Raw genomic sequence first — 144179 nt, forward strand, 5'->3', positions numbered from 1 at the left:
AATAATGATTTAATATTCGGTCAAATAAATGTTTGAGTGAATTATAAGGATCATATTTTATGGAAAGGTTATCCTTGATTAGGATTGATTAGGATTAAGGTGACGTATGACAAAATTTTTGAACTAGTTTAAGTCTTGCTTGTGTTTTTTTTAATATTTTATTTGTAAAAGTATTATTTTAATAAAAAATTTCATATTAAAAAAGAAAAAATGGGCATTAAATCATTTATAATCTATATGTATTTTACCAAATCTTATGTACTTTTCTTGAAAAAGAACTTTTAAATAAAAGTTTTATTTTTAATTGTTGAATTTTAAGTAAAACTAAATTGATTAATGTGTAAAGTTGAGGTTAAATTTGTTAAAATTTTAGAATTAGGACTGAATTGATAGAATTTGAAAACATTAGAAGACTAAATTTGTATAAAAAGGGTACAATTAGAGATTTAATGGATAAGTAACTAAAATATTAAATTTCGACAACGTTAGTAATTAAAATAGAAAATTTTAAACCTAAAGTGACCTAAGCAGAAACACGCAAATAATTAGATTACTATTTTTATAGTTTACCCTAAAATATATTATGAACATGGAAAACGGGACAGACTCAGGCCTTGAATGTTCAAGCCTAATCTCCACCCACATTTTAAATGGATCATTTTCTTATCTAAACCCGTTTTTCGAGTCTAATATTTTAATCCAAATCTTTCTAAAATTTAAACAAACTTTCAAGTTTAAGCAAATAACTCGATTCATAAATATGTTTAATCTTAAAATAATAAAGAAATTGGATGAGGCTTATAATAGTTTAAACATATATATATATATATATATATATATATATATATATGTTCTACATTACTCTTTGCCCTCAAGTTGCAATGTAAAGGTAAAATCATGAAATGCAATGAAAAACCAGGTTTCCAGCAGAAAGCCACAGACATGAAAGACATTTTTCATGAAAAATTATAAAAACGAAAAAGAAAATGTTTACTAATCTCAAACAACTTCAGAAACAAAGTAACTTCTTCCCGAGCTGACTTGCTTTGCACATGGCTTCCAATGGTTGAACTTTAGGCATAGTAAGCCCTTGGCCATCAGTCATGTCGATTTTCTTTTCACTCACCCGTTCCCACTCAAAACATTGAATCAATGCCCCTAATGTCAACCCCAAAACATGTTGAGCTAATACCATTCCAGGGCAAGCTCTTCTTCCTAATCCAAACGGCATCAACTTATAAATCTGGTCACTCATCTCTTTGCCTTCCTCAAACCTCTCTGGCTTAAAGCTTAATGCATCATCCCATAAATTGGGGTCTCTTTGAATAGCCCAAGCATTCACCATCACAATTGCGTCTTTGGGTATTTCATAGCCTTCAATACTGCAAATTTCAGATGCCGAATGTGGAACTAACAGTGGAGCTGCTGGATATAGTCGAAGTGTCTCTGAAATTATGCTTTGTAAGTAAGGTAATTTTGCGACATCAGCTTCTTCCACCAGTTTTTCTTGACCGACAAGTTTGTCTAATTCAGCTCTAGCTTTTTCTAGCACATGAGGATTGTTCAGTAGATTAGACATTGCCCATTCCAATGTTATTGCTGTTGTATCAGTTCCTGCATTTAAAATGACCTGCCAAAATAAATTCAAACCAATAATAAATTATGTGATGTAAGCTTAGTATATCCCAATCATCTCAACTTAAATAAAGGATATTTATATAAAGAATAATATTTGATGTTAGTAAATAAATATTAATAATTTTGTTCAAACATAATTAAAAATTATTGTAATTATTATTAATAAATATTAATCTCTCTCAATATAACATAGATATATATTTTAATAATTTTAAATTTAATTATCATTTTATGCTCATATTTGAATATATAATAGTCGATTGAGTCTTAGCTCGAATTAGTATGGACATTGTTACCAATATAAGAGAACGTGAGATTGAGTGCATTATCATCTTATTTTTGAGTTGAAGAGGGACCACCGGTAATTCTAAGCATTATAATAAAATTATTCAATATATATATAATAGATACAAATATCAAACACCAAATACTTCAAAAAAAAAAGAAGCTATGGTAGCTGTTAACCTAAATATATAATAAATTTACAGGATAAGTTTATCTCTAAAAATAAAAGAAAAGACAAAACTGGGAAGAAGAAAAGAATTAAAAAGTACGCTAAGAAAAGAAATGAATTAAAAAATGGGAATGTTATCATCGATCACCAAAGTCCAGTTTGTCTGATCCTCAATAATTTTAAAATATAAAAATTCATGATGCTTATCAATCCTTTTTTCTAGAGATTTCTGAAAAAACATGTAGGAATCAAATAATAAAGGAGTTAGAAAATTCCAACTGACTTGTATGAGTCCTTTGATGATTTCATCAGTATAATATTCCGGCTGAGATTCTTGCATAGATAGCAAATGGGTTATCATGGTGTTTTTGATGTTCAAATCGCCTTTCTTGCTTCTATGTTCATGGATCATTCCTTGCATTAATTCATCTGTTTTACTACCCAGATCTTTTATTCTCTTGATGTATCCATCGTAATCAACCAACTGCAGTATTGGCAGGAAATCTCCAGGATATGAAGACACTGCCAATTCGAAAAGCTCCTTAATCATCTTCCGGAACCGCCTCCCTTCGTCGGAATTCTGGGTAGCTTCGTCGCCGAAATACCGTTTCCCAGCCATCATTCTCATGATTATGTTAAACGTCAGCTCCGAAAACACTGATTTCAGCTCTACCTTGGCGAACCCATCGGCGGAAACCTGGTACAATCGGCGCAACAAGCGGCTGACTTCATCCCTTCGAATGTCTAAAGACATGTTCAAACGAGTGGAGGAGAAGATATCGATGGTGGAGAGTCGACGTAGGTTGCGCCAATGATCGCCGTAGGGAGCCAGACCAAGAGTGGTGTAGTTATAGCCGACGTACTTGCCCATGATGAAGCGAGGGCGGTTGGCTAAGACGATGTCATTCTTGGTGAAACATTCTTGGACGGTAGAGGGTGATGAAACGACGACCAGGAAACGAGAGCCAAGCTTGAGGGAGAAGATGGGGCCGTGTTTTTGGGAGAGGGTGAAGAGTGTTCGATGGAGGGGTTCTTTGAGGAGATGGAGATGACCCAGAATCGGAAGAGCCAGAGGACTTGGTGGGTGATTTTTGTGAGTTGAGGTGATTAACTTGGTGGCCACCCATAGTATAAGAACCGAAAGCAAAGAGCAGATTAAGATTTCTTCCATTTTCATTGCTCAAACTAAGATTTGTTATAGGGTTTCAGGTGATATTTTAGTATACAATGGATATTTTTTCTCCAATATAAATATTCCCACGATGTCAAAAACTTTGACCGTTGGAAAGGAGAGAAGAAACAAGGAAAAAACTTTTGAGAGGAAACCTTAAAAAGAAGAAAAGAAAAAGTATTAAGAACTATTTTTCTTTTCCTACTTGAATGTCTTAGCCCAACAATTGACACATATTTATAGCAAAAACTCTTATCTTCAACTATATCCCAAGCCACTGTCTATGTCCCAAGAAGTTAAAATAAAATTATATTTTAAACATTAAAAATAACATTTCTGTCTTATTTTAACGGAAACACCAACATTTTCCCTTAATCCTTCAAATTTTGCCTTGGGTAAAGATTTAGTCAAAATATTTGTAAGTTGGTTTTGTCAGCTACAATGGATTAACTTTAATTTATTTTTCTTAATGATACTTGATTTTAATGTGTTTGGTTCTTTTGTGGAAAATTGTTCCATTGCAATTAATGAATTATTGTCACACTTGATTTAGTCAAAATATTTGCAAGTTGGTTTTGTCAGCTACAATGGATCAACTTTACTTCATTTTTTTCTTTTATTTTCTCAAACACAATGATACTTGATTTTTATGTGTTTGGTTCTTTCGTGGAAAATTGATTTATTTTTCATTGCCACTACTGATTTATTGTCACACCTGATTTCAGTTACTTCGTTGAGTCAGGCTCAAATTTGTCAACAATTTCCTTAACCATCAATCCCATTGAGGTAAGAAAAAATACCAATATTTTTTGAATACGAAACATAAACCATATGAATACAAAAAAATTATTTTTATAGTGGTGCTGCCTGACATATTGACGGTACCGATTTTACTATTTTAAAAGAGGTAAAAAAAGAACTAAAACAGAAAAAAAATATTTTTATAGTGGTGTTGCCAAGCGACATCGGTGGGGTTTCTTTATTTAAAAAAAAGGCCTAATAAAAAAACTGAGAGAGAAAAAAAATTGACATCAAATAGTGTTGTCAATGTGTTAGGCAACATCGATTTAAAAGTTTTAGAAAAAATGATTGTTAATAGGTGCTGCCACATTGTTAGGCAGCACAACATCCTATATATACTTCCTTCCTTGGCCAAAAGGAAATTCCAGTTGTTTAGCAAAACAAAAAAGAAAAAAAAATTCTTGCTTAAGAAAATGAGAAAAAAAAAAGAGTTGTTACAAATAAAAAAAATATTTTTTATCCTGTATCCCAGTTTTTAGTGTATTTAGGAGGAAATATTGATATTTTTTAAAAATTTATACCGGTGTTGCTAATGTGTCAGACGACACCACTTAATAAATTACTTTTTTTTCTCATGGCATGATTAGTTGATAATTAGTGGCAGAGTTTGGATGGTGCTGCCTAACAATGTGGCGGCACTCGTGTTCACTGTAAATTTTGGCCCATTTTTTTAATTAATTTGTATTTCATACAATTTTCGTAATTATTTCTTTGTATTATTTTTATAAGAAACTCATTTCTATGCCATTTAGAGGAAAGTGCATGTTGGTGATGAACTAAAGCTAGCTTTTTGGGCTTCCTGTAAAGTTACAATAGATACTAAATTTCATTAAGCTTAGGTAAGTCTATTGAGTAAACCCCCAAGACATTGGTTAAGCGCATATTTTGACACTAAATGTCACTCAGATGTTGTGGACAACAACTTCCCTAAAGCTTTTAACACTGTAGTAATTCCAACAAGGTCAGTGGCCTTTTATTAGTTGGCCAGAGGGTATGAGGGTTTATGCAATGGGTAGGTAGAGAAAAACATGAAAAATTCTAAGGAATGGGTGGGTGTATTTCTGTCCTAAAGTTGTTGCAAAATTAGAACAAAATAAAAAACATAGTTCCTACTATCATGTAAGATAAAATGGGGCTGAAAGGTTTGAAGTAGTATGTTGGACTGATGTATGTGATTGACCATGAAAAATGGCATTGCAGTTGTAAGGCTTGGGATTTAACTAATATCCCATGTCTCTATGCAATTTCTACCATATTATGGAAGATGGATGAAATTTCAGATGATGTATTCATTGGTTATAAGAGAGAGGTCTATCAAAAATTTGTTTACGTGGGTGATGTCTCCTCTTCCAAGTGAGAAATTTTAGATCAGGGAAAACATGGAATCAATTGATCCACCATATCCTAAAAGAATGCCTTGAAGAACCTAAAAGATGTAAAGCGAGGAAGCAAGTTGAAAGTTGTTGTGGGGCGAGATTGATAAAGAGAGGAAGCAAGAAGAGGTTCCATAAATGCTTCCACATAGGACACAATTCTAGTGTCATGGGTTGCACATGGGAGCTCGCAACCATGGCGCACTTGTGCGATCCATCGTGTTTAAAGGAGGTCATTTGGCCCAACAGAACTGGCCCATTTGTTGGAGAGATTGAAGGCCCATCTACAAAGCTTGGCAAATATGGAAGGTGATCTTCAATGATATGTAATCCTAGATATGATATGTAATCTTTAGAAGATACGATTCTGTAATCTTAGAGATTTGATTTGTAGATAGCTTTTAATCTTAGCCATTGATGTACTTTGATTTGTACTGTTGATTTTGGAGAGGCTCAACTATAAATAGAGGTCTCTCCCCCTCATTGTAAAAATTTCAGTGAGTAATATAATTTTGAGAACATTCACTCAAAACTTCTCTCTAGTGTTCTTGCTTTTTTGTGGCTTGTTCATCTTTTGAGTTTTTTCTCTTTTCGTTCTTCCGCTGTTCTTCGTGGGTGCCTTAGAGGAAATCTGCTGAATCCTCATTTGGTGCGAGTTAGGCTGACTCAGGCATTTTTGGGATGAAGAAACTGCCTAAGGCCACATGGATTGTGTGGGAAAAATCTAAGCCCGTGACACTAGAGGTTGTAGGAACACATGTACGTTGTTTGATTTTGTAGTGAAGTTCAATTATTTTGCAACTTGTTTCATGTTTCTATTGATAAAATTTTGTTACTTTTTATTTTCAGAGCACTAGTTCAACAACTCCCCCACCTCACTATACAACATCAACAGCTTCTCATGGTCCACTAACTCCAACATTAGAATTTTTAGCAAATTCAACCCTTGTTTAGTGTCTTCATTCAAGTGTAATAACTATCTTGCCCCCAAATTTATGTGAAATAAAATTGAAATAAATTATGTAAAAAAAAAGGATATCTTTCATATATTTCGATATATATTTTTTGTAGATTCCAGGTTCAAGACACCATAGTACCACCCTTAGAAGTTCATATTGTAATATTTTACTACTTAATTTTGTCCTTAATCTGCTACTGTTGATGATGATTTTGTATCTTTATAATTGTTTTTCTACAATTTTGGATTTGACAAAGTTAAATATTAGTAATGGTATGTGTACATATTTGATGTGGGATCCATTTAAAATAAAATATGAATTGGGTTTGATATAAATTCTAATTGGAACTAGTTTCACTATAATTATTAAATAATGATTTAATATTCGGTCAAAGAAATATTTGAGAAAATTATATATCTTTTATGGAAAGGTCATCCTTGATGAGGACTAAGGAATAATCATACACATAATAAAATTTATTATTTATAAAGCAAACAAAAAAAGGAAAAGTTCGAACTAGGTTAAGTTTTGTTTGTGTTTTTTAATATTTTATTTGTAAAAGTATTATTTTAATAAATAAATTTCATATTAGAAAAAGAGAAAAATAAATATTCATTCATTTATAATTTTATAAAATTTTATGTATTTTCTCAAAAAAGTACTTTTAAATAAATTTTTTTATTTTTGAATTTTAAGAAGTAAAACTAAATTGACCAATGTGTAAAGTTGAAGGCCAAATTTGTTAAATTTTTAGAATTAGGACTAAATTGATAGAATCTAAAAATATTGGAGGACTAAATTTGTTATTATGCCAATAAAAGGGCTACAATTAAAGATTTAATGGATGAGTGACCAAAATATTAAATTTCGATAACGCTAGTGATTAAAATAAAAATTTTTAAACCTAAGTGGCCAAAACTGAAACACATAAATAATTAGATGACTATTTTTATAATTTACCTTAAAATATATTATGAACATAGAAAACAAATCAAACTCGAGCCTTGAATGTTTATGTAACACTCCCGACCCGACCTTAGAGTTTCGGCTAAGTCAAAGGCGTTACACACGATCACCGAAATGATTTTGTAAAGCCCTTCTTTTGTTTGCATTGATTTGTATGAAAAACGCTCTTTTGTTTTTAGAAAAACAATATAATTAACGTGGCGATTTTGAAAATCGATTAAAGTTTTTAAGAAAGGATTTTACCAAAACTACAAGTATTTTGAAAAATAGCAAAAAATAATTATTTAAAACAATAGATTTCTAAGCCATGATAGCATGCAATTAATAGAGTATTAACTAAGTGTCATGCATTAAAATAAATAAGCTAAACTACTTCTATCTAGGATATAAAAGTAAGAAATAATTAATAATTACAACCTGAAATAAAATGATTAAAGGAATCTTTAATAAAAACTATAATAATAATGAAAAGCGAGCTGCTAATCCTTCGATGCCATCTCGAGTCCTAATTTTCTGTGTTACCTGAGAGATAAAGAAAGGGGAGTGAGCTTATGACAGCTCAGTGCGAGTCTAATTTTTAAACCGTTATATATAATTGAAGAAAAACGATAAAACATGTAATTAATAGCATAGTAGTGAACTAAGCATAATACATAGAACATATAGTAAATCAATGTATAAATGATTTATATATGATGCAATGCAATTTATGATTTAAAGTTCCCACCCGCCCATCCTATCTGCCATCGAGCATTGCTCGACACTCCAAAACACATAACAATAGTTGACCATCCTGAGTTTGACTTCCGGTGACGACGGTCATTCACTTGTCATCTAAAATGATGACTTTTACTATAAGAACTTACTATCTCGGTTGCCTAGTTTTTTGCATGGCTTTTTAAACTATCATCCCTGTTTATCTGGTTTTGATGACATTGTCGCCTACTTCGTGGAGTAATGACTTTTGGTAAGGACTTAAATTGCCACTACCTCTTATGGAACTCCTTCGTCCTCCTTACCCAATTCCATGTAATAATACACATATAGTTAGCATGTTATGCCTTTTTATCATCATTTGATGTTACCTTCAATATTTCATATTGACATTTAATGGCATGTGTTCATGAATTTATTCACACAAATTTCACATATACAATATCTTCACATATATATACAGTCCTAGTTTGGCTAACACGTACATACAAGTTCACAAGTAGAGCTCGCATAGGTAGGGTTCGCATACTAACATATATAGGGTACGCATAATCAAACACATGGGTTCACATATTATTACTAGCAGGGTTTGCATGGTAATCATACAGGCTCACACATTACAACATATAGGGTTCACATATCTAACATATAGGGTTCGCATGGAATAGATAGGGTTCGCATGTAATAACAATTTAGGGTTCACATATCTTACATATGGAGTTCGCATGCAATAGATAGGTTTTACATGTAATAATAGTTTAGGGTCTCACAAACCTAACATATGGGGTTCGCATGCAATAGATAGGGTTCGCATGTAATAATGTATAGGTTCACATGTAATACTCTAGAGGTTTGCATGTAATTATAGTTTAGGGATCACACATATAGAAGAATACCAGGATGGACTAGAAGGAACATCATTACAAGAAGCTATAGAACTAGTTGAGAAAATGGTGGGTGGACAAAACAAGCAATCAAGACTTGAACTCACCTGTCCAACAATGTTAGATTCTTTTGACGTAGAAAGTGTGCAAGATACGTTACAAATCTACTCCAAAAATTGGAGCTAATGGTATTCACTGTTAATCTAGTGGAATAATGCCCAAAGTTTAGAAAACTGCGAGAAAGAGCAAGGATAAACATGCACTTTCGGGGGGATATACTCAAATTGAATGTCTTTTGCAAGTCATTAATTCTTAATCTTACGCCCCAAAAGCTTAATGATTCTGAGATCCTCCGGATGTTGATGAAGATAAAAAAAATATACATTGATAGGACTAATGGCCACATGGTAGGTATTGTCTGAACAACACCACTGGTAAGCATAAATATAAGGCTGAAAAAACTACAGAGTACGCGCTTACTATGAGAAACACCTGATAGAATAGTAACATGACCTATAGAAAAACTCGAAGGCCTCTGGAACCAGGACCCAAGTTATGTGGTACGGAATGGAACACTAATCAAAACGTTCAAGGAATCTCTTGTAATACCATTTTTGTTAGAAGAATTATTTAAGCACTTTATGCATAACAAATACGAATAGAAACTCCTGAACCTTTTACAAAATAAGGACGAAAAACAAAAGTTAGGATGGTTAGGTTGTTCCTTAATTCTACAAGTGATTGATAGTTACGATTTGCGGAAGGACTTGTTGGTGATTAGTATAGGCTAAAAGGGTAAACTCTGAGAGTGGGATAAACGAAGAAGAATAGAATGGCATGATGAGTGCTAGAATATTACATTTAGAAACAAACTTCAGGAAGTACCTAAGGGTGTACTAACCGAGCTAACGGATGAGTCTGATAGCAAGACCTGACATTTTTATTTAACTTTAACTAACTGAAAAAATTGTATATTTCGCTGACCAATTAATTGAAATGTTACAGGAAGTTAAAAAATAGGGCTAACAGGCTCCTGAAGCACTTTGAAGATTGAAAAGTTGGGAAAAACAGAGTCAATGTCACAACACGGTCTCCTCATGTCGTAACACCATGTCCAGTAGCAAGGAATTGCAAAAAAATGTGAAAAGGCCACAAAAAGTAGAAAAGCTCGTTCATTAGTGCAGAAAAACTTGTGAGCTAACCATGATTGTTATATTTTGCCTTGACTTCTTATGTGGAGAAATAAGGAAGCTGAGAGAAGGAGACATAAGGCGGTGAAAGGGAAAGGGTTACTAAAGGGAAGAATAAGGGTCATTATGATATGCGAAACTATTTTCTTGCTTGGAACTATTTGATGCTTACTATTCTTGAAATTCATACCTATCCTAAGCCTCAAAACGTTACAAGTCGAAAAGCCCTATGTGATTTAGCTAGACTTATTCACAATTAGAAATCATATTGAATAATTGCATTGATAACTGTTTGTATTCTGCTAGGATAATCAAATTATTTGTATAATTTATTGACGGATTCCTACATTTGAAACCCTTAATGCTTATATGCTTTGTAATATACTGAACTTAGGTGTTTGATACCAAAAGTGGTAAGTCAGTTATATCCTCTGCCAAGATTATATGTGAATATGAAATGCCTATTCATGTGCTCCAAAGCTAACACTTGTACTATACTTGTTCAAGGGTCTTCTTTTTATTTATTATTTTTGTTTGTGTTGCTTAAGGACAAGCAATGACTTAAATGTGGGGGAGTTTGATCTATCGTAATTAGGTGTAACAAATTAAACTAGATTTTGCACTTTAGGAGCTTGAACATAAGCATTTTAGTTGCATTTTAATTACATTTTAGTAAGTTTAGTTAAGTTTAATAAATGTGTAAATTGAGTCTTTTATTGACCTTAGGGACCGAATGAGGCTTATGGGTGAGCTGATATACTTTTTGAGTGTGCAGGAGACCATTAGAAGGTGTACTAACTCATATCGCTAAGTTACAACACGGAGCATGTAATGTCGTAACATAGGGAGAAGAATAAGAAAAGTCCAAGATTGCCTTCAATGTTGCGATACAGCCTGAGGATGTCGCGACATACCCCTGAAGACACCTTGAAGCTGAGCATATTGTCCTCGATGTCGTGACATAGGACCTGAAGTGTCGCGACATCGCCTCTGTACGCGAAATTAATACGAGCAAGGCGTATTTTTTTCTCACAATCCAACTTTAAGCTCGAAAACGTCAGCTAAACTAGGGTTAAGGACAACAACCATTCTAAGTCTATAAATAGGCTCATCTAACACATGTTATAGACACCTTTTCACTTTGTATAATTTTCACTTTAGATCTAGTCTTTAGATTTTATCTTTTCTAAGGTTTTAGATTTCCGTTCTTGTTACTTTTTGTTGGGAAAAAAGTCAGATTCTAGAATTTTTCTCAAACTCCGTGATGATTCTGCACTTAAATTCAATACAATTAGGCTTTTTTTAAACTTTATTCTTGAAATTATTCTTCATGTTCATGCTTTGATCCAAGTTTATATTGTTTACTAGATCCATGGGGATCTAATCCTCCTATGGGGGATTAGCTAGTGGAGGTATGAATAATTAATTGTTGTGTAGGGTTTTCTTAACGAATCAGCTTTTCAAAAAAGAAAGAACTAAAACCCGAGGCTTGGCCACCCTAGGAAGTAATCAAGGTGGAAATTAACCCAAATTTGGTATGGCTTATCCGTGAACACCTTAACCTTGAACTGGTCTAGACTGTGAGGCCGGAAGATAAGTAGTTCTTGTCGACTCAGTATTCTAGTGGATGTATTGATAACTTTTGAAAAGGGTTATAATCCATTCCTTTAGATTGGGTCAATTGTCTATACTTAGGTGAACTTAGTTGCATTTTAGGATATTATTTTAGCATTTTCAGAACATTACATAAGAAGCTTGCACAGTGCTTAAATATTTTTATTTGTTACTTTTAATTGCATGTGGAAGGGTTGTGTTTGGTGGTTTGGCAGGTACAGGATGTAGAGAAAGAAATAAAGTTGTGAAGGTTTGCCAGGGTGAAAGGTTAGATAGTATGCCAACTTGTATGCTGTGGCAATTCTAGAAAGATGACTGAGTCAACATTCAATGCAGACCAAGTCTCAGCTCAACTTTACTTGTACCAGAAAAATCAGCATAAAATAGAGGAAAAATGATCATTAGATCATGGGCTGATAACCACCTACCCTAAAGGAAGGGATTTTAAACCAAAAAGAAAATGTAAAAAAGACGAGAAGATATCTTGTGTTGTTGGACTCACACTAGAGAAAAAACCTATAAAAAGCTAAAGGAGGAAACCCAAAAAGAAGAAATAAGGGTGGAGATCCATAGGCAAAACTAGAGGGTAGCGGTTGAGTAGAGACAGAAAGAGGAAGATAAAGGTAGTCCCTCTCAGCCACCATAGGATGCTGTGCCGCTGGAGTGTGAACTGGACACATGAAAGCTATCTTCTCGGCGTTCTTCTGTTATTTCTTAACTATTTCTCCTTGAATTGATATGATGAAAATGATGTTGAATGATATTTTAGTTTTGAATTCTATTTGCCAATCCATGAGCTAAATCTCATAGGGTTGGGATTACTTGACGAAACCTTTCTTTTCTTTAATGGTTGAAGCATGGATCTGAATTAATTTACTGTTTCATTCAAAACATTTTTTAAATTTTATGTGTGCAGTCCTTACACATAGAAGATTGTGCATCATGCCCATAAACTAATTTAATCCTGAAAAGTTTGGATTAGTTAGACTGGAATTGAATGATATGAGCAAGTACTCAATAGATACTTGTAGAAGACTCTAGACATAGAGCATCGTTTATACAGAAGGAAATAGTACAGGGTACTGTATTAATGGCCTATAGACACGGGCAAGCTAACTTAAGGTTTCTGCTCTCGAAAGAAGCAAACCACTTTAGAACTCTTTTGAGCAGTAGATTGATTACGATTTTGCCAAGGCATTATTGATAGAAATGGTAGATTCTTAGTAATCCCAACCTTCCATATCAACATCGTATATCCCTTATTCCTTGGTGTAGATTATTTGTCATAGCATTTTTAGTTGTTTGTTTGTTCATTTATTTGTTATTCGCATATTTAGTCTCATAATTGCCATTAATTTTTTACTCTTGCATTGCCACAACATTTCCAATTATTTATCAGTTACACATACTGCGCGTATCATTATTCCTTTAAATTGACATTGCATTCTTATTATTGTTTTTGTCATAACATTAATCAAATTTCATTATAATAACTAAACCACTTCTATACCTAATCCGATCCCTATGGAGATGATCTCACTTATCACTTGATTACTTGATTCGACGTGTATACTTGCATAATTCGCATATCATTTCACATGCGACAAATGTTTGGCTATTTTACTTTATTCCATTAGTTTAATTTGGTTTGGTTATTTTACTTTATTCCATTAGTTTAATTTAACTTAGTTTAATTTAATTTCTACAAGTTTGCTAGCAATGTATGAGAAGAGGCATTTCTGCTAACAAAGAATATCTTTTTGACCTAGAGATTGAGAGAATTTTGAGAAGAAGGTGAAAAGAAATGAGAAAAATGGCTAGAAATGGGAATGATCCCAGTCTCAATGATAATCCAAATTGTCCCGGTCTCAATAATAATCCAAATTGTTAGGATGTTAATCATCTTATTCGTCAGGTGATAGATGACCGAGATAGACCCATTCGAGAACATGTTGTGCCAATTTTGGATGACCTGAATTCAAAGATATTCAGACCAAAAATCAGCTGAAAGTGATAATGTTTCAAATGTTGTGCCAACTCATCGCTTCAGATTATCTAGATCCAAAGAATTAGTCAAGATATGATATATTGGTCATATCATTATAGCAACTAATTTTTTTTTTGCATTAAGTATAAGACAAAACCAATCTGATTATGAATAGATCGAAATTGTGAAGTAAAATAAAAAGTATGTGGATAAATAGAAGGATGAGAGAAAGAGAGAAACATAAATAACAATGAAATGATATAGGATTCCAATATGTAAGGTCTATTAAGAATATCATAAAGAGCAATGTAATAGAGCATCAATAGTGATTCATCAATAATTAGATGAATATCTATTCATTGAAGAAAAAATCAAGAGCCTTAACTTAAGTCAATAAAGACTGAAAAGGTTGACTCAAGAATAAATTTAATTTAATTTTATTAAATAAATAGAAATATTAAATTAAGGCTCCATTGGAGAACTCAGACTTAAGCATTAATCGAGAGCAATGGGGACGACGGAACCCGTGAATGCGGAGGATTCTATTGAAAACGAATACTAATGATTTATCGGGGATGATGGCAGAACGAACCAGACACCACTGTATTTATTTTTATTCTAATTCTAAGAGGTCATGGGTTAACTTGACAACTAAATTAGAAAAAGAGTAAATATTCGCCCGCAAAAATTTGAGTTTAATTTTATTTGATTGTTCAATTATTGTCGATCTGAATCTGGTATGAATATGATAAAAAACAAAATAATGATTCGTTATAACATTATAACAAAACCAAGATAAAACATTATCTAGAAATAAAATCTGTGTTTAATTCCTTATATATATATCCAATAGATCCAAACGAGATATACAAATTTCTAATAGATAAGATAAAATCGCAAAGAAAAGAATTCGAAAATTCAATTATTCATTAACTACCTGTATATCTTAAGATTAAGAATAAAATATTTTTTTAGTCATTTTTTTTCGCGAGGGTCTGTATGAGAAGAAACTCTCATGTCCAGTTCTGTAGTAGAGATGGAATTTATAAACAACCATAAATTATAACCCCAAAAGAACCGATTTCGTAAACAACATAGATGAAGAATGAAGGGGATATCTTATCAAGGTAGTCGTATTTGTTTTGGTAGATATGCTCTTCAAGCACTTGAACTTGCTTGGATTACATCTAGACAAATAGAAGCAAGGCGCCGCGTAATGACACGAAATGTACATCATGGTGGAAAATTATGGGTACGTATATTTCCAGGTGAACCCGTTACAGTAAGACCTACAAAAACACATATGGGTTCGGGGAAAGGATCTCTCGAGTATTGGGTAGCTATCGTTAAACCAGACAGAATACTTTATGAAATGAGCGGAGTAGCCGAAAATATAGCTAGAAAGGCTATTTCAATAGCGGTGTAAAAAATGCCTATAAAAACTCAATTCATTATTTCAGGATAGGAATATAGAACCAAAGGAAGGAAGTCTTGTCTTGGGAATAAAAAAAATTGCGAGTTTCTTTTTTTTTTTGACAAACAATATTTCTTTTTTTCTTCGTCCTTTGTTACATTCAAAAAAGAGATTTAAAAAATGATGTAAAAAGTAGGACAGTTTGGTGGGCTGCCCACTAAAGATCCAATACTTCATTTAAGACATTTTCTAGTAGTCTATAACTCGTTTAGACAACAGGGTGTTCTTGAAGATGCCCTGCGAGTTAAACTATTTCCATATTCATTAAGAGATCGTTCCAAAGCATGGTTGAACGCTTTGTCGTCAAGAACGGTGGCATCTTAGAATGATCTGTGTCAAAGGTTTTTGCTACGATATAATATTCCAAATATGAATACCAAGTTAATGAATGATTTCACATTTTTTCGACAATCAAAGGATGAGACATTGTATGAAGCTTGAGAGTGATTCAAGGAGTTACTTAGGAAATGTCTGATGCATGGTTTCCAACATTGGACATAGATGGGAATGTTTTAGAATAGATTAAACGCGTATACAAGGATGGTACTTGATGTGTCTGCCAATGGTACTTTGTTGAATAAATCATATAATGAAGTGTAGGAGATTTTGGAACAGATTGTCAACAATGATTATTAATACCCTACTACGAGAGTGGGGACTGGTAGAAGAGTTGCTGGCACAATGGAGCTTGATGCAATCACTTCATTAACGACTCAAGTATCATCTTTACCTAATATGATCAAAACACTAAAGAGACCAGTTGTAGTTCAAGAGATGAAAACAACTGAGCTATCATGTGTTTATGGGAAATATTAAGTTTTTTATGAATGCCCATCAAACCCAACCTCTGTGCATTACATGGGTGATTTCAACCAGAATAATAATCCATATTCCAAAACCTACAATCCAGGGTGGAAGCAACATCCAAACTTCAGTTGGAATAATCAAGGAATGGTGAACTCCAGCAAATGTTGTTCGACAGAATGCCAAAAATGCACCACTTGGTTATAATCAACCCATGCAACGACAAAATGTTCAACAAAGTTTAGCATCATCTTCTTCATCCATTAAATCCTTGCTAAAGGTATATATGGCTAAGAATGATGCCATAATTTAAAGTCAAGCTGTATCCCTACGAGCTCTTAAGAATCAAGTGGGGAAAATAGAAAATGCTTTAAATTCGAAACCATAATGAGCTTTGCCAAGTGATACTGAGAATTCGAGGTCACAAGGGAAATAACATTACAAAGCAATCACTCTCAGAAGTGGAACTCAGTTGAATGATGTTATGAAAGATGTCATGGAAAAAGAAGATGACTCAAGACTCGATCATGAAAAGATCTCAGAATCAAATGAAAAGCATACAACATCTGAAAAAGATAAGCAGAAAAATATTATGGCAAAATCAGATCATGTTTCCAACAAAAATGCCACAGCAAAAGAATATAAATGACCTGAAGGACGACCACCTCTACCTTTTCCTTAGCGATTTCATAATTCTGAGCATAATATTTAGTTTAAAATGCTTTTGGATGTATTGAAGCAACTCCACATCAACATACCACACGTCGAAGCTTTGGAGAAAATGCCAAATTACGTGAAATTAATGGAAGATATGTTGTCAAAGAAGCGCAGATTGGGAGAATTTGAAACTGTTTCTCTCACTGAATGGTGCACAGCGATGTTGACGAATAAATTACCTCCAAATTTGAAGGACCTAGAGAATTTTACTATCCTATATTTAATTGGAAATCATTATGTTGGTAATGCGTTATGTGATTTAGGAGCAAATATAAATCTAATGCCTCTGTCTACTTTTAGGAAGCTAGGAATTGGGAAGGCAAGACCCACAATAGTCATGCTGCAGCTAGCTGATCGGTCTTACGCTTATCCGGAAGGTGAAATTGAAGACACGATAGTCACATTCAATGTATTTAATGCACTAAAATTTACTGATGAGAATGAATAATATCATGCCATTGACTTGATAGAAACAGTAATGGGGGAAGAGTTCATGAGATTTTTCCACAGCAATTTTGATAGTGATGAAGATTCATTTGAGCGGAGACCTTTGTGCACTTTGCTGGAGAAAATAGACCTTTCAATTTTAATGAACAATGCTTGGTAGCTCATGTATATCCCTAGGGAGCTGTTGATGTCAAGGACATGAAAACGGGGGACCCATTTAAAGTTAATGGACAACGCTTGGAGCACTACTGAGGTGCTCATGTAGAGCAAGAAAAATAGTCCATTGATGTTCAAGATGTTTAACTTCAACATTTTGAAAATTATTCTTATTTTTATTTTATTTGTCGATTGAAATTTCTCTTAGTTATTTTATTTGCTTTATTTAATAAACTGTAGGGGGGAAGGGGTTGGTGACGTAGAGCCTGTTGAGACGAATCCTGCCAATGAAGAGTATGCACCCAAAACACCGAAGGAATAACCAAAAAAAAATAGAGTCTGTCAGCATTGAGACTGACCATAAGGAAGAAAGGGAAACTACAGGAGAACATTAATCAGCTTGCTAATCAAATTCAAATGCTGACTCTAGCTGTTGCTCGTTTGGAGACTTTTTCAAACTAGTAGTCTTGTGATCGTAATAGTGATGATGATTGGGACAATGAACAACCTCGTATTTGTTCAAATCTTAGTAGACGAGGATATTGTCAAACTGATGAAACTTTGAGTACCTCTGATCGAAGCCAACCTTTTATAACTAAACCAAAGTTCAAAATTCCACCATTCCGAGGGAAGAATGATCCAGATGCGTATTGTGATTGGGAGGCTAAAATTGAGATCATATTCTGTTGTTATAAATTTTTGGAGGAGGAGAAAGGTCCATTGGCTGTGTTGACATTTTTGGATTATACATTGAGTTAGTGGACATAACTTGTGTTGAACTGCCAAATGAGTTGTGAATGGAATGTTGATTCGTGGGAATAGTTGACACAAATCATGAGAAAACATTTTATCCTACCTCACTATTATAGGGATATTAAACGACGACTTCAACGCCTTGTTTAAGATAATCTATCTATTGATGAGTACTTAAGGAGATGAAGATGCTTATACAAAGAACAAATGTACTAGAAGATGAAGGGACTACCGTGGTGCAGTTTGTAGATGACTTGAACATTTCAATGGGCAATGGTTTTAATATTCAAACCTACATTGATCTTGATGATGCAGTACACGAGGCAATTGAGATTGAGTAGGAGTTTCAACAACATCAATCTCATCCATTTAGTGCAGCACAATGTTATAGAGGTACGAGTTCTAATTTTACTTTCTAGAATTTGAAACCTCCTTATACTTCTAATAAGTTGCTACCAAAACATGATGAGACTAAACCTTTTGAGTGGAAAAGTGGGGCTCCTATAAAACCTTGTTCTACATCTTCTAAGCAGCCTACTTCTACTAATTCTTCACAAAAACAACAAAGAGCCCGTGAAATTGAATATTTTAAGTGCAAAGGGTGTGGGAACTATAGTCTTGATTGTGCCAACACAAGACTTTTGTTGCTCAAAAAATATGGTAAGTATACCTCTGATTTAAACAAAATAGATCTGGGTATGCTGAAAGTAATTGATGATGTCGATGGTGGATGTTATTTTTATGGTGAAAAAGAGTTGGTGGAATCACTAAATGATTTCTATTGTCGAGTTGTGAGGCGCACCCTAAATATCCAATTAAGGGATGTTCATGCTCTTGAAAGGACTAATATATTCCATTCGAGGTGTTTAATTAAAGGTAAACTTTTCTCATTTAACATTAATAGTGGAAGTTGTGCTAGTGTTGTGAGTAACTACCTTGTCGACCTTCTTGCTTTTCCATGTAGCAAACACCCTAGGCCATACCATCTTTAATGGCTTAACGAAGGTTTGGAGGTCCGTGTGGTAAAACAATCCTTGATCACTTTTAAACTTGGGAATTACATTAATGATGTTGGTGTGATGTCATTCCCATGCATGTCGTTCACTTGTGTAACACCCATATCTCGTTTCCGTCGCTGAAATAGGGCTATAGATAGTTACCGTACATATTAGAATATTCACATAATATAGATAATTCTTTCATCAATTAAATTCCTAACTGATAAATATGACACGTTTCGGATTAAAACATACTTGAACGGGCTTTAAACCGGGCTTTTGAGGCTTTAAAGTAGGCTTGCGAACAAATAGGGACCAAATTGATACAAATAAGAATATTAAGGAAAAAATTAAAAAAATTTATGTACAGGGGTCACACGGGCGTATGGGAGAGCCACACGCTCGTGTAGCTATTTCATATGCCCATGTGTACAACCGTGTGCCAGACCGTGTAACTTACTAACTTGGGCTACACGCTCGTGTTTCAGCTCATGTGATAGACCGTGTAACTCACTGACTTGGCCCACACAGCCATGTGAGACAGACGGCTATGTGATATCCCGTCTCCAGGCCGTGTACAACCTTAATTGACCTAAAATCTTGCCTTTTTTCATACCTAAATATTTATATACCTAGACTTACCAAAGAACATGCAGAAAAACCTTCAACATGCAATCCAATATGCTTAAAACATGCCAAACCAAATAGCCTATATGCCAAACCTGTCGAAATCATTTTTTTTAAAACGGGGTCGACTTTGGTTTTGAAAACGAAAATGAACATGGGTGTAGCCACCAATCTTTTTTGATGAGGTGTGATCGGGTCACCTCATAAAACAGTTGTTTAATAAACGGTTTGGATTTATTAAAACAACGCTTTTGGTCTGCAAAATTCTGAAAAACGGGTTCGGGAGTTGGTTACTACAAGGAAGGATTAGCACCATCGTAACGCCCAAAATTGGTACCTAGTTGATTAATTAGTGTCTTAGTGTCGAGAATTGAAAACTTTGAAGAGATTTAAAATATGATCATTTGTTAAAATATTAAAAATTTTCGAGAAAATGGGCATATTTTATGTTAATCGAGAAAAAGAATTATGTCCCATAAGTTAAGACACAATGTCTCAAATTCCCGATATGAGAATAAATACCGAAAAATATACTTATTTGAAAGATATTCGATTATCTCGATTTTAGAAAAGAACTCATGTCCCGTAAGTTAGAACACGATCTTTTATTAATTCCCGAGATTGTTAAAAAACTTATGTTAAAAAAAGGGTTCGTATATTTGGATTTGTCGAGAAAATCGAAACCCCGTAGGTTACGGTACGACCTTTTCGAATATCAAAATGCAGAGTGTTATTTATTTCAAAGTCATAATTTATGTATCGAGTAAAATTAATGTAACACGAATTGGTAAAAACAAAGTACGGTGTTAATATGCATAACAGAATAATAATAAATGAGATAATGTAAATAAAAATAATACGAGCAAAAATAAAAATAAGATAAATAATAAAAATCAAGACAAACCAATCATATATATATAAATAATAAATAAACAAATAAAAATAAAACATTTTAAAATAATAATAATAATGGACACATAAATAAATAAAGAAATATTAAGTAAAAGCAGTTTAAAAATAATAAAATAAATAAAATATAGAAATGAAATGAAAATATAATATATATAAATATGATAAAAATAAAGACAATTTTAAATACTAAAGCATCAAGAAGTAATAACTATGTATTTAAATGGATAAATAAAAATATAAAATATAAATAAAATATAAAATAAAATATATATATATATATATATATATATGGAAAATAATCTAGTAAAAGCCAAAAATTATATATTATTTATTAAAAACTAAAATGAAGCTTAACCAAAATCTTAGGGGTGAAATCGGAAATAAAAAAAAGTAAAGGATTAAATTGTAATGCGCGCGAAAGGAGGGAGACCAAAAAGGAAATTTATCTAGGCCTCGAAAACAGTGTCGTTAAAATGTGGGCTAAAATGTAATCGAAATAAATTATAGGGTAAAAATTAAAAAAAAACGAAATTGCAAAATAATTAAAAATCAGAAGGGCTAAAGGTGCAATTAGCCCTTCTATCAAAAACACGCGGATCTTAGGAGCGGGTCGGGTCTGCGCGTAAGTCAGGCACAAAACGACGTCGTTTTGGTGCCTAAGAGGCCTGCCCGAAACGACGTCATTTTGGAGGCCTATTTAAGTCAAAATTTTCCAAAAAATTCATTTCAGCTTTCACTTTAAAAAAAAAATCCTTTCTTCTCCAAAAAATCCTCTCCTCCTTTCCAGAATCCAGCCGTCCTCCAGTGGACTGCCACCGTCCACAACGTCTGGAAGGCCAAAAATCACTTTTTTTTCCGGTGATATCAAAGAAAATGGTAAGGATTTCTTCTTTTATAGTTTCCAATATATATATATATAAAAAGGGGAAAAATTCGTAATAAAAAAAATAAGATTGAAATAGAACACCTTTTAGATTTTTTTGCTTTTTTGCTTTTGCTTTTTTTTTTAACTCTCTTTTTTATTGATTATTTTTTATTTCTATTCCAGAAAAAAAAATAAGAACCCCCTATTATAATAATTTTCATGGCTTATATAGCCATTTCTACATAGTTTTTTTTTCTATTTTTCTATGCTGTCGTTTCTTCTTTTGTAGGTGCAAGTGGAGGGGGCGGTGCTGCAGGCGGTGTCAGACTGGCGGGGGCAGAGGTCAGAAGACCCTAGGTGCGACACTGACATGGGTAAAGTGGCGGTGGTAGAGGTGGTAGAGCAGTTGGTGGCTAGGGTAGGTTAGGGTTTCTGTTACTAGTTTAGGTTATGGGCTAAGGTTGATTTGGGCCATATTGGGCCATTGTAGATTTGGGCTTTGTTGTAAATGTTTGGGATTTTTATTTTGTGCTTGTTTTCTTTTGTTGGGCCCAGGAAAAAATGGCCTATTATAGCTGCCCGTCTTTGCTCATTGTTGTGTAATGGGAATAGAGCAAAGACATAAAAAAGGGACAATTTTGCTTATTCTGAGATGAGATTTGTAGCTTCAACCTGCTCCTCTGCAACTTCAGGGCAATAAGATTTGCTATTTTCAATTTGCTCCACTACAACTTCAGGGAGATAAGATTTAACTTGTAGCTTTAATCTGTTCCATTGCAACTTTGGGGAGAAAAGAGTAGTATCTTTAATCTGCTCCACTGCATCTTCAAGGAGATAAGATTAATAAATTCATCCTGCTCCACTGCATCTTCGGGGAGATAAATTTTATAGCTTTAATCTGCTCTACTCTAACTTTAAAGAGATAATATTTTCTATCTTCAATCTTCTCCATTGCAACTTTAGGGAGATAAGACTTGTATCTTCAATCTGCCCCATTGCAACTTCAGGGAGATCCGATTGTAATTTGTAGACTTAATCTGTTCCACTGCAATTTCAGGGAAATAAGATTTGTTATCTTCAGTCTGCTCCACTGCAACTTCAGGGAGATAAGACTCGTGATTTTGACCTGCCCCACTGGTACTTTAGGGGGATAATTTGTGGTTTTAGTCTGCTTCACTGCAAATTCAGGGAGATAATGCTTGCTATGGTAGATTAATCCGACCTACTACAGCCTCAGAGGTATAGGATTCATCGTTTTAATCCGCTCCACTGCAACTTCAGGGAGATAGGATTAGCAGCTTTAATCTGCTCCACTGCAACTTTAGGGAGATCCGATTGTATTTTCAACCTGCTCCACTGCAACTTCAAGGAGATAGGGTTTGTCACTTTAATCTACACCACTGCAACTTCAGGGAGATAAGATTGGTTTATTTTTAACTTGTTCCACTGCAACTTTAGGGAGATAAGGTTTGATATGATCTACTCTACTGCAACTTTAGATAGATAAGATCTGTTATTTATAGCTTTAATCTGTTCCACTGTTACTTCAGGGAAGTAAGATTTGCTATCTTCAGTCTGCTCCACTATAACTTTAGGGAGATAAGACTTGTAACTTCAATAGATTTGATCCGACCTACTGCAACTTCTGAGGTATAGGGTTCATTGTTTTAAGTCGCTCCACTGCAACTTCAGGGAGATAAGATTGACATCTTCAACGTCCTCCACTGTAAATTCAGGGGGACAAGGTTTGTGGCTTTAATCTTCAATCCACCCACTACAACTTAAGGGAAATAGGATTTTTGGTTTCGCTGATCTGTTCTCCGGTGAACATGACCTACGGAATCCGTTTCATAAACCTATTTATACCTAGTGATTACGATGTCATGATCAGAATGAATCAAATGCTCCTAACTAAGTGTGTATGCATGATATTTCCATGCATGCAGATTATCATTTTTTTGAGAATGATCTTTTTTTAATGCTTAGGTTGTCATTGCTCGTTGTAAGTAAGGTAATTTTGCAACATCAGCTTCTTCCACCAGTTTTTCTTGATCGACAAGTTTGTCTAATTCAGCTCTAGCTTTTTCTAGCACATGAGGATTGTTCAACAGATTAGACATTGCTCGTTCCAATGTTATTGCTGTTGTATCAGTTCCTGCATTTAATATGACCTACAAAAATGAAATTCAAACTGTAAGGCCCAATATTTGCCCAGCCTGTGCACAAATAAATACAAAATTAAATAACAGTCCAAATACATAGGCCCAACATGGCCCAACTCGTTTTAACCCAAACCAGCCCCAAATTACCAGCCCAATAGCCCAAAACAGAAAAAATTAGCAGCAAACCCTAGCAGCAACGAGCTTTCAGCGCCGCAGCCACCAGGGCCTTCCCTCACGCGTTCACCACCGCCACGTGCCACGCCTCCACGTCCATTGCTCCGTACGGCCGTACCTACACACAAGCAAACAAGCAAAAAAACAAACAGAAAACAGTAGCAAAGAGAAAAAAGAGAAAAATATATTTGTTGTATTTTTTATTTTCGTTTCATCTTCGACTATAAAGCCATTTTCCAGAATTTGTAAACGTTACGTACACTCACAACATCAATACAGAGATACAAAAAAATTTCAAAAATACAGCAAGTATAGCATTTTTGTGGTGATTTCCGATTCGAATTTCCTTTTTTCTCTTCTTTGTTGTTTTTTTTCTTTTTTTATTTGAATTGGTTTTCATAAACGGAGTAATCAAATAAAAAGGAGGAAGAGCCCGTACCTGGGTAAGCCCACCGTCAAATCCCTCGTTGGTTCCGATCGGAGCTAGATGGTTGGGGACTCTGGTGTTGAAACGGCACCTGGGAGGATGTTATTTTGTTTTAGGTTTTCTTTCAAGAAAAAGGGGGGCTAATACTTAGGTTTTTTGTGTGTTTATAGACAACGTCAGAAACGACGTCGTTTGATGCCAAGACAATGGTTTCAAAACGGTGCCGTTTAAAGGCCTACGACCCGCGTGGTGACCCGACCCGGGGCAAGATCCGCGTGTTTTGGCCTCTGATGGGAGATTTGCGCAAGTGGTCCTCTCTCTTTTGTGGCACATTCAAATCGATTCTTTGTTTTTTTTAATTTTTGCCCTTTAATTTGACTTTCATTTTTATTTTAATCCAGTGTAAAGCTGCGTTTTGAGAGGGCGGGAAATATTTCCAATTAATCCTCCATGTTGTTTGCGCATTGCACATGGACCCCTTTTTTTGCTTTATTTATGTATGTTCCCTATTATTTTCATTTTAACTGCATTCTAATCCCTTTTTTGTGTTCGTGTTATTTTTATATTCTCTTTTAATTAATTTAATATTATTATTAATCTATTATTATTACTCATATCATTATTGATATTGTTATTATATTGAGTTATATTTTTACTTACCTATTATATATATATATATTACTATATACTATTATTTAAATGAAGTTTTTCTCATTACATATGCATAACGTATTTAAATTAATAAATATAGTATTTTATATATTTGATTTTCTTCTTTATATAATATTTATTTTCAAATTCATTTAGATACTATTATCTTATGTAGTATTTATTTTTTAGCTATATTTTATTTTATTCCAAATTTTCATATATGTATATATATTATTTGTCCGAAATTTATTTTGATGATGATTTCCTTTTTAATGTTTCTTAAGTTATTTTTAAAAAACTTGTATAATTTCATGTGTGTTAATTTGTTTGGCACTTTGGTGATTTTATATTTATTAGCCTTTGAATGTTAGTGTAATAATGTAATATATGATGGTTGCCCTTATGTAGGTAGTATTGTTTATATGTATTTTATTGATTCTTTGCTGTTCATTAGCTTGCACTTAGATTACGTATTTTTCTTTCGCGATACATATTGTCATCTTATTGCGTTTCATTAAAATGACCATATTCTTTTTGAGCATCAAAATTGATTTATACATAAAATAACGCAATACTCGAAATTTGGAATCCTCGAGAGAATTGAGCCCTAACGTATTGGGTTCCAATTTTCCTCGTTGAATCTAAATGATCGAAAACTTTCTTTAATCAAAACACATAAATTAAAACTCATTCTCGGGAATTCGATACATCGTGTCCTAATGTATTGGATGTGACATGTCATTTTCTCGAAATGAAGATTTAAAAAAATAATAAGGGCTATATTCGATGCTAGGAATTTTGAGAAATTGTGCCCTAACGTATTGGGTTTCAATTTTTCACCTGACTTAAAGCAATTGAATATCTCTTTTAACTTCACCGCAAGAGTTTTGAAAATCAAAAGATAAGCTTATTCTCGAGGACTAAAAATGTCGTGTCCTAATGTATTGGACATGACATTTTATTACTCTGAGACGAGAAGGTCTTTAGCACTCGCCTCGATTTATCCAAGCATCTTTTAGAAGATTAACATTAATAAAAAAGGAAGGGTCGTATTTTAAAATCTTTTTAAATTTTCATCACTAAGACATTAAACAATCAATTCGATACCAATTTTGGGCGTCACGAGGGTGCTAACCCTTCCTCATGCGTAACCGACTCCCGAACCTGTTTTCTCAAAATTCGCAGACCTAAAATTATTTTCAAGGTGATCTGATCACACCTCTTTAAAAGGTCGGTGGCGACTCCCAAATTTTCATTTTTAATAAGTCGACAACACAATTTTTTTTTGTTTTTCAAAAAAGGTGGTTTGGACAGCTTAGCGACTCCACTGGGGACATTTAGAGAGTCAAGCCGCAAAATTGATTGTTTTTGTCTTATTGTCGAAAATTGAAAATTTGATTTAAAAAATTACGATCTTCCCTTTGCACTTGTTTGTATGGTCACTGTAAATCGAGTTTTATATCTTGGCATCATATTGCATGAAGACTGTTTAGTCTTACCCTTTTAAGTGGGAGTGAGAAACTAGTCCTTCGTGAGGTTTTCACCTACGTGCAAGATAGTGGACCGCTTCCGGGATACATCCGTACCTATGTCTTTGTGAGATTTTCATCTCCGTGCAGCCATAGGGAAATGTATTCCCCTGAACCAAACTCGGTCCGTATGAGCCTATAATGGGTGAAGAACGAGGAATCTGCTGGTTTGGGTACCTTAACTTTAGAACCGAACTACATATAGAAAAACCTAGGAGCCCACCCTTGATCGTACTACGGAAGCCCTAGCGGTTGCCCCGATAGGTGTTTGATTCCTTTTTACTTACTTGAAGTTGTCTTTTTATGTTGCACTAACTTATGGTGTTTTTGTTATGTTTGCATGTCATTTCATACTCAAAAGAGTGTCGATTCAAGTTCGATTACTAAATTAGAAAGCTTGGCATGCAGAATGGATTTCTTGATAAAGTAGAGGACAATGCTGCTGTCCGTGTGTGGTTAGAGAAAACACAATCAGGGAAAGGAAATAGTCTAGCCAGCGGGTACACGTCGGAGTTATGAGACTACACCCGTATCAGTGTAACGCAAAATAGCCTTCAGGAATTAAAGGTAATATGGGACCATTGGAATGACGAAACTAAGCAATTGTTTAACTCTAGTTATGGGGATTTGCCGTATCTACTTGACATTAAGGTAGACGAACATTTGTTCCAGGCCATCGCTTGGTTTTGAAACCTCGCGTATGATTGTTTTACCTTTGGAAGGGTTGATTTGGTACCCACTATAGAAGAATATACAGCTTTGCTACGTTGCCCAAAGATCCAAGTCGATAAAATCTACTCTAGAGCTGTTAATGTCCCAACCTTTGTAAAGAAGTTGATGAACATCACCGGAATGAATGAGCAGTGGGTCACAGCACGGATCAAGCAGAAGGGGAAAAGCAAATGCATCCCTTGGAAAAACCTGCAAGAGCTGATTTTGGGGCACCCTGATGCAAGGAAAAAGGTCGATGTCTTTACTCTGAGCATTTATGGGCTAGTAATTTTCCCTAAGGCACTAGGGCACGTAGATGAGGCGACCTCAGATCTCTTTGACCAACTTGATAAGAGGGTTACACCAGTACCGTCAATTTTGGTAAAAACCTTCAGGTCATTGAATGCATGTCGAAGGACGGGTGAAGGCAGATTCATCGGATGTGTGCAGCTTCTACTTGCATGGTTCCACAGTCATTTTTGGAAAATTGATAAGGTTTCGTATCGAGTCTTCTCTAAAAATTATTCGCCATTAAAAGAGGTAGCAGCTACACCAAGGAGAGATGACATCTCAGAAGAGAAATGGTTGGTCATTCTTCAGAATCTTTGTGAGGAGGACATCGAGTGGAGAACCCCGTGGTTGCTTCCGGAGGAGATCTTGTATCGATGTGGTAATTTTGATTGGGTCCTGTTACTTGGAATCTGGGGAGCTGTTGGTTATGCTCCATTGATGGTGCTAAGACAGTACAGGTCAAGGCAGTTTATACCTGCGACCCAAGGCTTAGCTGAGTTCAAATTCTCATATAAAGACAACGGCTATAAAAAGAAGATTTGAGAGATTACCAATGTATGGGACCAAACTCGACGGATGAAGATATTAGCCATAGGCCCGATGACGACTCCTGAATATAATGAATGGTGGGTTAGAAGAATCAATGATAATATCCCTAGACCAGGTCAATGAGACAGTCCATCGATAGAAGAACATTTGCGGGTTGTTCCCTCTGAATTGGAAATTATCAAGCAAGATTTTGAGAATAGGAATGCAGAGCTTGAAAAAAAGATCGAGCAGTTGGAAAAAGAAAAGATGCACTTGGGATTAGATGTGGATGTTCAAAAGTTAGAGACTGAGAAATTAAGAAAAGGTAAGAACAAAGCTGAGGAAGATCTGGACAGTTTAAAGACAGACTATAAGAAGTTGAGGTTATCAATAAGAACTGCTGGGCTACGGAAAACTTCAGAACAATGGCGTCAAGAGATTCGGGAAGAAAAGATCAAGGCTGATGGATGGGAAAAGAAATTCTGAGAGGTTCACACGCGAAATGGAGCCTTAGAGAAGAGTTTGTCAGAGAACCAAAAGGAAAAATGTGAACTAAAAGGTAGGGTGGTTGAGTTAGAAAGGTCTCTTCATCAGTACCAAAGTCTAAATTCCGCGATGGAATTGAGAGCGAGCTTGAGCAAGATCCAAGAAATGAAAGAAAGAATAGAAGAGTTGGAATCGGCATTGCCAAATTGAGAAATCTGGACTGAGTAACTGGAAACCAACGAAAGTCGTCAGAGAGAGCAACTTCACTACTTTCAGAATCAAGTCGAAAACAGAGATCGTATCATTGGACAAGCCGTGGTTCAAATTCGAGAGGTAGCTAATCACCTGCAGACTTTGGTGGTACAGGCCGATGCACTGAGCGTAAAGTATGAGCTGGAATCAAGTCGGGGACAGGAATTAGATTTGTTACTTAGGAAAATTAAAGTTCTGAGCACTAGGGCAAAACCATATATGTAATCTGTTTTATGTAAAGAATTTTGTTTTCTAGTAAAGTTTTCTAAATGAAATTGAATCAGAATCGACGCCTCTTTACATTCATCCATTCACATTACCTTGCATCATATGCATTAGAGTCCACCGAAAGACCTAATCGGTTAAAATCATTACAACTAATCTGAAAACCGACAAAAGCTCACTAATTAAGCACCAATACGATACTCGTTGGAAAACTAAGGAAATGGACCAAAGATTAGAGAAATTAGAGCAAATGCAAAAGGATATGCAAGAACGGTTACAAGTACAAATGCAAGAGCTGTTAGATAAAATCCAAGAAGACATGATGGAAAAATTGATCAAAGATCAAAAAGATGCGATGGCTGAATTGACCCATCTACTGACAGGAAGAGTAGACAAGGGAAAGGGCCTTATGGCCAATCCTAGAGAAGGTAAGGAGGATCCGTTGTGTTCTCCGGGTTTTACTCCACCAAATGTGCAAACCCAGGCTGAAATATACCCGAAAGGATCGTCTGTCACAATTAGGCCGCAACAATTACAAACTGGTGTCACAATCCCCACGATGTTCCAGGGATGATTTAGTTTAAACCAGGGAGATAACCCAATTAATCCTATTATTCCCGATTTTGATGAAACGGCTGAAAAAGGAAAGGCGAATGCAGAATTACCAAAATAGTGGGAAGATAGGTATAAATGGTTGGAGGAAAAATTCAAAGCCTTGGAAAGCCATGATAGTAATCAGGGAATTGACGCTAAGGATCTAAGCTTAGTCCCAGACCTAGTACTTCCTCCTAAATTCAAAATGCCTGAATTTGAAAAATACAATGGAACTAGCTGTCTCGAAGCCCATATAACCATGTTCTGTAAAAGGATGACTGGCTACATTAACAATGATCAGCTGCTAATACACTGCTTCCAAGACAGTTTGGTAGGGGCAGCGTCCAAATGGTACAATCAATTGAGCCGTACCAAGATTGGTTCATGGAGGGACCTAGCTCAAGCATTCATGAGGCAATATAGTCATGTGACAGATATGGTTCCCGATAGAATCACTTTGCAAAACATGGAAAAGAAGCCAAACGAAAGTTTTAGGCAGTATGCACAGAGTTGGAAGGAGGTTGCAGTCCAGGTTCAATCACCCCTCTTGAAGAAAGAGATGACAATGCTCTTCATTAACACCTTGAAAGCCCCGTTTATCACACACATGATAGGAAGTGCCACCAAAAGCTTCTCTGACATAGTCATGAATGGTGAAATGATTGAAAATGCTATCAGAAGCGAGAAGATTGATGCAGGAGAAAGTAACCAAAGGTCAGCCTTGAAGAAAAAGGAGAATGAGATAAACAATGCGAGTACATATAACAAAGGTTACTCAAAGTCGATTATGGTGAATCAACCGAGGAAGGTAACAGCCAACCAGTCAGGCTCATCAAGATAAGAATTTGGAACGAAGCAAAGCACTGAGAAGCTCCAGTTCACGCCAATCCCAATGTCGTATAAGGAGCTGTATCAGAGGTTATTCGATGCACTTGTTGTTGCCCCTCATTATCTAAAACCCCTACAACCGTCGTACCCTAATTGGTACGATGCAATCGCGCAGTGTGACTACTATGCGGGGACTATGGGGTATTCCATAGAAAATTGCATAGCCTTCAAGAAACTGGTTGAGAAACTGATCGGTATGGGCGTTGTCAAGTTATATGATTCTCCCAATGCAGAAAACCTATTGCCTAATCATATCGAGGTGAACATGATGAGTGGAAACATGGGGAGAAATGTTAAGACAGACGTTGTAGAGGAAAGAACCCCTTTGAGATGGGTCTGGAAGGAGATGAAAAAAAGGGGGTTGATCATTACAGATTCAGAAAAGAGTTATGAACAGAAAGAGAACTACTGTGAGTTCCACCACGAGATAGGACACGAGATACAGGAATATACAGAGTTCAAAACTTTGGTTTAAGGCGTGATAGATAACAAAGAGACGGAGTTCTATGAAGACGTTCAAGAGGAAGGAAACATATGCGCCTCAGAATTAACGGCGAGAGTTCCAAAAGCTAATTATCCTGTGGTCATCATTTCGTAACCTAAGAATAGTGAAGTTAGAACGCGTATAACGTAGAAAATCATTATTCAGAAACCTGCAACCTTCCCTTACAAAGATAGTAAGAAAGTCCCGTGGGACTATCACTGCAACACAACTGTTCCAAGAAAGGAGACTTCGGCTGTTATGGCAGAACGGGATCAAGGTATAGGCTTTCACACGGGTAGTGGGAAGCGCTACGACTTGATAAACCCCCGAGCAGAACCGACAAAAGAAGGAGATTCGACAGAAAAGCAAAAAAGAGAAAAAGCAATCGTGCCTGAACCGTTGATCAATGAGCCAATACAATAAGAAGAAGCTAAGGAATTCTTAAAAATTTTGAAACACACTGAGTACAGTGTTGTGGAACAACTGCATAAACAAGCAGCGCGTATATCAGTGTCAGCTTTGCTCCTACGTTCTGAGGCACATCGAAATGCGTTGATGAAAGTATTGAATGAGACGTATGTAGCCAACGACATTTCAGTTAATAAGTTGGATCAGTTGGTCAACAATATAAGTGCTGACAATTTTATCTTCTTCAATACCTCCTGGAGGTAGGGCTCAACTAAAGCTTTGCACATTACCACCCGATGTAAAGGGTACACGTTGCCGAGAGTTTTGATTGATAATGGGTCCACATTGAATGTATTGCCCCTGTCCACCCTAGATAGACTACCTGTGGATAGCTCACATATGAGGGCATGTCAGAATATAGTGAGGGAATTTGATGGAATGAAAAGAAGGGTCATGGGAAGAATTGAGATTCCGTTGATAATTGGGCCAACCACTTATGAGGTAGACTTCCTGGTAATGGATATCAAACCTTCCTACAACTGTTTGTTGGGAAGACCTTGGATACACTCGGTAGGGGCTGTGCCATTATCACTTCATCAGAAGTTGAAATTTGTGTCAGAAGGTCGATTAGTGACGATAAGTGCTGAAGAAGATATCATCATGACAGTAACTAACAATGCACCATATGTGGAGACCGATGATGAGGCACTAGGATGTTCTTTCCAGTCTTTAGAATTTGTGAACGCAAAATTTATTGCCGAAGGAGATAAAATCCCGGTATCGAGAATATCCAAGACCACGAAGATGGGTCTGCAGTTGATGGTAGGAATGGGAGCTTTGCCAAGAAGAGGTTTGGGAAGGCATCTACAAGGAAGAGTTGAGGCGCCAGTACTGAAGGACAAGTTTGATCACTTTGGCCTGGGCTACAGACCAGATGTGAAACAAAAGAAAAAGGAAATAGAAAAGAGGCAGGAGAGAAGAATGGCACGTTTGAGCGGAAAAGAAGTCAAGTGGGAGCCTATGACCTTTCCCCATATATCTGAGACTTTTGTATCAGGAGGGATTATTCATCCTTAGAAAAGGATACCGGTAAAAGAAAGCATCAATGAGATGTTGGAAAATGTTCACATCAACGCCATTCATGAGGACACAAATGAAGAAGGGACCATATTGGATATCCGTCCCTATGAACCTGGAAGTGTTGTGAATAATTGGACTGCAGAAGAGATACCTGAAGTTTTTAGAGCCTTCTCAGAGTAATATTCAGAACACACTTGTTATTTTTAGCCTAGAAACAATGAGAATTCCTTTGTGAAATAGGCTTATGTTCGAACATCATTATCTTAATAAAATTCATCTTTGCAGTTATTTGAAACAGATATTCCCTTTAAGATTATTTCATTCTTTTATATGAGTACTTACTGCGGATTCTTTCATATTCTTCCAACTCATTCTTTTATCAATCATACCATACGAATAAATATACTTAAAATTTTCACATTCTTTGTATACTCTTTGGTACCTGTAATAGGTCTTCGGATATCAAAACATGAGTAACTCTACGATGGACCCAAAAAACCCTTTTGACGAGACATGTATTTAGATGGATCTCAGGACTTTGGAGACGACATAGATTGTAACTTATCTCCAGACCTATTGAGGATGGTAGAGCAGGAGGAAAAAAAGATCCTACCTTATAAGGAAGTGGTAGAGATTGTGACCCTCGAGGAAGGAAAAATAGTAAAAATGGGAACACGCATAACTGAAGAAATGAAGCAAGACCTCATCGAGTTACTTCAGGAGTTCAAGGACGTCTTTGCATGGTCATACCAAGATGCCTGGTCTGAATACTGACATTGTAGTACACCGTCTCCCTATAAAAGATGATTGCAAGCTAGTGCAGCTGAAGCTCAGGAGAATGAGGCCTGATGTTGTACTAAAGATAAAGGAGGAGGTGCAAAAATAGTTCGATGCTGGATTCCTACAAGTAGTCAAGTACTCCGAATGGGTGGCCAACATCGTACCAGTCCCTAAGAAAGATGAGAAGGTACGAATGTGTGTAGACTACATAGATTTAAATAAGGTCAGCCCGAAAGATAATTTTCCCTTCCCTCACGTCGACACATTGGTGGACAACACGGCAGGATACTCATTATTTTCTTTTATGGACGGTTTCTCGAGATATAGCCAAACTAAGATGCATCCCGAAGATATGACGAAAACCACATTCATAACCCTATGGGGAACCTTCTGTTATAAGGTGATACCATTTGGTTTGAAAAATACCGGAGCTACCTACCAGAGAGGCATGGTGACCTTTTTTCATGATATGATGCATAAAGAAGTAGAGGTCTATGTCGACGACATGATTGCAAAATCTCAGACAGAGAAGGAACATGTGCAAGTCCTGAGAAAACTATTTCTAAGGTTAAGAAAGTTCCAGCTCAAGCTTAACCCAGCCAAGTGTACCTTTGGGACTAGGTCCGGAAAGCTTCTGAGGTTTGTAGTCAGTGAAAAAGTGATTGAGATTGACCCAGACAAAGTCAAAGCAATACAAGAATTGCCTCTGCCGCGTACTCAAAAGGAGGTTCGAGGTTTTCTAGGAAGGGTAAATTATATTGCTCGGTTCATTTCGCAACTAACTGAGAAATGCGATCCCATATTTCATCTCCTAAAGAAGCATAACCCAGGTGTATGGGATGAAGAATGCCAGAAAGCTTTTGACAGAGTAAAGCAATACCTGTCCAGTACCCCAGTATTGTCACCACCTAACCCGAATAAACCACTGATCCTATATTTAACGGTGTTTGATGAGTCTATGGGATGCGTGTTAGGCCAACATGATGAGACAGGGAGGAAAGAGAAGGCGATATACTATCTTAGTAAGAAATTCACCGACTGTGAAATGAGGTATCCGCCTATTGAAAAATTATGTTGTGCCTTGATCTGAACGACGCGAAGATTGAGACAATACATGCTCTACCATACAACTTGGCTAATTTCAAGATTAGACCCCTTAAAATATATGATGGAGTCAACTGCATTGGATGGGAGGATGGCTAGATGGTAGATTTTACTCTCCGAGTTCGATATAGTTTATGTAACTCAGATGGCTGCTAAAGGGAGTGCAATAGCAGACTTTTTAGCCAGTCGAGCTTTAGAAGACTATGACCCTCTGGATTTTGACTTCCCAAATGAAGACTTGATGTACGTGGAAACTGCTGAACAAGGTTCTCAAGAAAATCATACTTGGAAACTAAATTTCGATGGAGCTTCAAATGCCGTAGGAAATGGGATTGGGGCAGTCATGGTATCCCCAATTGGAGACCACTATCCTTTCACCAGTAAATTAGATTTTTATTACACAAATAATATGGCCGAATATGAAGCGTGCATCATGGGCATCCGTGTAGCTCTAGAACGTAAAATTAAGATGTTAGAGGTATATGGGGACTCTGCGTTGGTAATATACCAACTCAAGGGTGAATGGGAGACGAGAGACCTCAAATTAGTCAAGTATTAAAAGTTGGTCCTCGAATTGACGGAAGAGTTTGATGACATTACTTTCCACTATCTCCCACGAGATGAGAACCAAATGGCTGATGCATTAGCCACTTTAGCTTCTATGATCAAAGTGAACAAGCTAGAAGATATGAAAACTATTCGGATGAGCATTTATGAGACCCCAGCTCATTGCTACAATATCGAGGAAAAGAAAAAGGTCAGTCATCCTTGGTACCAAGACATATTACAATACGTGAAGAATCGCGAGTACCCTGAGCAGGCCACGGAGAATGATAGGAGGGCATTAAGGAGATTAGCCATAGACTATGTCCTAGATGGAGAGATTTTATACAAAAGAGGGAAGGATCAAGTACTACTGATATGTGTGGATAATGTGGAAGCCAAGAAAATCCTAGAAGAAGTCCACGAGGGCATTTGTGGAAAACATGCTAATGGATTTACAATGGCTAGATAGATTATGAGATTTGACTATTACTAGTCAACCATAGAAGGAGATTGCATTGATTATGCCAAGAAGTGCCATAAATGCCAAATCTATGCGGACAAAATACACGTACCTCCGTCACCTTTTCACATTATGACTTTTCCATGGCCTTTCTCCATGTGGGGAATGGATGTTATCGGACCCATATCGCCAAAAGCTTCTAACGGGCATCGTTTCATCTTTGTGCTTATTGACTATTTCACTAAATGGGTAGAAGCTACTTCATATGCTAATGTCACGAAATCAGCAGTCAGCAAGTTCTTGAAAAAAGAGATCATATGTAGATATGGAATGCACTGAACTTGAACAATAGCACAATAGCAAAAGTCTGCAGTCAATTCAAGATTAGACACCACAACTCGTCACCGTATCGCCCGAAAATGAATGGTGCAGTGGAGGTGGCTAATAAAAATATCAAGAAGATTGTAGGGAAAATGACTGAGACTTATAAAGACTGACATGAAAAGTTACCATTCGATCTTCTTGCTTATCGAACATCTATTAGGACGTCTATTGGAGCAACGCCTTTCTCTCTAGTTTAAAGGATGAAGGCAGTATTACCCATTGAAGTTGAGATCCCCTCTCTTCGAGTACTAGCTGAACCTAATAGAAGGAAAAAGGCTAAAAGCCATTCACCATGGACAGATGTACCAGAAGCGAATGATGCAAGCCTATAACAAAACGGTTCGTCCCAGAGAATTTCATGAGGGGGACCTGGTGTTGAAAAAGATCCTTCCTCTACAAAAAGACTTTAGAGGGAAATGGATGCCGAATTAGGAAGGCCCTTATGTCGTAAAGAAGGCCTTTTCAGGAGGAGCTTTGATTTTGAGCGAGATGGATGGTAAAAGTCTGACCAATCCAGTAAACTCAGACTTAGTCAAGAAATACTTCGCATAAAAAGGAGAAAAGACCAAGGTGAAAACCCGAAAGGGGCGCTTTGAGTTCAAAAAAAAGGATGAAAAATGAAAAAGAAAAATGGAGAGGCCAAGGTGAAAACCCGCAAAAGGCACCTTGAGACCAAAGGGGATTTGAGTCGAAAACCTGAAAAGGGCGGCTCAAATTTTGGATCCGAATGGTGCACAAGGTGATCCGAGCAACTTGAATTTTGACCGAATTAAGGCATGTGATGATCTTGCTATACCTGAACCAACAGAAAAGGGTAGGCGACGTCTTGGGGCATCAACAGAGTACTGTAGATCTCCTAGACACATGTCAACAACAGAAAGGCCTTCAGAAAGTTTGTGCAGAGAAGTTCAAGCTGCGATATTTGGGGCACCTAGTCTTCATACTATTTATATTTGAATCTATCGTTCTTGGAATACTTCATTCTTTTGTAAGATACACATTACCAATCAATTCATTTGTTATTATCTTTGATAACTTATTCGTTTTGAGCTAGGTTCTCAAATCAATATTATTCTACCCATCATTACATTCTTATCGCAAGCATGTTGCATTGGAATAATGATTAATTGACTAATAAAAATTTCACAATGGAAGTTTTGCATATTACTCTAGAAGTTTCTAAATAATACAGTAACCTGAAACAGGACTATTGTTTAGAACGCACCAGGTTTAAAGGAAGAAAAGTCTAAATTAAGAATGTCCCTTCAGATCTTGTTAACCAAGCATTGATTGAACAAAATGACAAGATGTCGTGTTGGTGATAAGGCTTCGATGAACAAGCAGGCAAGAATCACCAGGCAATAAAAGGGGTTTCCTTAGAGAGGAGAAGCCTTTATTTTCTCTATCCTTGAATTGAGATAGAAAAGGATTGAGGAAAATCCACATATTTCTACCCTTGGATTACGATGGGAGAATGATGGTACAAATTTTGGCGCCCCAATGGATTAAACTTTAAGGTTTACAGTGGGGAGCAACCTGGCTAAATGCTTCTTCAGAAAAGCCGGTCAAGCGAGAAGGCGTTGTAGCACGTCAGAGTTAAAGCCTTAATAAATGTCAAGCAATGACAACCTGAGGGATAAAGAAGGATCACTCTAAAAACTGATATTCTGCATTCATGCAAACTTCATCCATACATACCTAGTTAGGAGCATTTGATTCGTTCTAATCATGACATCCTAATCATTAGGCATAATTAGGTTCATTATACAGGTCATGTTCCCCAGAGAACAGATCAATGAACATTACAGATCTCGTCTCCCTAAGCAGTAGCGAAGCAGATTGAAGCCGGCGAATCTTATCTTCAAGAGTAAGGAAGCAGATTTAAGCCGCAAGTCCTATCTCCCTGACCAGCAGTGGAATAGGTTGAAGATTGTAGGTCCTATCTCTCTGACCAGCAGTGGAATAGGTTGAAGATCGCAAGTCCTATCTCCTTGACCAGCAGTGGAATAGGTTGAAGATTGCAAGTTCTATCTCCCTGACCAGCAGTGGAATAGGTTGAAGATCGCAAGTCCTATCTCCTTCACCAGTAGTGGAATAGGTTGAAGATTGCAAGCCCTATCTCCCTGACCAGCAGTGGAATAGGTTGAAGATTGCAAGTCCTATCTCCCTGACCAGCAGTGGAATAGGTTGAAGATTGCAAGCCCTATCTCCTTGACCAGCAGTGGAATAGGTTGAAGATTACAAGTCCTATCTCCCTAACCCGCAGTGGGATAGGTGGAAAATTAGTTTCTATGCCTCTGAAAATGCAGTAGGTTGGAATGAGGCTACTTGAACAAGAAGAGCACCGAGGTCCAGCACGACTGGGCAAAATTGGCCTTTTTTAAGTCTTTGCTCCATTCCCGTTACACGATAATAACCAAAGAGGGGCAATTGTAAGGCCCAATATTTGCCCGGCCCGTGCACAAATAAATACCAAATTAAATAACAGTCCAAATACATATGCCCAACATGGCCCAACTCGTTTTAACCCAAACCAGCCCCAAATTACCAACCCGATAACCCAAAACAGAAAAAATCAGTGACAAACCCTAAAGAACGAGCCAAAGACCGCAGACCACTGTGGCCTTCCTCGCGCCATCGCCACATGCCACGCCTCCACGTCCATTGCTCCGTACGACCGTACCTGCACACAAGCAAACAACCAAAAAAACAAACAGAAAACAACAGCAAAGAGAAAAAAGAGAAAAAGATATTTGTTGTATTTTTTTATTTTCATTTTATCTTCAGCTATAAAGCCATTTTCTAGAATTTGTAAACGTTACGTACACTCACAACATCAATATATAGATACAAAAAAATTTCAAAAATACAGAAAGTATAGCATTTTTTAGGTGATTTCTGATTCGAATTTCCTTTTTTCTCTTCTTTTTTTCTTTTTTTCTTTGGATTTGTTTTCATAAACGGAGTAATCAAATAAAAAGGAGGAAGAGCCCGTACCTGGGTAAGCCCGCCGTTGAATCCCTCGTTGGTTCCGATCGGAGCCAGATGGTTGGGGACTCCGGTGTTGAAGCGGCGCCTGGGGGGATGTTCTTTTGTTTTAGGTTTTCTTTCAAGAAAAAGGGGGGCTAATACTTAGGTTTTGTGTGTGTTTATAGACAACGTCAGAAACGACATCGTTTGATGCCAAGACAATGGTTTCAAAACGACGTCGTTTAAAGGCCTACGACCCGCATGGTGACCCGACCCGGGGAAGGATCTGCGTGTTTTGGCCTCTGATGGCAGATCTGCGCAAGTGGTCCTTTCTCTTTTGTGGCGCATTCAAATCGAATATTCTTTGTTTTTTTAAATTTTCGCCCTTTAATTTGACTTTCGTTTTTATTTTAATCCAGTGTAATGCTGCGTTTTGAGAGGGCGGGAAATATTTCCAATTAATCCTCCATGTTGTTTGCGCATTGCACATGGACCCCTTTTTTTGCTTTATTTATGTCTGTTCCCTATTAATTTCATTTTAATTGCATTCTAATCCCTTTTTTGTGTTCGTGTTATTTTTATATTCTCTTTTAATTAATTTAATATTATTATTAATCTATTATTATTACTCATATCATTATTGATATTGTTATTATATTTAGTTATATTTTTACTTACCTATTATATATATATATTACTATATACTATTATTTAAATGAAGTTTTTCTCATTACATATGCATAACGTATTTAAATTAATAAATATAGTATTTTATATATTTGATTTTCTTCTTTATATAATATTTATTTTCAAATTCATTTAGATACTATTATCTTATGTAGTATTTATTTTTTAGCTATATTTTATTTTATTCCAAATTTTCATATATGTATATATATTATTTGTCCGAAATTTATTTTGATGATTTCCTTTTTCATGTTTCTTAAGTTATTCTAAAAAAACTTGTATAATTTCATGTGTGTTAATTTGTTTGGCGCTTTGACTGATTTTATATTCATTAGCCTTTGAATGCTAGTGTAATAATGTAATATATGATGGTTGCCCTTATGTAGGTAGTATTGTTTATATGTATTTTATTGATTCTTTGTTGTTCATTAGCTTGCACTTAGATTACGTATTTTTCTTTCGCGATACATATTGTCATCTTATTGCGTTTCATTAAAATGACCATATTCTTTTTGAGCATCAAAATCGATTTATACATAAAATAACGCAATACTCGAAATTTGGAATCCTTGAGAGAATTGAGCCCTAACGTATTGGGTTCCAGTTTTCCTCGTTGAATCTAAATGATCAAAAAATTTCTTTTATCAAAACACAAAAATTAAAACTCATTCTCGGGAATTTGATACATCGTGTCCTAATGTATTGGATGTGACATGTCGTTTTCTCGAAATGAAGATTTAAAAAAAATAATAAGGGCTATATTCGATGCTAGGAATTTTGAGAAATTGTGCCCTAACGTATTGAGTTTCAATTTTTCATCTGACTTAAAGCAATTGAATATCTGTTTTAACTTCACCGCAAGAGTTTTGAAAATCAAAAGACAAGCTTATTCTCGTCTAAAAATGTTGTGTCTTAATGTATTGGACATGACATTTTATTACTCTGAGATGAGAAGGTCTTTAGCACTCGCCTCGATTTATCCAAGCATCTTTTAGAAGATTAACATTAACAAAAAAGGAAGGGTCGTATTTTAAAATCTTTTTAAATTTTCATCACTAAGACATTAAACAATCAATTCAGTACCAATTTTGGGCGTCACGAGGGTGCTAACACTTCCTCGTGCGTAACCGACTCCCGAACCTGTTTTCTCAAAATTTGCAGACCTAAAATTATTTTCAAGGTGATCCGATCACACCTCTTTAAAAGGTCGGTGGCGACTCCCAGATTTTCATTTTTAATAAGTCGACAATACAAATTTTTTTGTTTTTCAAAAAAGATGGTTTTGACACAAACCAATGATAAATGTGTGATGTAAGCTTACTATATCCCTCTTAATTTAAAATGAAATCATTTCTATTTAAAGAAAGCGGTATTTATATATAAAATAAGATTAAATGTACCATTATTGAATAATAACATGGCATATCATCATTAAATTAAATAAGAAATATAAAAAAATTGTAAATAAATATTAATAGTTTTATTCAAACATAATTAAATATCATTGTAACTATTATTAATAAATATAAATAGCTCTCAATATAACATGGTTATATATTTTGTAACACCCCTTACTCGTATCCAACACCGGAATAGGGTACGAGGCATTACCAGAACACATACACTTGTAAATGTATTTAACCGAGTTATAAAATTTCATCTAAATTAAAAACTTCAAAATTTTTAACATGATTTTATAACTTTTCACAATATATCCTCAAAATATTATAATCTTAATAAACATGGCCTATAAGACCCGATACATACTCATGCAAGTCAATGTTTCATTTCCATTTCATTCAATTTGCAATTTCTCATGCTCACAATTTAAAGCGTATCACTAGCAATTTTCCATTTAATTCACGTACAATTCAATGTCACTAAGTTTAACACTAATACGTAATTACCATTTAATTCAATGTTTATTGACTATACCATTCATTAACATGTTTATGAAATTCTCAATTCAATAACTTATTCTATTTCATATCTAAACCTTACAACATTAGTTTTTAGTAATTATTTCACATTCATTTCAATTTCCCATTCCATTTTAATAATTTATCCATCATCAATTTCCATTGTCAATTCGTTTTTTTATAATCAATTTACGTTAGAATCTTTAAATACTCACTTCATACACTAAATCCATAAATATTTTTCAATAACTTGTATTCAATTAAATTCAAATATTATTTCACTATTTCAAATTATTTCATTTTCACTTCTCATTTTACATCATTTTATATTATCAAAATCTATTTCATAAAATTTATCATTATCGACATTAATTCACACACATACTTTTCATTACAATTATCACTACTAATAAACAATTCAATCTTTTAATATTATCAACCAATTATATATAACTATCATTCTTATTTCTTTATTTCAAATTTCACTTTTCACATATGTCTTATCATTGATTTAGTTTTATCAAGAACTTTATTTCATTTGCCCTATTAACATGACTCGGACTCGACGGATACAGATTCCAACCAAACACACCAAGATACGAGAATCAAGAATCAGTAGCGAATAAAGATTCAACACACAAAGTGCTGAATGAATAAAGATATGATAATAAAGATTCGACACACAAAGTGCCGAATCGATAATGAGAATGACAACGATGATTCGACACACAAAGTGCCGAGTAGGTAACGATAAATAATAGTATTCGACACACAAAGTGCCGAAGTCGATAATGATAAGATAAAGATTCGACACACAAAGTGTCAAATCGATATGATAACGATGAGTCGGCACATAAGTACCTATTCAGTAAGTCGGCAATTACCCCGTACTCTTCCATATCCTATGGCATGCCAACTATATCCGACTAGCCCAACGAGTTAATAGGGTATTTAATTCACTTTCAGTACAATTTTTTATCTTAGTTCAGTATCAATTATAAATTACTTATTTCAATCAGTTTCACAGTATTACAATAATTTATTACTTCAGTAATTTCACAATTCAATGCAATATACATAACAATATTCAGTATTCCGTAATTCAGTTCAATATCAGTCTCACATATCAATTTCCACTTTCTCAGTTTCAATTCCAATAAAATCCATATCAATCACCAATTTCAATATTCCAATTTAATTCAATAATTCAATTCAAACCATTTCAATTTCTATTCAATAAACACATTTCAATGCAAAACTTATAAATTTAACGTGACATAATTCAGCCACTACTTGGCCAAAGCCTAAGCATGTATACCAAATATGTTAGCCAAATACACATATAACAGAAGCATTATAAGCATGGATGAGCACAACATTTATTAATGTGCAACATTTACCAACAGATGTTAATTCATAAACCATTCATGACATTACTTAATGCCCAATCATATACCAAATATACTATTCACACGTACTATGAAACTTTATTTTCACACATGAGCTTAAACCATATCCAATAATGCACAAATATAAGCATCATTTCTATTTTATCATTTATCAATTATAATCAAGCATATGACCAATTATACACAAATCATTCATACATTTCCCAATTTTCCTCCTCCTCCTCTCCATTCCACATCCTTAATGTGTATAACACACTTAAACAACATTAGCTATAATTTCACTATTCACTCACATGTATATTCAAAACTGTTTATCCGAGTCAGAGTCACTAAATTATTTTTATCCCGATCTATAGAGCTCCAATTAAGATCCGTTAATTTTCCCTAAAACTAGACTCACATATCTTCATACCATAAAATTTTCAGAATTTTTGGTTTAGCCAAATAGTTCAGTTTATTCTTTAAAGTTTCCCCTGTTTTGCTGTCTAATAGTTCTGACCACTCTTCACTAAAAATTAATTGTCTCACTGTACAGAATTCGGATAACATTTACGTTTATTTTTTCTGAAAATAGACTCATTAAGGATTCTAACCATATAAATTATAACTCATAATCATTTTTGTACAATTTTTAATGATTTTCCAAAGTCAGAACAGGGGAACCCGAATTCATTCTGACCTTGTCTCACAAAATCCATTATATCTCATGATTTACAATTCCATTGCTTACACCGTTTCTTTTATAAGAAACCAGACTCAATAAGATTTAATTTCATATTTTATTCATCCTCTAATTCAATCTATACAATTTTTTTGTGATTTTTCAAAGTTAGACTACTGCTGCTGTCCAAAACTGTTTTAGTGCAAAATGTTAATTTCTATTTTGCCCCAAATTTCACAGTTTATACAATTCAGTCCTTTCTCAATTAACCCCTCAATTGATCTAATTCTCTCAATTAATACTTTACCTAGACGTTATAAGTTATTTCACAACTATTGAAATTCAGAATTTCCACATATAGCTCTAACTTCAAACTCTTTTACTATTAGGTCCTAAACATTCACTTTCTATTCAATTCTTTCAATAAAATCAACATATGAACAATTTAAAGCTCTAATTTCATGCTAAATCATCATATACTTCCAGCACATATTCATATCAACTTTCAACTTTTTTCATAAAATCAAAAACTAATGAATTCAACAAGTGGGCCTAGTTGTAAAAGTCATAAAAATACAAAAAAATCAAGAAATGATCAAGAATTGAACTTACTTGCAGTAAAAATATGAAGAACCAGCTTGAAGAAACCCTTCCATGGTGTTTTAGGTGATGAGAATGCAAAAAAAATGAAGGGAAATCTAGATAATTCCACTTTGGTCCTAACTTTATTAAGTAAATTTTGCAATATTCCAATTTTGCCCTTAATTCTCCTGATTTTCTGCCTTTGACGTCCAGCCCAAATAGACCTTGGGTCTATTTTCCTTTTAAGCCCTCTTCCTTTTATCATTTAAGCTATTTAATCATTTACTATAATTTTGCATTTGTTACAATTTAGTCCTTTTTGTTCAATTAATTATCGGAACTTTAAAATTTCTTGACGAAACTTTAATACCAACTTTTTAACACTCCATAAATATTTATAAAAATATTTATGGCTCGGTTTAAAATCTATGAGGTCTCAATACCTCGTTTTCGATTCTAATTATTTTAATAATTATTTCTAGTGCAGTATTCACTATTTCAAAATTTTTCCTAACTTCACATTTAAGTTATACTCACTAAATTAACAATATTTTCTAATCATTTGTCGAATTTAGTGATCTCGAATCACCATTCCGACACCTTTGAAAATTCAGGCCATTACATTTTTTTTTCATCGTCGGATTTGTGGTCCCGAAACCACTATTCCGACTAGACCCAAAATCGGGCTATTACATATTTAATAATTTTAAATTTATTTATCATTTTATACTCATATTTGAATATATAATAAATACAAATATCAAACACCAAATACTTAAAAAAAATTGCTATGGTAGTCATTAACCTAAATATATAATAAATTTACGGGATAAGTTATAAGGAATAAATTATATTAGGATCATCTTAAAAATATAGTTTTAGGCACCAATAAAATAGTTTCATGTCATTAAATTTTAGAGATAATAAAGTATTATTATACACTCGTCGATATCTAATATACTCTCCAACTTAATTTAACTTTAATTAAATTACTTAAAATAATTAATTTTTAAATCATAAACAAACATCTTTTCTTTCTTTACAAAATTTAATCATTTTTTTCATACGTTAATGTTTTTTTAATTTTTTTCAACCAATTTTTTTTAAAATAGTAATTTTTGTGCACTTTTTTCTATGTCATTAACACATAATTTTGGTAATTATTTTACCTTGAACCTTAAACCTTAAACCTTGAACCCCAAATCTCAAACCTCGAGATTTAGGGTTTGGGTTTGGAATTTAAAGTTTAAGGTTTAAAGTTTAGGTTGAGGATTTAAGGGTTCGGGATTCAAGTTCAAAGTTTAAGGGCTCGAGTTTGGGTTTTAAGTTTTAGGTTCAGGGTAAAAAAATTACCAATATTATGTGTCAATGACATGAAAAAAATTGTTGAATTATTATTAAAGAATTGGGAGGGGATCATGAATAATATGGTGGGAAGGGTGCATAAAATAATTTCTCTATGGATGAAGAATGTATAATAATTCATGTCTTTAAATTTTGATGATGTGGCAAAAATTTTTTGGTGCCTAAAAATTTTAATTTTTTATAATAGTTGGCCTTTATTAAAACCTTGATATTTAAGATCATCTTAATGTAAGTTATTCCCAAGTTATAACTCTATCCTATAATAATACATTTTATAACAAATAAAAAATAAAAAACAATAGTGAGAAATAAGAAAAGTAAAAGAACAAACAAAACTGGGAAGAAGAACAAAACTAAAAAATATGCTCAAAAAAGAAATGAATAAAAAAATGGGAATGTTGTCATCGACCACCAAAGTCCAATTTGTCCAATCCTCGATAATTTTAAAATATAAAAAAGCATGATGCTTATCAATCCTTTTCTCTAGAGATTTCTGAAAAAGCATGTAGGAATCAAATAAAAAAAAGCTTAGAAAGATTCCAACTGACCTGTATGAGTCCTTTGATGATTTCCTCAGTACAATATTCCGGCTGAGATTCTTGCATAGATAGCAAATGGGTTATCATAGTGTTTTTGATGTTCAAATCGCCTTTGTTGCTTCTATGTTCATCGATCATTCCTTGCGTTAATTCATCTGTTATACTGGCCAGGTCTTTAATTCTCTTGATGTATCCATTGTAATCAACCAACTGCAGTATTGGCAGGAAATCTCCAGGATATGAAGACACTGCCAATTCGAAAAGCTCCTTAATCATCTCCTGGAACCGCCTCCCTTCGTCAGAATTCTGGGTAGCTTCGTCGTCGAAATACTGCTTCCCAACCATCATTCTCATGATTATGTTAAACGTCAGCTCCGAAAACAATGATTTCAGCTCTACCTTGGCGAACCCATCGGCGAAAACCTGGTACAATCGGCGCAACAAGTGGCTGACTTCATCCCTATGAATGTCTAAAGACATGTTCAAACGAGTGGAGGAGAAGATATCGATGGTGGAGAGTCGACGTAGGTTGCGCCAATGATCGCCGTAGGGAGCAAAACAAAGAGTGGTGTAGTTAACTTGATGGGTGATTTTTGCGAGTTGAGGTGATTAACTTGGTGGCCACCCATAGTATAAGAGCCGAAAGCAAATAGTAGATTAAGATTTCTTCCATTTTCATTGCTCAAACTACCATTTGTAAACCAAACTCATGTCATTCTATTGTCATTTTTCATTTTCAATTAACCATTTAGCCCGATGAACTTTAATGTGCAGATTCGAATACACGGGTAACTACACCACACCAAATTGCTCATCAAAGCAGTAACTACACCACACCAGGGCACCAAAGTGCAAAGCCCATAGGCAAATATATATAATGTATAACAATACGTCCTTCCACCACACTAGGGTCTCTATAAAGATATACAAAACTCGGTGATCCGTAACAAATCCTGGATTCCGATACAATCAGTAATAAACTTTGTATAATCACATACTCAGTAACATCACATATATCCCGTACCAATGCACAATTAACCCTACCGGCATGTCAATCATTTCCTATCATTTATTACGTTCTGTCGGGCATATAAAGTTCATATAATCACTTTTTTACAACTTAGTCCATAACTCACCTTTTATACTAAATTGCAAACAATTCAAATTACAACCAATCATTCACAAATTAATATTTCAAATAAATAAAAATTTAAATACAAACATACCATATGAACTTTTTCTAATTAAGTCAGCAAATAGGTTGAATTGTAAGGACTGATTGGAAATTGTCTTTTTCCCGATTATCCTCAATTCGGTTTAATTATCGATCTATACAATAATTCAGTTAAATTTATCAATATCAATCATTTTATAATATCCCCTATTATGCATGATTCAATTCAATTTCATCTTTTGAATTTCCCCTAAATTTTTGCATTTTATTCAATTTAGTCCTTAAACCCGAAATTGCCATAACTTTCAAATTTGAGCTTCAATTTTGAAACTGATCTCAATGTCATCATTCTATGACCCTCTATTATAAAAATTACATAAATATTATACCAATTTTGAAATTCATGCACTTTAGTCTCTATGTTCAAAAACTAACAATTATACTTATAGACTAGTCTTTTTTTTCACTTCTAAACTTAAAACCTAACAATTTAATATCAATTTCATTAAGCATTCATCAATGAAAACTTTTGAAACTTTAAAAGTTTTGCAAATTGGTACATGGGCTAGCTAAATCGAACTCCCACAACCTTACAAACATAAAATTTACAAGAAAATGACTTAATTAAACACACCAATTTTAGGTTGAAAGATTGAAGCTTTTGAAACCCTATTTTTCTTTTCAAATTCAGGGAAGAAGTAGATAAATAGAAAATTGATTTGCTTTCATTTCATTTCATTATTTATACCTAGATTAGTAAATAACAAACCATGATTAACTTACCTAACCTTTAATTAATTAAACTATAAACATATTTAGCCAAGTTGGTGGATTCCAACTAACATCCACCACTGTTTGTCTATTTAGAAATGGCCAAATTAATTAAAAATTTACAGGATTGATTTTAACCACTTTTATAATTTAGTCCTTGTACCTTAATCAACTATCCATTTAATAAAATTAGGGACCAAATTTCAATTAGCCTTTATACTAATCTCATAAATATTATTATAAGTGAGGTTTCAAAATCACCATTTCGATACTATTGAAAACCGAGTTGTTACAAAATAATTACATAAAAATCAAGTATAAATTTATTCGAGAAGAAGAAAAAATGAAGTAAAGTTGGTCCATTGTAGCTCACAAGACTAACTTGTAGATATTTTGACTAAAACCTTACTAACGAAAGTTTGGAGGATTAAAATAAATCTATATGTTTCGTTAAAATAAAAAGGAATGTTGAAGATAATATTATTTTTAATGTTTAAAATATTATTTTATTTTTTCTTATGACATAGACACAAATCAATGGTGCTTAGGATATAGTTAAGATGAAGTTTTGTACTATAAATATGTGTAAAATGTTGGACTAAGACGTTCAAGCAAGAAAAACAAATCTTGTCCTTATAATGTTTTTTCATCTTTTAAGTTTTCCTCTCAAAGTTTTTTCCTTGTTTCTCCTCTCCTTTCCAACGGTCAAAGTTTTTGACATCGTGGGTGTATTTACATTGGAAATGATTGACATGCCGGTAGGGTTAATTGTGCATTGGTACGGGATATATGTGATGTTACTGAGTATGTGATTTTACAAAGTTTATTACTGATTCTATCGGAATCCAGCATTTGTTACGGATCACCGAGTTTTGTATATCTTTATGGAGACCCTAGTGTGGTGGAGGGACGTATTGTTATACATTATATATATTTGCCTATGGGCTTTGCACTTTGGTGCCCTGGTGTGGTGTAGTTACTGCTTTGAAGAGCAATTTGGTGTGGTGTAGTTACCCATGTATTCGAATCTGTACATTAAAGTTCATCGGGCTAAATGGTTAATTGAAAATGAAAAATGACAATAGAATGAGATGAGTTTGGTTTACAAATGGTTAAATGTGAATTGAATTATGAAAATGATATTGAATTTTGATTCCATGGGAATGGTAATGAACCAAATTAAAATGTTAGTTGTTTGAATTTCTACATGGATTGATTATATGATGAACTTATCTTGTTGATATGTGGTTGCCATGCTAGGCAAAATTGTCAAGTTGAATAGCTTGTTGTATTAAGTTGTAAATTATTGTTTAATGCCTATGGACTTACTAGGCATTCACTATGCTTACCCCGTTGTTTTTCCTTTTCCTTGTGGATTTCCAACTCTCGAAACATGTTGATCAGATCATTTAGAAGCTCACACTATCCTTCTAGTGATTCGGTAGCCTTTTGGTCATTTTAAGTCTGATTTTGTGGCATGTACATAGGCATTAATATATGTGTTAACTTTAGTTTGATAGTTTGCTTTAAATTTAGCTAATGTTTGAATTATGAAAAGTTAATGCTGTAATGCCCCAAACCCGATCCGATGAACCTAATCCGAATCTTGGGTGTTATCCTACTAATACAGACATAAACCTAGCCTATTAATATAATTTTCAATCGATTACGACTACTAAATTAAAAAGTTTCGTAATAAAGTTACAAAAGCGTAATAATCAAGAAATAAAAACACAATATATGGTAATTAGATTACAACAATATCTGGATTAAAATCCTGATCTAATGCGCAATATCCTAAGGTACTAATCTATAGTAATTTGTCAGGCCTTAAACACGTTGCTCAGAACACTTTGTATGCATAATATATCAATACGCCACTCTTTTCATATAGTCCTGGCATTGTCCCTCCTGGAGCATGCCCATAACAGCTCACCTAAAACATAACACACAAGAGTAAGGTCAAAGGAACTTAGTGAGGTAAATACCAAACACCTGAATCATATTTGCTATCGCATCTAATGATTCAAAGACTATCTTATTGCTCTTATCTTTTAGTTTGTATTTGGCGAATATTTTCTCACTCTTCATTCTTATACACAAGTCCGTTGCCATGCTTTACTCTGAGATTATTTCATTTTCTCCAATGACTTTGGCACCTTACTTACGTTCTTCAATCTCTAAGCCACACTTCATCGTTTTTCAAGAGGATACCCATACATATATGACAGGTACTCCCCTCCGAGCACACATATTTTTACGTCCTTAATCAGAATACATTCCCATTACATCGCTACATCGATTTAGCTCCCAATATCTTTATGAACCTTAGTCATATGAAGTTCCTTACTATATAATCCATAGACATGTTTCGTACTTATTGATTTCATTATTTACGTTTGGGAGAAGTTTAGAACGTGTCGATTACTTAGCATAAAATTCGCTGCAAGAGCAACCTTCATAGCTCATCCTAAGAGTTCTTCTAGAGCATGCCACAATAATAGCCCATCTTGAATGCACCATCAGACTTTTCCTCGTAAGACTTGCCACAGAGACTGTTCCTTCATAATATGCCACAAAGGCAATTCTTTCTGTATTTTGCCACGAAGGCTTTCACTCAGAGTTCGTCAAGAATTCAATTTCTTCAGAGTTCATCAAGAACATCATTTATTTTAGAGTTCTCTATGAATGCAGTCCTTAAGGGTGCACCATGAAGGCATTCCTTACGGATCTTGCCACAAAGGCTTTCCTTTTGTGACGTGTTTACGATGTGGATTTGCCTATACTCAATTATGTAAGGTTTTCTCATCATTGTCCTAGGACATGCAGAGAACCCTATTGGGTAATAACCCTTCTTTAATTTCTTTCTACATGATGTCATAGCCCAACTATGGTTTTATACAATGCGGTGCCATGGCCATGGACTTTTCCTTTTAGAGATCGTGTTTAAGGTCCCGATGGGCCCCTTTTGACGACTCCATGGAGACAGACTCAAACTCGATTGACTGACTCTTCATGCATTGACATCAACCAACATACATATCATCTCACGCATTCCAGATTTGTTCATACAATCACGTTTCAACTTCAAGATTTTTACCACTTACTTACACTTGTTAGATTTCATATAAACTATGCATATACCCATCCAAAGTTCATACTATACTTTCCTAATGTCAGTTGCACATTTCGTTCAATTTACATAGAAATATCTAACAAAAACAACACACATACATGAGCCAGCTCAATGACTCACCTAACATCCATAAGCAACAACTTGAGCTCCAGATCTAACAAGGAACTGCAAACACCACTGCTTATAAGACAAGGAATACCATAACAGTTTTATCCTTATCATCTTTTCAGACCCAGATATTTCCCAATGAAAAGCATTACTTTATCATTTTGTCATTTTCACACTCATAACAGTTTTATCTTTTCACAAGTAACATGCAAAACCATAATACTTACCCAGGGTGTGAAACAATCTTCTTCTTGAACTCTAATCTTTAGTTACAACTCAACAAGGAAGATCTATACTTAGATCCAAGGCAAATCAATCCTAATATTTTTTAATGGAAGAAAGAAGGAGAAAATCCTCTTTTCTTCCTACCCTAGATCAGGATATTTTTATAGAACCCATTTCTCTCAGTAGGACCACAAACGTGTCACAATCCTGTTTAACTTGCCCTATAAATAGTTTGCAGCTGTAAAGAAACATTTTCAAGAATCCATATTTTATATATATATATATATTTAATTCATTCTTTCGTGCATTCCTGACTATTTCGTTAGAACTTAACTAGCATAGTGACTAAGTAACTTGGTGTACTATTTCTTTGGCGATACCTATAAACCAAAAGCCCTCAATACTCTTACCAAATACTTTCTTCTTTGAATCTCTACTTCTATTTAACAATCCTTACTTAGTACTCTAACATTAACTATGCACCCGAGGTGTACGCTAAGAGCATCTATTGGGCGAATAGGATTGCGCCACTTAGAGTCCTTTTGGTTTACCTACCAGACTCAAAACCCGTTAAAGCTAGGTGTTACAAATGTTCATATATATGTATCTATGCATGATTTGTTTATGTGTTGAGACCATATGAATAGTATTTAAATGGCATGTTTGAGTGTGAAATGGTATGGTTTAATGATGGTATAGAATGGTTAAGTATATGTTTGAATAGGTTGAGTTGTATAAGTTGAATTGGTATGAAATGGTATCAAATTGAGGCATCTTGGATTGATTGATTTTCAAAATGGTTAAATGAATGTTTAGGTATCTATTTTAGTTGGTTTTGTGCAGGTACAAGTGTGCAAATGTGCACCAAATGTCTAAATGGTTTAGCAGGTTAGAAATAGGTACCAAAAGGCCTATTTTGTGCCAAAAATAGAATCTAGGTCGTGACGCCATGGGATGGTCGACACGACAAGATCTAGATTTTAGGCAACAGCATGATGAGGAATGCCTTTGTTACAATGAGCCAAGTCAGTATGTTATGTTGCGACGGGGCACTCTCTCACTTTGTGATGTCGACCTGAAGATTTTGAAAGTGTTGCAATTTGATCATTGTTTGATCTCGAGCTTACTTTAGACCATACTTAGGCTTTTCTAAGACCCGAAAATAATTGTTTATGATATCCAATGTTTGTAATGTTGCTGTTTGAGTGATTAATGTTTTAAAATAACTATTTTAATGTGAATTTGACAGTATTTGATTTGAAAACGACTGTAGCATCCTATAACTCGGATCTGGTGATAGGGTTGGGTGAGGGCTATTACATTCTTCCATGGAAAACTTGATTTTTGTCCTTTGCCACTACTGATTGATTGTCACACCTGATCTCAATTTCTTCATTTTGAGTTAGGCCCAAATCTGCAAACAATTTCCTAAGTCGAAGTTCTTGATTTACAGTGGCTATAACTACAACATATTTTGCTTCTGAAGTTGATTGTGCAACAATTTTCTTGCTTCTTTTAGTTCCATGAAAATGAACCCGAACCAAGCGTAAATAAGTAACCTAAAGTGTTGTTCATATCATCACAAGATCCAACTAGTGACTATCTATATAGCCCAACAATTTCACTTCACTTGACTTTTGAAATAAAAAACCAAAATTAATTGTCCCTTTAATGTATCTCAGCACTCTCTTTCTTGTTCTAAGATGAGTTTCTTTAGGACAATGCATAAATCTGGAAAGAAGATTGACAACAAACACTATTTTTGGTCTAATTATTGTCAGATATAATAAGAAACCAATTAGCCTTCTATAATTGGTTTCATTAACCATGGCAGAGCTATCATCTTTGTTGAGCTTTTCATTTTGAGCCAATGGGGTGTTAATGACTTTGCAATTCTTTATGTGGAATTTTTTTAGCACTTGCTTGGTATAGTTTTGTTGAGAAGTGAATATCCCTTGTTTGGATTGAGAAATTTCGATTCCATGTTTTCAAAGGCCTTTATCATTTGATCTTTAATTGTTGCACCAATTCAGAGTTTCACCTTGAGTAACATCATTTGCCTTACCCGATCACTGGGTCCGAGCTACAGGATGTCACATTCGTTGCTAGAGCAATGATAGTCAAATACGCGGTAAGTAATCATCTACACATGTAATTAAGTTTCAATCACATCCAAGTCATGTTACACAATCAATTATGGGTCTTAATCGAGCTTACAAAAGCTCTTTTGTCAACCCAAACTCGAAATAGGACCAAATTGCAAAGTTTTTAAAAGTTTAGGGCTGATGTCGTGAAATTGTAAAAAAATTTTGTCACGTCATGACCTAAAGCCACTCAATGCCCCAATGTCACATACTGCCAACCAACATTACGATGTGGAAAGATGTTCGTCAAGACAAGGACCCTGTTTTTTTTGTAAAAATGAACCATTTGGTACCTATTACAAGTTTCCAACAACAACCATTCAACATATATACAAAATATCAATTTCATTTGAATCAAAACATACCAAAAACATACTAAATTAGTTCAAACATACAATTTCAACTTCATATAAAACATTCCACACCTATTCATCAATTATACTTAACAATTCAATGTCATAAAATACATATAAACCAAGTTATCCAAACACCAAAACTTATCTATGCCATACCATAATGAGACTTACTATTTCACTTCATTTACCTATACTAGTACACCTTATACACATCTATGGCATATAAGCCTTAAGTTTAACCATCAACCATAAAAATTAGGCCACATTTTACAACATGTTTCAAGTTGTTAATGTTCAAATACATTTCCATTTCACCAATAAAAAAGCTACCATTTCTAAATCATTTAATACCATTTTATATGTCATTCATAAAGTTATAAATCATCTCAAACTTAAGCATGCAATAGATATATATATTCATCTCCATATATGAACCAAAACACCAACCAAAGATACCTTATGAAATGGTTAAGTCAAGTCCCTAGGACCAAACACATTTACATACTAAGATGTACCACGAGACACCTTATATACATGCCACAGTCCTTGACTCAAAAAGACCAAATAGCTATCGAATTTGGGGATAGTGTGAACTTCGATACAATCTGACTTAAGGTGTTCCGCAAGGCGACAATCTACAAGGAAAAGGGAAAACAAACTAGGTAAGCATTTAAAATGCTTAGTAAGTTCAAACGGAAACTAGAATATACCTTGATCATTTAGGCATAATAACTAACCCATTTAACAATCATTCTAACTATCCTTTGACACATTGTGACATATCTATACATATAATAACATCAATCAAATGCATTAGATAATTCAAACCCTAATCAAAGTCATGTAGTCATTCATACATTAACATTGTCAAATACCATTTCATTTTCCATTCAATGGTTAAATTTTCCATTTTCAAATAATTGAACACCGCTAGATAGAACTTTGGTAAAGCGGACTTAGATACATGGGAATGTAATGCTTACACAAGCTAACATCATATCGAGGGTGCCCATCTAGGCTAAACCTACGCTATGTTTAACTTAAGAATTTGAAACAAATACGAGATATTAATAACATGTAAACCCCTGATCAAATATGTAACACCCCTAAAATTGATATATAATAAAAGTAGTAATAAATTGAATAATGTATAATTGATTTTTCGGTAAAATGAGAAAAAGATATAAATGTAGCATCCCATACCCGGCCTGGTCACAAAGCCCGACTATCAGGATGCCATACCACCATCTCATGTCATACACAACAAGTAAAAGCTCATTCTAAATGACACATCTTCCCTTTTAGTATTCGTAGAGGTTTTAAGTCAATCTTGCTCTTTAGTTATCATCATTACATGCTAAACATACATTAAATAGTCTTATAATAGTAATTAAACATACATAAGGTCCATTTAGTAAAATCTCAAAACTGACTACGCAAGTATCAATACTAGAACATGGGTGTCAATATTTTCCTTGCACGACATTGATACCGTATGGAAAATTGGTACCAAATCAGCATTTTGTTTCTCATTTAAAACCAAGACACAAGAAAATATCGGTACAATTGAATAAGTGTCGATAAAATTACCCCAAGTATTGGTACTCATGATAGGGTATCGATACCAATTTACGATTCTGACTTCCTGCACATTTCAAAATCACAGAGGTATCATTTTTACAACACAAATATCTATACCTCTGCTTCAGACCAGAAAAATACCATATTTTTAAGCACATAAATCATTCCAACTTGTACCAATTCATCATGCTATCATATCATCATCAAATAAACATCAAAACGGTCATAGTAATAATCAACGTAATACAAACGAATCTCACAAACTTAGGTATAATCACATAACATTTAAGCATATATCACAATACTCATATAATCACATGACATTCAAGCATATATCATAATACTCATATAATCACATAACATTCAAGCATAAATCACAATACTCAAAAACATGTTTATAAATAAATTGGCAATTGAGTATGAAACTTAAAAGTAGGCACTATCACCACTCATTGAATACACGAATCTCCAACACACCACATAGACTCATAGAGTCAAACATGTCCCAAAAGTAAAGCATAAAGCTAACACTCTCCAACACACCAAACATGTCCCCGTTGAATGGAGCTTAGCTCACATTCCCTTATCTCTCCAACATGTCCTAGGGTCTCAATGCCTGAATTATATAACATAAAATGAGTACTCACAATCCTATGGCATGCCAACTATATCCAATAGTTTCAAGAAGCACAAGGCTAAAATATATGTATTTAAACACACATATTACTTACCGGTTTCTATTTACTATTGCTGAATATTTACATTATAAGCAGATAATTATCACTGTCACTTGGCATGTTTGGCATGCCTACACTTTCACAACAGTAATCTTCAACACATGTCACATGTAATTGCATCTCATCTCAATTCACATTTTTATAATAACACAAGCACATATTTCACAAGATAAACATTAGTACGAGAAAGCTTACACTCGGAATTTAGAGTAGGGAGTTAGGCTACAACTAAATTCCTAAATAACGCATTGAATCTTGTCCATAGGCAATTATTCCAAACACTTACCAATACATTTTCGTTGAAAAGCTAAAAGCTTAAACTAACTTTTCCTTACTTTTATCTCTAGTTGTAAAAGGTCCTATCAATTCCAATGTTTCAACAAAGTAAATCACACAACAACACAACCAACATTCAGCCAAAGACTCATATCAAACAAGCCAAAAACACAAGCCTAAGCTAGGTTCTCTTTTCACTGAAACCTTCGACATGGAAAATTTAAAATTCGAATGTCTCAGTCTATACTTAATCTTTTTGTCTAAAATTGATTCCGTTCATCTAATTATTCACCTATGACAGATTCCCAACCTTTAAACTACACATAACTACCCAATTCATGGTATTAAAATTTTTGACATGCAATTTTCATGAAAATTTATTAAATCCTTAAAAATCCTTAATGAAACTTTAAAGTAAGTTTAGAAACCCTCTAATCATGTTAAACAGATTGAAAAATAATTTAAAACCACGTTTTTATCCAAAATCCTAAAATTCACCATTAACGACCCAATTTTCGACTTTTATTTAAAACATGTGATTCAATAACTAAAACTCAGTTTTAAAGACTAGATAACATTAAAAACTAATAATAAAATGATTCATTACCTTAGTAGAAAAAAATCTAAGCGTTTGATTGAAAACCCAAAAATCCCAAAAAGTTTAACAATACAGAAATCTATGGTGTTTTGGGTGTTCTTCTTGGAATTTTATGGAGGTTTAAGGCTTGGATGTTGAAAGGAATCAAAACATTATACTTTGGAAATGAAAAATAGAATGGGAGAGAAAGGGAAAACAATAGATGGCATGAGAATGAGGGAGAAGAAAAACTAATGTGAAAATAAAACTAGGTGGGGATAGATATAGGGTGAATTTTAAAATCTAGTCTAATCTCCTGTTAAAAACTCTAAGTTTTGACTCTAGTCCTATTTTCAAAAATCTAGTCCTATTTTAAAATTTTAAAATCTAGTCCTATTTTCAAAATTAAAGGTATTTAAAAATCATTTTAAAAATTGATTTAATTTTCTAAACACTATATTCAAAAACATTATCGATATACCATGTCACAAAATTCTAAACACTCTAAGGCTAAAATTCCTAAATTACCCTTAAAACTCTCATGCCCTATTTTAGGTTGTTAGAATAAAGATGATAAAAGAGAAGATTGAGGAGTATTCAAAAAATAATTAAGAAATAGGTTTTAGTATATTGATTTAAAGTATGGACTAAATCATAAATATGTGAAATTTTTTCATTCAAATGTAAATATTCAAAAATTAAGGGATCGAAGTTTAAAAATTGAGAAAATTAAATGATCAAAAGTGAAAGTAACCAAATTTAATATGATATGGAATTGGCATGCATGGACCATATTGAATAAGTGAAGAACTATGAGGGACTAAATCACAATTTTACCAAATTAGGTGAAGATTTAAGGATGAAATTTTGAAAGATCATAAAGGGAAAAATGGCCAATTAGCAAGAGGGAAATTTTGGAAGGTAATGATGATGTCGATGATATTTTGGTGATATTTTTAATTAATTAATTAGTTCAAATTTGTTTTATTAATATATTACTTAGATATTTATTATTATTTTATTTAGAAAATGGTAGTAGAAAAAGAAAGGAAAGATGAAGAAAAATGGATAATCCTTCCAACGTGAGTGAGAGGGTGAAGAAAGGAAGTTTTATTTTCTTTACAGTTTAGTCCTTTGGCATGAAAACCCACCTTTTTACCAAAAAAATTTGAAAATTTCCTTAGAAATTAAAGAGAAAAGATGAAGTAAAGATTCTAGAAAATATGTTCATCAATTTAGAAGTAAGAAACTAGTAGATGAAAGTGGTGAAGATGAGGAAGGAATGAAAATGAAGAAGAAAGGAAGAAATTCTTGATAAAGGAGGTAAGTTTCATACTAACCTTGTATTTCAATATATTAAGTTAAATATGTTGTTAAATATGTTGTAAGTGAGATTTATGAAACATGTATTTAATCTAAATACTAGAAATAGAAAGTATTTGATGAAGAATAAAGACGTAAAACACTCAATTTGTAAGAGAGAATGCGATTTGTTTTGTCAAAAGTATTAAGATTAAGAAATGAATATGTAATCTACAAATAAAATTAAGTGATTAACTTGTATAGTAATCAAAATTATGGTCATTAAATGTGATTGAATGAAAGATAATGCAAAGAACCATGGAAAGGAAAATATTTTTATTAAAAGCAGTTTGGAAAGAATTTGTGACTTAACTTTGAAAATTCACCAAAATTCATATAAATTTAGTTAGAGGTTGAATTAAACATGAAATTAAACCTTATTGAGTCTAGTTTTTATGTAATAAACATTGAAAGAAACAAAATTTAATATTTTGAGATATATTAGTTTTTGTGAAACAAGGTTGGAGTGGATTCGGGTTTCCTTGTTCTAACTTTGGAAAATCATAAAAAAATTGTACAAAAATTATTAGGGCTAATATTTATATTTAAAAATTATTATAGAGTATATTTTCAATAGAAATAAACAAAACATCATAATAACCTCGTACTAAGAGATAGTTAATTTTTAGTAAAGAAAGGTCGAAGCTGTCAAGCAGATTTAGGGCAAATTTGAAGAATTTACTGTACTGATTAGCTAAACTAGAAATTATGAAATTTTTATGATAAAAGGTATTTGAGTCTAGTTTCAAAAAACTCAAGAATATCTTTATTTAAAATTCTTTAGCTCAAGATATAAACGCTTTAGTGACTATGACACAAGTGGACAACTTTGATATGAACACATAAGTAAATAGTGGAATTATAATTAATGTTACATATAAGCATGTCATACAAAAGATAAATATTCTAATATATATATATATATACATATATATATATATTTATATATATAAAGGATGACGAATGGAGAGGAGGAGGAGGAGGAGGAAAAATAATAGACAAATTTGAAATGTCACGAAATGGTTGCAAGTGATGGAATGATTAATACATTTGAGAATGTTAAAACGAATTGATAAAATAATAAGTAAATAATTGTTAATTGATGTGATTTTAGAATCTTGGCTAAAAGTTTATGAAGAATTAAATTAATTGGCACAAATTAGAAATAAATAAGAGCTATACATAAAGTGGGTAAACTACTTTAGACAAAGGCAAGTCCTCCAATGGACTTATTTGTAAAACTTAAAAATTGTATTAATTTATAAACTTTGTTATCTTTAATTGAATATCATGCGTTAATGAGCTCCTTTATCTCATAAATGTTTATTTCATAAATTTAATTATTTCTAAAATGAGAAAAATGGTCTTCAATAATCAAATAGGATAAATCAATCTGAAATTTCTGTAGTTTATTCGGCAACAAATGTGTCATCCTCGTACCTTGACCCAGTGATCAGGTTGGGTATGGAGGTGTTACAAAATACATGTATAACCCTAATGACATGTCATACGTATCCTAATCTTTAACTAACATCACTCGGGAATTATTTTCGTATAAATTTCAATATCAAATCCTGTACATATTTCATTTATATCATTTACAAGGCATATAAGCAATCAATAATCATAAACTTTAACATTTTGGACTAGCTAAATCAAGCTCCCATGACCTCCAAAACATAAAAATTACAAGAAAAATACTTGAAATTACCTTAAAATTACATATCAAAATTTTAAAGCTTTGAAACCCTTCTCCCTTTTGCTTTTCTTAGTTTTGGACGGTAGGAACTTAAGGACGATGACAATCTTCCACTAAAGTTTGATATTTATACATGTATTAAGCTTTAATTAACTTAATTAACCTTACTAACTTAATTAATTAAACCAAAATTTTAAGCTTAATTAAGGTTAAGTTGATTGTGTCATCATCCACTAAATCCTATTTAAAATTTGTTTAATTACCATTTTAAACCTTTGGACAATTGCATTTGAAATCCCTAAGTCTTTGTCGAATTAAAAACCTATAACGATTAGACTTTTACAATTTAGTCCCTATACCTAAATTAACAATGAATTAATAAAATTACCGAAATAAAATTTAATAAACTTTTATACCAACTTAGTATATTATAATTTAATATTTATAAATCTGATTTACGAAAATGGGGTTCCAAAATTGCTTTTTTTGACACCACTAAAAAATTGGGTTGTTACACCCTATCACTAGTAAGTTATCCACATATAGAGAGAGAACCAAAAAGTCATTGTTGTCATTAGTTTTGGCATACAATGTATCCTCACTAAGACTCTTCTTGAGTACCAAACTTAGCAAATGATCATCAATTCTAGAATACCTAGCTAATACTATTGAGAGTAGGCCTTATAAACTAATTTGGCCTTGAATTTTTTTTATTAAGCCATCAGGATTCAACTTGGTTCTGTAAATCCATTTGGCTCCAAAAATGTTCTTGTTGCTAGGTTTATCTACTAGCATCCAAGTTCAATTCTTTTCAATCATAAGAATCTTTTTTTTCATGGCATCTCTCCATCTTGAAAATTTGAAGGCTTCTTCAAAGTTAGCAGGCTCAAGTATAGCAACATTTGACATTTGATAAATGTTAGTATGTTTTTTGGTCCTCTTACTAGATCATGATTAGTGATTTCATCATCAAGAATGAAATCTTGTTGTTGAGAGGTCAAATCTTTTGCACTCTACTTGACATGTTCTTCATTTGTTTTCGAATTCTATGTTGCATGTTCATTGAAATTCAAATTTCTACTTACAATCACCATGCCTCTAACTGGATTTTAAGTTCTATAGCTTACTGTTTCTCCCTCTATTCATCCTCACGAATGAATAGAGAGAGAGATATGAAGATCAACACTCGAGAGTTAAAATACAATATAAAAATCATGGCTTTACTGCAAGTGTGACAGGTCAGAGTTAATATTTGTAGTGTATAATGTTTACTTGTCATCAAATGTAGTAGTCAATTCAGGTCAATTTCACACTTAAGGAGCTTGGTTTCTAAGATATTTAAGATTTTATATTTCATTTTCGGTAATTAGGCCTTAAGATTAGAAGTTAATAAAATAAGTGTTTTTTAACACATTCTGTAGGTGTTGTGACCCAATAGGTTGACACGGGCCTTAGGTTATGCTAATATGTTTAAATGATTGTGTAGGATGAAGATATAAAGATCCAATTGACGTGAAAGTAAGGGACAAGTGATGCACAAGCTTCCCAAGTCGTCAAAGCACCAAACAAGCGACAAGGTGTAACACCACTAACCCGTATCCGTTGCGGGAATAGGGTTACGAAACATTACCGAAGTTTATAGATTAATTATAATTATTTCATATCATTTACTATTCATATCCGTAATCAAACATATTCAATCATAATGTCCCTTATATGGGTCCTCGATACCCTATTTATGCATTAGAAACAATTTAGGACTAAATCGGGAACTCATGGAATTTTTTGCGAAATTTCAAAATTTTTCTTAGGTACAGGGGACACACACCCATGTGGTAAGGCCGTGTGACTCACATGGCCAAGTAACATGCTCGTGTCCCAGGCCGTGTGGGCACTTGATGTGAGGCACACGGTCATGTCTCAACCCGTGTCTTTACCCGTGTAACTCTCTGACTTGGGTCACACAGCCAGTCACATGCCTGTGTGCTAGGCCATGTGGATAATTTAATTTTCAAAAATTAGGTGCAGGGGACACACGACCAAACCACACGGTTGTGCGCATGGCTGTGTATCACACACGCTCGAGTGGACGAAAAATAGGCCATTTTCAGACCACTTTTCTCATCCAATTTACCTTTCACCTACAACATCATCCAAGAACATTCACAAACCAATTCATAGCCCTCAAATCAGTGCCAATACCAAGTTTTATACATGACATACTATCTCATATGTTTAAGCATTTAAACTTACCAAAGAAACATTTGTTCTTATAGGCATACTTGATCAATTTTGCTAATTCAAAACCATTCATCAATAGGTTTGTATACTTCCCATCATATCACCAATTTATCACACATCAAACTTGATAAGGCTTTACATAATTACATCAAAATATGCCTTACACTAGCCATTTCAATGGCTAGTTACAACCAAAATATTTCATCATTTGACCTATTTTAGTGTATACATGCCATTATACCAAAATTTAGCTTGCTTTATATACCAAGAAGTCCAAGGGATAGTGCGATGTGACTCCGACCAAGTTCCAACCTTTACGGGCTTCCGAGTACTATAAAACAGAGAAAAGAATACTAAGTAAGCATTTAATGCTTAGTAAGTTCATATAATGAGAATTAACTTACCATTCATATTCTTTTAAAATAACATACATAGTACATCCAAATCAATGTAACCAATACCCTAAACACACATTCATCCTTATCAAACATGTTAGTTACATAATCCGTATAAATACCAAGAAGTATAGATGAGCTCATCAATATACCATATCCACATACATGTATTTATCACTCCAAGTATTCAATAAAAATAACAAGTACATATCATATTTTTATACTTCAAGTATTTCTCATCGTAATTCATCTTGAATTTATATCGTTTCATATTGAAAACTTTACCCGTTGAATCATTTACAATATCGATGGATACATGGGCAATACACACAAAGTGTACAATACGGTAAATTCGTCAAATCATATTCAGGAGTTCTTATAAAAGCACATAAACAGGAAGCTTATCCGAGCTAAAATGGGAAGCTCAAAAGAGAAATATTCAGGAGCTCATGTGAGCCAATAACGGGTAGCTCCGAAGAGCCATTTATTGGGGAGGTCCGGATAGCCATATATCGGGAAGTTCAAGTGAGCCATATCAGGAAGCTCACGAAGAGCCAAATATTGGGATGCTCATAAGAGCTAAGGTGTGTTCACATATATAGGATCACAACCTATTGGGACGCTTCGAAGAGCTACAACAGGAAGCTTGCAAGAACCATATAACGGGGTACTCATGAGAGCTAATAACGGGATGCTCTTTCGAGCTATGGTGTGTTTGCAACATATGCAAGACCACAACCAATACGGGAGACCTGTATCCAATTGATTTTCATGTATCCAAACGAAATTTCATACTTAACGGGCATTTTCAGATTTATGACTAATTTCATAGATATAACAATTATGCAATTCAATATTCACATATACAACATTTACTTCATACATATGAATGTACACAATTTAGTTACATGAACTTACCTCGACACTTGTTCGTATACGAAAATCTACTAATCCGATACTTTTTGTTTTCCTCGATTCAATTTCGTACTAGGTCTATACGGATCTGTACGAGTAAATTTAACTCAATTTAATACAATTCATATTCAATTCAATCTTATTCACATTTTAGGCAAAAGTACCATTTTCCCATATACTTTTGATTAATTCTAATTTCATCCCTAGGCTCAGAAAATGAAATTCATACAATTTTGTCCTTATTCCAACCCTAGTCGATTTTTACATATAACATTTATAGCTCATGTATTTCACAAAAATAAAAAAATTCCATAAATTTAACATCTTTTCAATTTAGTCCCTAATTCACAATTTCATGGAAATTTCCTTTACAAAAGTTGTTTATCTATCAACAACCTTTCATTTTCTACCATAAATTTCAAATTTTTAGCATACTCATCCATGGAAAAATTTTAATAATTTGATAACTTTGCAAATTGATCCCCAAAATAAATATATTAAGTTATTACGACCTCAGAAATGTAAAAATTACTAAAACCAAGACATGATGACTTACCCAATTAAGCTTGCTTGAATTTCTCTCTCCTATCCAGGGTTTCCATAGAAAATTTTGGGGAAGATGATGAAATAAGATGATATTAGATTATTATCATCTTTAATTATTTCTATTTACAATTTAGTCCTTTTCTTTTCTTAAATTTCTATGGATGAATCATCATAAATATCTACTAACTTCTCTTAATGGTCTATTTGCCTTACAAGGACCTCAAATTTTAAATTCCATAGCTATTTGATCCTTCTAGCTACTGGAATTCAACTTTTGCACTTTATGCAATTTGGTCCTTTCGTCCTAATTAAACATGAAATTGGTAAAATTTTCTTAACAAAATTTTCATACGTTATTCCTATCATAATGCAGACCATACAATGATATTAAAATAATTTTTCATTCTGAATCAAATTTGTGGTCCTAAAACCGCTGTTTGGATTTCACTAAAAACGGGCTGTTATACTAAGGCTAAAAATTGGGTGTCATGTCAAGCCATAGCTTGGTGTGGCGTGACACACGTCGATGTCCTACCCAAGTAATCTGAGGTTATTTTTTCCCGTGCTATCATACTTATACAAAGACCTAGGATGTGCTGAAGACCTAATTTGGGCTGCCAACACCTCTATAAATACGACATTAGGAGTTGAATGTAATCAAGTCATCCTAGACACCTTAAAAAACCCTCGTAGTTTAGAATTAGTTTTAGATTATTTCCTTTTCGACTTTTAGATACTTTCTTGTTTTTCTTCTTGAATTAGTTTTGATTCAAGGACTAGTTTACTTAATTAGAGTATTTAATTTATATTCCTCTTTGCACTTGTTTTATTTCGTTATTCCAATCAACAAGTTTGCTACTCTGTCCCCCATTTGATACTCAATCAACAATTATTTAAATATCTTTTTCTTCTTGAAATTAATCGTGTTTCTTACATGGTTTATTTAATTGAAGTAGAGATTATGAATAACATGAGTGGCTAAATCTCTTAGGGGAGGTTAACAAATGGATGGGGATATGATTAACGGAGGATTTGGGATTTCTCGAGATAGAATTGGTTGATATAAAATATGTGTTCTTAAACTGTTAGGCTTAAGAACCCTAATAAGTTATTATAGGGTAGATAAAATCGAAAGATGAAGTTGAATTGAGTAAACCGTAATTTTTCCTAGTTGAGAATGTGATGTTGGGAGAGAAGCAAATATCAACCAATCAACTAAATTAATTAGAGGTGGGAGGTAATAATTTTATGAACCGATGACTAATCTACTTTAGAACCCCAATCCGAAGTTTTTTGCAAACAATGAAGCGAGTTAATCTTCTTAATTTGTTTATTGGTTTAATTCATTTGTTTTTCTTTCTTTATTTATTTTTTGTTAGTTATTTATTTTTAATCTTTTAATCTACTTTATGATCCATCGTAATATAAGAATTAACTATTACTACTTATTATTGTAAAAATTATTTTCATTATTTGTTTCGTCCTTTATTGGGTACAATCCTCGAAATACTTCTGGTGTTTCATTGTACAACTATATTACAATTTGACCCGTGCACTTGCAGACCCTGCCATTCTCAATTCTTATATTTTTTTGGTGTTATATTTATTCTATAAATGATAACACGTTTATAGGTGTTTAAGTTGTAGGCGCAGTTATTGGGGAGGTTTCGACAATAAATTTTGAAAATAAATTTTTGGAATCAATAAGATAAGTAGGAACATTAGGAACTATAGATAGGATTTTTAATTTTTTTTTAATTTTTATTTTCTTTTAGGTCGTTTATGACCCGAAGCTCCAGCACTCTGATTGAACCTTACCTAGATCCAGAGCAACTACCAAACACCTTACCCAGATGCGGTAATAAATTTTCCTCAGGAAAATCCTTTGTTTGAATAGCCATGAGAACCACAAGTAAATAATCAAGAAAAAGTCCCAATGGCTCAGCGGACGTTGCGTGATTACATATTACCTACTTTAAACGTTGTACAAGGAAGCATTGAACGACCAACGATTAATGCCAATAATGTTTAGATAAAGAGGACAACAATCCAGATGATTCAAAACACATTACTGTTCAAGGGAAACATGGTTGAAGACCTGAACCAACATTTGAAGTGATTTCTTTAACTATAGGACACCTTCAAATACAACGGAGTATCCGACAACATTATATACCTTCAGTTGTTCCCGTTTTCATTATCTGATAATACGACTAATTGGTTAGACTCATTAGAATTGGGTTTTATTACCATATGGAATGATCTCAAGGGAAAAAATTTCATAAGAAGATTTTCCCAATTAGTCGAATCATTCAGCTTCGATGAAAGATCACAAAATTAAAACAACTCAAAGGTGAATCTCTATACGAGGCATGGGAGAGTTTTAAGATGATGTTAAGGAAGTGCCCACATCATAGACTGCAAGCATGACTCCAGGTATAAATATTTTATAATGGCATTGATAAACACATCAAATTTAGCCTTGATGGAGCATGTGGCGGATCTGTCATGTTACATACGTACGAACAAGCTCATAAAATCATAAAAGACATGGCTATGAATTCTTACATGTGGCCTAGAGAGAGATTCATGTACCAATCCAAGTCACCAATTGTAAAATCCTAAAGGAATAGAGCAGTGATGCTCGATTCCAACAAATTCTTCAAAAACTTAACCGTTTGGAGACACCTGTCAAGTCGTCGAGAGTAGAGCCACATTCAGAAAACCAACTAGAAGGGACGAGCTATATTGGCAATAGGGGTTCAGACTCATACTCAAACACATGCAATCTTTGCTAGAAGGATCATTCAAACTTTAAATAGGGAAGTAACCAAGGAGTAGTAATTCAAGCACAAAATCGACAAAACCCTCCTTAACAACCTTTACCGCTACAACAACATACTGTAAGTAATGACAATACTGTATGTGGTAACAAAATTTGACCAACTAGAGGGAGAGATGCAAACCATGAAAATGGACATTCAACAAGTCCAAACTACATGTGGATTACTCAAATTTCAGATTGACAACCTTTGTGACCAAATGAGTAAGCTTATGACAATGTTTCAAAAACAAAGTGGTTAAAATATCCTCATTAATATGGAAAAAACCTTCAGAGAAATGGAAAAGAGCAAGCAATGGTGATCGCATTGTAATTAGGCAGGTCACTAAAGTTGTCAATCATGCCCATCCATAAAGATGGGGAGGTTCTCAAAAAGGGCGATAAATCTAAGGAAGTGGCGCAAGCTAAATTCTACGAGTTGATCGAGAAGGTAGTTGAATTGAAAATTGATCCAATAAGGTCAAACCAGAGCTCATCAAAGGTTTCATTTCTGACACGATTAGAGGACAAGTAAAAGAAGGACGAGGTATATGACAGTCCATTTTTTAGTGGTGTCGACAATAGTGGTTTCAGGACCACAAATCCGACGAGTAAATCTATCATGATTATTATATAATTCATATAAGTTAACTATAATTTTATATTGAATTTTGATTTGATAAATTTTAACTAGTTGAATAAATAGCTAGGTATTAATGGTTTGTCTTGTAATTCAAGTGGTTTCAGAAAATGAGGTATCGGGACCTCATTTCTATTAACTGAGCATGTAAATATTAAAGTTACTATTTTGGTATGTGAAGGTTCGGTTCAAAAATTTTATTATTTAATTAGTTAATTAAAGAAAAAGACTAAATCGTAAAAGACGTAAAACCTAGTCTCTATTAAATTATAATGATTAAATGGCTTTATTAGTGAAATAGGGAGTTCTTATTTGGTATTTAGACCAAAATAATTTAAAATGGACTGACTTAAGGGTAAAATTTAGTTAAAATGTATGTTTTATTAAAGGGTAAACTTGTAATTTAATAAATAAAGCTTAAGTAAAATGATAAGAAAATATTATCATCTTCCTTAGTGGAAATGGCCACTGAAAAATCAAGTTAGAAACACCATTGTAGGACTTTGAGGCTTCGACCTTAATAATTCTCTTGCATATAAATGAGTTTTCACCAGTTTTTCATAAATTTTATTATTGAGATCATTGTAGCTTAATCTAACTAACCTAAGGACTAAATTGTAAAATTTTTAAAGGTTTTAGAATTTACCATTGATGAATTTGATTTTTTTTCTTGATGTTAGATGAAAGATTTATAATCTTGGTTGTTGTTTAGGACTATTTTGTAAAGGAATTTACATTAGTTTTAAACCTAGGGACTAATTTGAAATTATGTAAAAATTTAGTATGTTAATTTTGAATAAATTGGATGTTTAAATTTTGTTGTAATTATTAAGGGTTAAAAGTGAAAATTTTAAATAGTTTTGATGTTAAGGACTAAATTGAATAAAAAGTAAAAGTTTAGTGAAAATTTGTAAAAATAAAAAACTTAAGGGTCACATATATATATAAATGAGTTGATAAATTTTTGAATTTAATAAATTAAATTTAATCATTATATAGACCAAGAATTGAATCGTAGGGAAGATAATCGGGGAAAAGGGAAAATTGCAGATTAGTCCCTACGAGTCGACCAAAAGCATAATCTAGATAAGTTCATAGTATAGATGAACAAGTATATATGTTTATAATCTATGTAGTTTGAATTAGTTTAAATTGAAATGTTGATGAAAATTTGGTATTGAAATTTTGATTATAATTGTTTATAATTAAGTATAAAATGAATGTATACTTATTTGAAAGTGTAAAATGGTTGGAAAATATGAATTATATGAATTTGGAAATGAACTTAATGAATTTATAGTATGTCTACGAACATTATGGAAGTGTCTCCGATTTGTTAATGTAATGAATTCAGTTAAAATGCTTGTTCGAACATAGTAAATGATTAGGATATAATTGGCATGCAAATAAGGTTTGTACGCCCACTTGTATGGCATTGCACTTCATTGCCTCTATTAGCATTTTGATGCTCTCTTGTGTGTTTTGGGGAACCCGAATATCCGAGTCTTGTTGTAGTAGTTCACCGAGCTATGAAATTGTATGACTAAGACTAGAACTATTTGATGAGATTGGATTATATTTATTACATTGATGTGTCAAGTATGAACATATTAGCATATTTTATTATGGTATTGATGTGATGAAAAGTTTACATGATTATGTGTATGAATTGGTTTAGTTGAACCCTTGTGGAGATCAAGCATATGATGAAATGTTTAAGCACTAATGTTTGATGATTCTATAAATGGTTGTCAAGGTTAAGTTAATTAAGTTTTTTTTTTTTGTATTCAATTACTAATTGAGGTAAGTTAATGTGAAGTTTAGCTATAGGCCTACTAATCTTCTTAAGCTTGCTCATTTTGTTCTTGTTTTTTGTAGTTACGTTTTGAGAAACTAGTCTAAGGGATCAACTTTAGAACTCACACTATCCAGACTTTATTCGGTAGCTTTAATTGTTTTAGTTGAAATTGTAAATAAGTGGATGCTTGTAAATGATGAAAGTTTGTGTTTCATGTTAATCTTTTTGGTTGAAATGTGTTTTGTCCATTGGAATGATAGGCATGTTTTGGTCTTGATATCTTAGTTATGAATGGTTTGTGAAATGGTCATTTATTATTTGTAATTTGTGGTGTTGGAAATTAGCATATTTGTCTTTGGTAAGTAGCATGAATGAGTGACTTTGGTAATTGATATTTGGAACCATATTGATGATGGTATCGGTTACATATGATAATTGTATCTTTAGTTAAATTACTTGTATATGCATAAATTGTGATGCCAATGAGGGCACATTTGTTAGGCACATAGGTTGTATGATTTTGGTATGCTTTATGTGTTTATATGTGCTTTTGAATAGTTGAATTTGGTTGGAAATGGTACGGCTTGGTGTCTAAGTAATGGTGGTTGTTTTAGCTTGAAAATAAAGTCATTTGGTTGCACATGACCTGAGACACGGGCTATCACATGGTCGTGTGCTACACATGGATGTGTATCTTATTGATTTTAGGTGCAGGATTTTCCACATGGGTTCAATGTGTTACATGGCCTGGCGACACGGCCATATGACCCTATTTTGAATCTTACACGGTCGTGTGACCCTATTTTGAGTTGCACACGGCCCGAAAACACGATCGTATGACCCTTTTTAATTTAAACACTGTCTAGGGACACAGGTTTGTGGATTTGTCACTCGGTTGTGTCTGAGGCCACACGGGCTAGTCTTTTTCACACAACCATGTGACCTTTGTTTTCAGTTTTTACGTTGTTTTCATATTTTTATTCAATTTAATCCTTGATTGTTTCTAAATCATTTATAAGGTCTCGTAGGCTCGAATTAAGCTTAGTTTATGATTGAATGACAGGTTTATTGAATGAAATTATTGCTGATTGTATTTTAAAAAAATTTTAAATTGAAATTTCATATGTTTGTTTAGTTATTTGTTGTAGCTTCCCGTAACCCTAATCCAGTGATGGAGATGGATTAGGGGTGTTACAAGGTAGATTTTATAATTTTTCTGAATTTATTTAAATCTCTCAATGTTAATTTTCCATTGCTATACCTTATCGATAAAATTCCAAAACATGCCAAATATTTAAAGGAAACCATGAAACGACATAGGAAAATTAAAAAAGACAAGAAAATTGACATCGATGCTACGTGTAACACATTAATTGCTACAAAGATACCCCCAAAATTAAAAGATCCGGGTAGCTTTACAGTTCCAATCGAGATAGGGGACTGACACTTTTGTAAAGGCTTTTGCGATTTAAGGGCTAGCATAAATTTGATTGTAACACCCCAAATCTGGTTTAAATGTTATGACCGAATCTGGCGATGTCACATTGTAACACCCCTTACCCGTATTCGACGCCGGAATAGGGTACGAGGCATTACCAGAACACATACACTTATAAACATGTTAAGCCGAGTTATGAAATTTCATTCAAATTTAAACTCTTCAAATTTTTAACATGCTTTTATAAATCTTCACGTTATAACTTCAAAATACTATATTTGTAACAAATACGGCTTTTGAGACCCAATACATACTCATGCAATTCAATACTTCATTTCCATTTCATTTAATTCACGATTCTCATGTTCATGATTCAATTCAATTTCTCAATCCAATATACATTTCAGTACCACAATAATACATTTAATTCAAATCATATCATTTGCAATTTCCATTTAATTCACGTACAATTCAATTTCATTAAGTTCAATACTAATACATATTTATCGTTTAACTTAATGTCCCATTTTTGCATCATTTTACACTTCAAGAATGAACCTAGTATTTCATTTCATTTCCACTATCGTTTCCTATGCATATCACACAAGATATAAACATTACACTAAACCATAATCGCAAGCTAGTCTTTTTGAAGACTAACCACATGATAAACCATTTTGATAAAGATTACAAACTTTAAACCTTACCACCCTTTTATGATCACAAGCATATTTCCATCTAGACATTTACCATCTCAATGCATTATAAATTTAATGTGTAATCCAGCCACAACTTGGCAAAAGCCTAAGCATACACACCAAACATGCTAGCCAAATAAACATATAGTATAAGCATTATAAGCATGGATAAGCACCACATTTATTTATGTATCAAACTTATCAACATGAGTTAATTCGTAAACCATTTCTGACATTGCTACATACCAAATCATATACCAAGTATACCACATACACATACTATGAAACTTTATTTTCTCACATGAACTTTAACTATAACTAATAATGCACAATTATAAACATCATTTCTTTTCAATCGTTTATCGATTATAATCGAGCATATGGCCAATTATACACAAATAATTCATATGTTCTTCCAATTTTCCTCCTCCTCCTCTCCATTCCACATCCTTAATGTGTATAACACACTTAAACAACATTAACTACAATTTCACTATTCACTCACATGTATATTCAAAGCTGTCTATTCGAGTCAGAGTCACTAAATTATTTTTACCCGGAGCTACAGAACTCCAAATTAATATCTGTAAATTTTCTCCAAAATAAGATTCACATATCTTCCTATCATAAAATTTTTAGAATTTTTCATTTAGCCAAATAGTATAGTTTATTCTTTAAAGTTTCCCCTATTTCACTACTCGACAGTTCTGACCTCTCTTCACTAAAAATTAATTATGTCATTGTACAGAATTCATATATTGTTTCCATTTGTTACTATTGAAAATAGATTCATTTAGAATTCTAAACATATAAACTTTATCCAATAATTATTTTTCTACAATTTTTTATAATTTTCCAAAGTCAGAACAAGGGATTCTGAATTCATTCTAACTCTGTCTAACTTAAATTCAAATATCTCAAAATATATAACTCTTTTTCAATCTCCACCATTTTTGGTGATTTTTCAAAGTCACACAATTGTTCCTGTCTAAACTATTTTATTGCTAAATGTACTCTTTCATAATTTCACTTTTTAACTTTCAATCACAATTCAATTCAAAATTCACTTTTCCATTTCTAAGTCGATATTCAATTCAATTCCACACCTATATTCATTATTCAATTACACTTACTCAATTTCCCGATGAATACTTCAGAATAGTAACAGATACTCGGTGGATTCAGTACATAGCAACCACCTTATTAATCAATGATGTCTGGTGGAATCAGCACATAGCAACCACCTTACTAATTAATGATGTTCGGTTCACATAGTAGCCTGCACATAGTACTATACATGTGACCATTACCATCCGAAACACGTAGTAGCCTACACATAGTAGTACACACGTGATCGAAACTATCTGGTACGCATAGTAGCCTGCACATAGTACTACACATGTGACCTATCATTCCTGTACACGTAGTAGCCTGCACATAGTACTACACACGTGACCATCACTTTCACTTTTACTTGGTGGCCTACACACAATCTGTGCTACACATGTGATCATTTCTGTCACTTCATTCGTATCCCTTTTTATTCCAAAGGTTCATTCGGGAATTTTTCACTTTTTCTCACTTTTCTTTTTATTAATCAATTTCAATTTCTCGTCTTTCTTGATTTATAACAATACATTTAACTTATATAACATTCACACTATTCATTCGAGTCCAAAAATCATACTTTGGCAAATTTATATTTTTCCCCTAAAGTTTCACAAAATTACAATTCTGCCCCTAGGCTCGTAAAATAATATTTATTCAATTTCCTTGCATTTTAGGCCTAGCTGAACCATTTTCACAACTATAACAGTCCACAATACTCACTTATTCACACACTTGTGATATATTTTATAACTTTTACAAATTAATCCTTTTATGCATTTTCATCGAAAATTACTTAGTACAAATCGTTTATCACACTCCAAACATTCATATTCTTCCATAAAACATCAAAATACATGCATATAATTCATGGGTAAATATTTAAACACAAACCCTAGTTCAAAAAAATGTAAAAATAGGAAAATCTTGTTACGAGGATTTCAAAAACGTAAAAATCATTAAAAACGGGGATAGAACGGACTTACAATCGAGCTTGGAAGCTTGAAAACCCTATCCATGGTTTCTCCATGCAATTTTTGGCCTAGGGGTTGAAGATGGACAAAAATTGGCTTTTAATTTTGTTTTTAATTCATTTTAATAACTAAGTGACCAAAATGCCCTTAATGAAAAACTTTGGAAACATGCCTAACCATACCTATCTTTGTTCACCAACTTAACCAATGGTTTAATTACCATATAAAGACCTCCAATTTAAAATTTCATAACAATTGGACACATCTAAGATATAAAACTCAACTTTTGCACTTTTTACAATTTAGTCCTTTTGACTAAATTGAGTGCCCAAACGTCAAAATTTTCGAACAAAATTTTCACAAAATCATTTTGCGAAATCATAGACCATAAAAATATAATGAAAATATTTTTTTTTCTTGTCGAATTTGTGGTCCCGAAACCACTATTCTGAACTACCCCAAATTCGGGTTGTTACATTGATGCCCTTGTCGATCTATCGAAAACTCAGACTTAAGGATCTTAAAAATGGTGTACTCGAGGATGTATTGGTCAAGGTACATGGATTCATAAATCCTGTCGACTTTGTAGTCCTTGACTTTGATGATGAACGAGAAATCCTCATTCTATTGGGAAAGCCATTTCTGGCCACTTCTAAATCGACTATCGATGTTAAGTGAAATGAGTTAATCATAAAGATTGATGGAAAAATAGAAGGGTTCAAATATGTTTGTGATGCCCATAGTGAGGGATTAATTAGGGAGAAATATTATGCAGTAATCAATTTAATCCCCAACAACTGTTGAAAAAAATCCAGTTTGAAAACGGTATTCTTGCAAAGTCAAAAATTAAAATTTTGAAAATAGACCCATTTTGTGTTATTTATAGCAATAAACCTTAGACCGAAATTGTACTTGTGTTTTCGAATAAGCGGATCCTTGATGTTTTCCAGCTTTCAACCAAATGATCTTCTCTACTATTCTCATACCATGAACTGTGTCGAGTGTGGGCTCAAAACAATTGAATCAAAAGAAAGAACTAGAAAATGTTTTCTTCTCTTTTTGGGGTGAAAATGAAAATTCTCTCTTCTTTAATAGAAACCGATAGAAATGTTATTCTGAAAAAATATATTTAATAGTTGAGAATAAATTCTCTCTAATTTTTTGCATAGTAACAACCTCTCCAAGTTATGTGAATAGTTTTACCGATGCAATCTACTTATAGGGAGAGAAGGTAGAATCCTTGTTGAATTGTAGAAGTTTATTTAAAATAGAAAAACAACTTCCTAGTCTAACTAGGAGAGAGAGTGGGGCAAATAGGGTGTGCTTCCCCTCATATGTATTATGATAGGGATTGGGGCCTCTCATTCATCGGGTCTAATTGCGAGTACTTTTTAGGCTTTTTGACCCAGTACTTTGTAATGTGATCCAACCTAATTTGGCGTTTCTATTTCCCAAAATAAACTTTAATATTTTATATTAAACAATTTTCTCATCCCCATTTTACCCCTAGTAAAATTTTGATAATTTTACTCCAGATAAAATTTTTAACAAATTTAGCCCTAGTAAATTGTCGAGAAAATATGTTCAATATTTCGTAACTTAACATGTTCAATGTAACCGAATGGTTTTTTTTTCATTTTTGGGCTTCAAAATAGCTCAAAAGTAGAAACTTATTCTTCCAATCATTTTTAAGTAATCCATATAGAATTGCAAATTGACCATTTCCAATTCCTTTTTTAGAGACCTACATTCATTTCCAGATGATTCTATTTTTCCATTTTGGAGAAAACCATAATCATTCCTGAATGTTTTCCATTTCTCTTTTCCTATTCATTCTATTCATTTCTATTCAAACTTGTAATTTTGTTTCTGGTTTGAACAAGCTAGCAGATGGAGTGATTGAACATATGTAGTTGAAGCTCAAATGATTTATAATTAAATTGTGGCTTTTTGCCTATTAATTATAAAATCATTTATTCATGAAGTCATTCCAGTATAGTATTGTGACTGAGCTCTCCCCAATGACATACAATTATAAAAGCTCGTCCAATGACCTTGTCATAAGTGTGTTACCCTCATATGATATCTTTGATCTGTTTGGGATAATATTTGTTCTCCTAATGTGATCCTATTTTATATGTAACCTCCCAAACCCGGCTTAAACGTTATGGTCGAATCGTGAAAGTCACATGGGACACCTAAACTACAAATCTACCATATCATTGGATGAAAACCTCAAATGCACTCTCTTTTAAATAAAATCGTGACTACCTTTGTTATTTTGGAAAACATTCATTTAATAAGTTCAACTTTTATTAAGTCAAGTTAATAACATTTATGTGATTTTAAGAAAACACATTGCTTGACATTACTTTTGGAAAAACCCTATTAGGTTTAGTTGTAGTGGAAAAAAATTAAAATCCAATTTTTTATTAAGCCAAGTAACATGCTCAGTCCAATTTTAGAATAATCCTATATATCAATTTAAAGTATGAAGTTATGCATGCATGAAAATCCCCCAGAAATAAAAATAACCTAAAGCACAATTCAAATAGCTTTACAGTCCAAAAAACAAATAAATTTAAGGAACTTTAAATATAATGTAATATAATAAAATAAAATCGAAGTTTGAAGTTCGAAGTCCGTTGTACATATGCATCCCATGTTCAATCCTAGTCTCATTCATTACCTGAGAGGTTTGAAGTAATAGGGCGAGCTAACTAGCTCAATGTGAGTCTAATTAATATGCACAGTCAACAATCGTTTAAGATCAATCACACAAAACATCTAGGTAACATATTCATAGCAACCATATCAATAATAAAATAAGTTATGGACATGTCATGATGCAAGAATGAATTCCTACCCCAACCATCCGCTACACACCACGAGTTCCCCAAAACTCATCTGCCCAACTCCAAACAGTGAGAGCAAAGCTTGATGTGGTTAAACCACCATATAAACATAATGCAAATATTCTACCATAAAACATATAATGCGATAAAATCACAAATCTCCACTGTACTCTTGGTGCACTGCACTAACTACATATAAATGCCAACTTAATATGCCGCTAGAACTCCAAAACTCCTCCATCAACCATAATATCCCACCCCATACACATGCGATATGTCATACAATATTTCAATCAAATGCAAGTTTCATTCGTATTCTTTCAGTAGCATAGATTACATGCCATCATTATAACATTCACATATCAATCGTTTAGTTTCACCATCAATACAGTGACATTTAATCTTATCACCAATCATTGACACTATGGGAAAATATTTCTAGTGCATGTATAACAGCTTTTCCATTCAATACTTTTCATGGCATTTTACCTAACAAGATTTCGGGAATTCAACATCTATTTCAAAAATAAAACATGCTATACATACAATCAATCACACATCATATCAACAAATCTTTCATATCAATATCAAACAATTAACTATTCAGTCAACCAAACAATCTTGCAAACATGCCATTCAGTCAAGGCTAGTAGCATACTTGATTTAGCCACTTTAACAAATTCATTTAGTCAATTAACTAAGCCCGAACAGAAACCTTAATCCACATTTAGATCATAGAAAATATTATTAAAGCATTCAAGTTTAACAGATTAGGACCCACACCTTTTTTCTGCACTATTGTAGCACACTAATGAAACCTGCAGTTTCTCCTTAAGACCTTAATTGAGCCTAAATTAAAAATAAATATTTTATCAAATTAATAAAGCTTTTAATCAGTCCTAAAAAACCCTCTTTATGGGTTCAAATCAAACAACATATTTATAACAATTTTTCAGATCCAAACTAACTAGGTCTCTTACATTGGTTTGATGCAAAGTGTACGCATGAATGTCTAACAACTTCACTATTGATTTGGGGAGTTTGGGTTCGCACCTAACACCATTAAATACTTTAAAAAATTAGCTATATAATCATAAAATTATTTAATCCAATAAATTATCAATTTTCCCAACAATGAAGTTTAAACTATGCACTAGCTTACAAACTACCACACTTACGCTTCTTTAATTGTCAGTTATGAATCGTCGAATGATCAATATTAAATTTCCCTAAGAAATGTAATGCCCCAAAATTTCTAATTTCGTTATTGTGAAAATATGACACAAATATCTGTCAGATCTAGTGGTTATGTGTTCTGGGAGTATTTGGGAGGTCCCAAGTTTGAGCCTTCACTTGGGCAATTTTTGGTATTTTAAATGAATTAGGCCTTACTCTTATTCAGTAGACTTTTATTTGATTGTTGGGTAAATTACATCAGAATGGACCTGTTGGTTTGGTGGTTAAATGGTGTGTTATTATGGTGGAGGTCTTGTGTTTGAATCCCTATACAGGCAAGAGTATTTTTTTTTTTGCTCAGATTTCGGGATAGAGTTGTGTGATAGGGGGATTTTGTGTAGTGGATGTGTAGTGGGAATTAGGGGAGAAGATTAAGAGATTTTGGGGGTTACCGGGATTTTATTTTATTTTTTCCCATAACCGAATTTTGACTCTCTTTTCCAAAAAAATTATGTTGTCTATTCTTATTGGCTGTCAGAAGGGACGAAGCTGTCAGACAGCAGAATAGAAGTATGTTTGAAGATTTTACTGTACTTATTGGCTGAACCAAAAATTCTAAAAATTTTATGGTAGAAAGATATTTGGGTCTAGTTTCAAATACATCAAGCAAATCTTAATTCAAAATTCTGTAGCTCAAGATATAAATAATTTAGCAACAATGACTCAAGTAGACAACTTTGAAGGAACATATAAGTAAATAGTGAAAACATATATGAATAATTAACTAGCACAGGTTACATTAAAAATGAATCACGTGGCCAAGGCCAATTTGGGCCGAGCGGGCCACATAGGCGTGTGAGCCCATTTTTCTGAAAAGTTTTGTAAGGTTGCACGGGTCAACCAAGTCGACTGTGGACCTACTATAAGGTCGGTAAGCTTTACTTAGACCCCTATATGTGTGATCTGTCTGTCTCATTTCTATACCGAGAATAACTTATGATATCTGAATGTATGTACGATTAATTGCTAATGGCATGACATATTTTGTATGTTGCATTGCATTGGGGTGGGTTGATTATATTTGAAGGAAGTGTCTGAAAGGCTATTAAGCTTGGTATCTGGCAGCTCAGCTGCAACCTTCTGATTATGTGCCGCATTTTGGCACAGCATGGTGTGTAGGGATGGGTGGGTTGATTTAATCCCTACATGGTGTGTAGGGTTGGACGGAGATGGTGTGTAGAGGCTGGTGGGCAGGATTCGATTTCATCAGATTCGCATTCTATATCGATCCGGCCAAGGCCCTAATGTATTCTGAGATCAGATCTCGAATGGGTTAAGGCCCAAACTGATTCTGTGATAGGCACGGGCCCCAGACTGTATCTAACTAAATTTTTTTGATTATCTGTATGAATGCTTTCTGTGGAGATTACACACTAAGTTTACGAAAAGTCACCCTTTCTCTGTTTAATCTGTACAGGTAATCCCCAGACTTGACGGGTCGGTGTAGAGGAGGACTCGACGGTGGCCACACGTAAATTTTAGATTTTTTTCCATTAATGCCTAGAATTTGTTACTTATTTGGGGTTTTTGATGTATCTTCTGGACTATTGATTGGTTGGCTTTAAATTTGGGACTTTATACTATTTTTTATGGATTTATTTTTTAAATTGCAACTCCTCAAAACACGGTTTTTTCTAAAAACTAAGGTTTTTCGTAAATAGAAACGATTTTCCCTAAATTAATTGGTTACAAAAGCTTTCACTAAGAGACAAGTTTTAAAGCAAATCAACTAGTTTTTTCGAACTAAATAAAAGCTAACTTACTGTAACAGTTTTTAAACTCGACAATCTTGTCTTCAAATCCCTTTCCATGTGGTATCGCCAGATTCGGCCATAACGTCTAGGCTGGGTTTGGGGTGTTACAAGGAAAATATGATTAAATGATGATTATGAAGGGTTCTTGGGACCAAATTTTTTTTGGAAAAATATGGGGAAAATTAAAGAAAATGGCAGCCCCTTTTGGTGCCTCTAGGCGCGGCACCCCACCACTAATGGTGGCAGATCGAGGCTGTTTTAAAAAGCCAATTGAAAACACTATTAAAGGTTGGAAAATAATCATAAAATCATTAAAATTTCCCCCAATTCCAAATCTAGAAAATTGGGTATTCCCTTTAATGATTCATCAAGAAATTTAAAGAAAAGAGGCACTGACACAAGCTAAAAGAGATGGGCAGCTATGGCAATTCTTAGGCAACGATGGGGATCGTTCTTGGACGTAAAATATTTCAAATTTATGGCTGGAAAAATAAGGAAAAATGGAAGCAAGAAGAAGGGGTGAATGGTGAAAGAAGTCATTACAAAAAGAATAAAAATTGATGGTGAATCTTGGTGGGTTGGGCGGCGACACACAAAGGATGAAACAAAGAAAATTGAAAAGAAAAGTGGAGAGGAAGAGGCTGAACGACCAGGGTCGGGAAAACTTTACTTCAAGGCTGTAAAATACAAGAAAAATATGTATTTATACCTAGGGTTCAAGGCTTAGGCGACACAAAACAAGGAGAAGGATAACTATTAGCAAAAATTAAGCTATTTTGCAAGGGAAAGGATTCAAACTTGGGACCTTGATTTATTTGCATTGCTTCATTATTTTCTCTTAACCACTAAGCCAATAGCTCATCCTTGAAATGATTTTACCAGATCTAAACCAAAAATTTAGGATGTTACATGTTTGAGTCAAAATTTACAAAATAATAAAAATGGTGCGAGGGAAGGAATTTAAACTTGGGTTTCAATGATAGTTTCACTAACACTTAACCAACAAACCAGTAACTCATTCTTTTAAAAAAAACAACAAAAACATCAAAAATCTCAAAAATATGGGCATGACCACTCTCTCTCGATTCACTATCCCAATTTTACTAACCCCTAATTTTTGGGATGTGACATTATCTTATGGTAACCAATGTATATTCTTTCATGAAAAGTCAATCACTATCAAATAGTGATCAAGTCATTACAAACACAGACGACCCACGGCCATGTTTACTTTTCATTAACCATGTAATGCAAATAAGAGGATATCATTTACCCATGTTTTGGGCTATGAATTCCAATGTTGTGAATGACACTACATACTACAAAAGTCATATTCTTTGACCGTTGTTCCTTCATGAGATGTGTAAGCATCAGATTCTTGTTCCCAAGGTTATAAGCGGCTTGACAACTAGCAAAATCCTTGGACAAGCATTTGAGCACCATCTCTATTTGGGTGTTTTCGTCCAAATTGGTCTCATTGTTCGTGGCCTTTGCAAAGTAGCCCATAAGAGTGACCATATGGTCTTTGGCCGAAGTGTCGAGCTTTTTGTTGGGCATTCATTAAGGTAGTTATAGCAGACTGTTGAGCCAACATAGCTTGGCCTCTAAACATGTCTTCTAGCTTATCTAGAATCACTTTAGCAATCTTATAGCTCTCCAGTTGCTTATACAGAGTGTTGGTCATGCTTGGCACCATATAGCAATGAGCTATCTCATCAGGCTCTTCCCACATTTTCTAGCCTCAGCTTGAGTGGCCAGAGGGTACATAGTATCAAGAATTGTTTTAAGTTTCTCAAAGCAATTATCAATTTCCTTTTCCATTCATTATAGTTGTTTTTGTTCAGTTTGTTTTCAGTGAGTATGTTTAATAAAGAAGTTTGTGTCATTTTCGAACTGAAAATAAAACATTCATATATTAATATCTTTGTATTAAGAAAATTTTGAAAGCGTCTTACATTAAACCTTGAAAAATAATTGTAAGTCATTGCAATGATAATTCCTACACCTATTGAATCAAGTCATTGTGGGGTGATCATGATCAACTAGTAAGAACATGGATTTCCATCCAATTAGTACATGGACCTAAATCCTTAGGCATTCACAAGTACTAATAATCGTGTAACATTTGGTGATTATTCTAACTTAAGTAGAGCTCCGTGAGGAGTTACTTAACTAGAATATCTTAAGTGTATAACCATCAACTTAACACATATCGCATCATGCACCACAAATGAGACATAATGGGGCAATCTCATAGAGTAGCATGCTTTGACTAGTTGTCCTCTTTTGAAGATAGAATTTCTTGACTTATCGTATGATAATGCCTACCACAAGGGTCGGTCCAATTACCATTTGATCACAAAAGAATTCTTCTTTCTTTTCGGAAATCTTGTAACACCCCTAACTCGTATCCGTTACCAACGTAGGCTTACAAGAATGCTATAAAAAGTTAATTAAAATAAATAAGTAAATCATGATCATTTCACTTATAATTTCTCAAATACCATAAAGTAATTGAATTACAATAATATCTTATATCTACAAGGCTTAAATTGAGCTTTAGGGACTATATAATTAATCTTAAAACTCTTGGGGACTAATTTGAAACAAATCAGAAAGTTTTAGGAAAATATGAAAAATTTCAAAAATAAGGGACACACAACCGTGTGACCAGGCCGGGTGGAATTCCCCAGGCCGTGTAACTTTTAAAATTGGGACAGAGGGTTATGTCTCAGCCCGTGTTCTTGCCCATATAACATACTGAGTTGGGCCACACGATCATGTCACAAGCCGTGTGTGGCACACGACCAAGTGGCACGGGCGTGTCCTAAGCCGTGTGCACCTAAATCAGCCTTAAATGTCAAGTTTACCAGTTCAAGATTTCTTGGACACTAAGTAATCCATTTACCAGTTATTAGACCTATTCAAAATGACATTAAACAAGCTCAAATCATGCTAATTAAACCATCTTAGATGCCTAACCAATGTACCCTCATTGGTACCACAAGTATACACACTTATACAGCAATATAATTCATCAAGCAAAACATGCCAATTCACACAACTTAAATTCTAACCAATATGCCTATCATAGGCACCTCAAATCACAACAATTCAAATAGACCTTTTAGTCATACATATACTACAAGTTTATATCAAAAAAATCTTCCATCATTCATAATCCATAACAAGTCATTATCTAAATATTTTCCAAGTAAACATCAAGATCATGTAGTGATGCTCAAGTTAACAACTTGCACTTAGGCTCACTTTGTACATATATACATACCAAAAATAAAAGTAATGAAAAAACATGTAACACCCCAAACCCGGCCTAGAAGTTAGCCCGAATCTGGCATGCCACATTGAAATGTCTTTTGAAAATCATGTTTTCATTAAAAACCCTTCTTAATTAAAAACTTGATTAAAATCCCATTACGTTAGTTTATTACCAAAATTTCTTTAAAGTTGCAGAAGCTAAGTTTAAAAGTAACCGGTTTACGTTGATGTTTCAAGATTAAGTTGTGAAAATGTAGTGTTTTGAAAATAGTTATTAACTTGGAAAACCATGATCTACTTTTAGAAAAATAGGAAATGTAATAAACCATCAATCCCAATTCAAAATATAAGTACTTATAAGTAGGTAACTTAAAAGAAAATCGGAAACAATAGTAGTTGTGTGGCCATCTCTGAGTCCCTCGCAGCACCGATCCTCCTAATGCTGGGGATTACCTGCATAATTAATAAACGGGGTGAGTTTATGAAAACTCAGTGTGTAATCCTCTTACTAAAGTAACAGTCAGTATACAAAAACAAAAAAAGAAAATAGAAATAGTCAGGGCCAAGGCCCTTTTAACAGTAAGGGTACAGTCCAATTCAGAGCATACGTGGGCCAAAACCCACTACAATATCACTTGGGTCACAGCCCATAACAGAATCATTTGGGCCTAGCCCATTCTCAATATCAGTAATAGTTGGGCCTAGCCTAGATCAGTAACAGAACAGAACAATGTGGGCTTTAGCCCAATATAGAAACAAGGTGAGCCTTAGCCTAATACATGAACAATGTGGGCCTAAGCCCGATACAGTATCAGTATGGGGCAAGTATGCAACCCACCCCAATCTAGCCAGCACGCCACCTATACCGACCCAACACACCATGTGGGGACAAAGTTGACCCACCCAGCCCACACACCAATATTGCAACAAAGCTGTCAGTAACAGTATCGCAGCATAGCTTTCAGTAATAGTGATTGTGGCAGAGCCACCAGTACAGTACTTCCTCCATAACAGAATCCCAACCCCATGCAGTATGTTGTGTATGCAGAATGCCATGCTCAAAATCAGTCATACAAAACACCAACAAATCAGTCTTACAATCACAGTTACATCTGTCATTTACTTCACAGACAAATCAATCATTTACCCTCAAGGGGCAAAACAGTCATTTTACCCTTTGAGGGTATTACGGTTATTTTATCCTACAGGGGTATTACGATTATTTTACCCTACAGGGGTATTATGGTCATTTTACCCTATAGGGGTATTACAGTTATTTTACCCTACAAGGGCATTATGGTTATTTTACACTATAGGGCATTACGATCACTTTACCCTGCAGGGGTATTACGATCATTTTACCCTACAAGGGCATTACGTTCACTTTACCCTACAGAGGTATTACAGTCATTTTACCCTATAGGGGTATTATGGTCGTTTTACCCTACAGAGGTATTACAATCATTTTACCCTACAGGGGAATTACGATCATTTTACCCTACAGGGTATTACGGTTAGTTTACCCTACAGGGGTATTATGGTCATTTACCCTATGGGGGTCTTGGTACAGATAACGACCCTTTAGAAGGTCTTCAGTCGCCTAGAGCGACTTAGGAAACCAAAATGGTCATAACAGTGTATTTTGGCCCGGGCCCATTGCCTGGCCTAAGTAGGCCCAGATGCTTGTGTGGCCTATTTAGCCTAAATTCAATCCCGACTGCGCGAACTACATGGCCCAGTCCAATATTTCCCACTTGTCGTGGATTTATCCATGTGGGGCCCCCGAGCCCGTTGGGCCCACACTGCCCATTTAAGCCAAACGAGGCCCATAACAGCCCAAGAGCACCAGAACGCTCATGGTGGCCTCTACAATTTATCGCCCACATTTGTGGGCTCGATTTTACCACACGAGAGATCGTACGCTCACGAGGCCTCAAATGTCAAAGTTTCGGCATTTTGACTTTTACCGATTTGCAGCAGAGACAGTGTGATTACACACTTGATACGCAATGAACAGATTATCCCAAGCGTAATCAACCTTAACCGGAAGTTATGCGATTATTCCATTTAGATCGCTGGTTGAGAACGATCATATTGCACATAAGACGGATTAATACAAAGCTTGAATTGATGCCCAAATTCCAAAGAATTAGTGTTAGAGCAGATTGGGTATTCGGTCAACATTACAAAACAAGCCTACTTACCCCCCACAGTATTCGACCAAACTGATATTCGAAGAAAGAAGCTAGAGATGTAGAGAAGCAAGGCAGTCGACGCTCCACCGATTATTAGAGACTATCATCCAATGGTTTCGAAATTACAAAACAAGATTTGTGTTATTCAGTCTATTTTGGAAAAACAGAGAAACAAAAGAGAGAGAGGAAAAAGGAGATGTAGGATTCGGCTTACCACTGTGTTATGAATAGAAGAAGAGATCGCTGACCACTTTCAAACCGACTGGCTTAGCAGAGAGCGAATAGAAAAGAGAAAGTCGGCCACTTAGACCAAAGAGAAAAGAAGAACAGTTGCGAAAAGATGAAGGAGAAAGAAGAGAGAGAAGAGTAAATTTGGCTGAAAGAGAAATAACAGAAAAGAACCTGAAAGGTACTGAGAGGTACTTCAGTTACTAGGTGTCGTCCAGGGTGACAAACGATGCTAAAACACCAAAGAACAATTCGGCCAAAGGGAAAGAGAAATAAACAAAAATGCCAAAAAGTAAGAACCCGAACAACGAGTATACCCTCTAAAAGGCATCTCTGCCTAAAATCTAAGTAGCTACACACCCAATTCAGCACATCTCTCTTCTCACTCCAACTCCCTGATTCACTCCACCAATCTCTCCATAACTTACTCCCAAAATCTCCCTAGGACCCATTCAAACTCTCACCCAATAGAGTTCAAAACCACCTCAAACTCCAGCCGCCTCATGCTAGCAAAATAAATATCCTTTTTGCTTACAATGGAATTTGAACCCAAGCCCTCCTCAATAGCTCAACACGCCACTTGCCTCCTTGCCACAAGCTCTTTTGTGTCACATTTTATCTTCAATTAATTAAAAGGTCTAAAGGCCAAAGTCCAAGTTCTTTTAAAAGAAAAACCAAAATAAATTGCAAGAGCTAAGACTTGAACCCAAGCTCCCTTGTAACCTTAATGACGCCACAACCACTAGACCACATGCTTCCTTATGTCATTTTTTTAACCCAATAATTTAAAATGCCTACATCCAAGCATCCAAGGTTTTTTCCACTTAAAACCAATTTTTTTTGCTAAAGCCCAGATTTGAACCCAGGACTTTTCCAACTCCTCTCAAGACCCTTAACCACTAAAGCAGAAATACTTCTGTGCACAGTTTGCTAACTGTTCCCTTGCTCAAGGCCAAATACTTCTAGGCCCAAATTTCGGGGCGTTACAAAACAAGCCTATTACATGCCATACATGCCATATAATCTAAAACAAAAGTTTAAAAAATACCGAAAACAGATGGATAGTTTGACTTGAGTGTTGATCTGATCGTCCCACCTTCAAAAGTATCTACAAGAAATAGAAATTAACACAAGTAAGCTTCTTGAAACTTAGTAAGTCGTTGTATAGAAACAATAAATCTTACCGATGTAAATATAACAATTCAATCAAAAGTAATTCAACAACAAGTGCTTCCTGTCATCCGCAATATCAAACCGGTGAATTGCATAATTCAATTTAAAGCTCAAATAATAATCTCTGGGAAAACATATATGTCCACAACGGGTTAATTCAAGATGTCAAATACATGTCATGCCTTTCAAAATCATTAAATAAGTTATAATACAATGATTTACGACCTGATGAACGACTTATAGATACGAGTACACAAGTAATCCAACCGAAACATGCCAATCGCTCATAAGAGCTAATCCACTCGATAACATGCCAAACACTCATAAATGCTAATCCACTATATAACACACCAAATGCTCATAAGAGCCAATCCAACTGATAACATGCCAAACGCTCATAAGAGCTAATTCAACTGATAACACGCTAAACACTCATAAGAGTTAATCCAATCGAAACACACCAATCATTCATAAGATCTAATCCAACTAATAACACGCCATGGCACTAACTGCCTAGCCCACAGGCTATAGAACTACCCCCATAACACGCCAGATCAGGTTAGTATAAGACGAGAGTTCACAATAAAATGCTAAACCTCGGTATACTCAGGAAAATATATATATCACACCACATCACTCTCCATTCCAAATCCCCCTTAACATGTCAACATTCAGTCGTACTCTATCTCGCGTTCATCCAACCCGAGTACGAAAATTCAATATTATTTTCCCAACAACATTATAACATCAATTAAACAATTAAAAAAAACTATTTCACATTATATCATCTTAAAATTCATATAAATATCAAATTATAAACCGAACGAACTTACTTGGACTGAGTTGTAATAGTTGCAAAAGTTCAGGACTATTCCGTAATTTTTCCTTTTCCACGTAAATCAGTAGGATCTTGATCTAAAATGCATAATGTTTTAATATTAACTTTCATTTCATATATAGTATAATTGCCTTATTGGCCCTTTAAAACTAAATAATGTGGCTATTAAATAACCCAAATGCAATAATTAAAAAGTTTTACACCTTTTATAATTTAGTCCTTTTTCTTTAATTAGCTATCTAAACATTAAAATTTCTTAATCAAATTTTAATACAACCCTAACGACTCCATAATATTCTATAAATAATATTTACAGGCCAACACGACAGAAATTTGTGATCCCAAAACCACTGTTCCATCACCACTGAAAAACGGGCTATTACAAATCTCCTCAGGGAAATCCACATAGCAATCCTACCGTGGGGTAGTGCACTTGCCATGCCATCACAAGAGACCATTGATGGAGGTCGTGGGTCTTGTTTAGGGACCTTCTCCCATTCAATATTTTAAAAAACCGCAAGGTTTTTATAATTTCTGGTTTTAATCATGTATGATCTATATATGCATGATAAGTACATGTGGCATTCTTTCCTAAAATATATGGCATGCTTATCTCATATATGCATGACATACTATGGCAATTTTATAGTATTCACATTCATTTAATCATAAAAAAAAACAATTTTGATTCTCTACAATTTTCTTTTAAGGAAAAAAACCGTAGAAGTGAATGTGAACCGTGTACCAGATAATATCCTAAGAAAAGGAGGTGAATCATATTTGACCACTTAAAAACCAAGCCTTTCTTAGCCAAATCCAATCCTAGACATGCACCTTCTCATTACCACACTTCTTATCTTTAATCGATCAACTGTGGATCGTCTAATACATATATATCACAATCATATCAATAATAATAATTGAACAAATATATAAGGAGATGGGTAAATAAATAAAATTGCAAGCCAAGCTTTCCATGGTTCTATTTCTAGAAAATAAATGAAAACAAAAAATTACATAGTTTTAGTTTTTCACCACAAGGCATTCCTTGTGTCTTCGACCACCATCACTCCATCTTCTCCTCGTCATGGACTCCTTTCTGGAAAAATTACATTTCTGTCCTATGTCTGTTTCTATAAAAAAATAATCCTAGACAGAGATGATAATGCATGGTCTATTTCCTAAGAACCACAACCTTGGAAAATAATTATATAAAAATATATAATATCACATTCATTCATATACACACCCCTAAACATGTGAATAATTACAAGAATCTCACATCTTATCAAATATTAATCAAACAAGATGAAGAGAGAGATTTAGTCTCAATTTACACTATAAAATAGTACAACCTAGTCGTTGATACCAATTGTTGGAAAAAATCTGGTTTGAAAATTTTTTTCTTGCAGAGCAAAAAATTAAAATTTGGAAAATCGACCTGGTTTGTGATATTTATAGCAATAAACCTTAGACCAAAATTGTACTTGTGTTATCGGATAAGCAGATCCTTGACGTTTTCTAGCTTTCAACCAAATGATCTTCTACGTTATTCTCGTACCACGAACTGCTTTGAGTGTGGGCTTGAATCAATTGAATAAAAACACAAAACTAGAAAAAGTTCTCTTTTATTTTTGGGATAAAAACAAAAATTCTCTCTTATTTAATAGAAATCGGTAGAATTGTTATTCTGGATAAATATATTTAATTGTTGAGAATAAATTCTCTCTATTTTTTGACAGAGTAACAATTTCTCCAAGTTATGTAAATAGCTCTATCGATGCCATCTATTTATAAGGAGAGAAGGTAAAAGCCTTGTTGAATTGTAGAGGTTTTTTTTCAAATAGAAAAACAACTTCCTAGTCTTACTATGAGAGGGAGAGGGGCTAATACGGTGTACTTCCCCTCATATGTATTATGATTGGGATTCAAACATCTCATTCATCAGGTCCAATTATGAGTACTTCTTGGACTTTTTTACCTAATACTCTACAATGTGATCCAACCCGATTCTATTTTTATATTTCCCAAAATAAACTTTAATGTTCTATATTGAACAATTTTTTCATCCCTATTTTACCCCCAGTAAATTTTTTACTATTTTACTCCCGGTAAAAATTTTAACAATTTTATCCCTAGTAAAATTTTGAGAAAACATGTTCAATATATCATAACTTAACATGTTCATTGTGACCAAATGGTTTATTTTCATTTTCTGGCTTCAAAACAGCTTAAAAACATAAACTTATTATTTCGATCATTTTTAAGTAATCCATATAGAATTGCAAATAGATCATTTCCATTTTCATTTCCATTTTTGGAAGCCTACATTCATTTCCAAATGATTCTATTTTTCCATTTCAAAAAAAACCATAATCATTTTTCAATGTTTTCCATTTCTATTTTCCTATTCATTTTGTTCATTCTATTCAAACTCGTAATTCTTTTTTGGTTTGAACGAGCTAGCAGAGGGAGTGATTTTACATATGTAGTTGAGTCTCAAATGATTTATAATTAAGTTGTGGCTTTTCACCTATTAATTATAAAATCATTTATTCACGAAGTCATTCCACTATAGTATTGTGACTGAGCTCTCCCCAATGACATATCATAATGACCTTATCATAAGTGTGATACCTTTATAGGATATCCTTGATTGCTTTGGGATAATATTCGTTCCCCAAATATGATCCTTTTTTATCTCATGATAACCTATACATCTTTCTTCATGAAAAGTCAATCATTATCAAATAGTGATCAAACCATCCATCCCAAAGACAGACGACCCATGGCCACGTTTACTTTTTATTAACCATGTAATGCCAATGAGAGGGTATCATTTACCCATGTTTTAGGCTATGAATTCCATTGTTGTGAATGATAGTACTCGACAACTTGGCTCAAGGAAAAGCTAGCTCAACAACAATCTAGCTCAAGGAAAAGCTAGATTGCTCAGACGACTTCCCGATAGGGAAGGCGCGGGAAAGCATAGCTTAAGAAGTGCTAGGACATGGAAAATAGGTACATTACCCTTCCATACCTCCTTCGGGGAGGCTTACCATTAGGAACGTTACCCCTCTATACCTCCCTCGGGGAGGCTTAACGCTACTAACTCAGTTGTTCATTATACAATTAACTTTACTATAGAACAAGGAATATAAAATTAGAAAATGGGATAAATGGCAAGAATTTAGTGGAAACATGAGCAATTGGAAGAGCTGAGACGAGCGTGACCGTTAAGTGAACTTGATGGTAAAATTTAAGGATTTTTCGGACAAGTTCGGAAGCACGACATATATTTTAACCATTGCATTTAATTAAATTATAAATATTGTATAAATTTTTATTTTTTATTTTTTAGAATTAGGAATTAGATTTTTCATTTTGCGTTAGAATTAGTAGGAAATAGGTTTTTGATGACAATGGGAGAACTAGACATTAGTGAGTGCATGTGGGCCACGGAAAACCTTTTACAAGTCTCAGAGAAGCCAAATTGAAGTCATGTAGTCACACAACAACCCCATGGTGAGACTATGGTGCGGCATGCGTTTGAATTCAATAAAAACATAGGAAATATTGTTGCCGTGTCGTGCCAAGCATCCCTTGTGGAGAGACACACAAGCCATTTTTCGTAAATATCCGTTCTTGATTCAACATGATCTTCAAATATTTTCACCAAGATTGGACAACAATTAAGGGCCTAGATGGCTTCTTTATATTGGCCTTACCAACTGATACGCCCTTCATACCATCATACCCAATCAAATTCCAGTTAGCAACACTTTTTCTTTGGGATTCCACGAATACCTTGTTTTTTCTCTATCTTTTAACCCTAAACCCATGCTTAACAACCTTTCTGAAAATGAATTCGTCGTAGGTAACTATGCAACAATTTGAGAAAGGAAGCTTGATAATAATATGCAAACAATTAGTGAAGAATCATGGGCAGATAATGTGATCCGATTTGCAGTAAATACAGCTGCTAGTTCCTCAATAAGGATGGAGGACAAAGCTAAAATTTAGGAATGGGGATTCGAATTCCTGATATTTTCAAATAATAGAATTGGGGCTGTCATTGACTACCACAAGTGGGGTACATTCCGCAGAACCCAGAAAGAGCCAGTGTAAGCCTCTGCTGCTCATGATTTTTATGAGGCTCTAAAAGAAGTAGATAGTAAGCGACCGTTAAGTTCGCATTGGTCACGGGTCAAGATCAAGGGTTACAACATAATTGTCTCAACATGAGAAATATGTAAGTATTACAAGGTTCCATACTATACGAATCATTTCTTGCATGAAATAGATTTCAATATATTTCAAAACATTGATATGGACAATGTAATATAGTGTCTAACTGATGGAAGAGGAGAATGGAAACGACAATCAGGTATAAATATTCCATTATCTTTTAAACAAAATAGCCTGACCCCTGAAGCTAAGATGTTGTTTCAATTTATATGTAGCCGGATATATCCATCCAAGAATGTCACTAATGTTGATACCTTTCGAGCTATTATGCTTTACAAGATTTTGTAGAAAAAAAAAACAAATTTGCATCAGCGCATGGATTTACTGAAGCATGATACGTTATGTTCTTGAAATGAAGGTCGGACTATTTTTTCCACATCTAGTGGCAGCTCTGCACAAAAAGACAAGAGTATTGATGGAAAAATCTTACTTGCTGCTTAGACCATCAAAAAATCTCATTAGCAATGCACTATACAAGGAATTCTTGGAGGTTCAAGCCAAATAGATAGAACAGTGGAATGAGCAAGGCAAAGCACAGATAGAGAGTCAGAATTTGGAACCAACTAATTTTACACCTTAAATTTTTATATTGGATTCCTAATTTTCAAGACTTATTCAATTTGTGGTTGATTTTTATTTTTTAGTTAGATAGTTACTTAGGATTCTATTACAAATAGATTGGGTATTGATAATTTTTCTTTGTAGGAACCTCATAATTTTTTACGACACTACAATTGCGAGCCAAAACCAAAAGGAGTAGTCCCACCAATTACGATGTGCTTACCACGCCAATTGGGTAACCTCTTTCCTTTACATTTTTAATTGCACATTAGGGACCATGTGCTGAATAAAGTGTGGGGGTGACTTAAGAAAATTTTATTTTTTTCTTTTCAGTTATTTTCCTTGTTTTTAGTTTTAAACTTTCTTTTTAATTGTATGTTTGTGCTTGAGCTTGTAGAAATATGAGTGATTGGTTAGGAGTGTATATTTAAGTTGTTTGTTTAAAATTTAAATTTAGCTTGAAATTAAATAATTTAGGTTGTTTATATTTAGACTAACCAATTTAGTTTATTACATTGTAAATAGGTAAAAGAGATTAAATATACCTAGTGATAAAGGTAGATATGAATAGGTAATTATATTTGTAGAAATATAGGAGGTTCGAATTAAAAAAATACTCGGTAAAATCAATGGTTATTGAAACGGTGCGGTATGACTAGTGTAACCTTATAAGAAGTGCCTGAGAAAAATCTCGAGTATATTGGAACATATAAAAAATCATCATAAGGGTTATCAAGGAAATATTACTGCATCAAAGTTCAAAGCATGGGTAAAAATAAACCAAGGAGGAAAAAATATTCAAACCGACTCTACTCTACAAAAATAAGTATTATATTCGTATATAAAATTTGATGGGGAAATATATTTAATTTTCTTTGACTTGTTTACTTTGAAATTTATTGAACTAATCCATTTAGGTGTAAATAACTTTGAATTATTTAAATTTCTAGCTAGAGTTATATATTTAGGCAATTCTTCCTAGTGTCAATGCTCCGATCCAATCTCGTGTATTAAGCCGAATCAAGTAAATTTTCATTCTTTGTATGTTTATTTCTTGTTTTTCATTTATTTTTGGGGTTTCTATTTTGTTTTTAGGTAGTTTGCTTGAGGACAAGAAAAGACTTAAGTGTGGGGTTATTTGACCTATCGTTAAATGTATTAGCCGATTCAAGTCAATTCCACACTTAAAGAGCTTGGTTTCTAAGAAATTTAGGATTTTATATTTTGGTTTTGGTAATTAGGCCTTAGGATTATAAGTTAATAAAATAAGTATCTTTTAACACATTTTGTAGGTGTTGTGACCCAATAGACCGACTCGAGCCTTAGGTTGAGCTAATGTGTTTAACTGAGTGTATATGATGAAGATATAAAGGCCTAGTTTATGTGGAAGCAAGGAACAAGTGATGCATAGGCTTCTCGAATGTAATCAAGTCGTCCTAGACACCTTCAGAAACCCTTATAGTTTAGAATTAGTTTTAAATTTTTGTTTCGGCTTTTAGATACTTTCTTGTTTTTCTTCTTGAATTAGTTTTGATTCAAGGACTTGTTTACTTAATTAAAGTATTCAGTTTATATTCTTATTTACACTTGTTTATTTCGTTATTTCAATTGAGAGATTTGCTACTCCGTCCCCCATTCGATACTCAATCATGAATTATTCAAATCTCTTTTCTTCTTTGAATCAATCATGGTTCTTACATGGTTTATTCAATTGAAATGGAGATTATGAATAACATGAGTGGATAAAATCCTTAGGGGAGACTAACAAGTGGATGGGGATATGATTAATGGAGGATTTGAGATTTCTCGAGATAGAATTGGTTGGTATAAACTATGTATTCTTAAACTATTAGGCTTGACAACCTTAATAAGTTACAATAAGGTAGACGAAATCGGAAGATGAAGTCAAACCAAGTAAATCGTAATGAGTCCTGGTTGAGAAAGTGATGTCCGGAGATAAGCTAGTATCAGCTAATCGACTAAGTTAATTAGAGTCATGAGGTAATAATAGTCTGAAACGATGACTAATCTACTCTAGACCCCAATCTGAAGTTAGTTGCAAACCTTAAAGCGAGTTAATCTTCCTGATTGGTTTATCGATTTAATTCATTTGTTTATCTTTATATATTTATTTATTTATTGGTAGTTATTTATTTTTAATCTCTTAATCTACTTTATGATCCATTGTAATATAGGAACTAACTATTACTACTTAGACTTAATATTGTAAAAAGTATTTTCATTATTTGTTTCATCCTCCCTTGGGTACGACCCTTAGAATACTCCTGGTATTTCATTGTACAACTATATTACAATTTGACCCATGCATTTTATGACACCGCCATTCTCAATTCTTATATTTTTTTGGTGTTATATTTATTCTATAAATGATAACTAGTTTATAGGCAATAAAATGGAACACAGAAGTATTCCAATGATCAAACCTAAGAGAATTGTGAATTGAGCAATTTTCAAACAATGTGCGTATAAAATAAAGAGTCTAACCAACTAATTGCAAAAACTTTTATTATAGCAAATCATACAATCAAGAGAAATTAATATACTTTACTATTTAGCTACCAAGGACTAAATTGTAAAATATGCAAAGTTACGAAATTAACAATTAAATAAAAATGATGGTTGGTTGACATTGACGTGGTTCACTAATCCTCGAATTAGGGATCCAAATCGCTTTAACTCTCAAAATGGCTCAATTTTACCTCTCGGTATCCAAATTACCAAGTTAAGCAAATTAATTTGGATTATCTCTCGATCTCACCGATTAACCTGGGACTAATGAATTGGTGCCCAAAAAGATCTCCTCTGAATCCCACATGCCTAGAAGTTCCCTTAGGGTCGTCAATACTAAGTTTTTAAGTTCATTCAAATTAGTCTAATTTATTACAATTTGGTCTTTTATCCAAAAATCAACTCACCACATCTCCATCAACCAACCCCTTAAAGATTTAGCTACTCATGCTGAAAATAAACCTAACAAACATAAAAATGAAAAGTAAAGAAGCCATTAAAGTAAAGCTTAAGAAAAAATTTGAAAGTTAGGATTTTTATGTAAGAAAACTTAAAAGGCATGAAAAAGAAAGCACTCAACAAGAAAATCTAAAGCAATAAACATAAAAGTAGCAAACTTTAACAGATGTAGGGTAAAAGAAATTGAAATACATTAAACTAAAGCTAAAAATGTCTTACAACCAATGTACATTGACTAAAAGTGCAAATAAACCTAAGCAACAATGATAACTAACTTAACTAACACTAAGAACAACTAAAACAAGAAGAAAATTTACTGGGAAATGTAAAATCTACAGCTAAGAAAATGAAAATAAGAAACCCTAGAAAAGGAAAAAGAAAAAGCTAAGAGAAAACATAAAGAAAATTAAACCAAAATAAAGGTAATGTGACATTTTTTTTTCTCTATCAACTAAAATTTTGTTGATATATCAACTATTCTGACCCAATTCTTGTGCCCAAAATACCCTTGGATAGGCCTTTAATGATTGGTGCTACAGGTGGACAAAGACTATCCTTTTTGTCTGTTTTAGTCCCCTTATGAAAAATGAAAAATATTTTTGGTATTTTTGAATTTTTTTTAAAAAGGCAAAAAATTGAAAATAAACACACAAAATAACATAAAACTAAGAAAAATTAAAACACATAAAACTATGTGTACCCCAAAAAGGATAAGAGGTTACCGGACCTCACTAGAATGGAGCATCGGACTCGATCGGGGGTCTACCTCCTCGTTAAGGTTCATGTAGTCTGTTAGGGTAATTCACTCCACATAGAACAAACACAAAAAAAAACTAAAATAAGAAATCTAAAAACAGAAAATAAGTTCCGAAAGTAGTATAGTTTAAGAGTTTACATGCCACACAAAGAAATAAAAAGAGAAAACATGTAACTCCAGCAAATCTCCCCGTGGACCCTTGCTCGATCTGGCTACTCTTTTATCTTTCCCCTTGATGACTAACTTCTTGTATGACACTGTAGGTTGGTCGCTCGGGTCATGGATGACGAGGCCCCTCGTAAATGGTTTCTTGGAAGCAAACAAATTCTCGAAGTCGTCAGGGTACGGTGTCACGTCATCATCTTTCGTCACCTCGTCGTCGTCAACTGCTTCCTCCTTGCTCCCTTCCTTGTTAGAGTCCTCTTCCTCCGTAGTTTCATCATCAGACCTCGTCAGCCACTGAATAGAATCTTTCCCCTAACTCTCCACGAATGCATCCACAAAAATTTGCATTGCATCCAACCTAAATAATTTCTCAAGTTGCTTTTTAAGGCCCCCGGATGTCACTTTTTGTGGATGCTTTCTTTGGATGAGATGGTGGAATGTCCATCATATTCTTCCTTTATTAGTTCCAATCTTTAATTTGTTCTTAATGAAAGGCTTGGAACTGATGAAGCATTGTGTCACCAATTATGTTGTGTTGGTATAATTGCTCCTTTGGGTCTATAATCACCTTCATCTTACAGCATAAATCCATAATCAGGTGAGGAAAATAGATGCCAACTTTACCTCCTGCCACACATTATTTCATTTCATGGTTGATCCAATGGCCTAGGCAAATACATTTACGTTACAAAATGGGTTAAAAAAGCACAACTCGAAAAACATTAACAATGTTAAAGTTGAGAAAAGGGCTACCACGTCACAACGGTGCCAACAACTTGGTCGCTTCTCTCTCTCTCTCTCTATCCTCGCTAACGAATAAAAAGAGATATGAAGATCAACACTCTTGAATTAAAATACAATATAAAAATCGTGACTTTACTACAAGTGTGACTAGTTAGTTGTAATATTTGTAGTGTTACAATGGAACACTAGAGTATTCCAAGTATTGAACCCAAGAGAATCGTAAATTGAACAATGTTAAATGTGTGTGTAAAATAGAGACTAAATCGATCTCACCGATTAACTTGGGACTAATGAGATGGTCCCTATCAAGATCTCCTCTCGGTCTCACTTGACAGATGTTCCCTTAGGGTCGTCAATGCTATATTTTTAAGTTCATTCAAATTAGTGTAATTTATTATGATTATGATGAAAATAAAGCTAACAAACATAAAAAGAAAAAGAAAAGAAGGCATGAAAAGGGAGGCATTTAAAAAGAAAATCTAAAGCAATAAACATAAAAGAAACAAACTTTAATAGATGCAAAGTTAAAGAAACTGAAATACATTAAACTAAAGCTGAAAATGTCTTACAACCAAGGTACAAGGACTAAAAGTGCAAATAAACGTAAGCTACAGTGATAAATAACCTAACTAACACTAGAAACAACTAAAATAATAAGAAATGTAGTTAGGAAATGTAAAATCTACAGCTAAGAAAATGAAAATAAGAAACCCTAGAAAAGGAGAAAGAAAAAGCTAAGAAAAAACCTAAAGAAAACTAAAAACTAAGGTAATGTAGAATTTTTCTCTTAGCCAAAGTTTGGATAATATAACATCTATTCTGACCCCATTCTTGTGCCCAAAATACCCTTGGACAAGCCTACAATGGTTGTTGCTTTAGCTGGACAAATACTACCCTCTTTATCTATTTTTGTTCCCTCACGGTAACGATATCGCAATACCTCAGACAATTTTGAACTTGGGGGAGTTCTTGGAGGGTAGATATCAAAATACCACTAAAGGTTGGTCTCCAATCTTGAGTCTGTTGGAGGTATCACGATTCCAAGGTTTGGATATCACAATACCCTCTCCTTTAGTGTCATTCTCACTCAATTTTAGTCTTCAACACGTCCCTACATCAATCAACCATATGTTAGGGCCCCCCAATGGCACTATTGGCCAAATTAGGTCGCAAAATGAGTAAAAACAAGGAATTTACATTTACTAAATTAAAATTTATAAATTACGAAAACTACGAAAAAGGCGCTACTTTTCTTGAGAATAAGCTCCTTAAGTATACCGGGAAAGCCTAATTTTCCAAATAAAATTACGACAGATCAAACTCCCCCACATTTAACTCTTTGCTTGTCCTCAAGCAAACACACTAAGCATGTAATAGGAAAGATGACTCTTGGACTAAATCAGGCAATTAAGTCACATAGCAGTAAAACATCAAACTCGTACGAGAACTACCTCACTTGCAACTTAAGAGTGATATCTAGCTAACTTGTTTATTCCTGATGCAAACATAATTAGTTCACTAAGTTAAAATTACAGTAGATGTAACACCCTTCACCCGTCTCCATCATCAGATTAGGGTTATATGAAGTTACAATAATTAACAGAACAAATATAGATTATTTCAATTCAAAAATTTACATTTAAATCAATTATCAACAATTTCATTCAATAAACATGTTATTCTAACTAAAACGGGACTTAAATTGATTCTACAAAGCATTAAAAATGATTTAGAAACAACCAGAGATTAAATTGAATCAAAACATGAAAATAGGGTAAAAACTAAAAACAGGGGCCACATGGCCGTGTGACGGGGCTCAACCTATGTGGTGAAGAGACATGGTTGTGTGGCCAATCTATTTAACAAACTGTGCCCGTGTAACTCAAGGTCACACCCGTGTTGCCATGTCATGTAACTTTCTAAGGTCGTGTAAAACTCGGTCACACGGTTATATCACTAGGCTGTGTAAAAAACTGTGACCGTGTGGACAAACTTGCACCAAAAATCAAAGTGACCACACGGCCGTGTGGCAGACCATTTCACAAGTCATGTGTACCATAAAACACCTTCAAGCACAAGCCATTTCACACACCATTTCTTAGATTCCAAGCCATGCATTAACCAACATCTAAACTTATTCAAATTGTACCAAATCATGCCAAAATATAGCAATACACAACCAACCTATGTGTCTAACCAATATGCCCTCATTGGCACCAAAATTCAAACATAAACAGCAATCATTCAAGCCAAAACATTATTAACTAATAAAACTCATTCAATCATCACCCAAGTCCTATATACCATAAACCAAAAATCATCCATTCATGCTAATCTCCCAAATCCAAACATAGTTCATTTTTAGCTCATGAATTACTAAAACTAAAAAGACCATTTTAACAACAATTCACCAAATGAGACATCAAATGACAAGGTACAATTTTCATGATACCAAATACCAAAATCATGTTTATAAATCAAATGGAACAAATCATTATCTACCATAATAGAATCAAAATGATGTTCCAAATTAAATTCACCACATTCATCATAAGTTTATCATGAAACATGAAATTTAACACTATAAACCAACTTTAACCACATTAAAAATTCAACTAAAACTTTAAGTTCATCAACTTTAAAACCTTATACCACAAAACCAAAATAACAAATCAAAAACTATCGAAACAGAAGATGATAGTGTGAGCTTTGAAGTTGATCCGTCTGACCAATTTCACAAAATGTTAACTATAGAAAACAAGAGCAAACAAAGTAAGCTTAGGTATCTTAGCAAGTTCATAGCTAATATTGAAATCAACTTACCTTAACTAAACATTTGAAAAGTAAAAACACTTACTTAAACCTAACAACCATGTACAAGAACACATAGAATTAGTACTGAATTAGTCCATCATGTAGTTCATACTCTTCAATGATTCAATCAAAATCATGCATATAATTATATCTACATTTCATTACATCAATACCATGATGAAACATTATTGCATGATCATTCTTTAATACAAACATTATAAAAGATAAACATCTAAACTATTAAATCATTTTAACATTAGTCATAAATTTTCATAGACCGATGAACTATAGTAACATGACTCGGATACTCGAGTAACTCAATCACACCAGAGAGCATCAAAATGCTAATAAAGACACCAAACTGCAAATCTCATACAAGTGTGCGTTCTAACCCTATTGATATGCGAATTGTATCCTAATCGTTTACTACATTCAAACAAGGATTTTAAATGAATTCATCACATTAAAAAATCAGAGGCACTTCCACATAAGCAATTCCATATACAGTAATAATTTACATTCATTCAGAAATCACACCATTAATATTTCTCAATATTCAATAGTTCACGACTTAGTCTGTACTCACCTTGGCTTTCGTTTATAATAAATTAATATCAATGCATAACATTTAAAACCTCATAATTTCAAGATTTAAAAACAAGTAATAAGTACAAAAATATTTTTATTAATACACTACGAACTTACCAAAATATGATAGCTATCAACACGCGACGATGACTACTCGACGACTTTTTCTTTCCCACGTTTATCAACCGACTGTTCTATTTCTTGATCTAAACATAATAATTATATTCAATTAACCAATTCAATATCATAAAACATTTAAATTTAATTTTTTATCCTTTAACAACATTTTACCCTAAACTTTTAAATTTTATACAATTTAGCCCCTAAACCCAAAACTTCTAAATTTATCATAATTTCACCAATCTTCATGCTAGCCAAATTTTCTCTTATGCTATTACAGCCCATAGTTATTCAAATTTTAGAAGAATTTCATGTCCAATTTAATATTTTATCAATTTAGTCCTTTAATTAAAAACTAACCAAAAACACTTTACAAATTAGTCCCTAAGTTAGCTTCAAAAACATCAAACTTAGTAATCTATCATAAAAATTCAAAAACATCACAAATTCATCCTCAAAAAATTTAAAAACTTTATGAATTAATCATCGGATTAGCTAGATTAAGCTACAACGATCTCGAAAACATAAAAATCATGAAAAACGAGTTGAAAAAAAATACTTACATGCACCCAACTAAAGCTTGGCCGAAGATTCTATTTAATTTGGCTATGGTGTTTCGGTTCATACATAAATAAAATAAGGAAGATGATGCTTATCTTTCTTTTATTTTTATTCTTTGTTAAAAATATAACATTGTCTTTTAATTAAAACAATTTTAATCATCTAATTATATAATTTTCTACCCATTAACCATCCACAATAATTAATTAGGGTCAATTTACCATATAAGGCCTTCCAATCATGGTTTTATAGCCATTAAACATTAATAAACTCATAGCGATTAACTTTTGTAGCTTTTATGATTTAGTCCTTTTACTTAATTAACTATCTAAACGTTATAAATTTTGGACCAAACTTCAATATACCTATATAGCAACTCCGTAAATATGTAATAAAATATTTACGATCCCAATTTTTAGAAATGAGGTCCCGAAACCATATTTTTCGAAACCACTTGACTTTAATGACAAACCACTTGTACTTAACTATTCATTCAATTAGAAAAAATTAACAAATAAAAATTTAATATAATACTATATTTGACTCGTAAATATTAAAGAATAATATTTATGGACTCATTCGTTAGGTTTGTGGTCCTGAAACCACTATTTTCGACAACACTGAAAAATGGGTTGTTACAATAGATGTAGAGGCAATGGAAATAAACATATGTACAAGTTTTATCCATCAAAATAAATTATGCAGACTGGTTAGATATTTAAAAAGAATTGGTCATAATCATTCAAATGAATGCAAGATATTCACGAATTATTGTGTTGCTGAATTATTCGTGTAACACCTCTTACCCGTATTCATCATCGAAACAAGTAAGAAGTGTTATCAAACGATCTGAAATATATTTTTTTTTACAAAAAATTTGACATAATTCCTTTTCATAAACATTCAATTCCTCCTACAAATTCTCGAAACACAATTTCAAACAACTTCAATAGTTCAACCAAATACAATTATATGTTCAGACACAATTTATTCATCCACAACATTCTAATTACTTTGTTAATAGTTTAAGGAAACAATTTACAATTAACATACACCAACATTTTAAACCAAACAATATTTTATACATATATATATAAATTTATAGCACATTACATTAAGTCATCTATACATGCCATTTTTCAAAGTATTGGTTGCAAAATACCCAAAAGATGATGATGATAGTGTGGATGATGTTCTGATCCCGTCCAATTCCCGAGCTGATTAATATCACTATAAAACAAGGGAAAAATAAAGAAAAGTAAGATTATAGCTCAGTAAGTATGTATGTAATTGATAAATAAATTTCTAGCATGATACCATATATAATATAATTTTTATCACACATAAATCTATTATCTATTCAATTTCCAGCAAACTGTTTCTCTGCATCATAGTCACTAAATTATTTTTATCTAGAGCTACCAAACTCAAAATTAAGATCTGTAAATTTTCTCTAAACCTAGACTTATATACCTTCTTACCATAAAATTTTAAGAATTTTTGGTTTAGATAATTAGTACAGTTTATTCTCTAAATATTCCCTGTTTCACTACTTGACACTTCGACATCTCTTCACTAAAAGTCAGTTATCTCTTAGTACAGAGTTAAAATGATGTTCACTTATTTATTTTGAAAATAGATTCAATAAGAAATTTAATCATGTAAATTTCAAAAAATAATTATTTTTTTACAATTTTTAGTGATTTTCCAAAGTCAGAATAGAGGATTTCGAAATCATTCAGACCTTGTCTCACTAAAATTCCAATATCTCAAAATATATAACTCCTTTGGCCATTCTTTCTATTTTATGTGAAAGTAAACTCCTTAAGATTTAATTTCATGTCTTATTCAACCACTAACTCAATTTCTATAATTTTTGGTGATTTTTCAAACTAAGATCACTGTCACTATTCGAATCTATTCTATTCCAACATCCCTCATTCACATAGCACTATAACCATTTATTTTATAACACAATACAAGACTTCATCACTTCAGTCACTCTTTCGCAACTTATCACGTTCCAATCACATACTCATATCTCATTGAACAAGTCGGTATAACAACAAATATTTGGGGTTTTTCACACAGTACTACCCATGTTACTTTTATCATTCGATACACGTAGTAACCTTCACATAGTACTACACACGTGATCAAGTTTTACGGTTCACGTAGTAGCCTTCACATAGTACTACACACGTGATCAAGTTTTACGGTTCACGTAGTAGCCTTCACATAGTACTATACACGTGACCAAAGCTTTCCGGTACACATAGTAGCCTTCACTTAGTACTACACATGTGACCATCATTTATCGATTCACGTAGTAGCCTTCACACAGTACTACACACGTGACCAAAGTTTATCGGTACACATTGTAGCCTTCACTTAGTACTACACATGTGACCATTATTTAGCGATACACGTAGTAGCCTTCACACAGTACTACACACGTGTTCATCGATACCTTATTCAAATCTTTACCATTCCGACAATTCCACAAAGATTCTTACTTTCCAATAATTTACAATTTCTCCATAGCACATTATAATATCAATATTTCCACTCAACTCCATAACCAATTTAATAATTCGATTTAAATCACTTCAACCATTTCTTGCAGTTGGTATATCCATAAACCAAGTTGATTTTAAACAAATCAACTATCAATTTCAAATTTCTAACTTTAATATAACCATTTCATATCCAACCCTTTCGCATATATTGTCACGAAATATAACAAAAATAATTATAACAATGTATTAATTACATACAACTTACCTCGATACAAAATGTAAAGATTTTGGAATTTAATCCCCAATCTTCTCTTTTTCCCGATTAAGGTTGACTTCTCGTCTTTCTTGATCTATAACAGCAAATTGAGCTTGTTTAACATTCACATTTATTAAAACAAGCTTCGACTCAACTTTTGTCAAAATTATGATTTTGTCCCTAAACTTTTGTATAATTACGTTTTTATCCCAAAGCTCGAAAATTAAATTTCACTCCTTATTCTTTAGTTTTACAACATGCTGAACACTTTTTCCTTCTATGGCAATATCAAATTCTTACTCTAACATGTACTTATGAATAGTAAATATTTTTACCGATTATGTCTATTTACCCGTTTTCACTTAAAATCGCTTAGCAAAAGTTGTTTAACATAATTCCTATCTTTTTTTTCTACCATAAAACAGGAAAATAAACACATTTCACCTATGGGTATTTTTCCAAATATGAACCCTAACATGAATTAATGGTAGAAATAGCTAAACCGAGCTACGAGGATCTAAAAAATGCGAAGAACATTAAAAATGGGGCTAGGATGCACTTACTATGAGCTTGAAAAAGCAAATAAACCCTAGCTATGGTGTCCCTTAAAATTCTGCAGCAACTATGGAGAAGATGACACCATTTTTCCATCTTTTTCCCATTTTATTTCTTTTTATTACCAAATGACTAAAATGCCCTTACTTAAAAAAATCTATTTCACAAATTCTATGCCCATTTTTGTCCATCAATTAACTAATGATCTAATTACCACATAAGTACCTCCAATTTAAAGTTTCATAGCAATTGGACACCTCTAACATATAGAACCCAACTTTTGCACTTTTTACAATTTAGTCCTTTTGACTAAATTGAGTGCCCAAACGTCGAAATTTTCGAACAAAATTTTTCTGTGAAATTGTAGACCATAAAAATATAATAATAATTATATTTTCCCTCGTCGAATTTGTGGTCTCGAAACCTCTGTTTTGACTAGGCCCAGAATCGGGCTGTTACAATTCGAGTTCCAAAGGTCTTTTAGGCTTATAGTGTTCTGAGGCTTAGGATGGTTCGGAATTGAAACAATGGGCACTCAAAACGGGTTCAAGGATTAGAAATGGTTAAGCACATTACATTGTTCCCTACTCGTCCCCAATTTATTTACGAGCTCAGCTCCTTATTTCTCCTTCCCTCACCTACCTTATTTCTCCAAAATGTTAGAAGGTATTATGTAATAATAGTATGTACAAAATTTTGTAATTGTGAACTGAAAGATTTTCATTTTCGAGCTTAATTTGGATTTTTCTCTCTTTTTCTTTATTTTGCGCTCTTTCATTCATTTTTTTAATACGTACTAACTAATGTAATCCATTCACTTTCTTTTTCGCATACAAAGCCACCATAATGTTTTTACCTAGCCCTTAATGTCCATGGCCCGACGTCCATTACGTAGTGCACGTTAAAGAATGAGACTGAGAAGGATTGAGTACCAGACTTGTTTAGGCTCAAGGCTTTGATATTAAGGCTTACAAGAAAAGGGTACCTGAGGCTCAAAGATATGAGAACTAGGAATACATAGTAACAAGTAAGCTTGTAGGTTCTAGGCTATTTCAAACAATGTTTAAGGTCTTTCTCGAATCAATCACACAACATTAATTCTTTCAAGCATACATTTATTTAGACGAACAATTAACAATTCAAATTACTTATCAACAATTATCCAAATACTTTATTCATCCTATTGTGCACTTTATACATTTTCATTTAGGTTATTGCCTTTACTTTATTATACACATTAACTAATTGAACTAAATAGTCTATAATTAAGAATAGCAAATTATCTAGTATCATTCAAAATTTACAAGTTTGGCAATTCTATGTACTTATTCAATATTTACAACTAATAACTTATTACCTAATTATAATCTAAGCACCATGCAATTACACAAAAAAGACAAAAAACGAAAAATATTTTTGGTACTTTTGGAAAAGGCAAAAAATTGAAATTAAACACACAAAATAACATAAAAGAAAGAAAAACTAAAACACATAAAACTATGTGCATCCCCCCACACTTACACTACGCATTGCCCCCAATGTGTTCTCGAAAAAGATAAGAGGTTATTGAACTTCCCTAGAATAGAACATCAGACTAGCTCGGGGGTCCACCTCCTCGTTAAAGCTCACGAATGTTGTGACATCTTTCAGGGTAATTCGCTGCACATAGAAAAAACACACAAAAACAACCAAAATAAAAATCTAAAAACAGAAAATAAGTTCCAAAAGTAGTGTAGTTTAAGAGTTTACATGCCATACAAAGAAATAAAAATAAAATATGAAAACATGTAACTCTAGCAAATCTCCTCATGGCCCCTCGTTCGGTCTGACTACTCCTTTGTCTTTCCCCTTGACAATCCACTTTTTAATTGACACCCCAAGTTGGTTGCTCGGGTTCAGATGACGAGGCCCCACATGAATGGTTGTTTGGACGCAAACAAATCCTCAAAGACGTCATGGTACAGTGTAGCGTCATTATCTTCTGTCTCCTCGTCATCATCAGCTGGTTCCTCCTTGTTAGATTCCTCTTCCTCTGTAGCTTCATCATTGGACCTCATCGGTAACTAAATAGGATCCTTCCCTTAGCTCTCCATGAATGCATCTGTGAAAATTTGTATTACGTCCACACTTCAATTAGTGTATCGGGCCTCCTTAAATGATTTCTCGAGTTGCTTTTCGAGGCCCCTAGATGTCATTTTAGTGGACGCTTTCTTCGAACGAGATGGTGGAATATTCATCTTAGTCTTCTTTTGTTGGTTCCAATCCTTAATTTGTTATCGATGAAGGGCTTGAAACTAATGAAGCATTGTGTCACCAATTATGCTACAGACAAGTTGGTATGATTGCTCCATTGGGTCTATAATCAACTTTATCTTATGGAATAAATTTGTAATCAGGTGAGGAAAATAGATTCCGACTTTACCTCTTGCCACAAATTATTTCATTTCATGGTTCATCCAATGGCCTAAGTAAATACGTTTACACTGCAAAATGGAGAAAAGAAGTATAGCTCGAAAAACGTCTACAGTGTTAGTGTTGAGGAAAAGGGCTAATAGATGGCAACAACGCCAACAACTTGGCGGCTTCTCTTTCTCTCCATCCTTGCGAACGAGTAAAGAGAGATATGAAGATCAACACTCTTGAATTAAAATACAATATAAAAATCACGACTTTACTACAAGTGCGACTATTCAATTGTAATATTTGTATTGTTATAATGGAACACTACAGTATTATAAGGATTAAACCCAAGAGACTCGTGGATTGAAGAATTTTTAAACAATGTGCATGTAAAATAAATATTCTAACCAACTAATTGCAAAAAAAATATATATTATGACAAATCTTAAAATCAAGAGAAATTAATCTACTTTACTATCTAGCTTGCAAGGACTAAATTGTAAAACATGCAAAGTTATGAAATTAACAATTAAATAACAAATGTTGGTTGGTTGAAATTGATGTGGTTCACAAATCCTCGAAATAAGGATCAAAATTTTGGAGTATAAGTTACAGCCAACTGGTGCTCGATACTTGGAATTCTGCAAAACTCATCTAATCTTTCAAATGTATATTCAGTACCATTATCTAAATTGATGACTTTGATTTTGCAATCAGCTTGATTTTAAATCTATGCCTTGAAGCTCTAAAACACATTTACTACCTCAAATATTTGTTTTATGAAGTATATCCAACACATCCTAGTAAAATCCTTTATAAAAATAGTGAAATATTTGTTACCATTCAAGGATACCATATTCATCGGCCCACAAACATCAATGTGAATCAATTGAAGCTTTTAAAAGCTCTCTAAGCCTTGTCAATGTAAAAAAGGAAGTTTGTTTACCTTTCCTAGTTGACATACTTCACAAACTTTAGAATGTTCTGTAATTGTGGGCATGTTCAACACTGATTCATTCTTGTCTATGTGATTAAGGTCCTTGTAGTTGAAGTGGCCCATCCTTTTATACCACAATTTAGATTCATTAACTAAGCAAATATAAGCTGATGAACTAGATTGATCCAAGTGTAAGGAGAAATAATTTCCTTTAATGCAAATAGCAAAGAGTTCATGGCTTGATGGATCATAAATTATGCATTCTTTGTCTTTAAACACTAATTATTTTCTAAGAGTTATCATAAATTGAGGAGATTTTGATCTATTTTTGGTACAAATAAAACATTTGGAATAAGTTTTGTACCTAAACGTGTCTCAATTATCACAACTCCTCTTCCTTTGACTTCTATAAACTCAGCATCACCAATTTTGATTTTGGAAAAGCAAGTTTTGTCTATCTCCTTGAATAAGTTGATGTTTGATGCCATGCGATGAGTGCATCAACTATCAATGATCCAAGCACATAAGTAAGTTTATGCTGCATAGCAAGAAGCAACAAAAACTATTCCATCCTCTTATTGCAAGGTATCTGCTACTCTAGCTTGTTGTTCTCATTCTTATGATTTTTTGTTCTTGCAAACTTTCTCCACATGGCCAAGTTGTTTGTGATACCTGCACTGTATGTCTAATTTGTACCAGTAATATTTCTTTAGATGTGTCTTTTCTTTTTGTAATGTGAACATAGTGGAAATTTACCTTTCTTTCCATTATTTCCAATATTCTTTTTTCTTCTATCTCCCGATTTTTTGTTCTTACCCTCAAGTTGCATTTTTCCTTTCCCTTTTTATTACAAATTCATTATCACACCCTCATTTGGCGAGCCGATTTAGTTTGGGAGACTACGCTAGCGAAGATCGCCTAAGTCAAGAGACTTAGACAAAATGAGGATGGTGACTTCATCACAAAGTACTTCGTAGAACTTCGCCAATACTGTAGAGTTCCATTCTGTAGAATGTCGAGTTCTTGGTTGTGGCGAGAACCTTATTAGGTGGACTTTCTCACTAATAATGTCGCCACCCATGTTTTTATGTCGCTTCTAATATAATTGTAGTAGTTACTAGGACAATTTTAAGTCTTCCAACAACCTAATGGAGGTAAAGTGTCAGAAATTAGGACACTCGAGGAGCCTCATAGGATGTGATTAATTAGTGGAAGCGTGCAAGAATGATGATTGATTAGAGACAATCCTGAGTAGGATTTGGGTGTGAGTTATGAACACCTCCGGACATAGTAACATCTAGAGTGTGAATACTGCAACTAAAGATATGATAATGAAGCGATGTCCGTGTAAACTCTATTTTATATAGGTTTTTTCTAGTAGCTTTTACCACCTTTTACTTTAAAATAATATTAATCTCAATTATTTGTTAATTAATTTAGTGAATTTTGCTTAAACCTCAATAACAGAGATGAATTTATAAAATATGCAAATTTGTGCTTTATTACAAGAATTTTGTACATAAATTAAATTATTTCATGTTATTTATTAATATGTTATATTTATTTGTACAATGGGACCATAAAGTTGATTTAATAAAGAGATGAATATAAAGTTGCATAAACATGAACTATTTATTTCCTATACTGGATGGCAAAACCATGCTAAATGGGTCAACAAGGTGTTATTTTGACCCAATTAAAATGATACTACATGGTGGACAAGTCTGATTATTTAATGGGTCATAGAACCGTCAAACAAAGGGGAGTCAAGCCCAAATTTGGCACAAGCATGTTGGCAGCCCAAAAATCTAGAGGTCCCTTCATTTGGAGAATCATTGGAAATCAGCACACAAATATTTCCCTTGAATCCATCCAACCCATGCCTAAATTTAGCAAGATTCTATGCTCAAATAAAGGAACCATCATCCACCTTCTTCCACAAAATGTGATTGACCAAGCAATAGAGAAAATGGAGGTATTTTAATCTCTATTTTTAGTAAACTCTACCATCAACTTCAAGTATAAATATCCCCACTTATTCCCTATTTCAATCATCCCTCATCCCTACATCCCTCATCCTTTACTCAATCCCTCATCCTTTACTCAATCCCTCATCTTTCATTTCATATCATTCTTCCATTCTTCCATTCTTCCATTCTTCCATTCTCTCATTTCCTCTCTTCGTTTCATGCATAGCATCTCATATTTTCTTTATTTGCCAACAAATTTGATAAGATTACCTCTTAGCCGGCCACCTTGAGAAGCCATTAGCAAAGGAGAAACACAAGGTTCGAAGGAAAACATCTTTAATTAGAGTTCACAAGACTGCTGGTTCGACAGAGTTTATTCTTCCTTTACTTTGTTATTTTGATTTTAATCATGTTTGCAATGTGCTTTACTATCTTCTCATCAACAATGGTAGCTTAATTCTATTTAGCTAGGATGATCACATTTATTTAATGAGGTTTGTTTAAACCATGTTTATGGTGTTTGTGCCTCAATCAATCATGTTTCAATTAAACTCAAGTATGTATTTCATTCATATGTGATTGGATGCATTAGAATTAGCTGGGCGATCCTAACCAGATGATGGCTAGTGGACACAATAATTAAAATGTGCATGCTTAATTTAGATCCTAACTTGACTAAATTAAAGGTTCATAATAACTTTAACAAGATCTATTATCTTGCATAATTTTTAGGTTTATGTGATTAAACTATTTCAAACCTAACCCGTCCCTGTTACTTCACATGAATCCTAAGAAACCCTTAGTTTAATATAATCAGTAAAATGCATGTTTTACTAAGTAAAAGATTCTAAAAGGGCTTAATTTTTTTCCAAACTCATGAAAGATCCGGTTGCCATAGAATAATTTCTGAACACTGTTAAGCATGATAAAAATAAGCTAAGTTGAATGATGTAATTATCCTAGCTTATTCATGTTATTGATTGTTGAAGTTTGTGTTTTTGCTAAATTCATTCATACATTTCATTTCATACTTCACATTTAGTTTAAATTGCATTAGGGATCAATCTTGCATCTAGATAATTTAATTTACTTAATCACCCATCGCTCAAGATATTGTGTTTTTATCATAAAAGTGTTAACTTTAATTTTGCAATATATTGATTAACATACACAGTCCCTGTGGAGATGATAACTCTTTTACTTACTTATTACTTGATAACAACTGTGTACACTTGCACAAACCGAGCGCTACAAGTTTTTGTCATCGTTGTCGGGGATTGTTCCCTTAATCATTTTTGTGAAATTATTCTTTTCAATTTGGTTTTTATTTCATTTTTATCTAAGTTTTAACCTTACTAATTTATTCTTTATTCTTTACTTTTTGTGATTTATTTTTTAAGTGTTTATGAGCATAGATTAAATTATTGATTTATCATATATAGACCTTGAGATCGAGCGGACATTTAGACAGAGAAGACACAAAAGATCAACTCGAAGACAAGCTGAGATGGACCTTGGAAATCAAAATGATGGACAAGGAAATTGAGCCAATCATCTGCACAATCCAATCCTTATTGCTGATGATAGGGATCGTGCCATAAGACAATACACTATGCCATTCTTCAATGAATTAAATTTGAGAATCATGAGACCGGAGATTGAGGCACCGTAATTTGAATTAAAACCAGTGATGTTTCAAATGCTCCAAATAGTGGGCAGTGTTTAGTTGAATGCCCACGGAAGATCCACACCTTCACCTTCGATTATTCATGGAGGTGAGAGATTCGTTTAAGATAGTTGGTGTGAGCGAAGATGCATTAAGGTTGAAGTTGTTTCCATACTTGTTGCGAGATCGAACACGAGTATGGCTTAATTCATTGCCACCAAGTTCAATATCTACATGGCAAGAATTAGTAGAAAGATTTTTGGTTAAGTATTTCCCACCTAGCAAAAACGCTAAGTTGCAAAATAAGATAACCACTTTTCAACAATTTGATGACAAATTTTTGTACGAAGCATGGGAGAGATTCAAAGAATTACTTCATAAATGCCCTTATCATGGGATTCGACACTACATCCAGTTGGAGACATTTTATAATGGTCTCAATGAACACACAAGGTTGACGGTAGATGCTTCTACGAATGGTGTGATTTTGTCTAAGTCTTATAATGATGCTTACAAGATCATTGAGAGGATTGCTACTAAAAACTATCAATGGTCAACAAATCGAGCAACTTAAGGAAGACGAGTAGCCGGAGTGCACGAAGTGGACGTACTTAGATCATTCTTAGCTCAAGTATCTTCTATTTTTTCAATGTTGAAACCATTTACCGCTAATGGTTTGACTAATTTTGCAGCTTAGTCACCAAGTCAATTTGATGTTGTTTCCTACGTATACTGTAGGGATGGTCATTATTCTGAGAATTGTCCATAAAATCTCAAGTTAGTTTATTACGTAGGGAATCAACACCAGAATAGAAGTGGACACGGACCACAGTCCAACTTCTACAATCCTTCATGGTGCAACCATCCAAAATTTTCTTAGAGTTACCAAGGAAATGGACCAAACAACACTTACATGCAGCATAAACCCACCCAACCCCAAGGGTTCAATCAAGAAGCTCTAAAACCACAACAAGCTGAGTCATCCAACAGTTTGGAGAACTTGTTGAAGGCATACATGCTGAAGAATGAAGCTTCAATCCAAATCCAAGTAGCAACACTAAAAAATTTGGAAAACCAAATGGGCCAGTGAACTACGGAGCTTCGTAACCGACCGCAAGGAGCCTTGCTAAGCGATATAGAAAATCCAAGAAATTTGGGTAAGGAACATTACAAAGTAGTTGCCTTACGAAGTGGTGAGACTTTGGAACCCAAGGACGTTGTGATTGAATATGAAACCATTGAAAAGGAGGGAAGTCAACCAACAGTTGAAATTCCTACGCCAACTGAGCTAGAACTTACGAAGTCTGATGAGGTAAAACCTAACTAGTGAATTCTAGAAAACTAACATCTTCTTTAGATACAGATTCATCTCCTCAAAAAAGTTGTCCAATCCAACCCAAAGTTTTATCACCTCTATATCCTCAAAAGTTCCAGCTAAATAAGCAGAAACAAGAGGTGCAATTTAAGAAATTTCTGGACGTTCTAAAGTAACTTCACATTAACATCCAATTGGTGGAGGCTTTGAAGCAAAGGCCCAATTATGTGAATTTCATCAACATCCATTGGGGGAGGATTTAGAGTAAATATGAGACTGTTGGAAGCACAACAATATACAGACTTTTTCATGCCCATTTTAACTCAAATTCATGCAGTTTCGAAGTAATTCTTGTCGAAAAATAATTATATTGTACTCAAATTATTAACATATTGAATTTTAATTAATTTTATAATAAATTTTCATAAATTTTGATTTATTTTCTTCAGATTTGCACAAAGAGTGAAAATTGGCTCAGCAGACACTACTAGAAGCAAAAAATCGGGAAGAGAGTTTTGAAGCATTGAGGTGAATTAATTTTTCAGCCTAAGACAGTCCAAAATATAAATATTAGTACATAATATAATTAATTTTAATTTTTATCCAATTTATTTTGGGTTAAATAATTATTATTAATTATATTATGGAAAGGAGACCCAGTTGTGCTAATACGAGAGACTGGTCAAACCGAGCAATCGGGCTACCCAAAATCGTCAAACATGCTGACCCAATTAGCTCAAAATAGTTTATTAATTGACTTGAAAATCATCCCTTGAAGTCTCCTTGAAATCACATTCAAACCCCTCCACTTTCTTTGCTTTTAAAGATTTGCCCCAAGCTAAATTTAGCCAAGTTTAAAACATTCAAACTTTGCTACATGTGTGGCCGGCCTATCCCACCTATAAATATCCCCTTCACCTATTCATTTCAATATGCCTTCATCCCACACATCTCTCTCTCTTTCACTCACTTTCTCTCCTTTGTTTCCCATTTTTCACTTCTACTTTCCTTTGCTGATTTCCCTCTTGAAAAAGCGCCCTTCAACCACCTTGGGTAGCAGCATTCAAGTGCTTATAGAAGCCTCGATTCAACAGAACGAGCGAAGAAGGAAGAGCGGAGCAAACTAATCAGGCTTCAAAGAAACACCAAATTTGATTCTAGTTTCCTATCATTTAACTTTTCTTGTTGTTATGAACATGTCTATGAATATTTATTATGTTGTTATTCTAAATTTAATTAACATGGCTTAAATATAATTCGTGTTAGGTTGATTGCATTTCGTCTACTTAAGTTATTAAAATCATGTTTGTGTTGTTCTAAGTCTTGGTAAATTATTTGATTAAGTAAAACCATGATTATGTTATACTTGCATTACAATTGTAAGGTAACTAATGAATTAATTATTAATCATATTGAAATTGTAATTAATTGACACAATACTTAATCAGTCCATATTTAACCTTCTAAGGTAGCTGAGGGTTAAATTAGCGACGGTATTAAACGGTACATTAGCCTTGCATAACTTGCAAGATTATTATGATTAAACTGTTTCAATGTAGGAATATATTGTTGCCTCACTTAATCTTTTACTTTCTTATTAAAATTGATTAATTGTTTGAATTGGCATAGTAATATGTTGAAGAGATTAGTTAATTTTGTAAGTCAAGATGTTATATAGTTAACAAATTACCAAGTTACCGTGAATTTATTTGTAACAACATGAACATTGTTTTAGTAATATTAAATTAAGAAATGTATTTGATCTAGCACAATTATGTCATATTGATTAAACTTATTTTTCAAAAATCGTGCTTTAAAATTTTTACCATTTAATTTTCTTAATTAATTTAAATCTAGTTTATTAAACCCTTTTCAGAACAAAAGATTTTCCTTCACCAAAGTGTTTTTAATTACATTTCATAAATATTTCTTTGCAAAGTCTCTGTGAGTACGATAACTCGACATTTACTTGTCACTTTATTACTTTTCGGGATTGTGTGCACTTGCACATTTCCATCATTCCATGTTTTTGGTGTCGTTGCCAATGTGCATTCAAACCCCTCCACTTTCTGTGCTTTTAAAGATTCACCCCAAGCTAAATTTAGCAAGTTTGAAACATTCAAACGTGCCACATGTGTGGCCGGCCAAGGGGGTATATGGCTACTGGTCAAAACCTTGGAACGGTGGAAATGTGCAAGTGTACACAATCACAAGTAATAAAGTGACATGTAAATGTCAAGTTATCGTACTCACAGGGACTGTATAAGAAAGTATTTATGAATTGCAATTAAAAGCACTTTAGTGAAGGAAAATCATTTGTTTTGAAAAAGTGATGTAAAAACTAAAAATTAACTAAGTAATAAAAATAAAAAGTAAAAATTCCAATGCAAGTTATGCAAGGCTAAAGTACCGTTTAATATTGTCACTAATTTAACCCTCAGCTACCTTAGAAGATTAAGCATGCACTGATTAAGTATTTTGTCAATTTACAATTTCAATACATTTAATAATTAATTCATTAGCTGCCTTACAATCGTAATGCAAGAATAACATAATCATGGTCTTACTTAACCAAACAATTTACTAAAACCTATAACAACACAAACATGAGTTTAATAAATTAAGTAGACGAAATGCAATCAATCTAACACGAATTAAATTTAACCCATGTTAATTAAATTTATAATAACAACATAAAAAATATTTATAGACATTTTCATAACGGCAACAAAAAAAGTTAAAGGATAGGAAACTAGAATCAAATCTTGTGTTTCTCCGAAGCCTGACTAGTTTGCTCCGCTCCTCCTTCTCTGCTCGTTCTTGTTGAACCAAAGTTTCTACAAACACTTGAATTCTACTACCCAAGGTGGTTGAAGGGATCTTTTCCAAGAGGGAAATCGAAAAAGAAAATGGAAGGGAAAATGGGAAACAAAGAGAGGTTTCGAAGAGAGAAAGTGAGTGAGAGGGAGAGAGATGTGTGGAATGAAAGGTGTGTTGAAATGAATAGGTGAAGGGGGTATTTATAGATGGTATTGGCTGCTAAAAATAGAAAAAACCAGTAGCCATATACCCCCTTGGCTAGCCACACATGTGGCAAGTTTGAATGTTTCAAACTTGCTAAATTTAGCTTGGGTTGAATCTTTAAAAGCACAAAAAGCGAAAGGGTTTGAATGCAATTTCAAGGAGACCTCAAGGGCTGATTTGCAAGTCAATAAATCAGCTATTTTGAGCTGATTTGGTCAGCATGTTGGATGGTTTTTGGTAGCCCGATTGCTCGGTTGGATTAGTCTATCGTATTAGCACAACTAGGCATCATTTCATAATATAATTAATAATAATTATTTAACCCAAAATAAATTGGATGAAAATTAAAATTAATTATACTATGTATTAATATTCATAATTTGAACCATCTTAGGCTGAAAAATTATTTTGCCTCGATGCTTCAAAAATCGTTTCACAGTTTTGTCTTCTAATGGTGTCTACAAAGCCAATTTTCACTTTTTGTGCAAACCTGTCGAAAATAAATCAAAATTTATGAAAATTTATTATAAAATTAATTAAAATTAAATATGTTGATAATTTGAGTACAATTTAATTATTTTATAATTATATTATATTTTTCAACAAGAATTACTACGAAACTACATGAATTTGAGTTAAAAAGGGTATGAAAAGTCTATATATTTTTGTGTTTCCAACCGTCGCTTTAATGGAGTGCAGTGCGTTCTTACAAAACAAGCTTCCTCTGAAATTGGAGGAACCTAGAAGCTTTACTATATCCTGTAATATCAGAGAATCTTACTATGGTAAAGCTTTATTCGACTTAGGATCAAGCACCAACTTGATGCCCAAGTCTATTTTCAAACTATTGGGAATAGGCGAAGTAAGACCTACTACTATGACACTTCAACTGGCAAATCGATATTTAGTATACCCTGAAGGAAAGATCGAGGATGTTTTGGCAAGAGTCGATAAATTCATATTTCCTGATGATTTCGTTATCTTAGATTTTGAACTAGATGAGTAAGTGTCGATCATCCTAAGGAGACCTTTCCTAGCCACGGGAAGAATATTGATTGACGTGCAAAAAGGAGAACTCACAATGAGAGTCAAGGATGATCAGGTAAAATTTAATGTTCTTAAAGCTAAAAAATTCCCTGATCCGATGGAGGAATGTTCAGTAATGAAGGAGCCAGAAACCTTAGTTTCAATATAATGGGAGAACAATTTTGAAGACCCATTGGAGAACACTTTAGGGTCTGAACCATTGGAAGATGAAAAAGGTAATGAAAAAATAGCTTTGATGGAAGCCAATCTAAGGGTTTATGTTCAACCAGCATGGTTTGAACCACTAGAATTCGAAGTTCGGGAGTTTGTGCAACCCAAGTTGTCAATCGAGGAACCACCCAAACTCGAACTTAAGGTACTTCATTCCTATTTAAAATACGTTTATTTAGGTAATTGTTCTACTTTGCCTGTGATTGTTTCAGCAAACTTAACAGAACACTAAGAGGAGCAATTGATAAAAGTTTTAAAGAAATTTAGAAAGGCGGTCGATTGGACCATAGCTGATATTCGAGGTATAAGCTCTTCTTTTTGTATGCATAAAATTATCCTGGAGTAAGGCGAAAGAGCTAGGATTGGTGGGCAAAGGAGACTCAACCCAATCATGAAAGAGGTAGTTCGAAAGGAAGTGATCAAATGGTTAGATGCAGGAATTATCTACCCTATCTCAGATAATTCATGGGTAAGTCCAGTACAATGTGTACGTGGAATCACAATTTTCGAGAATGTACATAACGAGTTAATCCCGACAAGAATTGTCATGGGTCGGAGAATCTGTATAGACTACATAAAATTGAACAAGGCCACCCGAAAGGACCATTTTCCACTGCTTTTTGTGGATTAGAAGTTAGATCAACTAGAAGGTAATGAATATTATTGTTTCTTAGATAGATATTCAGGATACAACCAAATAGTTGTAGTCCCGGAAGACCAATCCTGATTATATTGATTGAATTGAAGGCGCGAAGTCCATAAAGAGTTGGTCAAATCCACAAATTATATTCTCTGTTGAACAAGAACAAAATAACTAAAATAAATCTAAAGCCTAAGAATAACCAAAAATTGAAAACTAAATTAAAAAGAAAATTATGAACTATGAAAACTGTCCCTAAACAATTGTCTAATGAGTCTATTTATAGAGTAAGGGTTAGCCATCATCCTTAGCCTTAGGTCGGCTAAAGTTTATATGTAAAAATACATTGTACAAACCAAAATGCCCTCAGCTCGTTATTATTTTTCGTTCAAGGCCTGTGTCGCGACATCGAAGGTAGTATGCTTGACTCAAGTTTGGCTTCAGGGATGTGTCACAACTTCCTCTGGCTGGAGTCGTTGTAGCTTAATCTAGCTAGCCCAGGGACTAATTTGTAAAACTATTAAAATATTAGGGTTTTTCCATGAATGTGTTCAAATTGTTTTTTATGTTTGATGGAAGAAAATGAATCTATGTTGTTAGATAAACAAGTTTTGTAAAGTGATTTTGGTTGAAAATATCAATTAGAGATTTATTTGTAAATTCTATAAAATGTGTGGTGGAAATTATGGAATAATGAAATGTATCAGTTACTATGGATGCATCTGAAATTTGGCTAGCTTGGGTTAAGGATGAATTTGCATGCATTTCCTTTTCTCTTTTTTTTTTTTTATAAAAACGACCCAAAGGGTCCAAACTTAATTAATAGCATTTTGAATTACAATGTTATGGATTTCCAAAGGATAATTCATTTTAAAAAACAAATTACATCTCTTTTTAATAGCCAAATTACAAAGGAAATCAGCCACTTGATTGATGTTTCGGTTAACCCATTTCATTTGGAGCGAATCAAAATTATTAAATCCCCTGCACTCCCTTTTAATGCATCGACCGAAAATAGTCAAATCTTCATTTCACTTGTTGACTTTATTAACCAAATTTGAACTGTCAGATTCAAAAATAGTGTTTGGCGTGTTCAAAGTAGTGTCAGCTTCAAACTCTCTACAAAAGCTTCCATTTTTGCCCAGTTTATGTCCAGCTGTTTGTCTTTAAAGCCATAGCATCCCCTATAACAAAACCATCTGAATCTTTGGCAATGACACCATACCCCTCACCACTGTTTGAGATATTCGTATCAAAGTTAATTTTAGAATAGTCGATCGGTGGTTTCATCCATTTTTTATTTGCCAAAATAAGAGGGATAATAGGTGGATATGTGATGTTGTATATTCTGAAATCATCACTGAGGGTTTTCACCTTTTTCCAAACCTTCCCAACAGCATCCCCCTTTCCATTGAAAACCAAATTATTCCTATTATTCCAGATATCCCAAAGGAGGGTGAAGAAATCAGCAACAACTTTGGCATCCAACACGCAAAGGCCATTTTCTAGCCAGTCGATGCAGCGATCATAATTCCCTTCCAATAATTTATTTTTAAGCCGCCAAGAGTAAGGATCTCACGAGACACAGGGCAATCTTTCATTACATGGATGATCGTCTCTTCACTGTTATTACATCTGGGACAGGTATTGGAAAATTTTTGCCTGATATGAGCAATGTTGTCATAAGTGGGCAGCAAATCAAGGCCAAGTCTCCAACTAAAAACTTTGATCTTGGGGAGCATGTTCAATTTCTAGATTATTTTCCAAAACTTTCTATGGGGACCGAACCCAATTCTCTTAAGTAAAGACCAAGAGTAGGCTGACTTCGACGCATAAATCCCATACTTATTATGAAACCAAATTCTACCATCTTTAATGCCATTATGAGAAATGGGGATAGTGCATATTTGATCCCCCCAACATACAACCATATAACTCAATAACCCTATCCTTTTTCCAAGTCTTACGATTAGGGTCCCATAAGTACTTAACTTTCCTCAAATTTATACACAACTTTTCTCTACAAACAGAATCCCCATTGAGGCCTTTAAACCCCCACTAGTCCCTCTTGATATCAATTGTATTGTCATCCCCCACGAGCCACACAAAACCCTTTTTTGAGAAACTCAGCCGCCTTAGCTATACTAGACCACGTGTACGAAGGCTTGTCACAAGATTTAGAACATAAAATATCCCCCTCTGGAAAGTACTTAGCACTTAAGACTCTGAAGCATAACGTATCCTTGAAATGCATCAACCTCCAAACTTGCCTACCCAGGAGAACCAAGTTAAACAACTTCATATCCCTAAAACCCATACCTCTAATCCCCTTTGGGTAACACATTCTCTCCCACTTCATCATGGCCCAACCATGCATCTTCTCATTGCTTGTCCACCAAGCACGACTCATTTTTGAATGGATATCATTGATGATACCGTTACGCGTAAGGAACACCGAAAAAGTGTAGGTCGAGATCGGTTAAATGATAACCTTAATGAAGATCTCTTTTTCGCCATAGGATAGAAGTCGTTTCAACCAACTATTTATCCTGCAAGAGCAATGATTGATAATATTAGTGAAAGCATCTGACTTTTTCTTGCTAATAGGTAATGGAAGCCTTAGATGACTATCAAACTTGTCCACCACAGGTATACCAAGCATATTACAAAAAAGATGCCTTTGCGGCCAAGGAGTTTTAGGACTAAACATGATCATAGATTTATCTTTGTTAATATTTTGGCCAGAAGCTTTTGAAATTTTTGTCATAATTTTCACAATTTCCTCAACATCCTTTTCATTATTTTGTATAAAAAGTAGTGCGTCATCTGCAAAAAAAAATATGATTTATTCTAGGACCATTTCTACTATCTCGAATTACCCTAATCAAATTATTATTTTACACTTGGATTAAAAATTTTGATAAGGCTTCCATGCAAAGAAACAAAAATATAAGGAGATAGAGGATCCCCTTGTCTAAGACCCCTTTTCGAAATAATAGTCTCGGAGAAAGTGGAGTTGCACTTTACAATGTAATGGAAAGAACTAACGCAGCTCATGATTTTGTCCACCCAAGTATCTGCATATCCCATCCTTCTCATGACTACCTCAATAAAGCTCCACTCGACGTGGTCGTACGCCTTGCTCATATCGAGCTTGATTACGAAACCCTTATTAAGACCATTCTTAGCACTTTTTAAGTAGTGAACCAACTCGTGCGAGATCAAAATGTTGTCATGAATCATTCTCCCGGGGAAAAAAGCACTTTGGTTTTGGGTAATGCACTTCGAAAGAGTAGCCTTTAGTTGATTTGCTAATACTTTGGCAATAATTTTATACAAAACCCTACAAAGGCTAATAGGCCTAAAATTAGTCATGTCCAAAGGTTCTTTTATTTTAGGGATTAAAATAATAATCGTCTCATTTAAGCTATCCATAGTATGATTTCCATAAAGGACATCATGGCATAATTTTATAACATCCACTCCTACCACCTCCCAGTTATCTTTAAAAAAACTTCCTAACAGACCGTCAATTCTTGGGGCTTTTCTAGGGCCTATTTGGTTGAAAGCTTCCATTATTTCCTTGTCAGTGAAATCCTTAGTCAAATTCTCATTCGTTTCCACTGACTCACAATTATCAATATATTCAACAGTCAACTGAACATTAGAAGATAATGTAGAAACAAATAAATTTTGAAAATACTCCTAGCTGCTGCACAAATGTCCTTTGTGTTTTCTTTCCATCATCCATGAGTATCTCTGAGTCTGTCAATGCTATTTTTTGTCCTTCTACTAGTTGCTCTAACATGGAAAAACCTAGTGTTTCTATCACTTTCTTTTAGCCAACGGATCCTTTCTAGTATTTCTCATCTTTGTCCAAAAGATGCCCGAGCTTTAATCTCATGGCTTTTAACCTGTTTCCATCGTACCAACTACCCGGACCATCAATGATGTTATTTATTTTAGACTTCAAAACCCTAATTTGGTTTCTCATCTTATAGTACTATTCATACTGCCATTGACTGAGGGTATGGCCCACCATCTTCATCTTATCCATAATGTCCATAGTGTTATCATTCCACGCCTTCTTAATAATTTTATTAGCACCTTCCTCCTTTGACCAGCAGATATCATATCTAAATCTAAGTCTTGGATCCTTGGCTCCCTCTTTCAGTTTACGACTAATGGTGTCAAGACAAATTGCGTCATAATCTTAGCTTGACTGACGAATAACCTTTTTCTCGATGAAAGGAAAATTTGCGACCTCATTAGCTGATATCATAAAACGATCTAGCCTCTCTTTAACCATAGCATTCCTTTCATGGTTGTTGACCAAGTATACCAACCCTTATCCGTTTTTAAGTCAACTGAAGAGAGCTCATCAACTACCTCACGAAACTCATCCTTCAAAGCTTTTGGTTTCCTTCAACCGCCCTCTTTTTCTGAGTCATCAAGAATTGCATTAACATCCCCTCTAATAATCCATCTTTCCTTAACAATGCTTCCCACCCTCTTTAACATGTCCCAAGAGTTTCTTCTATTGTTAGGGTCGGCATTTCCGTAGAACCCCGTGAATCTAATAGGATTTTCATTATCCATATGAATCAAGGAATCAATATGATTATTAGAGTAATTTTTTATTTCAACCTTTGTGCCCTACTTCAATATCATTGTAAGACCACCACTCTTTCCTATAGCTTTGGCAACCATACAACCATCCATCTTGCATATATTTCGAATACGAGGAAACTTGTTATTTTGCACTTTTGTTTCGCATAAAAAATAACATCGGGTTCATTTGCAACGAGAAGTTACTTCAACTCTCGAACTATCGTACCACGACAGTTCCAACATAAAAGCTTCATTGCTCTTGGCGGGGCTGGTCGCCAGCCGCTACCTTGCAAGGTGATGTACCATCCAATAGTTTTCTACACACGAGTCGAATTGGACTGTTGTCAAAGTTCTCCCTATTTTCACCTCTTGTTTTTTTTCTTTTTGCTCGGTTATCCCACGAGCTTAGGGACTAAATTGTAATGAAATCAAAATAATAGGGGGAAATTTTAATTTTGTAAAAATATGAAATTGGATTGAATTGAATTGAATGGTTATTAAATAGATTGAATTTATTCATTTAGATCAAGATAGACCTTGCATGGCTTTAGATCGGGACAAAGATAAAACTTCGGATTAATCGACTCCGTTTATACATTTTATCATCGAGGTAAGTTCGTACGTTTAAATAGCATCTTAATGTGTTGTTTTAAATGCTATCATGTCATATTATCATATCATGTCTCTACAAAAAATCCAACAACATATCGACAACTATCGAGCCCATCGAATATGAAAAGGGATGGTTTCGACCATCGAATATGAAAAAGGATGGTTTCGACCATCGAATATGAAAAGGGATGGTTTTGACCATAGAATAAGAAAAGGGATGGTTTCGACCATCATTTAGCACACTTTATGTAAGCTTTCTCGCGTATCTGATAGTATTCTAAATGGTTTATCGGGCATGAAAAGGGGATGAATCAGTAAGGGCTTCAATGAAATTAACTATGAAATTGTGGAAAAGTATGAAGTATGTATATTCATGTGATGAAAAATATGAAATCATATGCATTATGATATTGAAGTTTACATTACCATGTGATGCAGTTTCTTAAGTTATGTGGTTAAGCCTTAATTTATATTGTTAGTGATGCTTAGGCTTGTGTCAAGCTTGTAATAGATTGATTCATATTATTTCTTTAAGCTTATGCATTGAAATGGTAAGCATTATTCATGATTTATGAACTTACTAAGCATTATATGCTTACTTTGTGTTCTTTTCTTCATTTTCTAGTTAATCGGAAGCTTGTTCGAGTTGAAATATCGTCAAAGACTTATCACACTATCCATCGAATATATCAATATATTTTGATGTTTTAAAGTCATGATTATAATGGCATGTATAGGTGTTTTGTACTTGATTAAATAGCCAATATGTTTGGTTGGTAAATAAGGTACTTTGGTTGATGACATTTTGGCATTTTGGTGCTTGTTGGTTAATGTTAAAATGGTTAGTGATGATATATTTTGAATGGCTCTTTTGGTATGCTTGAATGTGATCTTAGTATGTGGCCATTGTGGTATGAATTGGTATGGAATTATGTTGCAAATGTTGAGTTGATAAATGGCTAAGTTATGCTTATGTTTAAGTATCTTTGATGCTATGTGAATTGAGATACCTATTGGCATATTGGTTGTATGCAAAATACCATATTGATATAGCTTTATTATGCATATTTTAGGTACATTTTTAAATGCTTGAAATAGGTGCAAAGGGCTTGTATGTGTGAGCATGATTTGGGTGAAGGAAATGGCTTAAAAGTGGCATATTTCTTGTCTGCATGGCCCAAGACACAGGCGTGTATCTCAGCTATCTGTGACACACAGCCATGAGACATGGTTGTGTGTCCCTTGTAAGTTTCAAAGGGTTGCAAGTCAGGCAGTTACATGGCCTAGCACACGACCTGGCAAACGGGCGTGTGAGGCCATTTCGAGAGTTACACGGCGTGGCACATGGGAGTGTGGCTTGGCCGTGTGACCCAAGCCAGTGAGTTATACGGGCACGGACACGGGCTAGGACACGGTGGTATGTCCCTAATTCAAATGCCCACATGGCATGAGACACAGGCGTATGTATCAACCGTGTGATCCCTGTAGTGTGAAAAATTTCAACTTTTTCCATGAAATTCTATATGATTCTGATTTAGTCCTGAATCGTTTCTAATGTGTTTCAAAGGCCTCGAGGACTCGAATAAGGGACGTTATGAATGTGATTGATTGATAATTGCAATGATTTATGAAATTTTTTAAATCAAATGTTTTAAGTTATGAATTTCTGGTAATGCTCCATAACCCTAACCCAACGACGGATACGAGTTAGGAGTGCTACAGACTCAATGTGAACTATGAGTGCTTATCTCTCTCTCTCAAGCCATCTTCAAGCATCATACTCTCATCCTTCCTTCCTTCCTTCATTTTCTCTCTTTTATTTCTACACAATTATATTATTTTCACCTCGCAGCTCTCAAGCTATCGGGTGAACCATCATATTTACCTCGACCCACTTTTTCCCTCAACAACTACGTTATTAGGAAAATATAAAAAAAAACCAACAAAGTTAGAAATTTATTAATATTTAACTTGATATTGAAAATAAACATATGATGTATAATGATATTTTTTTTATTTTCTTTTTCATAATCAAAATTTTGTTTTACTAATTGAAACATTAGTTCTATGGTAATGTTGAGATTTTGAAATTTTTGTTATCTCATGTTCAAGTCTAACCTTATATAAATGTGTGGATTCTCTCCACATTTATTTAATTTTAATTAGTTGGTTAGTTTGAATTTATTTAGTTTTTGAGTTAATTGTAACCTCGCTAACCTGGCCTAGACGTTATGGCTAGATTAAGAAGGCTACATTAGCCACCGAAATGGCTAAGCCAACTTACGTTACTTTTGAAGACCTTAAATAAACTCATTTTAGAGAAAATAGTAGTTGTACTTTGAGTTAGCTTAAAAACATTCATTCATTAGGTCGTGTATACTTAGGATTCAATTTATTGTTGATTGTGTTGTTTCAAAAAAACCGTTTGCTTGTTGATCTTCTTAAAAAAAAACTAAAAGTTAAACTAATGCTGTGGAAAAACCATTTTTTCAAGTCATTTTGGAAACTTAGTTGCCTTATCGATTTGCTTTTCAAAAAAGGTTCCTTTGCAATGCAGCGAAAACTAGGGAACAATATCAAATTTTACTTAAGCCAAATATCATGCATTATCCGGTTATTATGCTTGAGTAATCCATGCATGCAAAAATCCCCAAATAAAAAGTTACCAAGCCACAAACCAAAAATAATTAAAAATTATAAACCAAAACCAATAAAGACTTAATAATACTTATTAAGAAAAATAATCTGAGATCCAAGGTGGTTCTCCGAATGCCAAGTCTAGTTCTAATTTCGAGGTTTACCTGAAAAGTTAAACACTATTGGGGGTGAGTTTATGAAAAGCTCAGTGTAAGTCAAACAATTATTCAAACAAACATAAATATTGAATACAGTGAAACAAATTAGCTTTTACTGAAGAAAATAGAACCATCATAGGAATTTCATGTCATTTCATAGCCATCAACTTGATGTCAAACGGTGCATGAGCATGGGACATCATTCATTCGAGTAACAATCAGTAATTTTGATATCATTCAATAGAACACAATACAACACATATCATAAATCAAAAAAATTTCGAGTATGTCATGAACATGATGCAATGGAAAAAGGTTCCTACCCATACTATCCGCTACACACTAGGAGTTCCCTAGAACTCGTCATCCAAACTCCAAAACATTATGGGCTTAAGCCCATTGTGGCTAAAACCACCAATAACAATATGCAGAAAATTCTGCCAGTAAAAATGCAGACAAGCTGCTAGTAAAAATGTAATAAATCACCATTCCCCTTGGTACTCCAAGTGTAGTGCACTAACTACGAATAATAGGGACTTAATATGCACCGGTACTCCACGGAACTCCTCCGTCAACCACAAAATCTCAACCCAATGCATAGGCAATATGTCACATAATCTCATACATAATCATATCTCAATATCACATTGATTGTACATGCTCAGCATGCCCTCAATAATAACATATTTTCAGCAAATGGAAACAGTGTTCCAATCTTTCAAATTATCATTGTGTTTGTATCAATCAATATCGTTTAATTTCACATACTTTATAGATTTCCATTGTGCATAAATAGCTCCCTTTTCAATACACAATATAACAAATATCTCATACGCTTAAATCATATATAAGCTTAATATCTCAACACATTATATCATTCAATCAAACATTTTCATATCTCGTAATTCAAATATGCAATTACAAACTCAATTAAACATTCATACTATCAAACTAGCAATTTTGCCAAAATGTCAGTATTTTAAGGCTAGAAACATACTTGGTTCGGCCACTCACAAAATCAATAATTTGGCTACTAAGTCAATCCAATCAACAAGCTAATTTATCAAATGTAACATGATATTTAATATTTTCAAATAATTTTATTAGTTTAGGGCCCACACCTTATTTTTCTCTTCCTCGCAGCACACTAGCAAATCTTCCAATTTTCCTTAATAATTCTTTAAACGAACCTAAACATATAAATTCAAAAAATTTAACATTAAACCAGCCCCAAAATTCTCACTTATGATTTCAAACCAATCATTGAAATTATAACCATTTTATGAATCCAAACAAGTTAGATTCCTTACACTGTACCGATGCGAACTGTACGTATAATCGTTCTTCGCCTTTATGGTTGATTTGAGGCATTTGGGTCAGCACCTAATTCAGTAATGTACTGGAAAATCAGTAGCTAATTAATGATTAAATTCCTTCATTTAATTAATTCATAACATTTACCCAACAACTACGTCGAATAACAAACTAGTTATCATTAATTGCACTTACGCTTCACGATTTGCGAGTTTCGAATAACCAATCGATCAAAAACATTTTTTCCCTAATTTACATGGGTTTAAAAGCTAATTAATAGGGTTCAAGAACACAAATTAAGGCTAGAATTAATTGGCAAGATTCAAGAAACAAAACAGACCCCTTTCTTACACATAGGCACACGCACCACCACCCATGATGCCCAAAATTGGGGGTTAATTTTAAAATGGTTTGAGATCTTATTAAATCTTGAAAAATAACTTTGAAATCATTTAAAATCCACCAAATTCCAGATCTAGATATTTTGTTTTTTAATTGACAAGATTAACCAAGAAATGAAAAGAAAATAGATCTTACCCAAGCTAGTTGAGAGAAACGGCAATGACACTTTCTTGGCAATGTTCGGGATCGATCTTGGGGTTTAAGATTTTAGATTTAGGGCTTATTTAGATGAGGATAAATGGAATCAATATAATAAAGAAGATGGTGCACAATCTTGACGCAAAAAGAAAAAGAAAGAGATTGTAAAATGGGAGGTGTAGGGGACGGCATTAATGGAGGAAAGGAAAAATAAATAAAATCAAAGAGAGGGAGAGGAGGAGATGAACGGGGATGGAAATGAGGAGGAGTATGAAAGGCTGATTATTTGTGAAAAATTAACATTTATACCTAGGGTTACAAGACTTGAGTGGCACACACATTAAAAATAATGGATTTTTGCCAAAAGTTAAATTATTTCGCAAGAGAAATGATTTAAACTTGGGACCTCATTTAATTTTCATGTTTTCTTATATTTCTTTTAACCATTAGGATTTTTCCTCATTCTTGAAATAATTTTGCAATATTTATTTTAAAAGTAAGGCATGTCACATACTAGGGTTTAAGGCAAAATTTGCAAAATAATAAAAATGGTAAGAGAGAAAGGATTTGAACTTGGGTTTCAAGGAACATTACACTAACACTTAACCAACAAACCAATATCTCATTTATTTCCTAAAAATGCATAGATAATCTTAAAAATTAAGGCATTACCTCTCTCTCTCTATTTACAAACCAAATTCTAATAACCCCGATTTTTGGGACGTTACATTAATTATCTAATTCAGTGCATGTAATGATTGATTTTAATTGAAACAGATAATATAGTTGTAATTTCAAAAAAGAGAGTTTTTTTTCATACCAATAAAACTTTGGTTATGTTAGCAAATGTTGACAACCTTTGATTTTGAGTGTTCAATTGGGTCTTATCATATGTAAATCATATTGATTTAGTTAGCTCATTGTTAAATTAGCTATTTAGTTTCATACTTCTAATGATTATTTATTGTAATTAAAAAATTTATTGAATCTTTCGAATTGTGAATATAATTGTAATTGAAGTATTGTATATACAAAGTATAACAAGGGAGGAAGATAAGTTGGAACGAAGACGACATCAATGTGATGTAGTAGATGTTGGTTCACCTATAAAGGTCGAGAGCCGAAACAAGGATAAGAGGACAAGCTAATTGAAAAGATAAATGCAAGTAACTTTAAGGTATAGAAAGGATTGATCCCTTGCCCATAGTTTTTCAAGGTATTTATAGGGAGAAGTCTCATTTTCCACTGGTATGATATTGGCTAGATAAGCATTTAATCATGTTAAACATGTAAGAATAATCATGGGTGAGTATTATGGGATTCTATCAGTTTGAAGTAATTAAGCTTAAATGGACTCCTTATTGTCTTCGAAGTGTGTTCACATTAAGATAACAATCTCTTATGACCACGGGTGATAGGTTCTGTTTGAAGCGGGTTGGATGGTTGTGCTTAAAGGGTCAATGCAAAGTCAACAATGTCGTTTGTGCTTGACACATGCCTTTCTGGTAGAGGGGTATAACAAGTATATATTAGATTATGACAAACATGTGAGTAAAATAAAATTATAAAAAAATACATTTATTAAAATTTTATATAAAAATCAAGTCTTAATTGAAAGGATAAAAATTTAAAATTATAATGTTTAGTAATTTTAATACAAATGTTTTTATTAAAAAATAAAAATATTTTAATAATAGTGTAACTTATTTTATAGAAAAATATGATTTTAATTTTTTTATCTAACATTTATCTATACCGTTAATAAAATTCCTGACTGTGTTGGTGTAACGAGTCAACCAAGCACCAACTCGGTTAGGAAAATTACAAAAATGTTTAATCATATTTAAAATAAGTTATATTATTCTAGGGTATTTTAACCTTTTTAAGTTAAAAATAAAAATATATATATGCATATGTTGGGGTTTGAACCCATGTCAATTACATTGAAAAAATTTTAAATTTACCACTCAACTGAAACTTTATTTTAATATTTTTGTATATGTTTTTATTTTAATATGCACATTTTATTACTTTCATTAGGGTAGTGTTTAGAAAGCCAGATAGGAATTAGATTTGAGTGTAATTGCTTATAATTACACAATGATGGCATGTTTGGATAACCATTGTAATTAGTAGGTCTCACTGAATTGGGTGCAATTGGAGCACCCCAATTACACTTTTCAATTCTTAGGAAAAGGGTGAGAATTGGAGTAATCACGTAGGTAGTTACACTCAAATCTAATTTAAAAAATTATTGTTATACGAGTTATAAAAATTATATTATAAACATGAACTTGTATGAGTGTTTGGGATGGTTATGGTCTAATTTTTCTTATATTATAAATTCTAAAAATATATATTATAAAATTAATATGTATTTGATAAATTTATAACAAAAATATTATTTAAATCCTAAAAATTTCTAAAATTTATGATAAAAAGTTTATTATAAAAATTTTACATGTTATAAAAGTGTAATAATATATTGATTTATGAAAATTTATAGCCAAGAAGTATGAACATAACTTATTTATGTGTCCATACTATATATTATAAAAATAATATACTTATTCACAAAAAAATGTTATAGTTTTTTTTATCATAACTTATTTATAAAAATAACTTTATCAAGTTATGGCAAAAACTTATATTATTTATAAGAAATGTTATGAAAGTTTAGGACAATTTATAAAACATTTTTATAAAGGTTATATATTATAATTTTTATATTATTTTTACTTAATATACGTATTATAAAAATAGATATAACCTAGTATAAGTCTTTCTTCAATTAAGTTTATATAAGTTTTTAAAATTAAAGTTACTGACTATTTGGATTGTGAATTCAGATATTATAATGCTGATACTAATTATGAAAATAGAAAATGTTTTCTTACATCCTATCGTAAGGCATGATATCATTTGAGAGAATGGTACTAGACATAAGCATAATAGACAGTTGGCGAACTCTTTGATTTGAAGCATCCAAGGCTTCAGAATATGGTTGAGAAGACATTTGTTCTAAAAAAATATTTCTCATATTAACATCACCTTAGTATAACACAAAAAAAAGTTGGACCATACTAGCATGGTGCATATTTCATAACTTCAATCATAGGTGGAAATGAGATGATCCATACTTCAAAGAGTACATGAAGAAGAAGATCTTGATAATCGTAATTATGCAGATTCAAATTTAGATGATGATGAACTCAGTCAAAGACCAACAGATGATGATAAGGAGAATATGCTAAATATTAAAGAGGAAATAACTCTATAAGATGAACTAGAACACTTAAATAAAATTGCATATGGTTTATTTTCTTCTTCTTTTTTTGTTAATAATCATATTATCAACTACTTTTTGGACTAACACAATACATATGATTATTTGATTTTAATTTTGTTACTTTTTATAAATTAATTTTATCATACTAATAATTTTTATAGTAGTTAATATTTTTAAAATGAAATTTATGTAACTCTATAGTTAAAAATTGTACTACCAAACATTACATAAAGAATTACGATGTAATTACTCTCGACACCCAAACACATCTAGGAAATTACAATTCATTGTAATTACAAGAGAGTGAAATTATTATCTTAGTAATTACATTTTCATTCAATTATTTTGTGATGTCCAAACAAACCCTAATTGTATATATATTAATATTTATTAATAATGTTGTTGATTGAGTTAGTGTCACAAATTAACTCGACATCAACTTAATATTGACGAGAACACCATGTTAAAAATTGTAATCATTTAGTATTCTTAATATGATGTATTTATATGTTTAAATTTCATTTTACTTACATTTTGATATAATTTTTGTTAACTGATGTTTTTGTGTTTAACTTTTTTACTCATGATTTAATCTAATTTTTATTTTAATATCGTATATATTTCATGTGTTATTATAATTACTTAGTTTCAAACCATATGTTTCATTGTTTATTGTATGTTATTTTTAAACAAATATTTGTGTTCTAATTCGTAGTGTCCATACGCATACACATGTGATAAAATTTCTAGTAGGAACCTATGAGGTTTGAGCAGATTTTTTTTTTTTAAGAATTGAGCGGATTGTTGAATTTATATCATTTTGTAATATTCTTTTGAACCAAAAAAGAAATGGTAGACAACACTCAAGATCACTAAACTACTAGTGAATTTACGTTTTCATGACTCAACTTCAAAAAGTTACAAAATAGTTATTAAAATATTGAAAAAATTTCATGTCATTGAATTATTTGGACGTTTTTATTTAAACCATTAAGTTGTTAAGTTTTTTTTCTAAAGTCCTGCTAATGATAGGTAGGGTAGATCAGTACCCTTACTTAGATCCAAGTCGATCTGATGGTCAATATCAAAGATCAAAAAAAAAATGATTGGATTATGGTTCACAGATTCGTGATGTTTAAAGTTTTTTCATGAAAAAAAAACTGAATTGTAAAAAGGGAGGGGAATGAAAGCTTTTGATTAGTGCAAGCAGTGCAAATAGAGAAGGCTATACAACAACAATATTAATAGTCCATTAACTTGAATGAAAATTTTTGTATAATTCAATTATCATCTTATAACTTTCTAAAGTTGAGTGACCAAAATATAAATCTATTAATAGTTTAGTGATTTTAGTGTAGTTTACCTAGAAAAGGAAAAGAAATGGTGGCATAGCTTTTCTTTCTTGACTTGTCTGCCGCTGCTAGATGCCTACTCTTGATAGGGCTATTAGGAATGAGGCGTGGCTCAATTCTTTTCCTAATTATTTCGTGACCCACTTACCTAGACTCAAGTCTGATCACAAGCCTATCTTTCTTTCGCTTCAATTTGAGCTTTATCCATCTAGGGGTCGTCCTTTCCATTTCTTGGCAGGATGGATTGAGCATACAGATTTTTCCAACTTCGTGAAGAATAATTGGAATTTTGCTAGTTCTATGTCTACCTCACTTTCTAATTTCACAAGCCAACTTAAAGAGTAGAATAATGAGGTATATGGCAATATTAGGATACGCAAAAAGAAACTGATTCAGAAACTTGATTCGATTCAAAGTAGGTTGAATTATTCTCAGTCTGACCATTTATTTCAGTTGGAATTGTAGACTAAAGAGGAATTGGAAAATCTACTGTATCATGAGGAGCTTTTTTGGAAACAAATGGTGAGGTGCGATTGGCTTTCTCTGGGAGATCGTAATACTAAATTCCTCCATAGGTGCACCCTTAAAAGGAGAAAGCAAAATTAGATTACGGCTTTAAAAATGAGGAAAGAGAGTCAATTTTTTATGATGGGGATCTACGTCAGGAGGCGTCATGTTTTTTCAAAAATTTATATAGAGAAGACTCGGGGCCGATGAGAGGTCTTCCTACTAGTTCTTTTCTGAAGCTTAAAGATGATGAGATCCAAATGTTAAGCAAACCAGTTTCAAATGAGGAAATAAAATCCGCCTTGTTTGATATAGTCCTCTGAAGGTGCTGGGGAGTGATGGATTCGATGCCCTCTTCTTTTAGAGTCAACCGAAGCAGATTGGGGATTCGGTTTGTACTTGGATCAAGAATATTTTTTATGGTGAAACAATCGATCCAGAGCTGAATAATACCCTTTTAGTCCCCATTCCTAAAATCCCAAATCCAGATTGTTTTCCCCATTTCGACCAATCAACCTTTGCTCAGTTCTTTACAAGTTGGTAATGGAAATTATTGCCAATCATTTCAAACTGGTATTTCCAAGAATTATTGGTCAAGAACAGACTGGGTTTATTACGAGAAGGAGTATTATGGATAATATTATTATTGCTTGGGAAGTATTTCATTCCATGAAAATTAAGAAAAAGACTTAGAATTGGATGGCCATAAAGATTGACCTAGAGAAAGCATGCGATCAAATGCGTTGGGAGTTTATCGATGCATCTCTTCAAGCTAAAAGTATTCCGAATTACCTTTGTAATGTGATTATGTCTACTATCACTAACTCTACTTTGCATATTTTGTGGAATGGCAATCCAACTCAAAAATTCAAGCCGTCTAGGGGGTCTGTCAAGGGTGCCCACTTTTCCCCTACTTATTTGTTCTATGTATGGAATGGCTTGGCCATAGTATATAGGCTAATATTAATTTTGGTTGCTGGAGACCTATCCGTTTATCTCGTCTAGGCCCTTTCTTGTCTCACCTATTTTTTACAGATGATCTGATTCTATTTGGTCAAGCTGAAGAGAGTCAAGCTATAATCTTGAAGAAAGTGTTGAATAGCTTCTGTGATTATTCATGACACAAGATTAATGTGAACAAATCAAGTGTTTTCTTTTCTAAAGGCATGAGTAAGGTGTTAGGAAGTAACTTGTGCCATATTCTTGGCTTTCGAAGAGTGCCCAATCTCGGGTGCTATCTAGGAATTCCCCTTTTTCATGATAAAGTTGCCAATAGTTCTTTGTGCTTTGTGGTGGACAAGGTTTAAAGTAAGCTACAGGGGTGGGATGCGAGATATTTGTCTCTTGCTGGTAGGACTACCCTAGCTCAATCCGTTCTTATGGCAATTCCTAGTTACTTTATGCAGGTTATGCTGATTCCCAAGGGACTTTGTGAGGAAATTGAATGTATAGTGCGTCAATTTGTTTGGGGATCTTCAAAGAATGGTAAGAAATTGGGTTTGGTGGGATGAGAGGATGTCTATCAGCCTCAAAAGCATGGTGGTCTTGGCTTTTGAAAGCTGCAAGATCACAACACTTCCTTCATGATGAAGCTGGGTTTTAAAATTTTGACTGATTCTAGAGCTCTCTGGGTACGGGTTTTACAAGCAAAGTATGGGGTAACTGATGAAATACCAAAAAATTTATCCTGTAGTAGAAGTTCCTCCTTGTGGAGATCCCTTACTAAGGTTTGGCGTCTCATACGGGAGAATTTGTTTTGGCCAGTGGGGGATGGGTGAAAAGTTAAGTGTTGGCGAGATCCATGGATTCCTAATGTAGAGCCTCTCGTTAATTTGATTCCCGATCACTCTAGTCTTGATTTGGATTATTTGCTTAGTGATATGGTTTTAGTGGATGGTAATTGGAACCTTGAATTATTTCATCTTTGGGTACCTAGGACATTCATACGAAAGATTATTGGAATACCCCAACCTCATCCAGAGGCAAGCGTAGACAAGATAATTTGGGGAGGCTCAACGACGGGTTCTTTTTCTATTAAAAATGCCTATGGAAGAATTAAGGTGTTCTTGGAAATTGAAGGAAGATACTTGGAAGATCCATCCATTGGAATTTCAAAGGTCTACAAAAAGTACGATTTTTTATTTGGCTAATTCTTAAGCAGAGACTTCTCACTAGTGAAGAAAGAGTTCGTCGGGGTTTGGGGTAGAGTTCGGTTTGTGGAGTTTGTAGCCATATCTCCGAAGATGTGTTACATGTTTTAAGAGATTGTCCGGCAGCGGAAGATATTTGGAATATTCTAATCCCTACTAATCGCCTTATCAGGTTCTATTCTAGTAACACCTAGGAATGGATTGCTTCCAATTTGCTTAATCAATATGATATTTGCTTCGTGGAGGTTAGCTGGGAATGTCTTTTTGGGATTATCATCTGGCGTATCTAGAAGAATCGTAACCTTGTTATTTTTCAGGGTGTACCATAGAGCAGTTTTGATATTATCAGAGCCTCATATAGTTAGGCCAAGCATGATTTGAAGATCAATCAAAGTCAGTTGAATACAGGGAGGATTATGAAATCCTGCTCCAATTTGCCTGAAGGCTAGGTTTCTTTAAATATAGATGGTTATGTTAGGTTTGAGGGCGACTCTGCAGTAGCAGAAGGGGTTATGAGAAATCAAAAGGGGAAGTGGATCATTGGTTATAATAGGTTTTTGGGAAGTTTCTCAGTGTTTGAGGTTGAACTATGGAGCATATTGGATGGTCTTAATCTATTAATTGATTATGGTTTGGATAATGTCATGATTCATTCTAATAGTATTGAAGTGGTGATGGCCATTCAAGAGAGTTCTACGGAAGTTCCAATACAGATCTAATTAGGAGGATTCTTCATTATTGTCTCAGACTTCACACTGGAATATTTATTACATACCTAGAGAAGAGAATCAGGAAGCCGATAACCTTTCCAGGTTGGCTCACTCGAGAAGGCAAGGGCTGCGAATGTTTGGAAAACCCCCGTGTGGGGAGTTAGGCTAGTTGACTTTTTTATTTCTTGTAATTTTCTGTTTTCCACCAAAAAAAATAAATATATTTTAATAACCTCATTTTCCATGAATATATGTTTGGACTTTTGAGTTTGGCAAAGTGGGTAATCACCTCTCCGTCTTTTGAACATATTTGTTTGAACACCCCTATAAATATTGAGGGCTAAAAAAGTTATTCTACCTTTGACATTGTTAACTTTAAAGGTAAAATTCAAAAAAAAATATAAACAAAAATTTCAGAATTCAATGTTATCTAAATCGGGTCAGATAGACCAATCGAATTGAGAACCGATTGGGGTATGACCCAATGAAAGGTAAAAATTGGTTGGGGTATCTATACTTTTTTCACTCAATTAATCCCTTGAACTTTAAAATTACAATCAATTAAGCCTTTTGACCATTAAAATTAACGGTCAACTCTTATAGAATAATTATAGTCATTTTTATGTGTTCTCGCCACGTGGTACGCCAAAATTGTGTCATGTGGCAAAAACATGTATTTTATATTCAAAACATTAAAAATTATTAAATAATTATAAAAATATATTAAATGATTATAGAAAATCATAAAATATATGTCTTTTTAAAAATATATAAAAATATTAAAGTGAAAAATTATAAAATATAAATTTTAAAAAATTTATTAAAATGAATTTTTATATAAATTATAGAAAATTTTAAAAAATTAATAAATTTTAAATATATATAAATTATGAAAAATAAAAAATGTAAAAATATAGAAAAATGTTTAAAATATAGAAAATTATTAAAATAGAAAATTACAAAAAGAGTGCAAAAAATTATAGAAAATTAAAAATATATTATTAAAAGTTATTCAAAAATTAATATAAAAATTACAAAAATATAAAATATAAAATATACAAAAAAATATTTACATTTTATATACAAATAGTCTCTATTGTCATTTGCTTTCTCAACCCATTTCCCCACCTTAGTTTACATCTCAAATCACTTTCTTGTCATCATCCATGGACAAAAGGGGCATAAGGTTTGGAGAGGTTTGTGGTGGACGAACATAGCATATAGTTTTAGGGATCAAAAAATATTTCATAATTTTTAATAGGTATTGTATTGTTAACAATGGTTAGTGTGTAAATGGAGAACGTTAGTTTTTTTTTTTATATTTTAATATATTTAATAATTTTATGTTTCTTATAATATTTTTCTAATAAATTTCTATATTTAAAAAATCATAATTTTACAATTTTCTATATTTTCATGATTTATATTTTTATAATATATTTTTAATATATTTAATTTTATATTTTTCATTTATAATAATTTTATAGTTTTCTATATTTTTAATTTTTGCACTTTTATTTTTATAATTTTTCAAAATATTTATATTATAATTTTTAAATTTTTATGATTTTCTATAGTTTCTATGATTTTTTATAATTTTTTTATAATTTGTAACGATTTTAAATATAAAACACCAATTTTTGTCACTTGGCATAATTATGGTGTGTCAAGTGGTAAAATATCTAGAAAAAGACTATCGTTATTTCAGAAGCGGTTAAGAGTCAAAAATTTTAATTAATTATAATCCTATTGTTCAAGTATTTAATTGAATGAAGAAAATATAGAAACTTAATTGAAATTTTTCTAAAAGTTTAAAAGAATTTTAACAACCTTTGACCAAATAAAAAGTATATTTTTAAGTCTCCTTCTCACATCCCTCCTCCACCTTTTATCCAACAAAAAAAACCCCAAGAATTTTTGTTTTAGAAAACTATGGAAAAATCCATAGATGATTTAGGAGCCCTTTAGTGAGTTCTCTTATAAAATTATATATAAACTTTTAAATATATAAATGAAATAATTAAATATTTTTAATAAAAATCAAAATTTTCATCTTCATCAAATTCAGAGTAATTATTCATCTTCGTCTATATATAATAATTAAATATTTTATTTTAAAAAAAATAAATATATAGATAAATTGTGGGTTTCAAGATTCTTATCATAATGATTGTTTTTGTCTCCAAATCCTTTTATTCCGACGATCATAAATCCTTTGAAGTCCAACGGCTTAATAAAAGAACTCAACGATTTTGGTATGCTCGTCAATGTCGTCATCCGTGGGCATCATCGAGCATACCATTTGGAGTTCAAATGGGTTTTCGGGAGAAAGATGAATATTGAGAAGCGATAATAGAATAACAACTTTAATAATAATAATAATAATAATAATAATAATAATAATAATATACTAGGAAAACAATTTTAACAATAATATTTATGAAATTATAAAACAAAAACACATGGCATAATTTAATTCGTTGAGTTCTTTTTAATAGCACAATTTTAGACTAAAATCTTTAACGTTTGGATTAGGGGTCAGCAAAATTCGATTCGACTCGAAAAAATCGAAAAAAAATTCGAATTTCGAGTTAAACGAGTCGAGTTATTCGAGTTAATCGAGTTATTCGAATCAACTCGAATTTTTTTTTCGAATTTCGAGTTCGAATCGAGTTGAGTTTTCGAATTCGAATAACTCGAATAATTCGAATAATTCGAATATCAAACTATAATATTTTTACAGTTTTACCCTAAACTCCCAAACTTTTTTACTTTTCCCTCAACTCCTTCCCACTTTTCCCCCCCAAAACTTTTACTCTCCTCCCCTCCCAACCCCCAATCTACCCAAAATCCATTTCCCACTAAAATTTTACTCTTCCATTCATTTTTTTTCAAAATTTTACTCTCAAAAACCCTCAAAACTTTTTATTTTCCCCCAAAATTTTTACTCCCTCCCACTTTTCCCCTAAAACTTTTATTCTCTTCCCATCTCACCTCCCATCTACCCCAAACCCTCCCCCCTCCAATTTTTTTTTTAATATTTTCCCTCCAAAATTTTACTCCCCCTATTTACTTTCCTCAAACTTTTATTCCCCAAAACTTTTATTTTCCCCTAAACTTTTACTTCTCACCCTTTACTCTCAAATAAAAATCAAAATTATCCAAAAAATCACTAAACATAAATAGTAATAATTTTATTTATATATACTATTTATATTATTAAATTAAATTTCACATTTTATATTATTTATATTATTGAATTGTTTAGTCATATTGAATATTTATATTAAAATTGAATTCTTAATTATGCCATAAAATATTCGTGTTAAAATTTTATATTGGTATCAATTTCAAATTTTATTTTTAAAATAAATTTTATTAAAAATCATATTTTTATATTTAATATATTTTAATTCCAAAATACATAGTGACAAGAATCAAGATAATTGAAACAACTAAGCAAACAAATAAGCTAACCAAGATATAAAAATTAATAAATAAATTATGAGGTGATGAAAGTTAATAAAAAATTTGATTAAGGTGGACAAATTTTATTACGATGGGTGACAATGGTTACAAGGACCCAAAATTATTTTTTAAAATTTAACTCGAACAAATATATTCAATTCGATTCGATTCGAATTCCATCTCACTCGACTCGATTCGAGAAAACTTCAAATAAAGTTAGGATGATAAAATGAGATTCGAAAACTCGATTAACTCGAAAATTTTTGATTCGATTTGATTCGATTCGATCGAATGCTCACCTCTAGTTTGGATACTTTAGATATCTATAAAAAAATTTTAAATACTAAATATATTTTAAAAGTCAAATCATTTAGACTTCAATCAATTGCTATTTATGACAATATATTATTTAAAAATTTAAAAAAAAAACTTCATTACTTAAAAAAATTATTTAAAAGTATAATGTTAATTTGTAATTAATAAACTTTAATAGTAAAATTTTAAAATGAGCATTAACAGTTGTTCATTTATGGAATAATTTTTATAATAATACTTAAATATTTTTGTGATTATAAATATATAATTTTGTCTTCACTTGTATGAAGCGATGGTTAAAGCTTTGTCTGATATCCATTTGATATACTTTTTGTTGAAAAAGTTAAAGTCGAATCTACCCATAATAGGTGAAACCCGATTCATTTGGGATTAAAATAAAACTACATATTGGTATATAAAATATTTCAAAAATGGAAGTTAAAAAAAAGGATAATGGCATATTCGCCCCTGTATTTAGTAAATTTTTTAATATGGTACCTAAAGTTTCTAAATGTCCAATGTACCTCTTGTACTTTACTTTCATTTTCTAAAAAGGTACTTGAGTCTATTGGCGTTAAAGTGTGATGTGGCATTACACGTGAACCACTAAAATATCGACACGTGGCAATTTTTGCAAGAAAAATGTTAGCCAATTCAAATCTAGGGGCGTGATAACAATTTTACCATTTTATTTCCGAAGGCAAAAGAAAATGGTTGACATTTTTTGGAAAATAACATGTGGCTCAATTTGCCACATCACTCTTTTATGCAGTCATTTGAAGGACTAAAACACAATTATACCAAACCTTTATTTTAACTAAAATCAAATAAAAATCCCAAATTTCATCTTCTTCATCAATGACAATGTCAATATCTCTTCCCCAAAATTTTCTCTTTAAAAAAATTGATTTGGCAATAACCATCCCCAATTTGTAATCGTTAAGGTTTAGCTTTTGGTTTCATTTTTGTCACTTCTCATCCAATGAAAGAAAAATAAAAATAAAAAAACCAAGCAATCTTCTTCCCTATTTGAAAACCCATCTTTCAAAATCTCAACTTTTCATGGAGATATATTTTGGCCATAATCTTTTTTGGTTTCATCCGAAAAGTGAAGAAGACTGTAACGACCCAATTTCCAATGGTGTCAAAAAATATGGTTTTGGGACTCCATTTCTGTAAACCGAGTCTGTAAATATTAAATAAAAAAAGTTATGAAGTTACTATATAGGTGAACTGAATTCTGGATAAGTAATTTAGTCAAAATTGTGTTTAATTAGGGCCTAGGGGTAAATTTTAAAAGTCTTATCGCTATAATTTTTTAATTGGCCAAAGATTTAGGGACTTAAATTGCAATTAACCAAGGGTATAAAATATCAATTATACCATGTCAAATTAAGAGCTACTGGATGGTAAGGTTAATTAAGCATTAAACTTAATTAAAATAAATTATGTTTAATTAAACTAAGATTGATTAAAACTTAATCATGTATATATATATATATATATATCCAAATTCAGTGGAATGAAACAGAAACTTTCTTTCATCTTCCACCTAAAAGCCGTCCACCTCCATTGAAGAGGAAAACAAAAGCCTCCAAGGGTTTTCAAAGTTTTGGTCACTAATTAGGTACTACAATGTTTTTGAGGTCCTGGGAGCTTGATTTAGCTAGCCCATATACTAATGTTAAAGTTTTTAAAGATGTCATTATTGAGAATTTAAAGTTTTAGGTGTTAAATTGATAGGTTTTAAGCTTAGATGTGAAAAAGAACTAAATTGTGAAGCTAAATTAATAGTTTTTACATTAGAGACTAAAGTGAATAAAATGTAAAATTGATAGTATCAATAAGAAATAGGAGGTCTCTAATGGGTAATGGTGAAATCGTATTTCAGTTTAGAGTTTTAAATTGATAGTTAGGTTAGCCTCGATTTTAGGGACTGAATTAAATAAATTGGAAAATATGTGTGACCTTGTAATTAATTTTGATTTGAGCTTTTAATATTATGTATTGTCGGATTATTATTTGTAGTTAAAGATAACACGGGAACGTCAAGAGGGAGAGGAAAGGTGAAAGCCAACGACTAATAACTCAAGTGTTCGTTTGTATTTCTATGATTTGAATTACTTGTATTGTTGCATATTTATGTTATTTTGCTTGGTACGATATTGAGGTAAGTGAAATATGATTGATCAAATTGCATTGGTATGAATTTGATTGATTATGGAGATATAGGACTAAATTAAATAAAATTGAAAATAGTATAACTTAATGATAATGTAAAATTAGCTTTGAATTGTGATGACTCAACAATGTTTGTATAAATCTCTTTTGTCGGTTATAAGGCATGTACCTAGGTTGAGTCAAGTTTAATACATATTGTAACACCCCAAACCCGGTCTAAACGTTATGTCTGAATCTGGCGATGTCACATTATAACATCCCTTACCCGTATTCGACACCGGAATAGGGTACGAGATATTACTAGAAGACATACATTTGCATACGTATTAAACCAAGTTACAAAATTTCATCCGAACTAAAACTTTTAAATTATTAACGTGCTTTTATAATTCTTTACAGCATATCCTCGAAATATTATATTCATAACAAATAGGGCCTACGAGACCCGATATTTACTCATGTAATTCAAAGCTTCATTTCCATTTCATTCAATTCACAATTTCTCATGTTCACAATTCAAATCAATTTCTCAATCCAATAATATATTTCAATCATCTAAGAACATAATTCAAGTTACACGAACTTACTAGGCTAAATTGCAGAAATACCAAAAATCAGGGATATTTTGGTAATTTTCTATTTTCCTTCGAATTTCCACTCAATCTTGATATAAATTAATATTTCATTCAATTTATTAATTTAAATAATAAAAAATTCATTTCATGCAATTTGGTCTTTTTTTGACATTTTACAAATTTACCCTTAAAATATTACTTTTATTCAATTTAGTCTCGAACCTAAAACATGCAAATTAGCCATTTTAATGAAAACTCATGCTAGTTGAATAATCATATATTTTCCTCCTCCTCCTCTCCATTCCACACCCTTAATGTATATAACATGCTTATATGTAACATTATCTATAATTTCACTATTTTTTATTTGTTCATTCAAAGCTGTCAACTTCAGTCATTATCATAAAATCATTTATATCTTGAGCTATGTAACTTTGAATTGAGATCTATTAATTTTCTCTGAAACTAGACTCACATATATTCTTACTATAAAATTTTCAAAATTTTAGTTTAGCCAATAAGTACATTTTATTCTTTAAAGTCATCCCTATTCTGCTGCCTAACAGTTCTGACCCTTCTTCACTAAAAATTAATTATCTCCTTGTACAGGATTTGGATGGTTTTTCTGTTTGTTTCTCTTGAAAATAGACTCATTCAGGATTTTAAACATATAAATTTAAGCCCATAATTATTTTTCTCTAATTTTTTATGATTTTCTAAATTCAGAATAGGGGAACCCGAATTCATTCTGACCTTGTCTCACATAATTTATTATATCTCATGATTTACAATTCCATTACTTACACCGTTTCTTCTATGAGAAACTAGAATTAATAATATTTAATTAAATATTTTTTTATCCTATAATTAAATTTTCATAATTTATGGTGATTTTTCGAAGTTAGCCTACTGCTGCTGTCCAAAACTGTTTTAGTGCAAAATGTTGATTACTAAGTTTATAACTTCCTTATTCGCTTTCTCTATAATATTTTCCATCACTTTCTCTTATTTCCTTCACTAATATATCAAGAACATAAGACTTCATTTAAGAAAACTCTACTATAACATCATTTCCATGCTTTTTCAATAATAACAAACTTAAAAATATATTGAAATCTTGATGTTCTTACCTTGTCCTATTGATTTCAATCTTTAACTTGATTTTCTCTCCTCCAACTTCTATTTCTTGAATTTAACTTGATATTCTAGCTCCCCATTGTCTCCTTGTTATCTTTCTCTCTTGATGGATATGAAAATTCTTTTGATTTCTAAGTGAAAATGGTGATTTTTTTGGTGAAATGACCAAATTATAAAGAAAAAAGTTTCTTTCTTTCTCTTTCTTTCTTTTCTCTTCATACGTTGGATGCATGGGAAGAAGATGAAGATTCTTCATCTTTCCTTCCATATATATACTAAATAGAATAATAATAAAATAATAAAATATCATTTAAAAATCAAATTAAAATATTAATAAACTAATATTTATTTAATTAATCTAAAATATCACCAACATCATCATTGCCTTCTAGATTTCTCTCTCTTCTATTTGACCATTTTACCTTTATAATCTTTAAAAATTCCATCCTTGAGTCATCACTTAATTTGGTAAAATTGTGATTTAGTCCCTCAAAATTCTTCACCTTTTCAATTTGGTCCTAATTCATTCATTTTCCTTAGTTTCTAGATTATTTCACCCTTAAAATATTTACACTATTGGTCCTTCAAATTTTTCATATTTACACTTTAACCCCTCAAATTTTGAGTACTTACTCTTGGGCAACAAAACTTTTCTCACTTTTGCGATTTAATCCTTTCTTGAATTAATATGTCATAATATAATTCCCAATGTTGCCATAACTCAAAATTTCCCTTTTTGTCACTTTATTTCCTTATTTTACTATCAAGGATACCTACTTTCTTACTGTAGTAATTTTCGGGGTATTACAGCAGTAATTTTCGGGATATTACACATATTATGCTTCTAAACAATTTTGGTTCAAAAGACTAATGTATAAGCTTGGTTGATTAGATATGGTTTGTAAATTGACTTAAATTTAGTATGAATATGTATATGTGCTGCAATATTAAAGTTCTTGATGGTTTTGATATGAACGTGTATGTTTTAAAAGTAATGCCTTAGATTGTTAGTTTATAGGGTATAAAGCATTTGCTTATTGTTGAACTAGATTGTTAAGTACGTGAGTTTCTGCTAGATGAATGTATTTGTTAGTTGGTATAAAATTTGAATGTGTTAGAACTTGGCTGGAAGAATTGCAGGTTATTGTTCTGTATAAATTGTCAAAACAATGCGGGACGTCGCGACGAGAAATGATCTATAATGTCACTAAGAGACGAGGAACCCCGTTGTCTCAACGAGGCCAGCACAGTAACTGGCGCTGCGACGTCGAGTGGCCTGATGCCGTCACGTGACAAACTGTTTGGTGACATCATGATGTCAACCTTGTATTTTGAAACTTTTACAATTTGGTCATTATTTGACTTTGGGTTTCTATTTGAGCTTTCGTAAGCTCGTGTATGACCTGGAAATGTTTGTATATTGTATTAAATCTACATTTTGGTTGAATTTAAACATTAAAT

General features: G+C 33.2%; 2 protein-coding genes and 2 non-coding genes across 4 annotated transcripts; all 4 read right to left on the reverse strand.

Moving 5' to 3' along the window:
- Positions 1 to 920: 920 nt before the first annotated feature.
- On the reverse strand, positions 921 to 3462 carry LOC105763391 (cytochrome P450 81Q32). Its single transcript, XM_012581624.2, has 2 exons — positions 2376 to 3462; positions 921 to 1630 (listed from the first exon to the last, which is right to left on the reverse strand). The coding sequence occupies exons 1-2, from the start codon at positions 3267 to 3269 to the stop codon at positions 1010 to 1012; spliced, it is 1515 nt and encodes a 504-aa protein (XP_012437078.1). The 5' UTR covers positions 3270 to 3462; the 3' UTR covers positions 921 to 1009.
- A 20024-nt stretch (positions 3463 to 23486) lies between these two features.
- On the reverse strand, positions 23487 to 81096 carry LOC105762010 (cytochrome P450 81E8-like). Its single transcript, XM_012579934.2, has 3 exons — positions 80880 to 81096; positions 45810 to 46378; positions 23487 to 23675 (listed from the first exon to the last, which is right to left on the reverse strand). Exons 1-3 carry the CDS (start codon positions 81094 to 81096, stop codon positions 23487 to 23489), a joined length of 975 nt encoding a protein of 324 aa, XP_012435388.2.
- On the reverse strand, positions 66358 to 66463 carry LOC128035709 (small nucleolar RNA R71). The gene has a single exon (XR_008192260.1). It is a non-coding gene; the product is annotated as a small nucleolar RNA R71 (small nucleolar RNA).
- A 30123-nt stretch (positions 81097 to 111219) lies between the features above and the next one.
- On the reverse strand, positions 111220 to 111325 carry LOC128035662 (small nucleolar RNA R71). Its single transcript, XR_008192214.1, has one exon. It is a non-coding gene; the product is annotated as a small nucleolar RNA R71 (small nucleolar RNA).
- Positions 111326 to 144179: the final 32854 nt, after the last annotated feature.

This window comes from Gossypium raimondii, chromosome 12 (genome assembly GCF_025698545.1).
Source record: "Gossypium raimondii isolate GPD5lz chromosome 12, ASM2569854v1, whole genome shotgun sequence".
Taxonomy (NCBI): Eukaryota; Viridiplantae; Streptophyta; class Magnoliopsida; order Malvales; family Malvaceae; genus Gossypium; species Gossypium raimondii.

Excerpts from the sequence above, each read along its gene's own strand:
- LOC105762010 (XM_012579934.2), bottom strand. The coding sequence starts at position 81,096 with ATGTGGGAAGAGCCTGATGAGATAGCTCATTGCTATATGGTGCCAAGC. Across the intron at positions 46,379-80,879 it reads CTTCGGCCAAAGACCATATG|TTAACTACACCACTCTTTGT; the intron begins GTCACTCTTATG and ends TCACCCATCAAG. Across the intron at positions 23,676-45,809 it reads TCATCAAAGGACTCATACAG|GTCATATTAAATGCAGGAAC; the intron begins GTCAGTTGGAAT and ends TCATTTTTGTAG.
- LOC105763391 (XM_012581624.2), bottom strand. The coding sequence starts at position 3,269 with ATGAAAATGGAAGAAATCTTAATCTGCTCTTTGCTTTCGGTTCTTATA. Across the intron at positions 1,631-2,375 it reads TCATCAAAGGACTCATACAA|GTCATTTTAAATGCAGGAAC; the intron begins GTCAGTTGGAAT and ends TTATTTTGGCAG.